The 144,179-nt window shown below is 40.7% G+C and overlaps 1 protein-coding gene and 1 long non-coding RNA gene across 7 annotated transcripts; one reads left to right on the plus strand and one right to left on the minus strand.

Moving 5' to 3' along the window:
* Positions 1-17,593: 17,593 nt before the first annotated feature.
* On the minus strand, positions 17,594-33,446 carry LOC140195918 (uncharacterized). The gene is made up of 3 exons (XR_011885572.1): positions 33,408-33,446; positions 18,970-19,115; positions 17,594-17,670 (listed from the first exon to the last, which is right to left on the minus strand). It is a non-coding gene; the product is annotated as an uncharacterized lncRNA (long non-coding RNA).
* Positions 33,447-33,543: 97 nt separating this feature from the next.
* On the plus strand, positions 33,544-101,077 carry LOC140196352 (cholinesterase-like). 6 transcript variants are annotated; one of them, XM_072255403.1, is made up of 6 exons: positions 33,544-33,664; positions 55,644-55,765; positions 57,313-58,866; positions 64,363-64,529; positions 70,849-70,996; positions 101,000-101,077. In XM_072255403.1, exons 3-5 carry the CDS (start codon positions 57,341-57,343, stop codon positions 70,971-70,973), a joined length of 1,818 nt encoding a protein of 605 aa, XP_072111504.1. In that variant the 5' UTR covers positions 33,544-33,664; positions 55,644-55,765; positions 57,313-57,340; the 3' UTR covers positions 70,974-70,996; positions 101,000-101,077. The 6 variants fall into 6 exon arrangements, with proteins under 6 accessions (XP_072111504.1, XP_072111506.1, XP_072111505.1 ...); XM_072255405.1 differs by lacking the exon at positions 101,000-101,077 and adding an exon at positions 85,348-85,431; XM_072255404.1 differs by lacking the exon at positions 101,000-101,077 and adding an exon at positions 80,094-80,182.
* Positions 101,078-144,179: the final 43,102 nt, after the last annotated feature.

A 144,179-nucleotide genomic window follows, 5' to 3' on the forward strand; every position in this document is an offset into this window, starting at 1 on the left:
CACATGGCCTCACCTATCACTTGACGGCTTTAACTCCCCTTCCTCATGCCACCTTACTATTTTTGACTCTTCCCTCTTCCTTTCCAGTCCTCACGAAGGGTCTCAACCTGAAATGCCGACTGCTTCTTCCCATCATTGATGCCGCCTGACCTGCTGAGCTCCTCCAGCATTTTGTGTGTGTTGCTCAAGATTTCCAGCATCTGCAGTAATCACTTGTGTTCAGGAAATGACGGTGATAGGTGAATCCAAATGAGGAGGGTCTAATGGGCAGAGGGAGCCAAGTGGGGGGAGTGAGAGTGAAAATGCCAATTGAGGAGATAGTGGAAACAATAAAAGGCTGCAGATAATAGAATCTGAAAAGAAACAGCAAATTGAACCAAATTGGGGTGAAAGGCAAGAAGGAAAACAGTGGGGGGGGGGTGGAGGTGATTGACAGACAAGGTGGGGTACGGGAAAGGAACTAGAAAACTGAAGGCTTGTGGGTAAGGAGCAAGGTGGGGTTGGAAGGAAGAGGTGTGCAAGAGAACCCGGGTGCATCAGCAGGAGAGAAAAAGGAACACAGGGTGCAGGTTATATAAAGTTGAAAAATTCAATATTTATGCCATTGCGTTGTAGATAAATCAGGTAGAATTTGAGGTGTTGTTCTACTAGTTTGTGATTTGGTCTCACTCTGGAAGTGAAGGGGGCTGATTCTTGTCAGAATGAGAAGGGGAGTTGGAATGTCTGCACCTGAGAACTCAGTATGGCTGCAGGTGTTCTGCAAAACAGTTGTCCAACCTGAACTTAGAAAAGGTCACAGTGAGAACACTGAACATTATAGAGGAGACCAGAGGAGATGAATCTCTGCCTCACCTAGAAATTCCGCTTATGAACAGTTAGAAAGGAGGTGTAGGGACAAGTGTAGCATTTCCAATAGCTGCAGGGGAAAGCGCCTGGGACAGGAAAGGATGGAAGGACGAAAGATGTCACAGAGAGAGTGATCCCTGCAGAAAGCAAAATGTGGTGGGAGGGGAAGATGTGACTGGTGGTGAGATCTGGTTGCAGTTAAAGCAAATGGTGAAGAATGTTGTGCTGGATGTGGAGGCTGGGACTGTGAGAGGTAATGACTAAGGGAACTCTACTTCTCATGTCTGAAGGAAGGAGAGCAGATGTATGGGGAATGGAGGAGATATGGGTAAGGGCTCCATCAAACACAATAGAGGGAAAACCTGCTGAAAAGGGAGGACTCTTCCTCTGAAATGGGAAATCTTACCTTGAGAATTGATGCAGCAAAGATGGACAAACAGAGAGAAAAAGATGACATGCTTACAAGAAACAGGGTGGGAGGAGATGTAGCTGAGCTAGCTATGAAAGTCAGTGAGTTGATAGTAAATGTCAATGGAAAAATCGTCTCCTGAGATAGAGACAGGGAGATCCAGAAAGGGAACAGAAATTTCACAAATAGTCCAAGTGAATTAGAAGCTAGGATGGTTGCTATCAGAAAATTTGATAAAATTCTTATGTTATACTTGAGTGAAAGAAACAACATCAATGTAGATGTCAATATAATGGAGTAAGAATTGGGGAGAGGTGCCAAAGTAGTGTTGGAACAAGAACTACACATAGCCAACAAAAAGACAGGCTTTAGCTGGGGCCTATGTGATTGGCCATGGCTTCATAATTGACTTTTAGAATGTGAAAGAAATCAAAAGAGCAGTTCAGGGTGAAAACAAGTTTGGCCAGACAGAGAAGTTTGTCAGCAGAGGGCAAATGTTTGGATCTATGTCTAGAAAGTATCAGAGGATCTAAGGCCTTCTTGACAGACAATGGAAGTATATAGGGGCTAGACATCCTAGTAAAGATGAAGCAGTGGAGGTCAGGGATTTGGAATTTATTAAAATGGTGGAGAGCATGCAAGGTCTTGAATATAGGTGGGAAGGGACTAGACATGGGTGCAGAAGTGGGAATGGGGTGCAAACAGATAGAGTAAAGGCATGTGGAGATAAGTTCTGTGGGGCAGGAGCAGTCAAAGGCAATAGGCCTACCAGGACAGCTCTGTTTGTGAATCTTGGGGAGGAGATAGAAGTGGAAAATATGGGATTGAGGCACTATCAAGATGGAGACTATAGAACTAACTATCTGATCCTGATCTGTCTGTCAAGATATACAGTCTAATGGCATTTATTTAATTGTCTTCTGAGTGATTGTGGAAGTTTAATTGAATACAGTGATATATATTATATTAAAAGTGATGGCTGACTTCTGTGGCTCCAGCAAACGTTATTTGTAGGAACATAAGATCGATTAAGTCTCATACTGGAAGAAGGTCAAATTTTTCATTTTGAAAATTTTGTGTCAAAAAGTTTTTCTTTGTGTTCTCAAACCAAGAAATGCATTTGACCCTCAAACCATATTTGGGAGCTTAATTTCAAATCTTTTAGAACAAAATAAATAAAGTTTATAACTTAAAATTAGTTGTTCTCCCATCAACAGAAATGCAGTGATATCTTACCCATTGAATTATTGTATAAAGACAGTCTGCACTAATTTTGTTTTTTACAGTTCATCAAAAGAACACGGCAGCTTTCACTGGATTAATTTCTCTATCGATAACTATTTGGAACTAATGCACAGTTTTATAGTACTGTAGTAGTATTGGTAGTGTTCTAATTTGTCCTGTATTTCATTTAAAAGCATAATTTCTAACTCAGTTAAAAGATAATTTTTTTTAATATATCATTTTTTTTATTTCTTTGAAACTTCAACTAATTGGGCCAGCCAATTAAATGGGCCAAAATGTACTAATGCTGATGTGACCCAATTAACTGGAATCTACAGTCTCTCCTTTGAGACTATGGAAATCATCTGAGAATGATAAGAACTTTAAAGTGCAGGTGATAATAGCTAATTGGTAGAAGTGAAAGGCTTTGAAAATTTTGAATTTAGTTATATTTAAATGTATTAATATTTTATAATATTTGGTGCATTTTAAACACTTGTGTGCAGTTATCATCCTAAATGACTAATGAATGGATGTTGAAAAATATATACAAATTGCCCGATATTCTTGCTCTTCATCAAGAATGTAAAATAAATTACTTCCAATTTACCAGCCAACAGTTACTTCAACTTTCACATTTGTTCAGTGGATTTCAGTTAATTGGATCACATCAGGACCAGCACATTTTAACCCATTTAAGTGGGTGCCCCAATTAGCTGAAATTTCATGGAGATAGTTAAAAAGGTATAAACAAGATAAACTACCATATAACTGAGTAACAAATTATGTATTTAAATGAGATGCAGAACAAACTGGAACACTATAAATACCACTGCAGTACTACAAAATTCTGTGTTCAAAGTACATTTATTATCAAAGTATGTGTGCAGTATACAACCCTGAGATTTGCCTTCTCCAGGCAGCCACAAAACAAAAAAATCATTGAACCTGTTCAAAGAAAATCACCAATATTCCCACATACAAAAAAAATTGTGCATAAGGCAACAAGAACATCAACTCCCCCCCCAAACACATGCAAAAACAATGTAAAGAGCAAAAAGAACAAACAAGTGAAAATACAGGATATAGAAATATAAAATTGAAAGAGTCCATTTAAGCTACAATCAATCCACAAACCACAGACCGAGAATTTCGGAAACATCCTCCGGCAGCATCGAGGGAGGGAGAGAGACAATTCGAATGCAAGGACCTTCACTCAGGAGCAGTGAGTGAGAGGGAGAGAGAGGCCATCACACACAGACATCTTCCTCCAACAATAGTGAGATGCTGGATACTCACTCGCCTTCCACATTCACCTCCATGTTTCAAATAACTATTAGCTGTTAATAGTTATCCACAGTATGCTACTGTGTGCTTTAGACTGACTGTAAATGAACAAAATAAGTGCAGGTACCTAATGCAGATGATGTGCTGCCTTCATGTAATGGTTTCGATGACTGCACTTGAAAATCTTCATCTTCATTGTAACATTCAAGATGATTGTCAATGCCTTCAAATTCTTCGTAGTTCCTAATGTTGAAGTAGTGAAATTGCTTCATTTCCATGCCCCTCTGTTTCTGGCATCTCCAAGCTTCAGTCCTTTTAACCACAGTGACCCAAATAAACAAAGGGATTTTCAGCTATTTTCACAATTAGTTTTTGCACTTTAAGAATTGTTCCAAATAAAAGGCAGCCCTTTAAATTAGGAGGTAATTAGGTACCTCTTGTACCTGATAAAGTAGCCACTGAGGCTACGTCCACACTAGATCGGATAATTTTGAAAACGCCGGTTTTGCTTAAAAACGACAGGCGTCCACACTAAGCGTTTTAAAAAATACCTCTGTCCACATTCAAATGGCTATTTGGATGAATCTCCTCCTACTGGGCATACGCAGGACACACAGAAAACAAACAAAGAGGAAATGGTATACTTGGTGCGCGTTCCTCCAGTTACAGACTAGAAAAACTTAAAAGAAAATTGCCAAAGGAAAGACTTGGTGCACGTTTGTCCAGAAACATTTCCTACAGCCATAGTCTCTTCACCGATGAAAGGGATGACAGCTACAACTAAATGCAATAAGGCTTGTTACTGGGCAAAAGTGAAATTTGCTGTTACCCCATTTGTTTGCCTTTACTTTTGTCATGTCTTTGTGTATTATTTTGCTGTATTTAACATGTGTAATAAAATGTGTTACTGGGCAAAAGTGACTATTGCATCTATTGAACGTTTGCATAAGCAATACATTAATAAAGCACCTTGTTAAATGTATAAAACATGTCTGCATCAGTGTTATCTTGTATTTTCATACAATGTTACATTAGGCTTTTACACATCTATTGTCAGATATTGTTGTGGTGTTGGAGGTTGCGTTCAAGAAAACAATGAAATGCCGCACTGCCGCCACCATTTGTTCCGGCACGTCATGACAGCGGTTTTAAAAATAGCCTGTTACCCCATACACACTACGCTGGATAGTAGATGTTTTCAGATTTATTCACTCTGGAGAGCGTTTCTGAAAATCTCCATTTTCAGGGGAGGAAAATGCCGTTTTAGTGTGGATGGAGGATCAAAACGAAGAGAAAAAGCTTGAGTTACGGATTTATCCGGTCTAGTGTGGACGTAGCCTGAGTGTATGTTCATGATCTTCTGCTACTTATCCCATGCCCTTCAGATTTACTCTTCTGTACACCACTGTTGTAACGCGTAGTTAGTTCAGTTACTGTTGCCTTCCTGTCAGCTTGAACCAGTCTGCCCATTCTCCTCTGACCTCTAACAAAGCATTTTCAACCACAGAACTGCCACTAACTGGATTTCTTTTTGTTTTTCGTATCATCCTCTGTAAACTCTAGGGACTATTTCACATGAAAATCCCAGGTGATCAGTATTTTCTGAGATACTCAAACCACCCCATGTGGAACCAACAATCATTCCACGGTCAAAGTAACTTAAGTCACATTTCTTCCCCATTCTGATGATTGGTCTGAACAACAACTGAACCTTTTGACCATGTCTAAATGTTTTTATACATTGAGTTGCTGCTACATGATTGGCTGATTAGATATTTGCATTAACAAGCAGGTGCACTGGTGTACCTAATAAAGTGGTCACTGAATATGTACATGAAAGAAAAACAGAACAAAAGCTTTATTCTTATTTACAGAAAAAATTGACAGCAGTAGAACCTGAACAGCAAATCATGGAATAAACTTAGAATACTACATAATAAAAACTAAAAATGACATTTAAATTGGCCATAAAGTATGGAGTATCCTGTTACATATCTTACAGTGCAAGGTATTACAATACTTAGCGCGAGTGTTCCCAAAAGAGGTCTGTTAGCTCTATACATAAAAGTTGCTGGTGAAAGCAGCAGGTCAGGCAGCATCTCTAGGAAAAGGTACAGTCGATGTTTCGGGCCGAGACCCTTCGACAGGACTAACTGAAAGAAGAGTTAGTAAAAGATTTGAAAGTGGGAGGGGGAGGGAGAGATCCAAAATGATAGGCGAAGACAGGAGGGGGAGGGATGGAGCCAAGAGCTGGACAGTTGATTGGCAAAAGGGATATGAGAGGATCATGGGACAGGAGGCCCAGGGAGAAAGAAAAGGGGGAGGGGGGGGAAACCCAGAGGATGGGCAAGGGGTATAGTGAGAGGGACAGCAGGAGAAAAAGGAGAAAAAGAATGTGTGTATATAAATAAATAACGGATCCATTATTTATTTATATACACCCCTCATACCCCATCTGTTATTTATTTATATACATGCATTCTTTCTCTCTATCCTTTTTCTCCCTCTGTCCCTCTCACTATACCCCTTGCCCATCCTCTGGGTTTTCTCCCCCCTCCCTCTTTTCCTTCTACCTGGACCTCCTGTCCCATGATCCTCTCATATCCCTTTTGTCAATCACCTGTCCAGCTCTTGGCTCCATCCCTCCACCTCCTGTCTTCTCCTATCATTTTGGATCTCCCCCTCCCCCTCCAACCTTCAAATCTCTTACTCACTCTTCCTTCAGTTAGTCCTGACGAAGGGTCTCGGCCCGAAACCTCGACCGTACCTCTTCTTAGAGATGTTGCCTGGCCTGCTGAGTTCACCAGCAACTTTGATGTGTGTTGCTTGAATTTCCAGCATCTGCAGATATCCTCATGCTTGTGTTAGCTGTATATCAGGAAGAGTCCTGCACCATAAATTTCCTGTGTGATGAGTCATGCTTTCAGTTCTCTCATTCCTTTGCAGAGACTTGTTTTAAATTCAAAAATGTCAAGGAAGCATTACCAATTAAATATAAATAAAGGAATTAAAAATATGTGGTTGTTGTCAGTTAATCAAGCAATGATTATGGCTTATGAGAGAATGATAAATTGGAGTGAGCCTTGCAACATGAAAATGAATCAACCAAGGAGACACAAATGACTGCAGAGTTTGAAACCCAGAGAAATAATCTGCTGGAGGAACTCAACCAGTCTAGCAGCATCTGTGGGAGGAAAGGAATTTTCAATGCTTTGATCAAAACTCTTAACAGGATGGAGGTAGAGTTTCAACCTGAAGCATTGACAATTCACCTCCCCCTACAGTTGCTGCTCAAAGCCAATTTTCAATTCTCTAAGAATCACGCAACTTTTTTTTAAATCAAAAATACATTTAATATATTTTACTTCTGTTTTAATCTCATTTAGGATCAAGGGTAAATTCATGACTCATTGGATCACACCACGATATGTCCCAAACCCAGCTTTTAATCTTTGCTGGTCAGTCCCTCTGTTGCATAGTGAATCTGAAGTGCTCCTCTCCCCCACTTTACTCAAGCCATCACCCTATTCAATAGGTTTCAATAGGTACATTTAATGCCAGAGAAATATATTAAATATCCATCCTGAAATTCTTTTCCTTCGCAATCATCCATGAAAAGAGGAGTGCCCCAAAGAATGAATGACAGTTAAATGTTAGAACCCCAAAGACCCCCCAGCTCCCTCTCCCACACATATGCAGCAGCAAAGCAATGACCCCACCCCTCCTTCACCAGGAAAAAGCAATGACCCCCCCCCACCAGCAAAAAAGCATCGGAACCCCCCGCTAAGCACTCAAGCATACAGCAAAGTATCAATAAAGACACAGACTTGCAGTATCCCAAAGACTACTCATTTACCTGATATTTGACATACCACAGGGTCTCTCTCTCTCCCTAAAAAGGGAAAAAGAGGTGTCCCCGTTTCACAATGAGAGGGGAGGATTAACAAAACAACTCGCTGATATATGGTGTTAAAAGTCTGTTGCATGGCTTTTTCTGAGCTCTGTGCCCCAATAACTCAGGTCTCTGGGCACACAGCCAGCAGCTAGCTCACCGCTTTCGATTTTCTGCCTGCCACGACACACCAGGCAGCGGCACCGACGTCATGTCCGCCCGTCTCAGAGCCACGAAAATCCGACAACCTGAAGGCGCACTAGTCTTCTAGGCTGCATCCTTGGCATATCAAAAAAGCAGCCAGTCATGAAACCCTGGGAACGGGTCCCATTCCTGCAAAGAACCAAAGCCAGCAAGTAACTCCAGGTCAGGGTCTTGAAAAGAGCTCTGAAAAGGGAAAAAAGGATATTAAAGATAGAAATAGAACTGCTTCCGAAGATGCAAGCAAAGGATTCACTGTTAGGCACCTTCATCCTCCTAAGTTCTTATTCTAACACTAAAGCCAATTTTCAAAGCAAATGTACTTTAGATTCTCAACATCAAGTGTATCTGCCAATACATCAAGCTACAAATGGTCTTTTGAATGCAAATTAATTTTAATTTTTCTTTGTACACCAGGATGCTCTCTCTAGTTACCTGATGAGGTAATTGTAGCCTTTGGCCAGGAGCAGAGGTCATCAGTTGATGCCCAACCTTCATAGAGTGTTTTGCCTCTTAACCACTACACTCTCCAGCTGGTGGGTCAGCAGTGGTGGCCAAGTCACTGTCCATCTGCCCCTGACTTCCAGCTCAACTCCTCTCACCTGCTCCATATCCAGCAAGAGGCTCTTTCTGCTTCCTCCCCCATCCTGCCAGCTGCTTGGTTCTTGCTCTTTTTATCAAGGCCCAGAGCAAACAGCAACCTCCTTGCCGACCTTTCTGGGAACCCTCTACAGCCGATCTCCACGGGGAATAACCATGTCTGACATCCTTTGTCCCTGCACTCCTGGAGTAAGGACTGGTACTTCAGGGCCTTCCTCTCGTGAGCCTCCTCACACCCTTCCTCCCATGGTACTGTGAGCTCCACCAGGATGATCTTCTTGTCTTCAGCGGACCACAGTACAATGTCTGGTCAAAATGTGCTTTGCAGAACCTCTGAGGACTGCAGTTTCCTCCGCACATTGACCCTCATCTCCCATGATTTCACAGTTTGCAGCAAGCTGCATTTGATATGACTGGCATGGCCCTCTCCAAACAAGAATTTGAAACTCCTTTGCACAGAATGTTGAACCTGGCTAGTGCCAGAACACAAAAATGTCAGAAATTGCTCCAGGAAGACCCTACATATACACATGCCTAATCTCTAGGCTTACCAAATCACTCTGCAAATGTAATGTTATTGTCATAAAAAGTAGAATAAAGCTCAAAACATGAAATAAAACTACTAACCATCTCCACAAGCTCAACAATGTGTTTAACAAACTGCAGCTGACACTTCATCAATGTTCTTCTACTTTGCCAGATTTTATTTTGCCTTATCTTTAGCTAATTTAAGACATTTTGAATCTAGCATATCTTTCGCATACTCTATCATAATTTTCTTTTCAATAGAAATGTTAAATCCAGAGAAGTTAGTATCTCTGTCTTTCTCTTTCTCAGATGTTAAAGTGGGCTACAATTTTTTTGCCAGCCAGCCTGCACTGTCCCTCATCAACTTTATCCCAGGCTGAAGATATTGACATACTGCCAGTTAAATTATTTCATGAGCAATGTAATGCGGTACTAATGTGGTCCTACTATTCACTGCAAAGAACAAAGGTGCATGAACTCTGACTTATACTTACATCTCAGTGAACACAATGTTCCCTAGTCATAGGGCTGAATCAAAGAAACAATTATAAATACAGACAAATAACATCACCTTTGATGAAAAGTTCTGCCCATAGGGTAAGGCAAACAATTATCTAAAAGAACAAAAGTATTTCACACTTTGAAATGAGGCCAGAGTTGGTATGCTCTTGGTTCAGGTACAAATTAACTTTCAAACCATTCAAGACTCCATCAAGATTTTCTATTGCCTTCGGAAAACCAGAAATTTAACCCAGGACCCTGCTCACCTCTCTTCTCTCCTTTCCCATTCATTAGAAGATATAAAACCTTAAAGTCCTGTATCACTAGACTCATGAACTCTAGATTCAGCTCTTGATGAAGTATTTCTGCCTGCTCAGCCGAACTGCTCAAAGTATTATTGAAACTAAGGTTAAACCACTTTATATTAGTAAAGTCGAACTGCATGCTTTTCCCAGTTTCAAAGTGTTCTTGCATGTTGAACTTTTCAGAATTTGCTCATTTTCTTTAAGTCATAAACCGTTGATTGCCCAATACCATAGAACTTCCACAAAACCCATACAGAAATTCCTTCATCTAATCTCTTCAGTAACACTTCCTTTTTATGACTTATGCTTACATATTTGCACCATCTTTGCCTCTTACACTCCCGTCTCTTGGAAGACATATCATCAAGCGAAATTATAGACAAAATATTGTATAAGCAAAGAGAAGGCAGTATAACCAAAACACTCAATGACAAATATGAACAAATTTGGTAGTTTTGCACTGTTGATGCAGCCACTCTGGTGACCCATCTGAAAATTAATGGCTCCCAAACGTGCTGGACCATGGGAGATTCCAGATACAGAATAGTGGAAGAGGAAGTTTAAATCTATAGAACTCAGGCATCACACGACTGGGTTGGCTAAGGATAAGGATGGGAGGTGAGCGGCCAATCTCACATCTTGTATTCCACACCCCTTAAATCCTTGTAGGGAAATATATGGCCATGCATATTGGGAGGAGCGTTATTTTCTAAACAGGGAGAAAATTCAGAAATCAGAGGGGCAAAGGACCTTGGGAGTCCTTGTGCAAAATTCCCTGAGAGTTAACTTTGAGTCAAAGGTAAGAAAGGCAAATGCAATGTTAGCAGTCATTTCAAGCGGACTAGAACATAAGGGTAAGGAGGTAATGCTGAGACTTTATAAGGCATTAGTCAGACCTCACTTAAGAGTATTGTGAGCAGTTTTGGGCCCCTTATCTAAGAAAAGGTGTGCTGGCATCGGAGAGGGTCCAGAAGAGGTTCACAGGAATTATTCCAAAATGAAAGGGTTAACATATGAGTCGTGTCCAATGGCCTTGGGCCTGCACTCACTGGAATTTGAAAGAATGAGGGGATGTCTCAATGAAACTTATCAAATATTTAAAGGGATAGATAGAGTGAATGTGGAGAGGATGTTTCCTATCATGGGTGAGTCTGGGGCTGAGGGCACAGCCTCAGAATCTTTAGCCATAACGTAGTGAATCTGTGGAATTCATTGCCACAGATGACTGTGGAGGCCAAATCATTGAGTAAATTTAAAGCAAATGTTGATAGATTCTTGATTAGTAAGTGTATTAAAGTTTACAGGGACAGAGCAGGAGAATTGGGTTGTGAGAAATAATAAATCAGCCACTATGAAAGAGCTGACCAACTTGATGGGGCAAATGGCCTAATTCTGTTCCTATATTTTATGATCTTATGGTCTTAGATCCTGATTCTCTCCTGGATTCTGACATTTCACTATCCAATTTAAGCAGTTTCTTTTTGGAAATAAATTAATAGATTGTATACTATAGATCTTTTATTAAATTCATTACATTCAATGGCAACAAAGATCAATAAGTTTATAACAAACGTCATACTTCTACACAAAAATAAATCAGCTGAATAATTGTTAAGAAGGAAGTATGCAAAGATGAAAAAGGGGTCCAGTTATTTCATCAAAGCTGATTGCGGGTTTGCAATGAAAATTGCAGACTGACTGAGAGATAGAGATTTCCAAATGTGAATCTACAAATTTTGATTAATCAAAATGTTTGACTCATCCTCTTTACTTGAACTATAACTCCACAGGGATCATTTGATTATCAGCCTTAAGTGACTTCAGGGTGACAAAACCATGTTCCAAACTTAGGCTATGGATGGAAAAAAAACATCCAATCTTACATATAGTCAGTAAATATGAACAGTTAAGCGTTAAACAATTGTATTTTTGTTATGTTTAGTGTACTAATAAATGATTCATTACTACATTATTCAAAGAATTTGCAGTGATGGCAAATCCATTGTTGTATATTATTATAATCCCTTGCTATTATATGCAAATTTGAAATTCGGAATATGTGCAGATCAAATATGGAAAACCCAAAGTCTGTGTTGGTGATTAGCGCCCTGCCCTGTGGACCCCTCTGTATGACATACTTATGCACTGGAAATTGGTTGAGTTTGCAAATTATCTACCCATAAAAATAAATATCTTGGTATTGTTTTTTTTTATTGTCACATGTATCAAGATACAGTGAAAAGCTTGTCTTGCATGCTGTTTAGACAGATCAAATCATTCTACAGGGCATTGAGCTAGAATAAGGGGGGGAACAACACTGCAGAATAAAGTGTAATAGCTACTGAGAAGGTGTAGTAGAGGGTAAACAATAAAGTGCAAGATCATAACAAGGTAGATTATGAGGGCAAGTGTCCACCTTATTAAAAGAGGTCCATTCAAGGGTCTGATAACAGTGGCATAGAAGCTGTCCTTGAGCCTGGGAATACATGCTTTCAGGCGTCTGTATCTTCTGCCTGATGGGGGAGGGGAGAAAAGTGAATGTTTGGAGTAGGTGGGGATTTTGATCACGCCGGCTGCTTTACTGAGGCAGCAAGCGGTATGGGCAGAGTCCATAAAGGGGAGACTGTTTCCTGTGATATGTTGAACTTTGTCCACCTGCATCTGCAATTTCTTGTGGTCACGTGCAGAGTAATTGCCGTACAAAACTATTATGCATCCTGAAGAACTGCTTTCTAAGGTGCATCTTTAAATATTGTTAAGAGTCAATGAGTACATGTGAATTTCTTTAGCTTTCTGAGGAAGCAGAAGTGCTGCTGAACTTTCTTACGAATGACATCAATGTGGTTTGATCAGGACAGATTATTTTATTTAGAGACACAGCGCTGAACAGGCCCAACTGGCCCATCAAGCCATACTGTCCAACAACCCAACTATTTAACTCGAGCCTAATCATATGACAATTTAATGACTAATTAACCTACTAACTAGTATATCTTTAGACTTTGAGAGGAAACCGGAACACCCAGAGGACACCCATGCACTCACAGGAAGAACGTATTAACTTTCTTACCGAGGACGCTGGAGCTGAACTCTGACGCCCCAAGCTGTAATAACACCACACAAGCTGCCACGCTGTAGTGGCACCACTTACTATTTGGTGATGCTCACACCCAGCGTCGAAGATCTAAAACAACACAACCTCAATACCATTAATATAGACAGGAGCATGTGCACTGCCCCCATTTCAGAAGTCAAAGACCCACTCTTTCATTGTGTTGACACTAAGAGAAATATTTTTGCCATGACACCTTGTCACCAGGCTTTCTACCTTCTTCCTGTACTCTGATTCATCATTTGAGATGTGGCCAAATACATTGGATATACATAGGTATGTTTATTAGGACAAATATGTCAAATACGTTAATTTTTTTGTCTCCATGAGAACTTTCATATCCCAGCTATCTATATATATATGTGTGTGCGTGTGTGTGCGCGTGTGTGTGTGTGTGTATATTTATAGAGAGAGAGAGAGAGTGAGAGAGAAAGTATATAGCCTCATAAAAGTATTCAACCCAACTTCTTTCATATTTTACTGTCTCTTTTTCTAAATTTTTATTATATTGAAGCGGGATTTGTTGAGCTTATCTGCAAAACATTGTGCAAGTCAAATAAAAAAAATCCAAACCCTGTCAACAATTTACTAAGAATTAAAAACCAAAATCATGAGGCTGAAAAAGTATTCATCCACTTTGTAACTTCTATGCTAAATTTCCTCAGATGCAATGCTGTATATTACCTTACCACTCACCCAATTTGCTGATGCAGATCATTGGAGGAACACCTGTTTTCAATAAGTTATAAATTCATAAGAATAAATACCCTTTCTCACTGTTATGTAAAACAGTATGCTAAATTTTCAACGGACCAAACCAAAATGAAGACAAATGAGCATTCAAGGCAAGTCAGAGAAATGAAAATAGTGTAACATACATTTGAGGAAGGGTACAAGACCATCTCAAAGGCACTGAATGTGCCTTAGAGCAAAATGCAGTCCATCATGAAAAAATTGGAAAAAAATATGAAAGCACAGCCACATTGCTTGGGTCTGCCTACCCTTCTAAACTTGGTAGCCAGAGAAGAATGGCACTTGTAAGAGAGGCTACCGTGACACAAACAGTCACTTTGCGTGAGCTGCAGAAGTCAGTGGCTGTGTTTGGAGGTGAACTTCATGGCTCTGCAATCTCTGAGGCTTTGCATAAAAAGGGTATTAATAGAAGAGCGGCAAGGAAGAAGCCCTGGTTAAAAAAAAAAGCGGCATTTACTTGACTGTGAAGACCTTGCAAAGTGCCACTGAGAAAATACGTACAGATGTAGATAAAGGTCTTTTGGTTGGATGAGACTAAAGTGGAACTTCTGGCCTCAACGATAAGTGCTGTGAATGGGGTAGATCTAATGCGCATCACCAAGGTAACACTATTGCTACTCTAAAGTATAGTGGAGGTGGCTATGGGGATGCTTTTCAGCAGCAAGGTCTGAAAATCTGGTCAAGATTGATTGGAAGATGAATGCTGCTAAATACAGAGAGATCCGGAATAAAAGCCTGCTGTCCACTGCCAGAAAGCTTAAACTGGGGAGGAAGTTCACCTTTCAAAAGGACAATGACACAAAGCACATGATTGCCAGAGCAATCATGAAGCAGTTTCGATGAAGAAAATTTACGTCCTTGACTGGCCTAGTCAAAGTCCTCTGACAAGAGATCGAACATCTCTGGCAAGACCTCAGGATTGCTGTGCACCACTGATCACCAAGTAACCTGGCACAGCTTGAGCAATTTTCCAAGGAGGGATGGGCAAATCTTGCTCCATCACATGGTGCAAAGCTAATAGAGACTTATCGAAAAAGACTACTGGCTATAATGCCTGCAAAAGGTGTTTTAACTAAGTAATGAAGAAAGGGGGATGAATACTTTTGAAGTACTGACATTTCCGTTTTTGAATTTTAGTTCTTCATGCTTTAAAATTTTCCCTGTTTTTTTTAAGACTGTACTGTTTAAAAAAAAAGAGCATGTGATTCACAAATACAAATTCTCAGTTAAATTGATCAAAATCCCTAGTTGTAATACTCGTTCATATGAACAAAGGGCTGGGGGCTGAATAGTTTTACAAGGTTGATATATTAAAATTCACATGAAAATAAACATAACTATAATTTATTTGCATATGAAGCATGCATGCATATTCCAATTCTTTTTTGTGCTTTGCAATATGTTTGAAATATTAGGGAAATTTTTTTTCCTTACAGATTTGCTGCCAATGGAAATTTTTTAATGAGACTGATTTCTTAGACAGCTTTATGAATCATGTTTGCTGAGCAGAATGAATACTGCATGTTTGAACTACAGTTTGAGCTTTGACACAACCAACACTGGAAAATGGAAAGTCTGTGCCACAGAGATCACTAGGTCCTCGTAGGCAGCTTTCATCAAGGTCATTGATGATGTAACGTCCCAGCCTTTCTCTCAAATGCAGGCTAATTTTTCCCATTTCATTTTCTTTCTGAAGAAGAATGCATTTTCCTTCGTTCTATGGACAAGGTATCACAAATATTGCTTGGATTGACAGCAAAGCTGGCAGTGAAGTCAGTTTTCTACACACTAGTTAACGTAAGTGGATTAGTAAGGATAAATCTCCTGTTATAACAATAATTATTATTAGAGGAGACTCTGGAATCAGGTATTATAAGTAAACACCTATCAGAAAGCAAATTGATTTTACATTGTATGCACTTTGCTGGAAACCCTAAGAAGCAAATGTTTGATTCTGTATCGCAAATTTTTGCACTGATGAAATGAAATTTAGCACAAATGGGCGCAAAATATAAGATAAACTAATGCGATAATTGTCTGTAATAAATCCAATGATTAAAACCTTAAGCTAAAATTCACATTATTCATCAAACACTAAATTTAGATCCTGGGTACAAAGTAAGTTCATAAAGTAACATTTTCTTCTACACCCTGGAGATTGATTTCATTTATGAATTATGAGCACACAGTTGTTGTTTGTACTTTTAGACTAAAGCATCAATGCTGATATGATGGCATCTCTCCCAATATGGGTCACAACCCTAATGCATGGACAGTCCTGCCAGTGACAATTAAGATCACAATGTTCTTAATTCCTTCATAGTATGAACATTCCTGGCAACAGCAACACTTATCACAGCACACCACAGCTGATGGGATAGTTTCTCAATGGAAGAAAAAGGAATGAAATTCCCTCTTCTTTGTGTAAAAGGCAATAATTGGTGTAAACATGTGACTTTCCTGACAAAGAAACAACCATGGAACAAAGTGCGAATAATGGCTCACAGAGACATACTCCTATCAGTATGTCTCCAGAACCACAAGCAAAAGAAGAAAAGTAGGAAGAGGGAAAGAGAAAGCAAAAAGATCTTAATTGGGTAAAAAAGGTGTCCAGTTGTAAAAGAAATTGATTAATCATGGTCTGCTTTCCACATTAATGAGGTAGCCTGTAGCTGCCGAAGCTAATGACTATAGCTCATCTTGCTATAGTCATTGGATGTTGCCACCTCCAACGGGATCTCACCACCAAGCACATCTTTCCCTCCCCCCCCTTATGCTTTCGGCAGGGAATGCTCCCTACGCGACTCCCTTGTCCATTCGTCCCCCTCATCCCTTCCCACCAATCTCCCTCCCAGCACTTATCCTTGTAAGTGGAACAAGGGCGACACATGCCTTTACACTTCCTCCCTCACCACCATTCAGGGCTCCAGACAGTCCTTCCAGGTGAGGCGACACTTCACCTGTGAGTCGGCTGGGGTGATATACTAGGTCCAGTGCTCCCGATGCGGCCTTCTATATATTGGTGAGACCCAACACAGGCTGGGAGACCGTTTTACTGAACACCTACGCTCTGTCCGCCAGAGAAAACAGGATCTCCCAGTGGCCACACACTTTAATTCCACATCCCATTCCCATTGTGATATGTCTATCCATGGCCTCCTCTACTGTCAAGATGAAGCCACACTCAGGTTGGAGGAACAACACCTTATATTCTGTCTGGGTAGCCTCCAACCTGATGGCATGAACATTGATTTTGTCTAACTTCCACTAATGCCCCTCCTCCCCTTCTTACCCCATCTCTTATTTATTTATTTGTTTCTGTATTTATTTATTAATTATTCCCCCCCCCTCTCTTTTTTCTCTCTCTGCCCCTCTCACAATCACTCCTTACCTGCTCTCCATCTTCCTCTGGGCTTCCCTCCCCCTTTTTTTCTCCGTAGGCGTCCCGTCCCATGATCCTCCCCCTTCTCCAGCTCTGGAAAGTTGCCAATCAACTTTCTGGCTCTTGTCCTTGTCCTTCTGGATGGTACAGATCAGAGGTTTGGAAGAGGAGCTGAGATGAGTGATTAAGGCTGGTAATCATTATTGCCATGGTGTATAAGCATTTGAAAGAATGAACACTTGGACTGACAATAATCTTTGATCCACCATTTTGTCACAATAATAATATAAGAGCTGCACATTTGAACAAAATAATTCTGCCACTCCTTAACTGACAAATGATAGTTTATTGATCACAATAAATCATATTAAACCACTTCTATTTCTCACCTCTCACTCTATCCATTCTACTTTCACCATACCCATCACTCCAGAACTCATACTTCTAAGTGATGATCCCAGAAAGAAAAGAAGGTAAGTGGATTTTATTTTGTTTTGTCTACAGGATATGGCAATCATGAACAGAGACCGGATTTTCTGTCCTTCTCTTATTCCTCTACTGCACTCACTGAGTTGAGGAGACTGTCAAAAGTTCATCACATCGTTGGGTGTAGAGTCACACCTGGGCCAACTGGCAAAGAAGAACATCAGTGAGTCAAAGAGGCATGAGAGATTGCAAATGTTGGAATCTGGTGCAAAACATAAACTGTTTGAAAAACTCAATGAGTCAAGAAACATCCGTGCAGGAATGGTGGTTTGCCCAACACCAGGAGTAAGAGTGTAGAGGGGAGATAGCCAGTACATAGAAATAAGAGGAAGTGATGTGACAGAGGTTGCTAAGTAGAGCTAACTGAGGTGGAGTGGTGGGCAGAGGGAGCCAGGTGGAAGAGGGGCAAGGTGGGATGATTGGGGTAAGTGTTGAGACTAATGGGTGACAGGTAGAAACATGAGAAAAAAAAACGCTATATGGAGCTAGGTGGGTAGGGAAGGAAAAGCATAGGGGCAGAAACTGGTAGGTGATAGGTGGTACCAGATAAGGAAGGAACGATGGGCAGATAGAACCAGGTGAGAAAGGATGAAGGAAAGTTAAACCAAAGGAGAAGAAACCAGGTAGAGAGATGAGTAGGGGATAGGCAGATGTAAGCACATGGTGAGCATCATGAGTCTAGGTAATGGGGGGGGTGGAGTAAAAAAGGTGAATGAAAGGAGAGAGATCATGGGTGGACTGGTGGGTGTAGGGGAAAAACATAGGAGGGGTGAGCTGCATGAAATTAGAAAATACAATGGAAAATACAATTGGAAAATACACCGTTGAGCTATAGGAAGGATATGTGATCCTATTTCTCTGTTTAGCATTTGGCCTCATTGAGGCAGGGGTGAAAGCCGAGGATGGACCAGTCAGCATGGGAATAGGAATGGGAAGAAGAGCTGAAACTGGGAACTCAAGATGGAAGACATGGACAGAGTGCTCACAGAAAAAGCTCATCTGAGTCTTTGCTTGGTCTCGCCAATTTAGAAGAGGCCAAAGATGGATTTCTAAAACAAGCTAGTAGTTTTAACATCATTACTGTGGCTTTTCCACTAAATTCTCAATAACCGGAGATGATGTTTGCCATAGTGAGCCTGTTATCCTTGAAGAATCAGTTACCGCAATATGTATTTGCAAAGATTGATAGGTCTTGGCATTAGAATAGGTTGACGGAAAGTAGGATGCTATCGTTAGTATAGCATTAGGGAACTTTAAGTATTAGAACTTTCTCCAGTAATGTATTAGTGTAAGCATGAGATGTTATCCGGAAAGGAGAAGGCGCCAGCAAACAATGCTATCAAAGGCGACATCCTCAAGATGGGTCAAGATACAATTTCTTTCACTTCTTTTATATCTTCTTTTTATTTCATATATGGTTCTGTTACTGTTAGAGCCTGTTACCTTCATTTTGGTGGTGTGATTTTGTGTTGATTGAGTGATCTGTTGCTTTGCTGTCTCCAAGAGTGTTCCATGAGACTGCGACCAAAGCGTGCGGCTTGGAGGCCAGGAATCCGGGGACGGAGCACAGGCCCATCGAGTATCCATTCCTAAGATAGTCATAGACCAGTGACAAGATACAAAGTAATGATGGGTTACAAACTAAAGCGCAGATTAGAAGGGAAAAATGACTAAGAGGGAAGAAATTAAAGGCAATATGACTGGCTGCTAGAATGAGAATATATATGAGTAGAGCAAGGGGAATCAAAGGGGGTTTGAACATAGAGAATAACCGAAACACATACATGAATATCAAGGGAGCTAATTTTAGAGCTGCAAGTGATAAAAAGAGACAGTGGTGCTATCTTCTCTAACAGAATGTAAAATTTGTTCTTGAAAAAGCAGCTAAAATAACCAAAGGCTATCAATTTAGAAACATCCAATTAATATTTTCACAGGTCTAAATGTTACAAACTGTTACGCACTAAACATATCCTCTGTAACTTCATTGCTATATTTTTTGTTTTAATACCCGTAATTGTAGGCACACTAAGAAGCAGCTTTTTGAAAAGCACACTGTGACAGTGGGAATTTTTACTGACTTTTTATGACATTGTGTTGTTCCAACACTTAACTTTCTACAAAAATATGCATATACAGAATATAAAACTTTTGCAACATTATCAATAATATTGGATATTTAAACCCATTCATTATGAAAATTAATGCAGGGAAATATAATCTTCTTACAAACAAACGGTATAGAGCAAACTGCTTATTTATACTTTAAAAATTAATCCCCGAATGGCACAGTGGCTAAAGCGTAAACACAATATTTTAAATGAACAAATCCAGCAACACAAAACAAATAATATGAAGGCAAGTATCAGTAAAAAAACATTTCAGAAGAAAGTAAGCTTCTGATATAAAGAAGAGGGGAAAAATACAAAATAGTGAAGAACCACAATCAGTTCGAGGGAGAAGATGAAAAGTGAGCACAAGAATTTATCAAATTAACAAAAAAATCAGGAATAAAACAGCAAAGGGCAAATTTCAGAACAAATAGCTCACCACAGAACATCAACAAAATCAGATGCACATTTCAAACTTCCAAATGGGTGGTATTAGAAGTGCACTGACCTCCTGCTCAAATTCCAAGGAAACATTCCTATTAAATGAAGGTTAGCATGAGGAGAGCAAACACATAAATTCTGGCATCTAGACCCAAGCACCATTAGAAGAACCAAAGTTCCATACGAAAACATCCAATTAACCTGGAAAGAAAAAAGAAACATTGCAAGAAACAAACAACAGGAATTCTGCAGATGCTGGAAATTCAAGTAACACACATAAAAGTTGCTGGTGAACGCAGCAGGCCAGGCAGCATCTCTAGGAAGAGGTGCAGTCGACGTTTCAGGCCGAGACCCTTCGTCAGGACTAACTGAAGGAACAGTGAGTAAGGGATTTGAAAGTTGGAGGGGGAAGGAGAGATCCAAAATGATAGGAGAAGACAGGAGGGGGAGGGATGGAGCCAAGAGCTGGACAGGTGATAGGCAAAAGGGATACGAGAGGATCATGGGACAGGAGGTCCGGGAAGAAAGACGGGAGGGGGGGGGGAGGACCCAGAGGATGGGCAAGGGGTATATTCAGAGGGACAGAGGGAGAAAAGGGAGAGTGAGAGAAAGAATGTGTGTATAAAAATAAGTAACAGATGGGGTACGAGGGGGAGGTGGGGCATTTGCGGAAGTTAGAGAAGCCGATGTTCATGCCATCAGGTTGGAGGCTACCCAGACGGAATATAAGGTGTTGTTCCTCCAACCTGAGTGTGGCTTCATCTCTACAGTAAAGGAGACCGTGGATAGACATGTCAGAATGGGAATGGGATGTGGAATTAAAATGTGTGGCCACTGGGAGATCCTGCTTTCTCTGGCGGACAGAGCGCAGGTGTTCAGCAAAGCGGTCTCCCAGTCTGCGTTGGGTCTCGCCAATATATAAAAAGCCACATCGGGAGCACCGGATGCAGTATATCACCCCAGCCGACTCACAGGTGAAGTGTTGCCTCACCTGGAAGGACTGTTTGGGGCCCTGAATGGTAGTAAGGGAGGAAGTGTAAGGGCATGTGTAGCACTTGTTCCGCTTACACGGATAAGTGCCAGGAGGGAGATCAGTGGGGAGGGATGGGGGGTACGAATGGACAAGGGAGTTGCGTAGGGAGCGATCCCTGCGGAAAGCAGAGGGGGGGGAGGGAAAGATGTGCTTAGTGGTGGGATCCCGTTGGAGGTGGCGGAAGTTACGGAGAATAAGATGTTGGACCCGGAGGCTGGTGGGGTGGTACGTGAGGACCAGGCGAACCCTATTTCTAGTGGGGTGGCAGGAGGATGGAGTGAGAGCAGATGTACGTGAAATGGGGGAGATGCGTTTAAGAGCAGAGTTGATAGTGGAGGAAGGGAAGCCCCTTTCTTTAAAAAAGGAAGACATCTCCCTTGTCCTAGAATGAAAAGCCTCATCCTGAGAGCAGATGCGGCGGAGACGGAGGAATTGCAAGAAGGGGATGGCGTCTTTGCAAGAGACAGGGTGAGAAGAGGAATAGTCCAGATAGCTGTGAGAGTCAGTAGGCTTATAGTAGACATCAGTGGATAAGCTGTCTCCAGAGACAGCGACAGAAAGATCTAGAAAGGGGATGGAGGTGTCAGAAATGGACCAGGTAAACTTGTGGGCAGGGTGAAAGTTGGAGGCAAAGTTAATAAAGTCAACGAGCTCTGCATGCGTGCAGGAAGCAACGCCAATGCAGTCATCGATGTAGCAAAGGAAAAGTGGGGGACAGATACCAGAATAGGCACGGAACATAGATTGTTGCACAAAGCCAACAAAAAGGCAGGCATAGCTAGGACCCATACGGGTGCCCATAGCTACACCTTTAGTTTGGAGGAAGTGGGAGGAGCCAAAGGAGAAATTATTAAGAGTAAGGACTAATTCCGCTAGACGGAGCAGAGTGGTGGTAGAAGGGAACTGATTAGGTCTGGAATCCAAAAAGGAGCGTAGAGCTTTGAGACCTTCCTGATGGGGGATGGAAGTATATAGGGACTGGATATCCACGGTGAAAATAAAGCAGTGGGGGCCAGGGAACTTAAGATCATCGAAAAGCTTAAGAGCGTGAGAAGTGTCACGATCATAGGTAGGAAGGGATTGAACAAGGGGGGATAAAACCGTGTCGAGGTATGCAGACACGAGTTTGGTGGGGCAGGAGCAAGCTGAGACAATAGGTCAGCCAGGACAGGCAGGTTTGTGGATCTTGGGTAGGAGGTAGAAACGGGAAGTGCGAGGTGTGGAAACTATAAGGTTGGTAGCAGTGAATGGGAGATCCCCTGAGCGGATAAAGTCAGTGATGGTGTGGGAGACAATGGCCTGGTGCTCCTTAGTGGGGTCACGATCGAGGGGTAAATAAGAGCAGGTATCCGCGAGTTGTCGCTGTGCCTCGGCAAGGTAGAGGTCAGTCCACCAGACTACAACAGCACCCCCCTTATCGGCGGGTTTAATAATAAGGTTAGGATTAGTGCGGAGGGAGTGGAGAGCAGAGCGTTCCGAAGGAGCGAGGTTGGAATGGGGACAAGGTGCGGTGAAGTCGAGACGGTTGATGTCCCGTCGGCAGTTAGCCATAAAGAGATCCAGAGCAGGCAGAAGACCAGAGCGGGGTGTCCATGAAGAAGAGGAGGGTTGAAGACGGGAGAAGGGGTCATCAGTGGGGGTGGAAGAGTCCTTGCCGAAGAAGTAGGCTCGGAGACGGAGACGGCGGAAGAAAAGTTCCGCATCATGGCGAACACGGAACACGTAACATTGCAAGAGGTTTCAATGTTTGAAACCTTGTAACCTCTGTGATCCTGGAAAAGAAAGTAAGTTTTACAATTTGAGAACTATGTATGTCTTGCACTCACAGTAATTGATCAGGATCACTTGATCATGAGAATTAATAGCTGGAGTTGCAAGGAGAAAATCTGCAACAGAGACAGCCTGTTAGAGAAGTTGGGATGTATCTATACAGCTGACTGGATCCCTACCTTCAATTAACTATTATCATAGATACATCACTGTCAGGCAGCTTCATCATGTAATCATCTCTTTTATTGTAGGTTAGGCTCACTCTAACATCAATGTGCAATGTGAAAAGTATAAATGCCTTGTTTGGTGTTACAAGTCCACCCCAGGTTGTAGCCCCTTTAAGCAATTATTTGTGATAATGACCCTTGGATGAGCATGTACTGTTTATTATTATTAGTGCTTAGGCAATGACAATCATTGCATTGTTTGATTGATGCATATTTTGAATCGTTTCCTCTGAAACGTTCGTAACCTAAACAGTTTGCAGTCGCAAATGTGGCTGCAGCAGAGTTTCCATACAGTAGAAGATGCCTGCGGGTCCAGACCAGCTGGCAAATCTACCCCATTAGTCTCCCAAATGCCCATTTGTATGTACAGGCTGAACATAATCTGGGCATTCCCATGCTGGGGAAAACTTACATTCATTAACTACTGACAAAAATTTGGCAAAACTGAATGCTTTCTGGATTTCAGAAGTTCTTCAGGTAATGGAATGGCAGACATCCCACCCTGCAAAAACTCATTTCAGGGAGGTAGCACCACCATTTCAGGGAAGCAACACCCACGCCCCCCGCAACCCCATATCCCCCCCCCCCACCCCCGTTGACCTCCAAGGGTGTATGTAATACTTTGTTTAGTGATTTTGTCTAATCTGTAAACCAAGTTGGGTATATGCAGCAAATGTGACATTAAAGTATGTACTTATATTATATTATATTATCATGTTTATTCTATTACAACTTTAAGCAAGTCTACAGGGAGTTTGGCCTCATCACGCAGGACATAAATAGCGTAGCTCCTTGGCAGCTAGCCAGCTAGTTTAAGTCTGGGATCCCCAATCTTTTTTGCACTGCGGACTGGTTTAAAACTGACAATATTCTTGCGGACTGGCCGACCCGGATTGGGGTGGGGGGGTGGTGTTAAACGCGACCGGAATATAGGTGATAAGTCAACTATAAGTCACTTGTAAGTGGCTGATACACTTAATTTCATTTCTAAAGGGGTTTATCTAACGAATTTAATATTAAAGACACAGCACATATTTTCCTCGCATGAATGTAGTGATAAGTCAATTATAACAGTGGTCCCAAACCTCCAGGCCGCGAAGAATGCAGTGGTACAGTGGTAGCCAGAACGCCTCCAGCACATCTTTAAGAAAAAAAGCCGAAATAATCAAGCTAATTGATTAGGTGCTGCCCAGCACGTAGGCACCGGCCCAGATCAGAGGCGACGCAATCCGCAATCACCTCTGATCTGGGCCGACATTTTCGTGCCAGGCGACACCTAATTAATTAGCTTGCTTATTTCGGCTTTTTTCTTAAAGATGGGCTGGGTGAGTTCCAGCCACCGCTGTACCGCAGCATTCTTTGCAGCCCGGAGGTTGGGGACCACTGAATTATGTCACTTATAAATCAATAGCATCATAATATTTTAAGTAACGTTTGGATATTAAACACACAGCGCATATTTTCCTCGTATGAACATATAAAATCATTGTAACACACTAATATCACTGAATCAGTGAGAGCCCTGGGCTTGTTTTCCTGCAACAACCTGGTCCTATCGAGGGGTGATGGGAGACAGCAATACTCGAAGGGGGTTCCTTATGTCCACTCTATTCCGCAATTTAGTTTTCGTTGCATTCATTGCAGAAAACTCCGCTTCACAGAAGTATGTTGGAAATGGAAGCAACGTTTTCAGTGCTTTCGTGGCTATCTCAGGATATTCAGCCTTGACTTTGATCCAGAATGCCGGCAGAGATGTTATGTCAAACATACTTTTCAGCCTGCCGTCACTTGCAAGCTGTAGGAGTTGATCTTTTTCCTGGGCTGACATGGATGGTTCACCGGGAACGTTCACAAATGGGTCACGGACACATTCCTTTGAACGTCGTGGGTCACTGATGACCTCGTGTGCGTTAAAATTCAACAGTGGGCGTGACAGGGAATGAGGAAAGGTGTAGATGACTCATATCATTTCATATCGCCAAATCATATCGTTTGCTGGTGGCCCGGAGGTTGGGAACCACTTGCTCTCACTCTCCCTCTCAAAAAAATCTATTTCCGGGATATTGTATATAATCTCCAGGCATCAGGGAGCCACTATTGATATGCGAGAGACTCCCTGGAACTCCTGGGAGAGGTGGCATGTCTGGAATGGCATTACCAACACCGAGTCTCCTACCATGACCATCCTCAGGTCAATAATGACCTGAATCTCAACTATAAGTACCCGCCACATTTACCTAGAATTAGTGAAACATAAATTATGTTTCTCTCCTGCTATCTTTGTTATTTTCTGTTTTTAATTTAGACTTCTAGCATCTGCAGCTTTTTTTTTGCTTTTTTTCACATAAATAATTAGGATCGTTTCCCATAGCAAGTAGTTCACCCAACACCACAAAACTTTTCCACAATCAATAAGATCAAAATAGGAATGAGATGCAATATTCTTTGCTTGCATGTATGAGGGCAATTTCAACAACAGATGAATGAGCTTGGCAGTATTCAGAATAAAATGCACTGCTTGTTTGGATTTCCATAGACAACCCTAAACATACATTTCACAAGCACAGTTACTCACCTGGGCCTCATTACTAGACAATCCCAACCCAAAAATTTCAACCACCAAGAAGTACAAAGCAAGGGAATACCATCGACTGCAGGCTCCTCTCCAAGTTACACACTATCCTGAGGTGGAAATATGTCTCTATTCCTTCATTATCAGTAAATCCTGGATCTTGAGTACTGTTGAGCACATTTACATGGAGTGTTGTCGCTGGAACACAGCATCCTTCATCAGGGACCCCTGGCACCCAGGACATGCTCTCCTCTCACTACTACCATCAGGAAGAAGGCACAGGAGCCTCAGGACTCATCCCACTGGGTTCAGGAACAGTTATTACCCCTCAACCATCAGGGTCTCGAACCAAAGGGAATAACTTCACTCAACTTCACTTGTCTCATCATTAAATTGTTCCCACAACCTATGGACTCTCTTTCAAGGACTCTTCATCTCATGTGCTCAATATTTATTGCTTATTTATTTACTTTTTTAAAATTTATTTTTGTATTTGCACAGATTGTTGCCTTTTGCAAACTGGTTGAAAGCCCAGGTTGATGTGGTCTTTCATTGATTCTATTATGGTTATTATTCTATTATGGATTTTTTGAGTGTGCCCTCAAGGAAATAAATTTCTGAGTTGCATATGGTGACATATATGGTTACACTAATAATAAATTTACTTCGAACTTTGATTATCTTTGCTGTAAGGACTACAGTGTTCACCACTGCCTTCTGAAGGGCATTTAGATATGGGCAATATAATTTGAGAAGTACATCTAAAACATGCTTGGTGTAATCTTGTGGTCCCAATGTAACAGCTGCATACCCACAAATTCAATGGACTGTTAATTTACTAATCTACAGTTCCATGCCACATTGGTTTGAAAACAGGCCAAACTGTGGGTTGAACAGACCTCTTACTACGGAGTGTGTCTCACTTTTGTTGAATAAATGGCTACTTCATATCTACCAGCTGCATCTCTTCGGTGACTTTGTTCACATTACAAGTTGTTATTGGTAGTATCCATCTAGGATTCCACTCATATCAACTGGGTGCACTCATAGATTACATATTGGGGGCCTGTTCCATCCTTAGCTATTTACTTGCTTCAAATATAATCTTACAAAAGACTTCAGGATTCCCAAGGTCAGGTAAACAAAGCCAACATTTAGGGTCAATGACCCTTTATGCTGAACCTCTTTAAAGCTTTTGTTGGGCTACTTGTAGAGTATTTGGTCAGTTTGTATTACATTTGTAAAGCAGCATGTTTGCAACTATATCTCCTGGACATAGAGGGCTCTGTTCAAAAAAAAACAAAAATGGATAGGAAATATTTAAAGGAATATGAATTAAATGTAGACAAATAGTTTCAGCTTAAATGTGCAACTTGGTTTATGTGGAAGTGTTGGAGCAGGCAAAGGGCCTGTCTCCTTGCTGTATGACTCGATAATCGTATGACTCACCCTGAATTTAGAAGTATTTGAAAGACTGTGGCATCCTATTTTATTTTCCTGAGCAATTATCTGGATTAGGGTTCATCAGTTTTAAGTACAACTAGCCTTTCGAGCATTCACCCTCATTTTTTAGTGTATCCAAAATCCCATGAATTTCTTTCTTTAATGCAACTCCCAACGTAATTTTTCTTGGTGAAGACTGGTGCAAAGTACAGTACATATTTGCGCCTCAACCATACCATCTGCCTCCATAAGTAAATTCCTTCATTGATGTTTGATCAGCCCTTCTTCTCTGTAGGCAGTGCCCCAGAATCAAAGATAACTTAATTCCACTTCAGGTTTGTGGATCCTGAGCTGGCTGATGGGAATCACAGTCTCTTCCATTGACAAACCAGGCAATGGTTGCCAGAGTGAACAGCTGGGTAGTTTCTGTGGTAGCCTATTCCTTCCAGTACCTACACAAGGCCTCTGAGTGCTGAGGTTCTCACTACCATTCCAAATGTTGCTTTACTTAATTTTATTTCTCTGCCTACCTGAGAAATCTTTCTAATGGAACAAAGAATAGAAAATCTGTTTCAGGAGTCCAGTGTTAGACACTTGAACTATGTGACCAGCTCAGTGTAGTTGATTGAGGTAACTTCTCTTGTTACAACCTCTTTCCTTTACCCATGCCAGTAGAATATACTTACACATTTTATGCAGGTTGTCTTTTATGTTTGCTGTTAGTTTCATTCTAATGCTCTCTCTTTGCCTTTCATTTTATTTTACTTCCCATTCGGCATTCCACAAACGCTTGGTTCTCATTTTTGCAAACTACCTGACATCTGCCATATAACCTTTCTACCTGCTCCAGCTAACTCTCTGCTTTTTGTTACTGTCCAGGGAGGTATTATTCCTAATGGGAGTGTACGTTCTCCCTAGCTGATACACATCCATCTTGAAAGCCTCACATTTTTCAATTACAATTTTATCTGCACAGTTTTGATTCCAATTTGCCCGATCCAGATCTGTTCTCATGTAATTGAAATTGTCCCATCTCTATTTGACTACTTTTACCTCGGAGTAATCAATATCTTTTTCCGTCACTTGTTCCAATTGTTAAAATATTGTATCCTAAATGACCCACAACTAACATGTGCTGCACCTGATTTTGGGTCACTTCCAGAAGCTTTTCAAGCACTTTTGAATTCCTCATTTCAAAATTATACCAATCAAGAATGTTCTGAAGGCAGTTCAGAAAATCTGCCTGCAGGACTGTTTCCCTACTTCTATCCCTAACAGTGGCATTGAACAGAATTCTCAGTCACTATTCACTGATATCCTTACATAAGCAACAGAAAGACAGTGTATCATTATGGAATCACTTTTGCAAATATGGAACAGCTTGACTGCTCCCCTTATGAAAGAATCCTATTTCACAGTTGCTCTCTTTTTTACCCCACTTTATACTGTTCAGCCACCTGTGGCGCTATGATCCTGGATCTGCTTGCATGTTCTCATCAGAACTCAGAACTAAAAACTGGTTGAATAGCATGGCACTCTCAAAGGTCCCCAAAACTACCTGTCTTCTCGCTTTTGTTATTTATCTGGTACTTAATCATTCTCTCTCTCCCTGCACTCTCATGAGATGGCCAATAACCAAAAAAATGTGCTGTCCCTAACATAGTCAATGCAACAGATGGTCCAAATGATATAAGCTGCGATGTAAGCTCGGCTCCTCCTGTTCACATTACTTGCTATACCTCTGGTTGCCCAGGACACAGGAGGCATCCTGGAATTTCCACATGGCACAGGATATGAGATGCATCTGTTTCTTAGTTTAACTCAACTAACAGGTAAAGAATACACATTATTGGTATTAAATTACAAATGTTTCCTTACCATTAACAAACATTTAATTCCCTAGTTTTTTGCTTAAACAAAATGCATCTTTAAACTCTCTGATCCCACACTCCTTTTATGCAACTGAACTAAATTAGAAACCATAGAAACCATAGAAAATCTACAGCACAGAAACAGGCTTTTTGGCCCTTCTTGGCTGTGCCGAACCATTTTCTGCCTAGTCCCACTGACCTGCACATGGACCATATCCCTCCATACACCTCCCATCCATGTATCTGTCCAATTTATTCTTAAATGTTAAAAAAGAACCCGCATTTACCACCTCGTCTGGCCGCTCATTCCATACTCTCACCACTCTCTGTGTGAAGAAGCCCTCCCTAATGTTCCCTTTAAACTTTTCCCCCCTCACCCTTAACCCATGCTCTGTTTTTTTTCTCCCCTTGCCTCAGTGGAAAAAGCCTGCTTGCATTCACTCTATCTATACCCATCATAATTTTATATACCTCTATCAAATCTCCCCTCATTCTTCTATGCTCCAGGGAATAAAGTCCTAACCTATTCAACCTTTCTCTGTAACTGAGTTTCTCAAGTCCCGGCAACATTCTTGTAAACCTTCTCTGCACTCTTTCAAGCGTATTTATATCCTTCTTGTAATTTGGTGACCAAAACTGAACACAATACTCCAGATTCGGCCTCACCAATGCCTTATACAACCTCATCATAACATTCCAGCTCTTATACTCAATACTTTGATTAATAAAGGCCAATGTACCAAAAGCTCTCTTTATGACCCTATCTACCTGTGACGCCACTTTTAGGGAATTTTGTATCTGTTTTCCCAGATCCCTCTGTTCTACTGCACTCCTCAGTGCCTTACCATTAACCCTGTTGGTTCTACCTTAGTTTGTCCTTCCAACATGCAATACCTCACACTTGTCTGTATTAAACTCCATCTGCCATTTTTCAGTCCATTTTTCCAGCTGGTCCAAGTCCCTTTGCAGGCTCTGAAAATCTTCCTCACTGTCTACTACACCTCCAATCTTTGTATCATCAGCAAAAAAAAAACTCGTCAACAAAGAGTCATATACAATTCATTTACAGTATGTATGCTCCATTGTAAGTTTGAATATAGGTAAAGGTATGTTGAACTTATCCTGCGTTTCCTTTCCATTCACATGGGTGATCAGAGTCCGCAACATAATTGCAAAGTTACACAATGCCTCCAGCAATTAGCTGCACAAGAGACCTGAAAGATTGCCCTGTACAAAACAAAAGTTATTCTGTTAATACGCAGATGATTATATCTCTACAATAGTCACAAGTACCTTCAGAGCACATAAAAAGAAGAACTAGTCCTCACTATCATTTTTATATGCTATTGCAACATTGAATCATTGTAAACAATGCCTCAGTCACTTTGATAAACTCAAGGCATTCGATAAATCACCCTAACCAAAGAGTCCAAAAATTCCGCAACTTTGTGCGTTACCACGTAAGAAACTAAGGAAAGTACACAAGGACAAGATCAAAAAAGCAACAGAAGACAGAAAATTTCTTTAAAGTAAAGAGACTTTAGAGCAACTGTGAGTCACAGCTATCATGCACTGAACCATTTAGGAATGTGTCACAGTTCTCATAGAGTTATAGAGCACTACAGCACAGAAATAGGCTCCTTTGCCCATCTAGTCCATGCCCAATTGTTATTCTGCCGAGTTCCATTGATCCACCAATGGACCAAAGTCCTCCATATCCATCCCATCCATGTACTTACCAAAACTTCTCTAAGTGTCGCAATAAAACCTGCATCCACCACCCTCTGAGTGAAGAAGTTCTCCTCAGATTCCCCTTAAATATTTCACCTTTCACTTTTAACCAATAAACTCTAGATATAGTCTCACGCAACCTCAATGGAAAAAGTCCACCGATGCAGCATCCTGGAAGCACCCAACCACAGCCAACTCTTGGGTCCGTCCGAAAACTCCGAGCCTCTGACACCGAGCACCATCTCTGCCGAGCACCTCGACCCCAGCCCCAATAACATTCAATACGAAAAGCCGAGGATTTGGGGCAATCCCCTCCGAAGATTCTCGATCGCACAGTAGCAGCGGCAGCCAAGCCGGCATTTCAGATGTTTCTCCAGATGTTCCTCTGTGCTTCCAACATCCGTCTCCATCAAATCAGGATTGTGCACGGCCCCTAGTTAACAAATACGATATGATTTCGGAGTGGCCTCATGCGCTGTGTCATGCCGCCATCTTCTCCTCCCCCTCAAAGTTCGCCCATAGTGAACTATGGTATAAATGGAAGGAGATGAGGAACCAGAGGGATGATGGCATGAACATTGACTTCCCAAACTTCCAGTAACCACTGCCTTCAAAATTTGTTCTGCTTCTCTCATTCTGGTGACCTGCTCATGACCTCTCTTCCGCTTCCTTACCCTCATGTCCATCACCTCCCATTGGTTCCCCACTTCCTTGCCATTGTTCCATTCCATTCGATCATATTCCTTCTTCTTCAGTGCTTTGCCTCTTCCACCTATCGTCTCCTAGTTTCTCACATCATTCCCCGTCATCACCCCTCCCCACCCACCCACCTACCTTCTCCCTCACCTGGGCTCATCTATTATCTGCCAGCCAGCTTATACTCCTCTCCTTCTCCCGCCTCCTCATTCTGGCTTCTGCCTCCTTCCTTTCCATACCTACTGAAGCATCTCAGCCAACACGTTCACTGTTTATTTCCCTGCATAGAGGCTGTTTGACTTGCTGAGTTCCTTCAGCATTGTGTGTGGTGTGTGTGTGTTGCTCAAGATATCCAGCCTCTACAGAATTTCTTGTGTGTTCATTTATTATTTGGTTAGGGAATAAACGCCAGACTTTTCCTCAACCTGAAGTCAGCCACATTTCACATTTCGTTTCTAAAAACATTTATACCCTTGATGATGAGTGCATTTTGCTAACACTCATACTGTGACTTAAACTTCTGATCAGAATGGCCAAAACATGCATCAGATCCATTGTGATTTCTTCAAAATATTTCACAATTAACACCTGCAGGTTTTCTCAAACATTGTATAGGTATTTCTGGAATGAATATAGTACAAGGATTATGAATCAGACAAATCGTTGCCAGTTGTGTGCTTATCCTGGATATCAGGAGAATGAGGGGGGGATCTCATAGAAACATTCAGAATGTTAAAAGGTCTGAACTGATTAGATATGACAAAGTTATCTCCCATGGTAGGGGAGTCCAGGACAAGAAAGCATGACTTCAGGATTGAAGGACGTCCACTTAGAGCAGAGATGCGGAGAAATTATTTTCGTCAGAGGGTGGTAGATCTGTGGAATTTGTTGCCACGAGAGGCTGTGGAGGCAAGGTCATTGGGTGCATTCAAGGTAGAGATAGATAGGTTCTTGATTAGCCAGGGCATCAAAGGGTATGGGGAGAAGAAAGGGGAGTGGGAATGACTGGAAGAATTGGATCAGCTCATGATTGAATGGCCTACTTCTACTCCTATATGTATCTTATGGTTTTATTATCCAATCCATGAATCTGCTCTTCAACATCCAGGTAATGGGGTAAGTAATGGCGTTGGTGTTGGTAGTTACATGATGACTGGCCCAGTAAGTGGGTACTTTCTGGATGTAACAAACATTCACAAGTAGTGATAGTAATTAAGAAAATTTTATAAGTGTCGAGCTAAATAGTTTCAGGTTACAAATATTAACATCCCTGATTCTTTACCACAGTTCAAGGTCACAACGTATTTTTATAAAATATTAGCAGCAGACACAAAATGCAGGTCAGGCAGCATCTATGGAAAAGAGTCAACTGTCGATATTTCGACCCGACATCCTTCTTGAGGTCGCTTCACCCAAAACGTCCACTGTTTACTGTTTTCCATTGGTGCTGCCTGACTGGCGAGTTCCTCCAGCATTTTGGGCGCGTTGCTTTGGATTTTCAGCATCTGCAGATTTTCTTGTGTTTATAAAATATTATCTCTTTTAGTGTTGAAGAACAAATGGCAGCAGTGGAGTCACGATAAAATAATTAGATTTGGATTAATTTACATTCCCATGTCCTTCAGTTGATGATTTTTTCCCCAATTAGGGCACTGTCAAAATATTAGCCGGAAAAATAACTTTCTGGGAGAGCTTCCCAGTTCTAAATCCATCCAACTGATCACCTTCCCAACATCTGGTTCACCTCTGATACTGTGAAACAAAAATAATATATCCCAAGGCATTCTGTAGCTCTGACAATGCAATATTTAGGAATTAATTACTCGGCTTATACGTCACTGAAAAGCAATTTTGGGCAGATGTTAAACACAAACCAATTCCCCGACAATATTTTCTTTGCCGATGAGAGAATTTGAGTACTAAACAAGTAATTTTATTTCGTGCTGCGAATTTCACCCTTTCACTGTTACCATCTGTTGCCGTTACCATTTTGCAGGACGTGCTGCCTTCTTCACTCCCTTCAGCTGGATCGGTGTTTCTACTCTGGGCCCCGCCCCGCGATGGCGCGGGTTTCAGCAGTGGGCGGCGCGGGCACAGGGAGGTGGGAACGCGCACTGCCTGACTCATGTCGGGGGCGAGCAGGTAGTGTAGCCCGGCTGGTGAGTGAATTGTAGTACAGTACCTCGTACAGGTCTCTGGCTGAGCAAAATCACGCGAGGGGGAGGTGTTGGTGAGTAGCGCAGGTAGGTATTGCCCTCGTCAATTTAGTCGCGGTTCGCTCGGGCGCTAGAAACTGAAAATTCGGGGCTGGGGGAGGTCTGCACTTGGTTGTTCCTACTATGGGCACACTGGTCATCTGCTGGGCTGGTGCGTGAACGTTTTTATAATTGAAAACGTCACATCACATTTGTAAGGACTGCTGGCAAAACAAAGGGTAAAAGCCGGTGTGCTTCACTTTGGAGTTCAGTACATAAGTAAAGAAACTGATTCTTCTCATTCTACTCGGTATATTAAGTGAATCGGGCACTTATCCTCCCGGTCTTTCTGAAGTTCCGTTTATTGCCAACAAGAGTGAAGTGAAACTTGGAAGAAATGGTGTAAACTTAGTCCATTTGCTTGTCTTAAACAAGTTGTGGTATCTTGACTGAAGCCAGTTCTTGTAGGTGGGTATACAGTGGCACGCAAAAGTTTGGCCACCCCGGTCAAAATTTCTGTTACTGTGAATAGTTAAGTGAGTAGAAGATGAACTGAGCTCCAAAAGTCAAAGTTAAAGATGAAACATTCTTTCCAACATTTAAGCAAGTTTAGTGTGTTATTTTTGTCTTGGACAATTTTAGAGTGGGGGAAAAAAGGGAAGGAGCACCATGCAAAACTTTGGGCACCCCAAGAGAATTGAGCTCTCAGATAACTTTTACCAAGGCCTCTGGCCTTAATTAGCTTGTTAGGGCTATGGCTTGTTCACAGTCATCATTAGGAAAGGCCAGGTGATGCAAATTTCAAAGCTTTATAAATACCCTGACTCCTCAAACCTTGTCCCAACAATCAGCAGCCATGGGCTCCTCTAAGCAGCTGCCTAGCACTCTGAAAATTAAAATAAATGATGCCCACAAAACAAGAGAAGGCTATAAGAAGATAGCAAAGCGTTTTCAGGTAGCCGTTTCTTCAGTTCGTAATGTAATTAAGAAATGGCAGTTAACAGGAATGGTGGAAGTCAAGTTGAGGTCTGGAAGACCAAGAAAACTGTCCGAGAGAACTGCTCATAGGATTGCTAGAAAGGCAAATCAAAACCCTGTTTGCCTGCAGAAGACCTTCAGGAAGATTTAGCAGACTCTGGAGTGGTGGTGCACTGTTCTACTCTGCAGTGATACCTGCTCAAAGAAGGCCTTCATGAAAGAGTCATCAGAAAAAAACCTTTCCTGTGCTCTCACCACAAAATTCAGCATCAGAAGTTTGCAAAGGAATATCTAAACAAGCCTCATGCATTTTGGAAACAAGTCCTGTGGACTGATGAAGTTAAAATCGAACTTTTTGACTGCAATGAGCAAAGGTATGTTTGGAGAAAAAAGGGTGCAGAATTTTATGAAAGGAACACCTCTCCAACTGTTAAGCATGGGGGTGGATCGATCATGCTTTGGGCTCCTGTTGCAGCCAGTGGCACGGGGAACATTTCACTGGTAGAGAAAAGAATGAATTCAATTAAATACCAGTAAATTCTGAAAGCAAACATCACACTGTCTGTTTAAAAAAAAAGCTGAAGATGAAAAGAGGATGGCTTCTACAACAGGATAATGAACCTAAACACACCTCAAAATCCACAATGGACTACCTCAAGAGGTGCAAGCTGAAGGTTTTGCCACGGCCCTCACAATCCCCCGACTTAAACATTATCGAAAATCTGTGGATAGACCTCAAAAGAGCAGTGCATGCAAGACGTCCGAAGAGTCTCATGGAACTAGAAGCCTTTTGCAAGGAAGAATGGGTGAAAATCCCCCAAACAAGAATTAAAAGACTCTTAGCTGGCTACAGAAAGCGTTTACAAGCTGTGCTACTTCCCAAAGGGGGCGTTACTGACTATGCAGGGTGCCCAAAATTTGCTTCAGGCCCTTTCCCTTTTTTGTTATTTTGAAACTGTAAAAGATGGAAATAAAAAAGTAATCTTGCTTGAAATATTAAAGAAATGTGTCATCTTTAACTTTATGCCTTTTGGAAATCAGGTCATCTTTTACTCGCTTAGCTATTCACAGTAACTGAAATTTTGACCAGGGGTGCCCAAACTTGCATGCCATTGTATGTGAGTTATAATGAAGTGTGCACCATGCACATGCAAAAAGATTTGAGTTTTTAAGTATAAATAAAACTCCAATGGCAACCCACAAGAACGACACTTCTAACGGGAAAGGTTGGCAGGCTTTATTATCAGTTTCCACTAACAAGGGGTTGTGGTTCTGGCAGCAATTTCAAAGATTAGCCTGACTTGTATTAGTATTACTCATTAAGATTCAAGCTTGTTCAATGTAATTTTCTCTACACAAGTGTAAGGAGAATGGAGTAATTGTTGCTCTGGATCCGATTTAGCACGGTAAAACCCACAAAAGGTAAAGAACACAAAAATAATTTTAAAAATTAAATGTAAATACATAAGATAACTCACAGTACACTATGTCCATTATGTACAATTAGGCTGTACATAAAACTAAAATATTAATTTGTGCATGATGAAATTTAATAACACATTAAATTATTTTGTATTAAAATTAATAAAAACATCATAGCAGTTACAGAGCACTTGTGGTTCTGGGCAAAGTGTTAAGATTTTTGCCGTACTTACCATGAATTGTTTGTATTTGTCTTACTAAACTTTCAGTAATGCAAGTTAGTTCCATGAATTGTAAATTCCAATTTAAATGTATTATAATATTTTACAATGAATGTCTAAAATATTGATGACCTTGTTACCTTTGGACATTAATAAATTGCAGCATCCTTGCCAACCTATAAAGTGATAATTGTTATTTTGAAACTGTATTATGTTGAAGGAATTATATTAAATTACATTATCTTTGTGTAAATTCTGAGATGTTATCTTTGTGTAAATTCTGAGATGTTGATAGTTTTCCACCCTTGATTTTTCAGAAGTTATATTTTGAAATGAAATGGTGCTGGATATACTTTGCAAGCCATGAACCACATTAGGAGACATCTGCTGTAATGTTCTGTGGCATGCCATGCATTTCCAGCAATTTCTGGTTTATTAGATTTCCAACACCTGCTCTATTTTACTTTTGATGACCTTTTGCAGTAATCTAAAGTTCCAACTTGCTGTCTTGTAGGTCCCTACACATGACTAGTCTGTAGTTGTGCTTTTTTAATAATATTAGGATGCCAAAAATTTTCAACAGGTCAGGCAGCATCTGTGGATCAGAATTTCCACATAAGCACTTTTTCAATTCTATTTTTCTTTGACTAGTTCAGAGATCTTGATTACTTTACAGTTATTTGCTGAATATAGTGCACTGAACATATGTTAGATGGAACTCTTATAAGGCTTTGTTCAACAAGCAATATGTTGGCAAATTGCCTGTCAATTCATAATACTTATTACATAAGGAATGGTTACCCAAGGAGGTACTAGAGGCTGATAAAAGAGAGATGAGAGCTAAAAATAAGAGAGATGAGAGTGGATTTAGCACCGTTAGAAAATGAGGCTAGAGAAATAATAACAGGGGACAAGGTGATGGCAGATGAATTGAACAGGTATTTTGCATCAGTCTTCACTGTGGAAGACACCAGCAGTGTACCAAATGTTGAAGGAAGAGAAGGAGAAGGTGCTCAAAAAGCTGAAAGACCTAAGGATACATAAGTCACCCAGACCAGATGAACTGAACTCTCGAGTTCTGAAACGGGCAGAGGTAGAGATTATGAAGGCATTAGTAATAATCTTTCAAATATCATTGGACTCTAGCATGGTGCCAGAGGACTGAAAAATTTCAAATGTCACTCCACTCTAAGAAGGCTGGTCCTGGATTTATTTCCTGGCATAAGTTACATATTACTATTTAATTATTTATGGTGAAACTTTAACGAAAACCAATTTCCCCCGGCATCAATAAAGTATGACTATGACTATGAAAGGAGGAAGGCAGTGGAAAGGAATTATAAATGAGTTAGCCTGACCTCAGTGGTTGGGAAGATGTTGGAGTAAATTGTTAAGGATGAGGTTATGGAGTTGTTGGTGACACAGGGCAAGATGGGACAAAGTCAGCATGGTTTCCTTCAGGGAAAATCTTGCCTGATGAACCTGTTGGTTTCTTTGAAGAGATTACAAGTAGGATGGATAAAAGAGATGTAGTGGATGTTGTATATTTGGACTTTCAGAAGGCCTCTGACAAGGCGACATACATGAGGCTGCTTACCAGGAAAGTTTCTTGCCAAGTTTGTACATAATATGAAGACTGGTGGAGGGGGCGATAGTATTGAGGAAACAGGTAGGCTGAAGACAGATTAGGAGAATGGGCAAGAAAATGGCAAGTGAAATACAATGTTGGAAAATGCATGATCATGCACTTTGGTGGAAGAAATAAATATGCAGATTATTTTCTAAATGGGGAGAAAATCTGAGATGCAAAGGGACTTGGGAGTCTTTGTGCAGAACACTCTAAAGGTTAACTTGCAGGTAGAGTCAATGATAGGCATTCATTTCAAGAGGTCTAGAATACAAGAGCAGGTGAGGCTTTATAAGGCACTGGTGAATCCTCACCTTGAGTATTGTGAAAATTTCTGGGATCCTTATCTAAGAAAAGTTGTGCTGACATTGGAGAGGGTCTGGAGGAGGTTCATGAGGATGATTCTGTGAATGGAAGAGTTATATGAGGAACACTTGATGGTTCTGAGTCTGTATCCACTGGAATTTAGAAGGATGAGGGGCAATCTCATTGAAACCGTTCAGTGAAAACTTTGGTTCCAGTGATCATAACACCATTAGTTTAAACTTGATCATGGACAAGGATAGATCTGGTCCTAGGGTTGAGGTTCTGAACTGGAAGAAGGCCAAATCTGAAGAAATGAGAAAGGATCTAAAAAGCGTGGATTGAGACAGGTTGTTCTCTGGAAAGGATGTGATCAGTAAGTGGGAAGCCTTCAAAGGAGAAATTTTGAGAGTGCAGAGCTTGTATGTTCCTGTCAGGATTAAAGGCAAGGTGAATAGGAATAAGGAACATTGGTTCTCAAGGGATATTGCAACTCTGATAAGAAGAGAGAGTTGTATGACATGTATAGGAAACAGGGAGTAAATAAGGTGCTTGAGGAGTATAAAAAGTGCAAGAAAATACTTAAGAAGGAAATCAGGAGAGCTAAAAGGAGACTGAGGTTGCCTTGGCAGTCAAAGTGAAGGCTAATCCAAACAGCTTTTACAGGTATACAGGTGTCCCCCGCTTTTCAAACGTTCACTTTACAAAACCTCACTGTTATGAAAGACCTACATTAGTACCCTGTTTTCGCTAACAGAAGGTGTTTTCACTGTTACGAAAAAAATTAGTGCGCGATAAAAGGCAGCAGGGTGTCACACTTAGCGTAAAACTAGACATAATTAAGTGTTTTGATCGTGGTAAACGAAGTAAGGTCAAAGTGAGTTTGGCTTGTGGAAGCTGACAAAGATGATGTTGAAGAGGTTTTGGCATCCCATGACCAAGAACTGATAGAAGAAGAGCTGATGCAATTGGAAGAGGAATGGATAACAATCAAAACTGAATTCATTAATGAAATGAATGTGAAGCAACTGCGTGAGATTTTCGCTGCAATGATAAAGCACAACTTTAATTTTGAAAGGGTACGTAGGTTTAGGGGATATTTGCAGGATGGTTTGAGTCCTTACAAAGAACTGTATGATAGAAAAATGTGCGAGGCTCAGCAGTCAAGCAAGCTTTCTACATCAGCCACAGCAAACGACGAACCTCGACGTTCGACATCAAGGCGGGCAGTCATAGGAGAAGATGAGCTGCCTGCTTTAATGGAAACAGACGACGATGAGATGACACCCCAGTGTCCCACCACCTCAACCCCCAGGCCACGGACAGATACCGATTTGCTGAGAATGCAGCAGTAGCCGGGAGGCGCACAGCATGTCTTTAAGAAAAAAGCCGAAATAAACATGCTAATTAATTAGGTGCAATCAGCAATCACCTCTGATCTTGGCCGACAATTACGTGTCGGGTGGCACCTAATTAATTAGCATGTTTATTTTGGCTTTTTTCTTAAAGATGTGCAGGGTGCGTCCCGGCTACCGCTGGACCCCTGCCTGCTTCACGGCAATGTATCGCTCGGTGGACCGGAGAGTGGGGGGCCACTGCACCACTCCAAACTGCGAGGACTCAGTCTAACACACCATCATCAGTGTGCTCGGCGCTGTCTTCCTGAATCCAGTAAGTGATACTACACTGTACATACATTATTTCTACTTTATATAGGCTGTGTATTTTTACATGTTATTTGGTATGATTTGGCAGCTTCATAGCTTAAAGGTTACTGGAGAGTGTTTCTGCCAACAGTGCTTGCGTGAGATTTTCGCTACGGAGAACAGTTCAGTAATGATTGTGGAAAAGTATTTCTACTTTATATAGGCTTTATATGTATTTATCATATCATTCCTGCTTTTACTATATGTTACTGTTATTTTAGGTTTTATGTGTTATTTGGCATGATTTGGTAGGTTACTTCTGGGTCTGCGAGCGCTCACAAAATTTTCCCATATAAATAAATGGTAATTGCTTCTTCACTTTACGACATTTCGGCTTATGAACCGTTTCATAGGAACGCCCTACCTTTGGATGGCAGGGGAAACCTGTATTATGAGTAAAAGGATTGTAAGGGATAAAATTGGTCCTCTCGAAGATCAGAGTGGTCGGCTATGTGCGGAACCGAAAGAAATGAGGGAGATCTTAACTGAGTTTTTTGCGTTTGTATTTACTAGGGAAACTGGCATGAAGTCTATGGAATTAAGGGAAACAAATAGTGAGATTATGGAAACTGTACAGACTGAAAAGGAGGAGGTGCTTGCTATCTTGAGGCAAATTAAAGTGGATAAATCCCCAGGACCTGACAGGGTATTCCCTCAGACCTTGAAGGAGACTAGTGTTGAAATTGCAGGGGCCCTGGCAGATATATTTAAAATGTCGGTGTCTACGGGTAAGGTGCCAGAGGATTGGAGAATGGCTCATGTTGTTCCGTTGTTTAAAAAAGGATGGAAAAGTAATTCGGGATATTATAGGCCGGTAAGTTTGACGTCGGTAGTGGGTAAGTTATTGGAGGGAGTACTAAGAGACAGAATCTACAAGCATTTGGATAGACAGGGACTTATTAGGGAGAGTCAACATGTCTTTGTGCATGGTAGATCACGTTTGACCAATCTATTGGAGTTTTTCGAGGAGGTTACCAGGAAAGTGGATGAAGGGAAGGCAATGGATGTTGTCTACATGAACTTCAGTAAGGCCTTTGACAAGGTTCTGCATGGGAGGTTAGTTAGGAAAATTCAGTCGCTAGGTATACATGGAGAGGTGGTAAATTGGATTAGACATTGGCTCAATGGAAGAAGCCAAAGAGTGGTAGTAGAGGATTGCTTCTCAGAGTGGAGGCCTGTGACTAGTGGTGTGCCACAGGGATCAGTGCTGGGTCCATTGTTATTTGTCATCTATATCAATGATCTGAATGATAATGTGGTAAATTGGATCAGCAGATTTGCTGATGATACAAAGATTGGTGGTGTAGTGGACAGTGAGGAAGGTTTTCAAAGCTTGCAAGGGGACTTAGACCAGCTGGAAAATGGGCTGAAAAATGGCAGATGGAGTTTAATACAGACAAGTGTGAGGTATTGCACTTTGGAAGGACAAACCAAACTAGAACATACAGGGTAAATGCTAAGGCACTGAGGAGTGCAGTAGAACAGAGGGATCTGGAAATACAGATACAAATTCCCTAAAAGTGGCGTCACAGATAGATAGGGTCGTAAAGAGAGCTTTTGGTACATTGGCCTTTATTAATCAAAGTATTGAGTATAAGAGTTGGAATATTATGATGAGGTTGTATAAGGCATTGGTGAGGCCGAATCTGAGTATTCTGTTCAGTTTTGGTCACCAAATTACAGGAAGGATATTAATAAGGTTGAAAGAGTGCAGAGAAGGTTTACAAGGATGTTGCCGGGACTTGAGAAACTCAGTTACAGTGAAAGGTTGAATAGGTTAGGACTTTATTCCCTGGAGCGTAGAAGAATGAGGGGAGATTTGATAGAGGTATATAAAATTATGATGGGTATAGATAGAGTGAATGCAAGCTGGCTTTTTCCACTGAGGCAAGGGGAGAAAAAAACCAGAGGACATGGGTTAAGGTTGAGGGGGGAGAAATTTAAAGAGAACATTTTTAAAGGAAACATTAGGGGGGACTTCTTCACACAGAGAGTGGTGGGAGTGTGGAATGAGCTGCCAGATGAGGTGGTAAATGCGGGTTCTTTTTTAACATTTAAGAATAAATTGGACAGATACATGGATGGGAGGTGTATGGAGGGATATGGTCTGTGTGCAGGTCAGTGGGACTGGGCAGAAAATGGCTCAGCACAGCCAAGAAGGACCAGGAGGCTTGATTCTGTGCTGTAGTATTTCTATGGTTTCTAAATGTTGAAAGGCCTAGACAGAGTAGATGTGGAAGAGATGTTGCTCATGGCGGGGTTTTGGGGGGAGGTGGTCTAGGACAAGACGGCACAGCCTCAGGATGGAGGGGCGTCATTTTAAAACAGATGCGAAGAAATTTCCTTAGCTGGAATTTATTGCCACAGGCAGCTGTGGAGGCCAGATCATTGGGTATATTTAAGGCAGAGCTTGATAGGCTCTTGACTGGACATGGTATCAAAGGTTATGAGGAGAAGGCCAGGGAGTGGGGCTGAGGAGGGGAAGAAAGTATCAACAATTATTGAATAGTGGAGCAGACTCGATGGGTCAAATGGCCTAATTCTGCTATGTCTTATGGTATGGATAATACTTGCATGATAATTTAAGAATTAAATTCTTAGAATGTATAGTATTCTGTAGATTGGACAATTCTGTTATAGTCTTAAATATTTCAAAATGGAAACTATATATTAGATTAGATTAGGTATGAAGACACGTAGTCCTCTTTTATTGTCATTTAGTAATGCATGCATTAAGAAACGATACATTATTTCCTCCGGTGTGATATCAGAAAACACAGGACAGACCAAGACTGGAAAAAGCTGACAAAACCACATAATTATAACATATAGTTACAACAGTGCAATAATACCATAACTTGATGAAGAAGTCCATGAGCAGAGTAAAGTTCAAAGTTTCTCAAATGTCTCACATCTCAAGCAGACGGAAGAAGGAAGAAAAACTCTCCCTGCCATGCTGACAACAATCCGACTCTGAGTCATCCGACAACTTCGAGCTCTGATCAGCTCTCCGACACTGATTACTGAGCGCCACCTCTGTCCGAACGATTCGACCTCCTTCTCGGTCGCCAAAAGCAGGCAAGGCTGGGGATTTTGAGGCCTACACTCCGAAAGATTCCTGACCACACAGTAACGACAGCAGCGAACAGGCATTTCAGAAATTTCTCCAGATGTTCCTCTGTGCTTTTACGTCCATTCTCCATCAAATTGGAATTGTCCACGGCCCCTATTTAACAGATACAATATCATTTTTCACCGGAGGGCTGTGCCCACGCAGGCGCGCCGCCATCTTCTCCTCCCGCCTTTATATTTATTTATAAACACATCAGTGATTTTACTTTATGATATTTGGTAAATGTATGAATTTTAAAAGTGGATTTTGGTTAATTGGGACACATTGGGACCAGAACATTTTGGGGCCAGTTAAGTGGCTGCCCCAATTAGCCGAATTTTCATGGAAATAGTCAAAAAGTTATACAAACCTCATTTCCAGAAAAGTTGGGATATTTTCCAAAATGCAATAAAAACAAAAATCTGTGATATGTTAACTCACGTGAACCTTTATTTAACTGACAAAAGTACAAAGAAAAGATTTTCAATAGTTTTACTGACCAACTTAATTGTATTTTGTAAATATACACAAATTTAGAATTTGATGGCTGCAACACACTCAACAAAAGTTGGGACGGAGTTAAAATAGTATTGAAAAGTGCACAAAATATTCAAGTAACACCGGTTTGGAAGACTCCACATTAAGCAGGCTAATTGGTAGCAGGTGAGGTATCATGACTGGGTACAGTATAAAAGTAGCGTCCATCAAAGGCTCAGTCTTTGCAAACAAGGATGGGTTGTGGCTCACTCCTTTGTGCCAAAATTCATGAGAGAATTGTTAGTCATTTCAAAAGGAACATCTCTCAACACAAGATTGCAGAGAATCTAGGTCTTTCAACACCTACAGTACATAATATTGTGAAAAGATTCAGAGAATTCAGAGACATCTCAGTGCGTAAAGGGCAAGGTCGGAAACCACTGTTGATTGCGCATGATCTTCGAGCTCTCAGACAGCACTGCCTAAGAAACCATCATGCTACTGTGACAAATATAGCCACCTGGGCTTGGGAGTACTTTGGAAAACCATTGTCACTCAACGCAGTCCGTTGCTGCATCCAGAAATGCAACTTGAAACTGTATTACGCAAGGAGGAAGCCATACATCAACTCTATGCAGAAACGCTGGTGAGTTCTCTGGGTCCGAGCTCATCTCAGGTGGACTGAAAGGCTGTGGTCAGATGAGTCCTCATTTCAGCTAGTTTTCAGAAAAAACGGACGTCGAGTTCTCCGTGCCAAAGATGAAAACGACCATCCAGATTGTTATCAGCGAAAGGTGCAAAAGCCAGCATCTGTGATGGTATGGGGGTGCATCAGTGCCCACAGCATGGGTGAGTTGCATGTATGTGAAGGTACCGTTGACTCTGAGGTGTATATTAGGATTTTAGAGAGACATATGTTGCCATCAAGACAACGTCTCTTCCCGGGACGTCCATGCTTATTTCAGCAGGACAATGCCAGACCACATTCTGCACGGGCTATAACAGCGTGGCTTTGTAGACACAGAGTGCGTGTGCTTGACTGGCCTGCTGCCAGTCCAGATCTATCTCCTATTGAAAATGTATGGTGCATCATGAAGAGGAGAATCAGACAACCGAGATCACGGACTGTTGAGCAGCTGAAGTCTTATATCAAGCAAGAATGGACAAAATTTCCAATTGCAAATCTACTACAATTAGTATCCTCAGTTCCAAAATGATTAAAAAGTGTTATTAAAAGGAAAAGTGATATAACACAATGGTAAACGTGCCTCTGTCCCAACTTTTGTTGAGTGTGTTGCAGCCATCAAATTCTAAGTTTGTGTATGTTTACAAAATAGAATTAAGTTGGTCAGTAAAACTATTGAAAATCTTTTCTTTGTACTTTGGTCAGTTAAATAAAGATTTACGTGAATTAACATATCACAGATTTTTGTTTTTATTGCATTTTGGAAAATATCCCAACTTTTCTGGAAATGGGGTTTGTATTAAAAAAAGACCAATTACCACTCAACTGAGTAATAAGTTATGTAGTTAATTGAAATATAGAACAAGTTCGAGCACTATTAATATTACTGTAGTTCTATATAACTGTATTAATTCCTGATGGTTATCAATGGAGGAATATATGTTGCCATGTTCTTTGATTGACTGGGCCGCGAGGAAACAATATGATTTGGCAATAGGAGTCAGCTGCACCTTTCCTCATTCCTTGTCATGCCCACTTTTGAGCTATTACGCATGCGAGGTCAATACACGCGCATCATCCATGTCAGCGCGGGAAGAAGAACAACTCCTCGAGCTTGCAAATGACAGCGGGCTGAAAAGTATGTTTGACATAACATCTCTGCCGGCATTCTGGATCAAAGTCAAGGCTGAATATCCTGAGATAGCCACGAAAGCACTGAAAACATTGCTTCCATTTCCAACATATCTCTGCAATGAATGCAACGAAAACCAAATTGCCTAATAGACTGGACATAAGGAACCCGCTTCGAGTATCACTGTGTCCCATCACCCCTCGATAGGACCATGTTGTTGCAGGGAAACATGCCCAGGGCTCCCACTGATTCAGCGATATTGGTGTGTTGCAATGATTTTATATGTTCATACCGGGAAAATATGCGCTGTGTGTTTAATATATAAACGTTACTTAAAATGTTACGATGCGATTGACTTACTTATATAACCATATAACAATTACAGCACAGAAACAGGCAATCTCTGCCCTTTCAACCTGTGCTGATCGCTACTCTCACCTAGTCCCACCGACCTGCACTCAGCCCATAACCCTCCATTATTTTCCTGTCCATATACCTATCCAATTTTTATTTAAATAATAATATCGAACCTGCTTCTGCCACTTCTACTGGAAGTTCATTCAACACTTACTTCAAGCTCCCCTGTCATCTCCTGATAACTGACTTATCGCTATATACATGTGAGGAAAATATGCACTGTGTGTTTAATATTAAATTCATTAGATAAACCCTTTTAGAAATGAAATTGAGTGTATTAGCCACTTATCACCGATATTCCCGTTGTGATTAACACCCCCCCCCCCCCCAGTACAGAATCACCAAAAACGATTTGTAGAAAAAGTGGGCAGGTACACGCATGCGCACTGGTGCCCGTGCAAGGCTTCATGGTCATTGTAGTCTCTCGGGGTAAACAACGTATTTGACTGCTACTCTTGTCCGTTGGCAACCCTACCCCCCAACTCCGGGTCGGCCGGTGCGCAAGAATATCGTCAATATGAAACCGGTCCGCAGTGCAAAAAAGGTTGGGGACCCCTGTTCAAGATAATCATAAATACCTTCAAATTCCTTATACTTCCTAACTTGTAGAAGTAGTGAAATTGTTTAATTACTTCTCTGTCCGTCTCTGGCATCTGCAAGCCTAAATGCTTGAAACCATGGTGAGCAACCTAGTTCTGAATTGTCTCGTCAACTATCAGTGGCAAAACTCACTGTGTATTGAACACTAGCATGCAATTTACACTACTTAAAAATTGTTCTCTCTAAGCACTAAAGGCTACACAAAAGTACAAGCATCTGACACTACTTAGAAACTGTTCAAGAATAGTTTTCTGTCCCAATTTAGTGGCACGGTGTCCCAAATAAACAAATGGAACAAACATTTGTTTTTGTTTTTGTTCTTTACCATTTTTCCCAAATGAGTGGCTACCCTGAATAACCGGTGGCCCAATAAACCAGAATCTGCTGTATTGTAGAACTGTGGATTCACATGGCAAAAACAGTCCAACATGCCATTTTATTTACCAAATTCCAATATTTTTGTCATAATACCCAGGAATGCAGTTGTGTTAGTTGTTGTTCCTTTCCATGCCTTAAGGTGCATCGGGACAACCTTGCCGTTATTGTTTGGCATTTTTGTCTGTTTTTTGCAAGGTTGAGTTGTAAGCTTGACCCTCAACCTAACTTGAATGGAAAATGTGTAAGGAGCCAGCTGGATTTAAACCCAGGACCACTTGCAGTCTGGTGTGGATGCGACTACACCAGCCGGCATTAGTTCTGTTAGTAGTCCTCATTAATGTTTAAAAGAGGCCTTAATTCAGATTTCTCACATGATTAACTTCAAAGCCAGAGTAACATTTACTATTAAAATATATAATACTATTGAAATTCATTTCTTGCAGTCATTTTACAGAAAAATAAAGAAGTTTTAAAAAAGTTCGCAATACGCCGAAAGTAAAAAAAAACAGACGAACAAACAATGTGCAAAAGAAGACAAATAATGCAAATAAAAATATGTTGAGCTGCAAAATCCTTGAAAGTGAGTCTTTGGATTGTAGAATTAGTTCAGAATTGAGGTGGAGTGAAGTTATCCATGCTGGGTCAGGAGCCTGATTGTCGTAGGGTGATAACAGTTACAGAACCTAGTGGTATGGGCCCTAAGACTTCCAAATCACCTCCTTGATGGTAGTAGCAAGATGACTGTATGGCCTCGAATGTGTGTGGGGGGGGGGGGGGTGGCAGTCGTTGGTTGTTTATTCTTGTAGCATTCCAATTAAGTGTGTCAATGGTCGGGAAGACTTTGCCTGTGATGGACTGAATTGTATCTACCAAGTTTTGTAGGCTTCTCCATTCCTGGGCATTGGTGTTTCCGTACTAGGCCATGTTGCATCCAGTTAGGATACTCTCCACTGTGCTCCACTGCACGCTGTCCGCCAGAGAAAGCAGGATCTCCCAGTGGCCACACATTTTAATTCCACATCCCATTCCCATTCTGACATGTCTATCCACGGCCTCCTCTACTGTAAAGATGAAGCCACACTCAGGTTGGTGGAACAATACCTTATATTCCGTCTGGGTAGCCTCCAACCTAATAGCATGAACATTGACTTCTCTAACTTCCGCTAATGCCTCACCTCCCCCTCGTACCCCATCCGTTATTTATTTTTGTACACACATTCTTTCTCTCACTCTCCTTTTTCTCCCTCTGTCCCTCTGACTATACCCCTTGCCCATCCTCTGGGTTCTTCACCCCCCCCCCACTTTTCCTTCTCCCCGGACCTCCTGTCCCATGATTCTCTCATATCCCCTTTACCAATTGCCTGTCCAGCTCTTGGCTCCATCCCTCCCCCTCCTGTCTTCTCCTATCGTTTTGGATCTCCCCCTCCCCCTCCCCCTCCCCCTCCCCCTCCCACTTTCAAATCTCTTACTAACTCTTTCTTCAGTTAGTCCTGACGAAGGGTCTCGGCCTGAAACGTTGACTGTACCTCTTCCTAGAGATGCTGCCTGGCCTGCTGCGTTCACCAGAAACTTTGACGTGTGTTGCTTGAATTTCCAGCATCTGCAGAATTCCTGTTGTGTGCTTCTATAGAAGTTTGTCTGCAGAACTTGCAATTAAATGAGGTGCCCTACTTCAAATCCAAAATAGGTTTGTCATTGACACGGTAAAAAGCAGACTGAAAATGATGTTCTTTAACAGCCTCGTTTTGTTTTAAGATGTGCATTTAGTTCAGCCATGATCTTAAACACAAAATGTCAAAATACTCAGCAAGTTGAGAGAGAAGCAAACTTGGCCTCTCAAATTATTGAGGCTTAATCAGAACGGTGACTAGTGTTTTAAGTCACAGAGTAGGAGGAAAAGGATGGAAACAAAAATTGTCTGTGAAATAATGAGAACCAAGAGAATCCAGATGCTGCAAATATAGATACTACCCAAGAGAGAATGGTAACAAAATACTGCAGCTTTTTTAAACAGAGTTTAAATTGTGGTTTGCAGTGCAAGGAAATCATTATCTGACAACAGGATAATAGAACAAGAAGTAACTAACACTAACATTAGTAACTTCAGCCGTCATGTAGCAGTTTATGGAGCGTACAACTCTGTTTGATTGCCACATTAGTGTGAAACATCAACTTTCGATTGTTTCCAATGGTTCTTAGACTTTTCAGTGTCAAGTAGCTATTTTAGAATGGTATTCACAATTTTATGAGCATCTAGTTCTGGAAGTACTTATGGGGGAAAAAATATTCGAGTGTTTTTAAAAAATTAAGGTAGTCATTTAAAGCATAGCATAAATTGTGTCCAGATGTTTGTATGAATTAAAAAAACAAGTCATTCTTTGAATCCATGTTAAGTGTGCCTATTTCAAACTAATGAAGCTTGCTAAATCCTATGACTCAAGTCATGTATTTCAAATTTTCAGAGTACATTTATTATCAAAGAATGTATAAATTGTATACCTTGAGATTTGTCTCTCAAAAGCAGAGGTGGAGGAGAATGCCTCATGATCAACTCTTCTTGGTGCACGAGTATATCAGTGCTGTCCCAGTTCTGCTCACCAGATCTGGAATATCTAGCAGTAAAGTGCCATCATTTTTACCTGCCATGGGAGTTCTCTGGAGTCATTTTGGTAGTAGTTTGCATTTCACCTCAGGTCAACGTCAAGCAGGTTTTAGATGATCTGAACAATGGGATCAACATGCACAAAACAGCACACTTTAACAACTTCACCATATTTTGGAGATTTTAACAAGGCCAGCCTGAAAAAATCATGAAGCAGATCACTTTCAATACCAGAGGAAACAACACACTAGACCATTGCTACACCACCATCAAGACTGCTTGCCCTCACTTTGCGAAGTCTGTTCACCTAGCTGAACTTCTACTCCCTGTGTATAGGCAGAGATTGAAGACTGCAGCACCAGCAGTGAGGACCAAGAAGGTATGGACAAGGGAAGCACAAGAGCTCTTACAGGGCTGCTTTGAATCAGTGGACTGGACTTATTCAGGGATTCATCTTCGAATCTGGATGAGTATACTGCAGTTGTTACCTGTGTGGATGAGTGTGTGCCCACAAAGACTTATTGTACATTCCAAAACCAAGAACCGTGGATGAACCAGGAGATACGTCATCTGCTGAAGCCTAGATCTGTGGCATTCAAGTCTGTCAGCCCAGGCCTGTACCAGAAAACCAGGTATGATTTGTGGAGGGCTATTTCAAGGGCGAAGAGACAATTTCGAACGAGGTTGGAGGCGACATTGGATGCACGGCATCTCTGGTAGGGTCTGCAAGACGTTACTTCCTACAAAGTGAAACCCAGTAGCATGAATGGCAGCAATGCTTCACTACCAGATGAACCCAGTGCCTTCTATGCCCACTTTGAAATAGAGAACACAACTACTGCCCACCAACTAGCAGGAGTATTCAAGGATATTTTCAACCTCTCATTGCAATGGGCATAAGTTCCCACTTGCTTCAAAATGGCAACAAATATACCAGTGCCTAAGAAGAATAATGTGGACTGCCTTAATGACTGTCGCCCGGTAGCACTCACATCGACAGTGATGAAATGCTTTGAGGTTGGTCAGGACTAGACTGAGCTCCTGCCTCAGCAAGGACTTGGACCCATTACAGTTTGCCTATCACCACATTAGGTCAATGGCAGATGCAATCTCAATTGATCTCCACACGGCTTTAGACCACCTGGACAACACAGACACCTATGTCATGATGCTGTTCATTAACTATAGCTCAGGATTTAATACCATCGTTCCCACAATCTTGATTGAGGACCTGGGCCTCTGTACCCCCCTCTGCAATTGGATCCTCAACTTCCTAACTGGAAGGCCACAATCTCTGCAGATTGGTGATAACATAACCTCCTCACCGACAATCAACACTGGCGCACCTCAGAGATGTGTGCTTAGCCCACTGCTCTACTCCCTATATACACATGACTGTGGCTAGGCATAGCTCAAATACCATCTATAAATTTGCTGACGATACAACCATTGTTGGTAGAATCTCAGGTGGTGACGAGAGGGCATTCAAGAGGGGGATAGGCCAACTAGTGGAGTGGCGCCGCAGCAACAACCTGGCACTCAACGTCAGTAAGACGAAAGAGTTGATTGTGGTCTTCAGGAAAGGTAAGATGAAGGAGCACATACCAATCCTGATAGAGGGATCAGAAGTGGAGAAAGTGAGCAGCTTCAAGTTCCTGGGTGTCAAGATCTCTGAGGATCTAACCTGGTCCCAGCTTATCGATGTAGTTATAAACAAGGCAAGACAACAGCTATACTTTATTAGGAGTTTGAAGAGATTTGTCATGTCAACAAATACACTCAAAAACTTCTATATTTGTACCGTGGAGAGCATTCTGACAGGCTGCATCAATGTCTGGTATGGAGGGGCTACTGCACAGGACTGAAAGAAGCTGCAGAAGGTTATAAATCTAGTCACTCTTTCTTGGGTACTAGCCTACAAAGTACCCAGAACATCTTTAGGGAGTGGTGTCTCAGAAAGGCAGTGTCCATTATTAAGGACCTCTGGCACCCAAGGCATGCCCGTTTCTCACTGTTACCATCAAGTAGGAGGTACAGAAGCCTGAAAGCACACACTCAGTGATTCAGGAACAGCTTCTACTCCTCTGCCATCCGATTCCTAAATAGACATTGAACCCTTGGACACTCCCTCACTTTTTTTAATATAGTATTTCTGTTTTTGCACGTTTTTTGAAATCTATTTAATATACGTAATTGATTTACTTGTTTACTTTTTTTCTCTCTGCTAGATTACGTATTGCATTGAACTGTTGCTGCATGTGACGTGAAACAAATTTCATGTCACGTGCCAGTGATAATTGATCTGATTCTGAAAAACAACAGCTTCTCTATCCAGGGTTAATGTCAACATATTTCACCAGTAAATGTCATGTTGTAGCATTTTTAAGATTTGTGAATGATGGTGGAATTTAAGAAAACTTTTGTAAAGAGCTGCCCAAAATGAGCAAAGGCCAAGATATTTTTAATGTTTTGCCTTCATAAAGTCTGTCTTGGAGAAACTGTTGGCATCTGTCTTAGCAGTAGCTTAGCAGAGGAAAAGTTCTCAGCAGGGTATTTGAGCTGAAAATGATTGTAGGAGTACTTCTGAATAGGCCAGATTTTGCTGAGTCGATTGAAGATGACGAATGGCTACAGAAACTAGCCTACTTAGCAGTCATTTTTCATCATATGAACCAGCTGAACAAGTCCCTGCAAGGCCCTGGAGAAAACGTTCTGACTTCAAATGACAAACTTCTTGGATTTAAAAAGAAACTGAATCTTTGGAAAAATCATTTTGCAAAAAGAAATCTTGAAATGGTTCCTCTGTTTCTTGGGCTTGAGAGTGAGGAAGGACCAGAGAGTCTCGAGTCTTACTGAAAACCACTGAAAGAGTTGCAGAACAAAATTCTACAATATTTTTCCTCCCTTTCAACACAGGTGTATGACTGGGTGATGGACCCTTTCTTTGAATCTTCTGCTCAGCCTGAGAACTTCTCTTTGAAAGAAGAGGAAGAACTTAGTGAACTGCAAACTTTGTGAACATCAAGATGAGATTCACTTGATGTTCTGAATTTCTGTGAAAGAAGAGTATGCTGAAATTCATAGGAAAGCAATGAAAATGTTGCTGCAATTTTCAACTTCTTACATGTGTAAGCAAGCTTTTTCTTTAACAAGCATCAAGAGCAAGGATAGAGATTGTCTCATTTCATTTCAGTTGAAGATGAAATGCATGTGTGGTTATCTTAAGTTCGGCCCAGAGGTGAGCATTTTTGCAGCAAAAAAAAACAAGCACAGGTTTCACATGCTAGGCCTATCTTTGAGTCTGATCAAAGATAGAAAATGTTTTTTTTCAAGGCCTTGTATAAAATTGTGTCTTATAGCTATATTTTTATTCATATTGCTTTGGCTTATGGTTTTTAGTAATGTTACTATTTAACATTGTCAATAAATTTTCATGTTGTAAGTAGCATTAATTAAAATCAATTTGCAACCTTTATTTAAATTAAATCTACTGAGCCTACCTTTAGAAAAATGAAATCTCATTTTGGCTTAAGCCAGTTATTGAACAGAAATTTATAATGTTTGTCTTCTGAATTTTTAAAATTTATGAAAGGGAAAGGAAGAGATTAATTTCAAGAAAGGTAAAGCTTGGCTGAACTACCTGTTTTTTCAAGAAAGGTTGGCTAAAAATTCATTCTCTACTCAAAAGAGCATTGACAACTATTTTTGGATTATTATATCTGCAACTTACTGATCGCACTCACGTACCGGGAGCTATAGATTTAATAATTTTTATGCAGCGGGTTCCCTGAAACCTAAGAATTATTTCAAGGTTTCCTCCAGGGCAAAAAGTTTAAGAAAAACTGATCTACAGGGTCTCCTATAGATCGCATCTTTTTCTGATACCACCACCAAGGCCTTAATTGCACCCATCCGATATAGTGCCATTGTTGATGGCTCTACATTTGGAATCATTTCCAGAATACCTCCAAGCATCCAATGCAGCCAGAATCGTTTTGCTTTTATTGAAGTTGTCCTTTACTTTTCAGGCATCTGGCTACTAAACAGCATGGTTATGCTAGATATAAGCAAGTTTCTTCACCTACAGCAATGGGCACAAAATAATCCATGCATTGTGATTCTCTTTTACTTTGGTGCCAAGTTTAGTTTGCCTTATCCATTAATTTCCTCCGAGCCAATGGAGAGTGAAGAAGGGTAATATTTATAGTACTTCCAATTTTTTTAAATTGTACTTTATAAGAGGTTTGTGAAATGTAAGAGGTTTGTATTGGTTAAACTGAAAGCATTTAAACCTGCTGTACTTGATGCTTTTCGCCACAGAGTAGTTAAGACTGTGGGAGATATTGTTCCTGAGTTAACAACTTGTTTAGTCACTACCTCATTGAAATTGTGGATGACACATGTGAACAATGTGAAGGTCTTGATGTCTCCACTAATTGAAGGATTAAAAATGAAAGAACTATATAATGAGAATTAAAAGTCTGTCAGTTGTTGAAAACCTACTTTATAAATGATTAACCTCAAGTAAGTGAGTGTTTTTTTGATTAGCAAACCGAAGGTGGGTGCTAGTTCTGTCAAGGTTTGCATTTATGAAGCCTTTTCATTAACTACTGTGTGGAAGGTTTGATAAGATCAAGTGATATTATAAATAAAATACATCATTTGGAACTGTTAATTGGGTAAAGCAGTTCAAGAAGCCAATTGTGAATTCCATGGCATGGCAAAATTAGTCCTGATGCCTTGTTTTTAATTCAAGTGAATTGCCTCCTGTATGGCAAATAGACCTCAATCTGGACGTTCATTTTAAAATATTTGTGTTTGGGGTATTTCAGATATATCCTCCAGATTCTCCACTACAGATGGAAGACTATGTAAAAAAAAAGGGAACAACAATTAATAATCCATGTAGGATTAAGAAACTGCGGGGAGGAGGATTAGCACGGTGGGCTGTACAAAGGGCCTGAAACCAAGCTCTGAAAACTTGAGTTCAAATCTCACCAGAGCAACTGGGGAATTAAACTGGATTATTTGAAAGTTAATATACATAATTTTGTCCATAAAACTAATGAAGTACTGTAAGACCTGAAAAGATTTATTAAGTTACTTGGTTGAAGGGCAGTTAGGTAGGGAAAAGAAAGGTTCACTTTGCTATTGATCCTGATATCTCCTGGGTGGGAAAAATTGTTAATATTATCAATTACAAAGCTCTGTATCTAAATGTTCTGCCCAATATTGTGGAGAAATCATGAAGAATATTCAAAACAATATCCTCAGGATAGAATCCAGTACTACAGTGTTAATGGGAAACTGAGACTGAAATGTCAGTGCCAGTACTTGGTGATCCAAATGCACATGTATGTTTCTAAGACTCTCTATCTACTGCATGCATTTCAAAGAACTACAGAGATACTCATCAGCATCACTTCTGCAAAATCTTCCAAATCTGCTGACAGGGTGAGTGAGCTAATGCCAGATTCCTATCCCAGGCTGTTGAGCCCAGGATCCAGGCTGCAATTACTACAAATAAACGTGACGAGCGAGTTGCTTCTTACATAATCCTGACGCTAGATTTACAAGGCGGGTTCTTCATTCCATCCTGACTGAAGTCACCAGATCTTAAGGAGGAGAGAGATAATACGTGAAGGTATTCTCAAAACTTCCTAGGAAAAACATTATCAGTCACTCATGGAAAACTCTAGTCCATAAGCTTTTTAGTCTCAAGTAGATCACATTGTGGCTTAATAAAGTTAATAGGAGGAGCACAGAGTGTCCCAAACAACCCACATATCCACTCCACCAAATAGTGGGGGTTAGGGTGAGAGTGACATGTGGGCCCTTCTGCTTTTCTTTATTGAGATATCTTGGACTGTACATAAGACTCCATTACAAAGAGGGCAAGGTAATAGAAACATTGTAGAATGGAAATAAAATTATATAAAATCAAGGTATTTCTGAGTAGGATAAAGTACTTAAGGATGATGATGGTCATTTTGGATGCCAGCATGTGTATTTTAGATTTATGGAGGCCAATCAGGTAATCATTGAGGTTAGTATCATTAGGCTTGATGGTTTCAAAACTGGCTGAGCTGAAACAGATGGCTTTGGTGATCATTATGAAATGGGAATTCGTTCACAGCTTGTTTCAGTGAAGTATGATGCCAAGATTGTGAACAGATTGGCAGGTGTTCAGATAAGAGTGATGTAATGGGTGGCCAGTCGACAGACTTGTGCTGAGAGTTCAATGTGTTTACTCATCTAATATTTGGTTGAAAGACAATTTTGTTTAGTCATTGTTGGAACATGAAATAAAACTGTTCAGTGGTGTTGCTTGAACAAACTATTGCAGTAATGTGTTTCTAATCTACAGAATTAAGGGGGATCCACTGAACATCTTTGTGGAAATGAAGTGGCCTAGTCACTGAGGCTAGATTTCTTTGCACCTGCTTGAGATAATCCTGCAATTTATACCTTAATGAGAAAAACATCCTGGTAGGTAGAATATCCTGGTAGGAAAAACAGTTAACCATTAGCATTTCTGCACTGTACATTTTCAGCTTGTTAATTTTCTGCACAATAATGGTCATACTTGACAGTCCATATTTCTTAGTTATTGTCATTTTTGTGCCCGGATAATTGGAATTTATGATAGATGAAAACAGCATTCCATTTTAAGCTTTCTGATTTAATACAGAATTTAAAGTATTGTACTATATTTAACTTGGATAATCAGAAAAAATATGTTTTGATACAAAAATCTATTATATTTGTCACATTTCAATGAGATTTGATACTAAATCACTTCCATGTGTCACTGTGCAAGAGTTTATACACTGGGTGTCTGAGTAAGCTTTCAAGTAATTGAATCTATTTACCTGAAATGTGTAAAGATTACTGGAACACTCATGGGCATTCCTCAGACTGACAATGGAGCATTTGAGCCACAAACCAGTGCTGACTTTTAAAAGGGAGCACACAACCCATTGTGTTCCCAGGTTAATGACTGGTGGGCCAGATATGTTTTCTTTCCAGCATCAAAGTGATTCCAGTGGAAAACTTAAAAATGCTGTATTCTTTCTGTGAGCACTTTGGGTAGAATCTGCCACTGACTGTTCAGCCTTCAGAGCTCAGAGTTCACCTGGCCTAAACTCAGTCTGAAACAGAGGCTTTAGTCCTCCACTTGTTCTCGGCTAACTAATAAGCAAAAGAATTTGAGGTGCAAGTGGCTTCGCCTTCTACCCTTACCTCAGTCACCCAGGAAATCCAGCAATGCATAAGTTCTAATTGTGACCAGATTCCTGGTAGACCTGTCAAAGGGAGAGAGTGTATGATGGTCTCTAATATTAATAACCTACAAAATTAATTTATAGCAAAGTCAAATCCAAATTGTATAATACAGGGAAACAACACAAGATGCATTTAAATCAATTTGGTTAAATTGTAAAAGGAAAGTAGCCCTACTTGCCCTTCTCTCTGTAGCCATTTCTTCTCATTACGATAGAGACTCACAAGACTGGTCCAGGTTCAGCAGGTGGATTTTTTGGTTTAACAGTCAAGAAATCTGCAGAACTTTGCACAGTTCTTCAATGAGGATTCGAGTGCACTTAATCCAGTGAATGGTGGCCAGCTGTGGAAGTTGGGGGTTGTACTTTCACTTGGAAGTCCTAAACTTCTACACAAGTACATGGTGAAAGTACACAATTCCACATAGACTTTCAGCCTCCTAAGCAAAAGATACAGCCCAGAAGTTTAGCATTAACTCTGCAACATAATCAGCCTCTTATTTTGTCATTAAGGCTATAAACTATTGATGTACAGTATATACTGCATTAAATAAGTCCTATTTATTAATCATCAGATTTGATGCAAGATCATTTATAAGCTTTTTAAAAACTGTCAATGGGATTCTCAACAATGTACCCTTAGCCATCATGACATGTTAAATGTTACTACTGTGGGAGGGATATGCATACATTTTATACTTCAAAATAAATCTTGTATTTTTAATATTTAAACAACCATGTATTTCTGTGAATTAGTTCTTTTCAGTGCTGCACATAATCAATTATGAGGCTCCAGTCGCAACCAATCTTTTTTACGTGCTATATACCAGTACTATGGTTCCTTCTGACATTTGAAAGCCTCAACAGTACATCAAGCGAAGAAGAGTTGGTGGTCACAACTAAACAAGGAAAAGTCAAAGGAATGTCAGTAAATGTTCTTTCAGGATCAGTCACAGCTTTCCTGGGGATTCCATATGCAGAGCCGCCTATTGATGAACTGAGATTTAAGAAACCAGAACCTCGAAGACCCTGGTCTGGGCTGTGGAATGCAGACAGATATCCAAACTCATGTTATCAGTATGTAAACAGCTCTTCTCCTGGCTTGCCGTGGGAAGAAATGTGGAATCCTAACACTCAACTTAGTGAAGACTGTCTCTATGTTAATGTGTGGGTTCCATCGCCAAAACCAAACAAAGCAGCTGTTATGATATGGATCTTTGGTGGGGGTTTTGCATCAGGCACCTCTTCCTTAATGATTTATGATGGCAAATATCTAGCTTATGTTGAGAATGTAATTGTTGTTTCCATGAACTATAGATTGGGTGCTTTAGGATTTTTAGCTGTGCCTGGTAGCCGAGATATTCATGGAAACATGGGATTATTTGATCAACGGTTAGCACTTCAATGGGTTCAAGACAATATAATGGCATTCGGAGGAAATCCCAACAGCGTGACCTTGTTTGGAGAGAGTGCAGGAGCAGCTTCAATTCATCTCCATATTCTTTCACCTAAAAGTCATTCTCTCTTTACCAGAGCCATCATGCAAAGTGGTTCCTGTAATGCTCCCTGGGCTGTTTTACCAGATGCTGAGGCAAAACACAGGGCTTCAATCTTGGCTCACCGGCTTAGTTGCACTTTCAATAACGATACGGCGCTAGTAAACTGTCTACATCATAAGCATCCCAAAGAGATAGTGGACAAGAGTCTTGGAATCGTAACAGATAGCCTTTTATCTGGCTATACATTTAAACCTGTTGTTGATGGAGACTTTCTCACTGATGTGCCTGATGAATTAATTCAAATGAAAAAATTGAAAAAACTCCAAATCTTAGTAGGTGTGAACAAAGATGAGGGAAGTTACTTTTTGGTATATGGGGCTCCTGGTTTCAAAAAGACTACAGCAAGTCTCATTACTCGTGAACAATTCCTAAAAGGCGTAAAGATGACTTTACCTAATGCTGGTGATATTGGAGTGGAGGCAGTCGCTTTCCAATATACAGATTGGACAGATGAGAACAATGCAACGAAAAATCGTGATGCTTTGGTTGCTGTGGCTGGAGATAAGAATTTTGTATGTCCCTTGATGCAGTTTGCTAATAAGATGGCCGAATGTGGAAACACTGCCTATGTCTATTTGTTTGAACACCATGCGTCAAATGCAGATTGGCCACATTGGATGGGAGTTATGCATGGTTATGAGATTGAATTCATGTTTGGGATGCCTGTTGATGGAAAGCTCAATTATACTGCGGCAGAAGAAACACTCAGCAGAAACATGATGCATTACTGGGCAAACTTTGCAAAAACTGGGTAAGTCCTTAACAAGCTTTGGATAAATTTCTTCCTACAAATACAATACTGAATTCCTTTTTGTATGTTTAAGATACTGCTTTGTTAGTTCAATGTCAATTTGAAATGCAGAACTTTAAGATATAGGAGCAGAAGTAGGACATTTGGCCCATCGAGTGCTCCGCCATTCAATCATGGGCTGATCCAATTCTTCCAGTCATCCCCACTCCCCTGCTTTCTCCCCATACCCTTTGATGTCCTGGCTAATCAAGAACCTATCTATCTCTGCCTTATATACACCCAATGACTTGGCCTCCACAGCCGCTTGTAGCAACAAATTCCACAGATTCACCACCCTCTGACTAAAGTAATTTCTCCGCATCTCCATTCTAAATGGATGTTCTTCAATCCTGAAGTTGTGCCCTCTTGTCCTAGACTGCCCTACCGTGGGAAATAACTTTGCCATATCTAATCTGTTCAAGCCTTTTAACATTTGGAATGTTTCTATGAGATTTCTCCCCCCCCCCCCCCCACTTCTCCTGAACTCAGGAAATTCTGCCAGATGTTCCTCATACAGTAACCCTTTCATTCCTGGAATCATTCTTGTGAATCTTTTCTGAACCCTCTCCAATGTCAGTATATCCTTTCTAAAATAAGGAGCCCAGAACTGCACATGATACTCCAAGTGTGGTCTCACGAGTGCCTTATAAAGCCTCAACATCACATCCCTGCTCTTATGTTCTATACTTCTCAAAAGGATGGCAACATTGCATTGGCCTTCATCACCACTGACTCAACCTGGAAGTTAACATTTAGGGTATCCTGCATGAGGACTCCCAAGTTCCTTTGCATCTCTGCATTTTGAATTCTTTCCCCATCTAAATAATAGTCTGCCGGTTTATTTCTTCCACCAAAGTGCATGACCATACACTTTCCAACATTGTACTTCTTTGCCCATTCCCCTAAACTACCCAAGTCTCTCTACAGGTTCTCTGTTTCCTCAACACTACCCACTCCTCCACCTATCTTTGTATCATTGGTAAATTTAGCCACCCATTAAGCCCATGGTCCAAATCATTGACTTACATTGTAAGAAGCAGTGGTCCCAACATGATCACCTGTGGAATCTCACTGGTAACAGGCAGCCAGCCAGAATAGGATCTCTTTATTCCCACTCTCTGTCTTCTACCGACCAGCCAATGCTCCACCCATGCTAGTAACTTCCCTGTAATTCCATGGGCTCTTATCTTGCTAAGCAGCCTTGTGTACAGCACTTTGTCAAAGGCCTTCTGAAAATCCAAGTACATCACATCTCCTTTGTCTACCCTGCTTGTAATTTCCTCAAAAAAAAAATTGCAGTATGATAGTCAGTCAGGATTTTCCTTTCGGGAAACCATGCTGGCTTTGGTCTATCTTGTCATGTGCCTCCAGGTGCTCCGTAATCTCATCCCTAACGATCGATTCCAACAACTTCCCAACCACTAACGTCAGGCTAACAGGTCTATAGTTTCCTTTCTGCTGCCTCCTACCCTTTTTAAATGGCGGAGTAACATTTGCAATTTTCCAGTCATCTGGTACAATGCCAGAATCTATCAGTTCTTGAAAGATCATTGTTAAAGCCTCCGCAGACTCTGCAGCTACTTGCTTCGGAACCCAAGGGTACATTCCATCAGATCCAGGAGATTTATCTGCCCTCAGATCATTAAGCTTCCTGAGCACCTTCTCAGTCGTAATTTTCACTGCACATAATTTACTTCCCTGACACTCTTGAATGTCCAGTATACTGCAGACATCTTCCACTGTGAAGACTGATGCAAAATACGCATTCAGTTCCTCTGCTCTACAGTTTCTCTGTATCTCTCATTACAATATCTCCAGCATCATTTTCTATTGGTCCTATGTCTATCCTCAACTCTCTTTTATCCTTTATATACTTAAAAAAAAAGCTTTTAGTATCTTCTTTGATATTAGTCTCCAGCTTCCTTTCATAATTCATCTTTTCCTTCCTAATGACCTTCTTAGTTTCGTGCTGCAAGTGTTTAAAAGCTTCTCAATCCTCAATCTTCCCACTGGCTTTGGCTTCCTTGTATGCCCTCTCTTTTGCTTTTACTTTGGCTCTGACTTGTTAGCTGCGGTAGTATTCTCCTTTCGTTCAAAAATGTCTTCTTATTTGGAATATATCTGTCTTGCACTTCCCTCATTTTGCACAGAAACTCCATCCATTGCTGCTCTGCTGTCCTTCGTGCTAATGTCTCTTTCCAGTCAACCTTGGCCAGTTTCCCTCTCGTGCCATTGTAATTTCCTTTATTCCACTGAAATACCAACGCATTGGAATTTAGTTTCTCCTTCTCAAATTTCAAAGAGAACTCAATCATATTGTGATCCCTAAGGGTTCCTTAACTTTAAGCTCTCTTATCACCTCCGGATCATTGCACAGCACCAATCCAGCACAGCCGATCCCCTAGTGGGCTCAACAACAAGCTGTTCTAAAAAGCCATCCTTTAAACATTCTACAAATTCTCTCTCTTGAGGTCCAGTACTGGCCTGGTTTTCCCAATCCATTTTCATTTTAAAATCCCCAACAATTATCATGACATTGCCCTTCTGACATGCCTTTTTTATCTCCTGCTGTAATTTGTAATCCACATCCTGGCTGCTGTTTGGAGGCCTGTATACAACTGCCATTAGGGTCCTTTTACCCTTGCCATTTCTTAACTCAACCCATAGAGACTCTACACCTTCTGACCCAGTGTCATTCCTTTTAATGATTTAATATTATTTCTTATACAGGGCCACACCACCCCCTCTGCCTACCATCCTGTCTTTCTGATACACCGTATAGGACGTCAGCTCTCAAGAGCAGCCATCTTTTAGCCAAGTTTCAGAGATGTTCACAACCTCATAATTGCCAATCTGTAGCTGAATTTCAAGATTGTTCATTTTATTTTTTATGCTGCATGCATTCAAGTATAACACTTTCAGTCCAGTATTTTTTGCTTTCTGTTTTAACTGCACCACGCCTCTTTTGCCCTTTACCTCATCCCACTGGCTGTGGTTATGCCTCATCTCCTGCCTGACCTTTCTATCTCTGTTGCATGCTATCTTTGATTTATTTCTGTTTGACCCTTCCTCAGCCTTATTGCTCCAGTTCCCATCCCCCTGCCAAATCCTCCCTAACAGCTCTATTAAACCTGCCTGCTAGGATATTGGACCCCTTTGGGTTCAGGTGTAACCCGTCCTTTTTGTACAGGTCGTACCTCCCCCAGAAGTGGCCCCAATGATCCAGGAACCTGAAGCCCTGCCCCCCTACACCAGTCTCTCAGCCACACATTAATATGCCTGATCGTGCTATTCTTGCACTCGTTAGCATGTGGCACAGGCAGCAGTCCTGAGATTACAACCCTGGAGGTCCTGCTGTTTAGCTTCCTACCCAATTCCCTGAATTCTGTCTTCAGGACATAGGTTTTTCTATCTATGTCAACGTGTACCAAGATTTTGTCTGTTCACCCTCTCCCTTCTGAATACTGTGCCTCCCGTACCCTGGCACCTGGGAGGCAACACGCCATGCAGTTATCTCTGTAAGGCTGACAGAACCTCCTGTCTGTTCCCCTCACTATGGAATCTCCTATGTCTACCGCATTCCTCATCTTTTTCTCCCCCTTCTGCACCACGGAACCAGGCTCAGTGCCAGAGACCCGATCACCGTGGTCGTTCTCTGTCAGGTCACCACCCCCACCCCTCAACAGCATCCAAAACAAGATAACAATTACTGAGGGGTTGGCCACAGGGGTGCTCTCTACTATCTGAGGTCTTCCCATCCTTTCCCTGACAGTCACCCACATCTAAATCCTGCAGCCTCGGGGTGACTAACTCCCTGTAGCTCCTCTCTATCTCCTGCTCACTCTCCCTAATAAGCTGTAGGTCATCAAGCTGTAGTTCCTGATCCCTAACACGGTCTCTCAGAAGCTGCCTCTCGGTGCACCTGGCTCAGATGTGGCCATCTGGGAGATTGGAAGATTCGCAGGATTCCCACATCTGACACCCAGAGCAAAGTACTACTAACCCTACAGACATGCTCTCTATTCCTCCAAAAAAAAAATGCAAGGACAAAACGAAATCCACTTACCCACTTGCTGAAGCCCGAATGAGCCAAAAACCTATCACTCTGCCTCCGACCACTCCATTGATGACCGCTCCGCTAGGCAGTGTCTCCCTTTTATGTCTGAACCCTTCCTGCTCTCCAACTCACGATTGGTGCTCTGGTTGTAGCAGAGTTCCCGTGAAGCTTTTCCCTTTTAAACATCGCTCTAGGACCCGTGCACTGCCTCCTCTCTCGGAAATCTCCAAGTCATGATTGTGAAGGCCAGTTTATCAAACTTTCACTAATTTTATGGAGAACAAATCAGTTGTGCTTAAAACAAATATCTCACTCATTCTGGGTGTAAGGTAATATGTAGGATACTATACTAATTCATTTAACTTTACCTTTGGACAGTTCTCGTCCCCATATTTAATAAAGGCTATACTGGCAATGAAAACAGTCCAAAAGAGATTAGTTGTGCTAATTCACAAGGTGAGAACAGCTGAAGAAAGTAGCTCTGTATTCTTCGGAATTTATCAAAATGAGAAGTGTTACTGAAACAAACATCATAAAGCAGCAAAATAGGGGAGATGCTGAAATATTTCCAATAAAGGGAGAATTTCAAATGAGGGGACATAATTGTACGGTTGGGGATGGGCATTTGAAACTAATGTATGTAGGAGTCTTCTTCCCAAGGCCAGTAACTCTCCAGAATTCTCTGAGGTTTGTGAAGGCCAGTTTATTGAATGTATTAAAAGATAAAGTGGATATATTTTTTTAAAAGATTGTGGAATTGACAGTGATTTGGAATTGGAGTGGAAGAAATGAGGCCGAGGCAAATCAGCAATGATATTGAATGGTGTGCTGGATGGAGGTACTGAGTGTCTTCTCCTGCTCCCCTTATTTGCTGTAATTTATGAAAACATTACGCTTTATTTTAATCCCTTATTTTCTGGAAACACTCTTCTTCCCCCAGCACATGGATGTCATTGTAACTAGAAACAGGAGGAAGGGTTTATTTGCTGTCCTTTTTGTATTGTGTTATCTTTTTTCATTGTCACTTTGGAGACCGTTTAAAAATCTATTAAAGTTCAACATTTTTTTTTCGGAATCAGAATGATTATTTTGTGGTGATATTGATTCAATGGTGACAGCATATATAAAGATTGATCTTGTTGCAATGTGTGTAACAAAAGATTTCAAGCACAGAAGTAGGTGTGACAACATATAATCTCCGTGGCAACCATGCAAGTGTTAAGCATGTGATTTCACTTCCTTTCAAAACATTAGCCATGTAAATGGCCTTTATAAATGTTTTGCTTAGACTTTCAATCATAACTATTTAAACTTGTGGTTCAGATTTTCTGGTGTTTGGTTATGGCTTTCCTCAAAGTAGATGGATTAATTGTTAATGCTTTTCTTCCCATATGTTAAAGTAACCCAAATGAACCCAACGTGCAAGGAATGAGGTGGCCTGAATATACACATACAGACCAAAAATATATATCTTTCAACACAGAAGCAACAAGGATTTATATGAAGTACCGGGCTCAGCAGTGCGCCTTCTGGAATCTATTTCTTCCAAAACTACTACAGAGGACAGGTAAAAAAATGTTACTGCAGATCATGATCTGATGTTTTCACTATTACTGACGCAAAAGGATTTGTTTATGATTTGTAAACTCGTGGAAAAGCTTATCTGAAACTCCACCATTTATACCGCATGATAAACAGTGGTTCAAAACGCGTATGCCGGGGCGGCAACAGTGAACTTAAAATGAGGTGCCATCGTGCTGAAGCTGTAACACAGGAATACAGAAAATATGTCCTCAGCGATCTCACAGTCAATAGATTGGGATTAAAGTTTTGCACTCCTGACATATTTTGTTGGAAACAATCGTGGGAAATTAAATAGTTTGCTGTAGGAGGGAGCTTCAAGCACACTCTCATTCTCAATGTTGGTAGATGTTTATAAACCAGGCTGTTCATTCATAGCCATTTCCAGCGGGAAATGTTCAGCGAGAGGTATATCTTAGCTTTATCCCGAGATTTCCTCAGCCATAAAGCCTGTTTTCAGCAGATTATGTACAATTTATGAAATTTCTGACAGCACTTTAAGGGACAGGCCAGGAAACCAAGCAAATCCTGGCTTTAATACTCAGTCCAACAGTTCCAAGATGGTTACACCAACAGTATCTACCAAAGGTAACTAGTTAATTACCATCAACACACATCAAAGTTGCTGGTGAACGCAGCAGGCCAGGCAGCATCTGTAGGAAGAGGTGCAGTCGACGTTTCAGGCCGAGACCCTTCGTCAGGACTAACTGAAGGAAGAGTGAGTAAGGGATTTGAAAGTTGGAGGGGGAGGGGGAGATCCAAAATGATAGGAGAAGACAGGAGGGGGAGGGATGGAGCCAAGAGCTGGACAGGTGATAGGTAAAAGGGGATACGAGAGGATTATGGGACAGGAGGTCCGGGAAGAAAGACAGGGGGGGGGGGAACCCAGAGGATGGGCAAGAGGTATATTCAGAGGGACAGAGGGAGAAAAAGGAGAGTGAGAGAAAGAATGTGTGCATAAAAATAAGTAACAGATGGGGTACGAGGGGGAGGTGGGGCATTAGCGGAAGTTTGAGAAGTCGATGTTCATGCCATCAGGTTGGAGGCTACCCAGACGGAATATAAGGTGTTGTTCCTCCAACCTGAGTGTGGCTTCATCTTTACAGTAGAGGAGGCCGTGGATAGACATGTCAGAATGGGAATGGGATGTGGAATTAAAATGTGTGGCCACTGGGAGATCCTGCTTTCTCTGGCGGACAGAGCGTAGATGTTCAGCAAAGCGGTCTCCCAGTCTGCGTCGGGTCTCGCCAATATATAAAAGGCCGCATCGGGAACACCGGACGCAGTATATCACCCCAGTCGACTCACAAGTGAAGTGTTGCCTCACCTGGAAGGACTGTTTGGGGCCCTGAATGATGGTAAGGGAGGAAGTGTAAGGGCATGTGTTGCACTTGTTCCGCTTACACGGGTAAGTGCCAGGAGGGAGATCAGTGGGGAGGGATGGGGCGGATGAATGGACAAGGGAGTTGTGTAGGGAGTGATCCCTGCGGAATGCAGAGGCGGGGGAGGGAAAGATGTGCTTAGTGGTGGGATCCCGTTGGAGGTGGCGGAAGTTACGGAGAATAATATGTTGGACCCGGAGGCTGGTGGGGTGGTAGGTGAGGACCAGGGGAACCCTATTCCTAGTGGGGTGGCGAGAGGATGGAGTGAGAGCAGATGTACGTGAAATGGGGGAGATGCGTTTAAGAGCAGAGTTGATAGTGGAGGAAGGGAAGCCCCTTTCTTTAAAAAAGGAAGACATCTCCCTTGTCCTAGAATGAAAAGCCTCATCCTGAGAGCAGATGCGGTGGAGATGGAGGAATTGCGAGAAGGGGATGGCGTTTTTGCAAGAGACGGTGAGAAGAGGAATAGTCCAGATAGCTGTGAGAGTCAGTAGGCTTATAGTAGACATCAGTGGATAAGCTGTATCCAGAGACAGAGACAGAAAGATCTAGAAAGGGGAGGGAGGTGTCGGAAATGGACCAGGTAAACTTGAGGGCAGGGTGAAAGTTGGAGGCAAAGTTAATAAAGTCAACGAGTTCTGCATGCGTGCAGGAAGCAGCGCCAATGCAGTCATCGATGTAACGAAGGAAAAGTGGGGGGCAGATACCAGAATAGGCACAGAACATAGATTGTTCCACAAACCCAACAAAAAGGCAGGCATAGCTAGGACCCATACGGGTGCCCATAGCTACACCTTTAGTTTGGAGGAAGTGGAAGGAGCCAAAGGAGAAATTATTAAGAGTAAGGACTAATTCCGCTAGACGGAGCAGAATGGTGGTAGAGGGGAACTGATTAGGTCTGGAATCCAAAAAGAAGCGTAGAGCTTTAAGACCTTCCTGATGGGGGATGGAAGTATATAAGGACTGGACATAGTTAATTACCATCTCCTCTTTATTGATATTTACACAGGAGTACCTCATGGATGCATGCATTGCCCACTCTGCCATCTCTGTAATCTCATGACTGTGTGGCTCAGCACAGTTCAAAGGTTCAATTTAATGTCAGAGAAATGTATACAATATACATGCTGAAATGCTTTTTCTTCACAAAACATCCGCGAAAACAGAGAAGTGCCCCAAAGAATGAATGACAGTTAAACATGAGAACCCCAAAGTTTCCCCCACCTCCCGTGTAAGCGGCGGTAAGCAACAACCCCCCCCGCCGTACCAAAACAAAAAGCCAAAAAGCGCACCCACTACCGAGCACAAGCATGAGCTAGGCGATAGCAAAGACACAACCCTCGCAGTTACCCCAAACACTATCACAATTCATTCGGCATTCAGCAACCCACAGGTTCTCTCTCTCCCCAATAAGGGAGAGGGAGGTGTCCCCCATTTTGCCAGCGAGCAGGAGATAAGGGTTCATTCTCTCCCTATCCCTCCCTTCCCCTCAGAAAATGATGTCCCCCATTTTCTCAGCGAGCAAGAGAGATAACAACAACCCGCTGGTTTACGATGTTAAAAGTCCGTTTTGTCACTTTTTACGAACTCTGTGCCGGAAGGTCACAAAGATCTCGGGTCTTCGGGACCACAGCATAAAATTTTCTGTCCTCCCCAACGACACACGTGTCTCTTGCTGTAACACCGATCCTCGATCCGACCATCTCCAGAGCCCCGAGATCGTAGGCTTCCAAACACCTGGCCACCTCTCAGGCCAACCCCTTGGCGTGCCGAACACGGCTGGTCCTGAAACCCCGAGAATGGGTCCCATTCCTGCAAAGGACCGACGTCTGTGTGTAACTCCAGGTCAGGGTCTTCAAAAGAACCCTGAAAGGGAAAAATAAAGATATTAAAGATGGAAATAGAGCTGTTTCCGAAGATGCAAGCGAAGGGGTTGCCACTTAGCGCCATCTTAACTCCACCTTAACTCCACCTCTGTCTCCCGCTTTGCCAACTATATATTTGACGTAACTGTTGTTGGCAGAACCTCAGATGGTGATGGGGGAGACAGATGAGTGAGATAGATTGGCTGGTTGAGTAGTGTCTTAACTACAACCTTGTACTTAACATCAGTAGTTGATTCTGGACTCCAGGAAGGAGAAATCGAGAGAGCACACGCACACACATACGCACGCATGTATACATACACACACACACACATATATTGATGCAATTTTGAAGAAGGCATATCAGTGACCATATTTCATTAGGACTTTGTGGATGTTTGGTATGCTACCAAAGACTAGCAAACTTCTACAGATGTACTGTGGAGAGTGTTCTGACAAGTTGTATCACCAGCTAGTGTGAAAGCACCATTGCACAGGATTGGAAAAAGCTGCAGAGATTTATAAACTCAGCCAGTTCCATCATGGGCACTGGTCTCCCAAACATCAAGGACGTCTTCAAATGGTGATGCCTTGAGAAGGCAGCATCTATCATTAAGGAACTCCACTATCCACAATTTGCCCTCTTTTCAATACTACCATCTGGGAAGAGGTTCAGGAGCCAGAAGACACATATTTAACATTTTTGGAGCAGCCTCTTCCCCATTGAATTATTCGTGAGCACCACCTTACTATTTTGCTTTCTTTTTGCACTACTAATTTTCTTGTTATAACTTATAGTAAACTTTAGGTATGACACTGTACTACTGTTGGAAAACAGCAAATTCCATGATGCAAGTAATGATTATAGACCTGATTCTGATTCAGGTTTGTGTTTTATTGAGAACTCTTTGCTCCAGATCTCGTCACAGTCTAATTGTAAATACAGGCCAAAGAGATGAATTTCAAACATGAAGTGAGAGTCATCAAAGCAGCATTTGACTAAGAGCGGCATAAAGTCAGAATACTCCATTAGTTAGTTACAAACATGAGAAAGTGTGCATTGGCTGGAAATCCATAGCAACACACAAAACACTGGAGGAACTCAGCAGGTCAGGCAGCATCTATGGAAAAGAGTAAACAGTTGATGCTTCAGGCCAAGACCCTTCTTCAGGACTGAAAAGGAAGATGCCAAAATAAAAAGGTGAGAGGAGGGGGGGGAGGCCAACTGGAATGTGGTAGGTGAAGCCAGGTGTGTGGGAAAGGTAAAGGGCTGGAGAAGAAAGAATCTGATAGGAGACGAGAGTGGACCATCAACCTAGTCTTAAACATGCTGCAGGAATTTCAAAGATAATGCCTTAAGCCTGATGGTCGTCTTCACCATCCTCTATGGATTTCCTTTCATCGTAGAAATAGATGTTCAATTCTGCTTACAACTCTGCAAATGAATTAATCCTTAGATTAAATTTGTACTACTTTGCAAGTTGTTGATCATATCCAATAAAAGAGTCTGACTACCTACCCTTGAGCTATCATTACTAAGGGCACCTACCGTCAACATGATTGATCATAAATCCAACTCGATGGGCCACAGTAAAGCTAAGGTCACATTACAGGTTAGCAGAACTGGGTCATCCTATGGTGAGTCACTTGCCACCTGACATCCCAAAATCATTCCCACTTCTATGAAGGATGCATGAAGAGCATGCAATTGATGGAAAATACCTAGCTTTGGATTTTTTTTCCATTTAGAGAGGAAAAGATTGAACAATCAAGAAACTTGACACCATCTATGAAAGTGTATTCTGCTTTGTTGCATTTCATCCAATGCCTTGAACATTCATTCCCACCAGCTGCACCCACTGACTGTGAGCCATATACGTTCTCTCTAATTATAATCCAGGGCCACTCAGGCAGACTCTCATACACAGGAAAAGCAAGTTTACAGGAGCATAGGCATGCTACTGCCTGCAACTCCCCCCTCACAAGATACTCAACATCGTATCCTGGAAATACACTGCTGATCACCAGAGTGCAAATCCTGGAATTCACTGACCAGTAGTCTGTGGGAGTACCTTCACCCTAACAGCAGCTCCAATTCAAGACAGGTGGCTTTGCCACTTCAGTTAGCCATGTAGGATTGAGCAATACCTGTCAGCCTTGTCAAGGGCACACATGGCAAACAAAAAAAAAAGAAAAAAATGGAAGAATTTAGTGTGTAGTTTTACTGGCATTTATTCTGCTGAGGCTACTTTATTTAAAATTTTCTTTCTGCTGCCTATTGGGCCACAATTATTGTGAGAATGCAGAATTCAGTAGAGATTTTGGGAAGCAACTTTTAGATTTACAATATTGCATGATTAATTTGGAGCACTCAGTAGAATATATTGTATTAAAATAAAACTACTTTCAATTTATTTGCCCAGTTCTCCTTCAACTGGAATTGGTTGTTACATGAATAATGTTTTCCATGGAAAAGCTCATAATCAAACCAAGCATTGTTCTGCCACAGACAATAGATATTGGTTGCTCAAAAGTCTATTTTTGACATTCTGCTATACTGAAGTTCTATAAGCCATCAAATATTGTGAAAAATATTTTCATTAATAATTACCACAGCTATTGACATTATAAATTAGCTGTACCTTTAGCTAATGGTCAGTAGATGATATGAGGCAAATAGAGCTTATGTTTGTTCTGTTTTGTTTTTATCTTTGACTTATTTTCCATTCTTGGAATACTGATGGGAAGTGTACCAGGAATTGAGTGCTCTTCTTGCTGTGCATCAATGTCAGCCCCAAGCTGCTGGTATTTACATAGTTGTCTTAGAGAGCCAAAAAAGGAGAAAAATACTGCCTGGAACACAGTTTGCAGTGAAATAACTCCTTGGTGTTGTTCATACCATAATTAGCACAGAGCTTTAAGTCTATACAAAACAAACTCTTAAAAATGTAGTTGACTTTAATAACTATCACAGTATAATTTATCATCTCTGTACTGGAAACTTTGACTTAGACATTCTAATTAAGAATTGCAATGTGTTTTTTTTTTCTTTCCCCAGCACATACTGATGAGGTAGAACAACAATGGAAGCAGGAATTCCATCGATGGAACTCTTACATGTCAGACTGGAAATCTAAATTTAGTGCTTACAACAACAGAAAAGACAGTTGCGCTGGTACATAATCAGTAATATTCACTTTAAAATGGTATGTGCAGTTTAAGTGGCGTGTGTGCAATGTAATATATTGCAGGTATACCATTTTATTGCAATGTGACATATTGCATTAAATGCCATGCATACAGAGAAAAGTTCCAACTTAAAAGCTTCCCATCACTTTAGTGTTTTGTTTCAATAAGGTTAAGATAACTCCCTTAGTGTAAAACCTATTCTACTGCATCTATATGCATTTAAAAAGCCATCTATGCTACTGGTGTACCAATCAATCGTTTTAATGCCTCTCCCACCTCCCGGAGCAGTATTAGAGTTGAGCAATTTGAAAGTTTAACCCAGAGTGAAACGTAAGTGCAACTATTGTTGAGTAGTCTATGTCACTCTGAAAACTTAACTGGTCCCTCCAAAAGTTAGGCATGCTTGTTAGTACAATGGATGATGTAATTCTCTTGGGATTGCTCCTCCTAGATCATTGATAGGAAACTTACATAAGATTAGTTGCTTCTGGTTAACACCAAACAAGATCTGGACCCCAGTAAGGCATTTTTTTTTACATTTTTGTTCTTTATTGTGTCCACCCATTTAACTGATCTGTCTCACAAAACTAAATGATGACCCCTGCATCAACAACAACTTTCAAACCCCACCCTCACTTCTGCCCAGCTCTCAGATCTCTACACTTTCTATCTTCTGACTTTTCACTTTCTCCCAATGGACAACATATGCCAATTAATCTGTGATCCATCTTGGTCCTGGATAATGCTCAAATATACACAAACTCCACTGCAACCCCTCCTGGGAAGTCCCCTGTGGCCTCATTATTCATTTGCAATCATTCACCTTTCTCACTTAATCAGCAATCTGACCACAAACTGTGCTCTTTGGCCACAGTCCATCCCCAAATTGTGCTCTTTCCCAATCTTCCGCCTCACCCCCCTCCAGCTCCCCCACTCACCATGCCCTATCCACGATCCTGAGTAGGACACTGTCCACTACAAAGAAGTACAAGTATTTTCAGTAGTCCTTCAGGCTCTGCTTCTCTGAAAATTATAGTGGGACCAATGACCCATGTTGCTTACCTTCCAGTCTCACTTCCTTTGGTTGCTGTTGATTTTAATATGAGTTTCAACTTCACTCAGTATGCTTGCTGCTCATATTTCGTCAAGCTATCTCTGACTTTTGCCAGTATGGGAGATAGAATTGAAATATACTGCCAATCGGTCATTATTAAAATCAGTAAGCCAGTGTCAGGTTACTTGAGTAATTAGTTAGTGCCACCTTGGAGTGACCTAAGGGGTTATTATTGGAATCTGTTAAATTTCATAAGTACTTAATTAACATTGCATTAGCTTTCAGTGATTTTTTTTTTAAATGTAGGACACATTTAACAATTAGCACAATGAAACATCATGCTACAGGCTTTAACTATTGCTGATTTTAAGTGTGAAATTTAAAATTAAAAGTTTTCCATAATCCTGTTTACAATTTTTATTTCCCATCCTGCACTTGATCTGGCATTGAATTCCTCCATTTATGCACGTCCTGTTCTACCTTCCTGCCACTAACTTTGCAATCTGTCCATCTGATTGGTGTAGGGGATACACAGTTACTTTTCCTGTCCCCTAGAGATCTCAGCTGCCCCATGTTGCTTGTGCCATCACCAGCTTACCTTTGCAAAAATTTATGACATAAAATATTTTTGACATTAAGCAGACAAGGGCATGTCTAAATAAAGACAGATGCTATTAAATTCTGTCCTTCAGAAAGTCGATCATTACATCTGAAAAGAGACGTCTGCTATTTAATAAATAATAGAATCTGATAGTTGTGGAGACAGAAACAATTCTCTGTGTGCCAGTGATAGCCTGTTATATGGCCTAACATGCAGTTTATGATATCATTGTATTTTTTATGATAGTTTCTTTTCCACCTATGCATTTTAAATTTATTTCTGTGCTTATCTGTTGTGCTGTACTTGTTATTAAGTATATGAAACTCAAGGGGTGCTGTATCATGAGAGAATGGATGAGAAGACTTCATAAATTTTAAGTTTTTAAAAGACTCGCAGATCAAGGTTCAAAGTAAATTTATTATCAAAGTACATATATGTCACCATATACGACAGATATTCATTTTCTTGCGGGCATTCATAGTAACTCCAAGAAGCGAAATAGAATCAATGAAAGACCGCATGCATCAGGACAGACAAGGAACCAATGAGCAAAAGATGACAAATTGTGCAAATACAAAAAGAAAGAAAGAAGTAGTAATAAATAAGCAATAAGCATAGAAAGTTTGAGGTGAAGAGTCCTTGAAAGTGAGTCCATAGGTTGTGTGAACAATTCAGTGATGGGGTGGCTGAAGTTGAGTGAAATTATCCCCTCTAGTTTAAGATCCTGTTGATTGAGGTGAGATTTCGAGTTTGTTGATGAGACATCTGTTTGTGCTGATATGAAAAGAAAACATCTATTTCAGCATAATGTACTAAGATTTTGAGAGTAATTATTAAGTATGACCAGACAACTGAAAGAACTATAAAAATCAATAAACTTGCATGCATGAAATTCCATTAAATCTCAGCATTTATTTTAATTATAGAGGAATGCATTTTAGATAAATGGTCTTAACTTTGTATGCCAGTAACACAGTTTCAAGACTTGCAGATAATCATTTATACTTTAACATGCTACTTAAACTGGATGTACTTGATGAAATAATTCAATAACATATCCAACTCTTGTGTTTTTAGATCCAAAACTAGTCAGTCTCTTTGATTTTTCAATTAATTGATGTTCATACAATATGGAATCTTTGGATACAGTGACTATCAACACCTTTGAATTATATTCTGTACTCATTGTGACAGTGATATTTATGGAAGCTTGATGTGTACAACTAGATACCATTTGTTCCAGCAAAGTACATTTTAAATATGTTGTAAAGTATTTTGGAATGTCCTGTGTTCACAAAGGATATTCACAACTATGTTAAAAGCACTCTTTTCTAAGTTGACCTAATTGAACAACCCCAGCAAGAAACAACAATCAGAAGAGCTAATCAGAAAGTAATAGACAAAAGATGAATTTAAATCCATTATAAAGCAGTAAAGACCTTTTATGGAGCAGATATCTGAATGTTTAGACCTGTAATTTTTTTAGCTTGTGGTCCCTTAACCATAATGAGCCTTACCCAGGAATATAGGGATACATAATCCTCACATTTTCACATTGCAAATGTTACAGGGTTAGAAAGCCAGTTTTACCTAATCTTCTAATAACTTTAAACAAATTAATATATCAAATATAATCATACTAAAAAAGTAAAAATTAAAATGTTAAGTGTCTGTGCAATTAGCTTACAAAGAGATTGAATGAATTTATGTGGCAAATTAATTTCAATGAGAGGAAATACAAAGTTGTCCATATTTGGACACAAGCATATCAAAATACAATTGAAAGCAGGATTGGGCTATCTTTCCCTTCCAGCATGCTGTGGTATTCATTCGGATGATGACTGGTTGTTTTGACGCCATTTTCATGCAATAACCTGTCACTAACAAAATTGTCCAATTTCCAGATGTGTCATCAGTGAAACCAAATTTGCCTCCATTTCTTAAAGGGAAAGCATAATGTGACAGTTGTTTTGCAGTTGAACCAATTCTAGAATTAGAATTCACTGAATGAGAGAGCAGGCTTCAAGACTTTTGCATGGTGTGTTGAAGGTCTTGAGAAAGCAGGAAATAGGAATTACCTTGTACTGGAAGGAGCCCAGCAGATCTGTAAAGAAATACTGCTAATTTAGCAGAATCAAGTCCATCCTGATGATCATGGCATAAGAATGCAGCAACAGTAAGACATTCTGCGATTTCACCCAGGTAATCAAATCTGTAAGAATATCTTCATATGCTACGATCCCACCATACCTGCTGAGTATTGCAAAAGGCAGGATCTCCCAGTAGCTACCGATTTCAATTCAATCTCCCATTTCCATTCTGTTCATGGGTTTGTACTGCCATGATGAAGCCAAACTCAGGATGGAGGGGCAATACCTTGTATTCCATTTGGATAGCCTCTGGTCTAATTATATGAACATTGTTTTCTCTAACTTCCTCTAATTTTTTCCCCACCTCATCTCCTCGTTTTCCATTCCCCATTCTGGCTTACCCTCACACATTCTCATCTGGCTATCACCTCCCTCTGGTCTACTGCAGTGGTATCACTTGCTATTTAGGTAGATAGAGTAGAATCTGGTCATGCAATCGTAAGTGTACAGGGAGCAGAGGGTTGAGGATCCAACCTTATGGAGCACCAGTGTTTAAAATAATCATGGTGGATGTGTTGCTGCCTATCCGTACTGGCAACAATCTTTAAGGTCAAGGATCCAGTTGCAGAAGGAGTTGTTGACTCTCACGGACTGGAATTTGTTGAATTTGCTTGAAATTATAGTATTGAAGTCAAGAGCTCTTGCCTATGAGCAACAGACTTACTTAGATATTTTTACTGTTCTGATGCTGCAGAGATAAGTGTGGGGCTAGGGGATAAATTCACATAAATTCATTCAATCTCTTTGTAAGCTAATTGCACAGACACTTAACATCCGTCTTGGCTCTGTTTCAGCAGTGGGCAAAATGCATTGGATCGTCAATATCTGCAAGGCTGGAGTTGATGTGTGGAATCACCAGCCTTTCAAAGCATTTCATGATGGTAGATGTCAGAGCCACTGGGTTGTAGTTGCTAATGTATGTTACCGTGTTTTCTTGGGTACAAGGGTAATGGTGCTTTTCTTAAAGTAGGAGAGAACTTCAGATTGAAGCAGCAAGAGCTTAAAAATGTCTACAAATATCTCCACCAGCTGATCTGCATAAGTTCAGAGGTGATGACCAGGAACACCTTCCAGGGCAGATGCCTTCCACAGGTTCATCCTTTGTGGCTGTGGGTTCAGAAATCTATGTTTGTAGCATTACGTACTGGCAAATTATTAGTGGATCAGAATAAATGCATTAATTCTACTGAATAAAATCAGAGCAGGTTGGTTACATGGAGATTCTTTCTTCAATGCCATTAAGATTCTGCATAGGATTCCCATTAGGTAGTGGGCTAACTGCCCTGAGATTGGTCGTTGCACCTATGGTGAAGGATGGGAAGAAAATTCTTGGATTGTGACTCTGAAGTGTGCATCAGTGTGTGTAAGGAAGCAAATAAGGGTAGGTCAGATGAAGCTGACAGGTGATATCTCTGGATGAATATCTTGTTGATGTGGACTTAGTCAGATGGAGCCAGGCCACACATTGTAAACGCTGGGGTGCTAAGGAATGTTGAAGAGCAGATGAACTTGGCTAGGAGACCTAGAAATGGGAGATAGTCAAAATCATTTTCTCAGGATAAAGGGATAACAAGAGGACACAAGTTTAAGGTGAGAAGAAGGGATTTGAGGAAAGTGATTGATATCTGGAATTTGTTGCTCCCTCGCCCCCCCCCCACACGCACATTGATAATGTAGTTACTGTAAAGCCAGAGCTCTTCACCACATGCTGCATGATCTCAGATTGATCCTGTACCAAACACTATTGTGACACTAAACCAGGCAATACGTGACATGATTCTTGGCAATATCACATCAGCAGTCAGACATCTTACCAAGTGAAGCAGTACACATACAAAACAATGGAAGAACTCAGCAGATCAAGCAGCATTTGTGGACAGAAAAAACATCAGTTGACATTTTGGGTCATAACCCTTTATTACGTTCAGAAAGGAAGAGGGTCGAAGCTAAAATAGAAAGGTAAGGGAGGAGGAGAGACAAGCTGGTAGGTCGTGGGAGATGATAGATGGAAGTGCAAAGGGGTGAAGAAGAATGATTCCAATAGGGCAGGACAGTAGACCATGGAATAAAGAGGAGAAAGTGCATGATAAAACACTCCTCAAATCTGTGTTGAGCCGTACTGATATAGAAAAGGTCACACTGGGAGCACCGAATGCAATAACTGACAAAACTGTGCCCCCCTCAGCCCGCTCTTCTCCCCACCCTCACAAATGACCATCAACTCCTGGTTTCCCTCCTTCTCTCCTTTAGTTCATCATCTACTGTCCAATCAGATTCCTCCTTCAGCCTTCACTTCCCGCTATCACTTCCCTTTCATTCCCCCATCTCTCCTGTACTCATCTATTATCTGCCAACTTGTGGTTCCCACACCCCTCACCCCATCTTATTCTAGCTTCATCTCTTTTCCCTTCCAGTCCTCATAAAGGCTCTTGGCCTGAAATGTTGACTCTTAATTTCCGTCCATAGATGCTGCCTGACCTGCTGAGTTCTTCCAGCATTTTGTGTGTTGCTCAAGATTTCTTGCATATGCAGAATCTCTTATGCTTCAAGCAGCAGCAAGTAATCTGCTGGAGGAACTTAGTGAGTTTAGCATTGATGCTGTTGGACCAATTGAATTCCTCCAGCTGAGTGTTCATTGCTTCAAATTCAGTATCTGCAGGCTTTTCTCTTACCCAAATACAAATTTGTAGAAGTACTGCCATGGAGAAAGTTCACAGTCATAATCTTCCATAAGAAAAAATCATGGAAGGAAAAGCATGAATGATTGTTTAATTATTTAAAAAAAGAGAATGGGATGGGAACTATTTTATGTTGCAACTAACTGTATACTGTAATGCGCTGGATATCTGCAATGGAAAATGTTTCATTCCATTGACGTTAAATGCTTTAATGAATGCTGAACACTTTTCTATACAGAATGATTGCTGTAATTTAGATAAATGGTGCCCTTTTCTATTTATTTGAGAAGTGTATATTTCACCCAGACGGTGTCAAAGTTTTAACACCGCCAATGCCACTTCTCATTTCAGTGCCTGTATTAATTTATAAATTAGGTGAATGAGGCAAGATGTTGTATTGAGGTTGGATTTAAGAGGAGAGCAGAATGGGGAAATAGGATAATATTGCAGCTGGGAAGGAAGCCAGTGCTGCACACGTCGAAGCAATTGTGCTATTGAACTAAAATGATTAAAAAAGGTTGGAATGAGATACAGATCTCATACTGATGATAGAACTAAGACTAGGCACGCAAAGATAAATTTGGAAAGAATAGCAACAAGGAAGGTGGTTAGCAGTATTCTGCATAGCCTTTGATATGGCAAACTTCAGTTTTGTTTATTGACAGTTTGCAAAGATTTATTTGTAGTAAGTTTCAATATTTTGCAAAAAATGTCAAAATGTTATATACCTGTGTTATTTACATGACTTACACTACATATTTTAAATCTTGTTTGAACGTTCTGGCAAATTCAAGGCATTGATTATGGATAATACAAAGTTTGTCGTAAAATCTATTAACTGGGTTTCCGTTTTTATGTTCATTTTGTTCACGTTTCTCACAATTATCTTTGTGTTTTTTTTTAAATCCAAGTCCAGAATAATTTTTTGTGTCTATTTTAAGTTTTGGGCAGTCAACCGGCAGGCTGAGGAAACTTGCCACCCATAGCAGTAGTTAAAAGGGGATTTAGTGCCCTCAGTCACTTTTGAATTTGACTTGCAAGCCACAGACACTAAATATCATCCTGCACAGCATTGCTTAGCTTTAGGAAAGGAATAGCAGCAGAGGGTTGGAAAGAGGCCTTCAGTATCGGAAATTGGTAACCCCTCTGAGCAAGTTTACATCCATTTCAAGGAAAATCACCTATGCTTTCTCTGACTCCACTAAAAAAAGTTTTGTATTTCTGTATATGCTTTGAGTTGTATGAAAGAACAATGCTTGCAAATTACAAGCTTTTATGAAGTTCCTCTTAAAGGTTGACCCATTCAGTTTTCAGCTGTTCAAAAATAATTCTGAGATATTTAAGATAATATATCAGAATATCTTGGAGGATAAAATTAATGCAGTGTCATTTACCTGACAATTAAAGACTATGTTGGTTGTTATTGAATTGTAAGAAAATGAGCAGGGTGCATTGGAGTTGCTTGGTGAACCAGAATAGCTTCAATAACAGGCTTCACAGTGAGGTAGAAGAACCAGCATGCATAAAATGAATGCGTAGGGACGCACATAAAACTATGTTAATGAATTGTGGAGAGGCCTGCAAGCAAAATTTAATTTGAATCTTCACCTCCTGGTATTTCTTCTGTAACAAGATTAGTCCAAAGTTTGTTGACTCTGTAAAAGTCTATAATAAAGGATTTAATTGTAAAGTAACAGCTATGATGAGATCCAAACCAAGGATATGCTATCTAAAGTATTAGCTGTAGCTCAACTGGTCATATTCTTGTAGTTGCCCCAAAAGATTATAGGCCCAAGGAACACTTGAGAGATTAGTCTGACTCTCCAATGTAGGGCTGAAGGAATAGCCTATTTTTAGAAGTGTTGTCTTTTAAATGAGGTACCAACTCAAAGAGAGGAGTATCTGGACCAAAAATGTTCTGAACTTGGAAGGAGAAATTTTGTTAATAATTTGGGGTACTTATGGTACTTAAGACAGTGAGCAGGGTGTCATATTAAAGGGGGTGAATAGTGGACAGGATCTTTCTCCCCAAGTTTTGGGAGTGAAGAAGGATTTATGTAGTTACTTAAATTCAAAGTAAATTTATTATCTAAGTGCCTATAAAAAGAATTCACCCCCCCCCTACAGATATTTTCATGTTTTATTGTTTTACAACATTGAATCACAGTGGATTTAATTTGCCTTTTTTGATACTGCAACAGAAAAAGACTCCTTCAGGTCAAATTGAAAATAGATCTCAGTGAAGTGATCTGAATTAATTACAAATATAAAACACAAAATAATTGATTTCTAAAGTATTCATCTTCACCCCCCCCACCCCCAGTAATATGACACACCAAGTCAACATTGGTGAAACCAATTGGTTTCAGAAGTCACATAGTAAGGCTACGTCCACACTACGCCGGATAATTTTGAAAATGCCGGTTTCGAGTAAAAACGACAGGCGTCCACACTAAGCGTTTTTCAAAATATCTCCGTCCACATTAGGCAGATATTTGGACGAGTCTCCTCCTACTGGGCATGCGCAGGACACACAGCAAACAAGTGAAGAGGAAACGATATACTTAGTGTGCGTTTGTCCAGTTACAGAGTAGAAAAACTTAAAAGGAATTGCTCTTGGCTCTTGCGCAGGAGGACTTAAAACTTTAAAAAAAAAACAAATACTGGAGTGTATGGAGGCAACCGACAGGGAGTTCATGGACAGTATGACCCGGCTGATGACGAACATTGAAAAACTGACTAACTATGTTGCATTAATAAAGCACCTTGTTAAATGTATAAAACATCTGCATCGGTGTTATCTTGTGTTTCCATACAATGTTACATTAGGCTGTTACACATCTATTGTCAGAGAAATACTTGCATAAATAGGTAAACCACCTTCATACAAGCAAGGACAGAAAACAGGGCGAAGTGAGTATACTTATTTATTCAGTAAGCTATGGGTCGAAGTATTTGGTGAGTACATAACTCTTCTGGCTTCAGTCTCGTTGCTGTCTGTTCTGAAATTGTTAGGTGGTGGCGTTCAAGAAAACAACGAACATCTGTTCCGGCCCGTCATGACAGCGTTTTTAAATAGTCAAAAAAGCTCACTTTACAATTTAACTCTCACACCGTTCACACCAACTGCGCGTTATAACAGCTTGCTCAGTACCAAGCAGTAGCAGAAAAAGCATTGTTGTGCTGTTGTCATGACAACGTTTTTAAATCTCTCCGTTTACCCCACACACACTACGCCGGATATTAAGCATTTTCAGATTTATTCACTCTAGAGAGTGTTTTTGAAAATCTCCGTTTTCGGGGGCTGAAAACGCCGGCTCAGTGTGGACAGGAGGGCAAAATGAAGAGAAAAAGCTTTGTTTTCAAAATTATCTGGCGTAGTGCGGACGTACCCTAAGTTAAATGGAGATCTTTTTTTGACGACCTGTGTGCAGTCAAAGTGTCTCAATTCAATTAGTAAAAATACACCTATATCTGGAAGGTCCAACTACTGGTGAGTCAGCCTCCTGGCAAAAAACTACACCATGAAGATAAAAGAACAGTCCAAGCAACTCTGCAAAAAAAAGGTTATTTGAAAGCACAAGTCAGGAGATGGACACAAGAAAATTTCCAAGTCACTGAATATCCCTTGGAGTACAGTTAAATCAATCATCATGAAATGGAAAGAATATGGCACAGCTGTATATCAGCCTAGAGCAGGCAGTCCTCAAAAACTGAGTGACTGTACAAGTGGACTAGTGAGGGAGGCCACCAAGAGACCTATGACAACTCTGGAGGAGTTACATGCTTCAGTGGCTGAGATTGGGGAGACTGCACATACAGCAACTGTTGCTTGGGTGCTTTACCAGTCACAGCTTTATGGGAGAGTGCTAAAGAGAACACTACTGTTGAAATAAACACATGAAATCTTGACTAGAGTTTACCAGAAGGCATGTGGGAGACTTTGAAGTCAGCTGGAAGAATGTTCTATGGTTTGATGAAACCAAGATTGAGCTTTTATGGCCATCATACAAAACGCTACGTTTGATGTAAGCCAAGTACCACACATCATCAAAAAGATGCCATCCCTACCGTGAAGCATGGTGGTGGTTGCATCATGCTGTGGGGATGCTTCACCACAGCAGGCTCTGGAAGGCTTGTGAAGGTAGAGGGTAAAATGAATGCAGCAAAATACAGGGAAATCCTGGAGGAAACTCTGATGCAGTCTGCAAGAGAACTGCGACTTGGGAGGCTATTTATTTTCCAGCAAGACAATGACCCCAAGCATAAAGCCAAAGGGACACAGGAATGGCTTAAGACCAACAAATTTAATGTCCTGAAGTGGCCAAGTCAGAGTCCAGACCTCAATCCAATCGAGAATTTGTGGCTGTACTTGAATAGGGCTGTTCACTCGTGATGCCCGTGCAATCTGACAGTGTTCGAGCAGTTTTGTAAGGAAGAATGGGGAAAAGTGGCAGTGTCCAGGTGTGCAAAGCTGATAGAGACCTATCCACACGGACTCAAAGCTGCAATCGCTGCCAAAGTTGCACCTACTAAATACTGACTTGAAGGAGGTGAATACTTTTACAATCAATTATTTAGTGTTTTATATTTGTTATTAATTTAGATCACTTCGTAGAGATCTGTTTTCATTTAGACACAGTGCAGCCTTTTTCTGTTGATCAGTGTTAAAAAAAGCCAAATTAAATCCACTCTGATTCAATGTTGTATGACAAAAAAACTAGGAAACTTCTGGGGTGGAGGAAATACTTTTTATAAACACTGTATGTCACCATTTACAATTCTGAGATTCATTTTATCGCAGGCATACTCAGAAAATCCAAGGAACATAATAAAATCAATGGAAGACCACACTCAACAGGATAGACAAACAACTAGTGTGCAAAAGACAACAATCTGCAAATATAAAAGAAAAAAACATGAAATAATAATAATTAAATAAGCAAAGAATATTGAGAAGATAAGTGAGTCCACAAGTTGTGAGGCAGGTGAAATTGAGTGAAGTTATCCACACTGGTTCAAGTGCCTAACGGTTGAGGGGTGATAACTGTTCCTGAACTTAGTGGTGTGGGTCTTGAAGCTCCTGTACCACCTTCTTGATGGCAGCAGTGAGAAGAGTGCATGGCCAGAATTGTGGAGAGTCCTTGGTGTAGATGCTTTCCTGCAACAGCGCTCTGTCGATATGCTCAATGGTGAGGAGGCATTTACCCATGATGGACTGTGACATACCCACTACTTTTTGTATGATCTTCTGTTCAAGGGTATTGTTGTTTCCATACCAGGCCGTGATGCAACGAGTCAAAATGCTCTCCACCAGACATCTATAGAAGTTTGTCAAAGTTATAAATGACATACCAGATCTTCTCAAACTTCTAAGAATGTAGTGGCACAAGTGTGTTTTTTTTCATAATTGCACTTACGTGTATACTGGACCCTGGACAGATCCTCTGAAATGATGCACTGAGGAATTTAAAGTTGCTGACCCTCTCCACTTTTGATCCTCTGATGAGATGTGGCTCATCCACCTCCATTTTTCTCCTCCTGAAGTCATTGATCAGCTCCTTGGTCTTGCTGACATTGAGTGAGAGGATGACTTAGTCAGATTTTCAGTCTCCCACCTATATGCTGATTCGTCCCCACCAGCTTTCATTCAGCCAACAACAGTGGTGTTATCTTCAAACTTGTATATGGCATTGGAGCTGTGTTTAGCATTATATTCATAAGTATAAAGTGAGTAGAGCGGGGAGTAAGCACACAGCCTTGGGCAGGTCAATGGGAGTAGGCAGTTTCAATACTTCAGCACAGACTAAATGGACCAAATGGCCTGTTTCTGTCCTGTACTTTTCTATGACCTTATAACTATGGCACTCCTGAATTCAGTTTCTTTGCGGCTCAGTTAATAAGTTAAACAAGAACCAACATTATTTTGTTATTATTACTAGTGTCTGCAAATGATAACGTGAAATCCATGAACCCCAAATGACATTGGAATGAGAAAACCTATTGTCTTATTCCATAAGCTATTGCATAAATAGTTCAAGATATGAGAAAAAGATATGAGGTTATAATAATATCAAAAGTTCAAAGTAAAATTTATTATCAAAGTACATACATATCACCACATACAACCCTGAAATTCTTTCTCTGCGGGCATACTTAGCAAATCTATACCATAGTAGCTCTAAACTGTAAACCAACTGCAACATCAGTATCAATAAATAACAAGAATGAAATAACAATATAACAGAGTCCTTAAATGAGTGCAGCTATCCCCTTTTGTTCAAGAACCTGATGGTTGAGGGGTAGTAACTATTGTTGAAACAGGTGATGTGCAACTGAGGCACCTGTATCTTCTACCTGATGGCAGCAGCAAGGAAAGAGTGTGGCCTGAGTGGTGAGGATCTCTGATGCTGCTTTCCTATGACAGCATTTCATGTAGATGTGTTCAATGGTTGGGAGGGTTTTACCCATAAAGTACTAGGCCAAATCCATTATCTTTTGTAGGAGCTTCTGCTCAAAGGCATTGATGTTTCCATACCAGGCTCTAATGCAGCCAGTCGGCACACTTTCCATCACACATCTACGGAAGTTTGCCAAGGTTTTCGATGATGTGCCGAAGTTCCGCACACTATTGAGGAAGTAGAGGCACTGTTGTGTTTTCTTTGCAATGAAATGTATATGATGGGTCCAGGACAGGTCCTCTGAGATGGTGACTGCCAGGAATTTAGAGTTACTGACCCTCTCCACCTCTGATCCTTCAATGAGTTCTGGCTAATGGACCTTTGGTTTTGCTCTCCTGAAGTTTTATTGACATTGAGTGAGAGGTTGTTGTTATTACACCACTCAACCAAGTTTTCAACTGCCTTGTGTATGCTGATTCACCACCCCCTTTGATACGGCCCACAACAGTGATATTGGAACTGTACTTAGCCACACAATCATAGGTGTAAAGTGAGTAGAGCAGGGGGCTAAGTAAACATCCCTGTGGTTCTCCTGTGCTGATGATGATTGCGGAGGAGATGTTTTGGCTAATCTGAACTGACTGGGGCCTAAAAGTGAAGAAATCCAGGAACCAATTGCACAAGGGGCTATTGAAGCTCAGGTCTTGTAGTTTACTAGTCAGTTTTGAGGGGATGATGGTGTTAAATGCTGAGCTGTAATCAATAAAGAGCATCCTGGTGTATGCATTCTTGCTGTCCAAATATATAGGAGTGGGCTAATAGCCCCTTGAACCAGCTGCACCATTAAATAATACCATAGTTTGATTATAGGCCTAAATTCATGTTCCTAACCAACACTTGTAATTTTCCCCTAAAACTCAACATCAGCCTTGAGTATGCTTAATGCCTCAATATCCTTAGCCTTCTAAGAAAGAATTTTGAAGACTTAGAGGCATCTGAAGAAAAAAATCTCAATCTTGTACTTTAGGACCTTATCCTAACTCTCCATCCCTAATTCAGGATGCCACCATCATGAGGATTAATTTCATAATTATGAAAATAATGCTGATTTTTTAATCCGTCACTTGTCGTTAGTTCAAACACAGAAATGCACCAAGTTAGTTAAAGCAAAATATTTAAATTCATTGCTCTACATAGTTTCTTTTCTCCACCTTGACAATTTAATTAGCAGTCTTAGTCAGTGCCAGGCTCGTTAATCGCTATGAGACACTAAGTTAAAAATGTGATTGAAACAGTTACTGATGCTGAGGATTAGGAAATCATACTAAAACAACTCTCCTGGTCAAAAATTGTCATGCTCTTCGTATCAAGTAGCTAAATTAACTTAACAGAAAGGATTGTTTATATTGTATTGTTTTACAACTAGGAAAATAATTTAAATAATATTGGCTTATTTTATGTTATTGTGGCAACCCACTTTCCAGCATATTTGAACCGGCTCACGAAACAACGCGCGCCGACAGAGAGGCCGGCCCCAAAAAGAGCGCCAGGCCATCTTCACCAGCGGGGGAAATTCCCACGTGTGGAAAGGATCTGCGAATATGCATTCCCCACAGCAGTCCTGCCCAGGGACGGCGGGAACGGGAAGGCTTTAAAGGATGCCGCGAAGTTTGAATAAATCTCTTTTTATTGCAACTCCAACTCACCGACTACGTGTTGTTATTCTAGCGCTGTGTGTAGCACACCGCTACAATTGGTGGCCCTGACGGCCCAAATGATATTTGGACCAGAGATGACCGACGCCACATCTGTTCATGCAGTTTCATTAAAACTGCCAAGCTTCTGGACGCTGCGACCTCGCCTATGGTTCGAACAAGCAGAAGCCCAATTCCACATTTGGCAGATAACCTCGGATTCCACTCGTTACTACTACGTGCTGAGCTCCCTCGACCAGGAGACAGCTGCACAAGTTGAGGAGTTTATACATTTGCCCCCGGAGGACAGCAAATGCACAGCATTCAAAGCCCTGCTCATAAGGACTTTTGGACTCTCACAGTGCGAGCGAGCTGCCCGCTTACTGCAACTGGATGGTTTGGGAGACAGGTCACCGTCGGCATTAATGAACGAAATGCTGGCCCTGGCAGAAGGACACAAACCCTGCTTCGTTTGAGTGGGCGTTCCTAGAGCAACTGCCCAAGGACATATGCCTGCTGCTGTCCGACGCAGATTTCAGCGACCCTCAGAAGGTGGCAGCCCAGGTAGATGCGCTGTGGAATGCCAAGAAGGAGAGAGGGGCGTCCGTCGCACAAATCACCAAGCCTCATGCCCAACAGCAGACCGGACCAGGCCCGGCAGCAGAGCCTACAAAACCCAGTGATGGGAGCGAGGAGCCCAACGAACAATGGTGCTTCTACCACCAGCAGTGGGGCACAGAGGCCCGCCGCTGTAGACCGCCCTGCAAATTCCCGGGAAATGCCAGGGCCAGCTGCCGCTGATGGCTATGGCAGCTGGCCATCAGGACAGCCTCCTGTATGTCTGGGACAAGCAGTTGGGACGCTGCTTTTTGGTCGACACCGGAGCGGAGATCAGCGTTTTACCTCCAGCGAGTTACAACACCCTCAACAGAGAACCGGGACCCACCCTGAGGGCCGCAAATGGCAGCACAATATGGAGCTACGACACCCGCACGGTGCGGCTACAGTTCACCTCCAGCCGGAGGTTCACATGGGACTTCACACTGGCCGCCGTGGCCCAACCACTCCTGGGGACGGATTTTCTGCGAGCCCACAGCCTGCTGGTCAACCTGCAAGGGAAGCGACTAGTCCACGCCAAGACTTTTCAAACGTTCACCCTGAGTGAAGCCAAGTTGCCAGCTCCACACCTGGACTCCATCACGCTGTCTGTCGACGAATTCACCAGGGTCCTGGCGAATTTCCCATCAGTTCTGACACCGCAGTTCACGGCAGCCATGCCCAGACACAGAGTACAGCACCACATCCCGACCCAGGGACCACCCCACCACGTCTGTGCTCGAAGCCTTACCCCAGACAAGCTCTGACTGGCGAAGGAGGAGTTCAAGAAGATGGAGGAGTTGGGGATCATACGACGGTCCGAGAGCCCATGGGCCTCCCCCCTGCACATGGTGCCCAAGGCAACGGGGGGCTGGAGACCATGCGGTGACTACCGCAGACTGAACGAGGCTACAACGCCAGACCACTACCCTGTGCCGCACATTCAAGACTTTGCAGCAAACCTACACGGCGCAAGGATCTTTTCCAAGGTAGATCTCGTCCGGGGATACCATCAAATCCTGGTACATCCGGACGACATCCCCAAAACAGCACTCATCATCAAAACAGCGTTCTTCAGCAAACACCTATGACCACCCAAACTTAAATACAGTGCTTTCGACTGGGAGCTATTGGTACTATACCTCACAATCCGGCATTTCAGATACTTCTTAGAAGGTAGGCCCTTCACCGCATTCATGGACCACAAACCACTTACCTTTGCGTTCACGCAGGTGTCCAACCCCTGGTCGTCCCGCCAGCAGCGACATCTGTCCTACGTCTCCGAGTACACGACGGACATCCGGCATGTCTTGGGAAAGGACAACGTTGTGGTGGATGCACTATCCAGACCTACCATACAGGCCCTGTCCCGGGGCTGGACTATGCAGCGCTGGCGGAGGCAGAGCAGGCAGACGATCAGGTCCCTAGTTATAGAACTGCAGTCTCCGGTTTGCAGCTCCAAGACTTCCCCGTAGGCCCAGGTGAGAGGACCCTACCATGTGACATAGCTCCCAGCCAACCCCGCCCTGTCGTCCCAGCAGCCTGGCTCCGGCGGGTTTTCGAATTCATTCACAACTTAGCGCACCCCTCCATCAGGACAACCGTCCGGCTGGTCACCAACAGCTTTGTGTGGCATGGATTTCGTAAACAGGTCAGTGAATGGGCCAAAACGTGGATGCAGTGCCAAATGGCCAAGGTGCAGCGGCACACCAAGGCTCCACCGCAGCAGTTTGAACCCACCCGCCGGAGGTTCGACCACATTCATGTGGATATCATGGGGCCCCTGCCAGTGTCACGAGGAGCGCGATACCTCCTAACTATGATAGACCGGTTCACCAGATGGCCAGAGGCGGTCCCGCTCACCGACACCACCTCTGAAGCCTGTGCCTGAGCACTAATCACAACCTGGGTAGCACGCTTCGGGGTACCAGCCCACGTTACCTCCGACAGGGGCGCCCAGTTCACCTCCAGCCTGTGGTCAGCTATGGCCAGCCTTTTAGGAACACAGCTACACCACACAACTGCCTTCCACCCACAGTCAAACGGACTAGTGGAGCGTTTCCACCGTCACCTGAAGTCGGCTCTCATGATCCGCCTGGAAGGGCCTCACTGGGTGGACCAACTTCCCTGGGTCCTGCTCGGAATCTGCACGGCGTCCAAGGAGGATCTGCACACGTCGTTGGCCGAGTTGGTGTATGGCGCACCCCTGGTAGTATCCAGGAGAGTTCATACCAGCCTCAAGGGGGAAAGAGGAAGAACCTGCAGCAGTCCTGGACAGACTACGTGAGAAGCTCGGTAACCTGGCCCCCATCCCCACTTCACAGCACGGACTGAGCCCGACCTGCGTACCCAAAGACCTGCAGAACTGTAAGTTTCTTTATGTGCGACGGGGTGGACACCGGGCACCGCTACAGTGGCCCTATGAGGGGCCGTTTAAGGTGATCAGGAACAACGGGTCCACGTTCGTGCTGGACATTGGGGGGAGAGAGGAGGTTTTTGCGGTGGACCGACTCAAACCGGCCCATGTGGACTTGGCGCAGCCGGTCCGGGCTCAAGCACCACGGTGCGGAGGCAGACCCCCGAAACAGAGGCCGATCCAGACTGTGGACATTGGGGGATGTATCCCCAGTTCTGGGGGGTGGGGGGGTTATGTGGCGACCCACTTTCCAGCGCACTCGAACTGGCTCACGAAACAGCGCGCGCCGGCAGAGGGGAAAATGCTGCGCCAGCGGAAAGAGTCTGCGAATATGCATTCCACACAGCAGTCCCGCTCGGGGATGGCTTTAAAGGAGGCTGTGAAGTTTGAATAAATCTCTTTTTATCGCAACTCCAACTCACCGACTACGTGTTGTTATTCTAGCGCTGTGTGTGGCACACCGCTACATTATTTCATTTTCTTATGACATATGGTAATATATATAAGTGATTTTTCACAACACATATAAAGTAAACAGTTAACAACAGTTTTCATTCGCAGATTATCTGCTTTATCCTCAACGCAACACCCTACTTCTAAACATGAGAAAGTCTGCAGATGCTGGAAATCCAAAGCAACACACACAAAATGCTGGAGGATCTCTGCAGATCAGACAGCACCAATGGAACTGAATAGAGAGTTGACATTTCAGGCCAACACCTTTCTTCAAGACTGAAAAGGAAGAGGGAAGATGGCAGACTAAAAAGGTGGGGAGGAGGGGAAGGAGGATAGCTAGAAGATGACAGGTGAAACCAGGTGGGTAAGAAAGATAAAGGGCTGGAGAGGAAGGAATGTGATAGGAGAGGAGAGTGGACTATGGGAAAACGGGAATGGGGGGTGGGGGACCTGGGAGAAATAATAGGCAGGTAGGAAGAGGTAAAAGGTCAGAATGGGGAATAGAGGAAGAAATTTGTTTACCGGAAGGAGAAATCAATATTCATGCCATTAGGTTGGAGGCTACTTAAATGGAATATAGGGTGAGTTCTAGTGGCCGCTTTTTCTATGGATGAATTCTTAATTACACATATTTGCAATAGCCTGCTACTCATGCTTGAATCAGTCTCTTGTAATCTCAATTCAAGGATACACACCATGGTTGGAAAGACTGGTCCAAAAGTATCCTGTTCACTAATACAATATCTACATGTAGATCTTGGACCATCCTGCATCTTGATCCTCCACCACTGTTACTCACAACTGTTCTCACTTGTGATAAATATAATCTTGTGATGATATGCCCTCAGACAGAATGAGTTTCTCTGAGAAGTTGCCCTCATAGCTGTGTCCGTCTCTTGAAGGACCTGTGTAAAATTAAAGGCCATATTTAGAAATGCCTGATTAATTATGATTGAAATGCATGCAATCATGTCCTATTTGCTGTTGATATTACAGGAAAATGAGTAGCTATGCACTTCATGTAGCTGCATGATATTTAAATCTGCCAACAGGTTGCTGAGAGCCAAACACTTTGAGACTGATCTACCTTCTTCTCTGTAGCTGCTGGTTGTGATACTGCCAGATGTCCACCTTCAGTAATTCCCCTCATTTTGGTAATTCTCTTCTGAAAATAGGGAAGTAAAAGTACTAGCATGTGCTGAAGAGTTGGGTCAATAATATTTGTTGGGGGTCACTGTGATGGAGAGGCATTACACCACATACAGATGAGGTTGAATGTTGGTAGTGGATGGATGAATGGGATTGTGAAGGAACAAGAAGAGATGGGAGGTCCTGCAAGGGAAGTTGTTTAGGAATAATGTGTACTGAACAAATCAGTGGGTACAACATGTAGTAGAAGGGAATCTTAAGGCCTCACCTTTGGAACACACAGGAGCCCTGCATTATCAGGATCTGCACTTCAGTCTCGCTCAGGGTTTAAACAACATTCAAGACGGAATCCGCAAATCTTCTATTGCTGGCATCAGGGTTAATTTCTAGCCATGGGTCTTTCAGTGCCAGCTTTCTCCCTCATGTGAGAATTTTCCTGCAGCCCTTTTGAATGTCAGGTTACTTCTGCCTAGTCTTTTTATTTGGCCCAAACTTTTTTTTTAAAAAATCATTAAATTGTAAGTTTGGAGTATCCCTTTCACTAATATAATATAAAATCATCACACCTACTCATGCTACCTGATCATAACATTTGTAGATTAAATGCAGCATAGTTAAAGGGACACAGCAGGCACCTTGTTTTGCAACCACTATCAGAACATCATTATCCCTCTTCACAAAAGATTATGTGCAGATTTGGTGACAGAAACAGAGCTTTTGATAGTAGAGAGAGAAGTCAAGCATAAAGTACTCCATACTCATAAACAATGCCACAATGCCTATTTTTAGAGCATCTATTCCCATTAGTGTGTGTCAACGCTGATGTCTTTCATGGCTTGAAGAAACTAATTATATTTAATCATTTAAATCAAATAATAATTTTTAAATGCTGAGCATGTCTAGTCTTTCCTGTAACAATGTGATATCTCAAAAAATGAAAAGTTATTACAAATGCTTCAATATTATTCACATCTATTACTTTTCTGGCCAGGTAGCTCTCTCTGTGAAAAAAAAATCTCAACATCCTCTGCAAGGCTGTTTTGATTGTATTCTAAGGTTTTCCATGATATTACTCTTTCCTAATGTGTAACTGCCTGCCTCTAGAAATGTTCCTATTTGTTTGAACCATTTTAAATGCTATCTAATTGTGACCGCTCCATCAAACCTTGGACCTTTTTCAAAATGTGATGTCTTATTGCATGCAAATGCTTGCAAATCATTTCGCAAGTTTATCTTGATTGTTCCACTTCCACAATGTTTCTTCATGCAAATGCCAATCATCGCATTATGTAAATTTCATTAACATATTTCTATTAGCACCCTGTCTGAAAAGCAAGCATAAATTTGCATGTCCTTCATCTCAAGCTGAAAGGAAATCCACAAGGAATGTTAAACTGAATTATAAATACATGGTATTTTCCTAGAAAACTATAGCCATATAATGCAAAATACGTGCTTCAAAATAATCTGAAAATAACGTTCTCAGATTACCATTAGGATATAATATGGAAAGGCTTGAAAATTTTACATTGTCCATAAGATCATAAAACCATAGGACACAGGAGCAGAAGTCGGCCATTGGAGTCTGCTCCGCCATTCTATCATTAGCTGATTCAATCTCCCACTTTGTCCCACTCCCCTGTCTTCTCACCATGACCTTTGATGCCCTGGCCACTCAGATACTTATCAATCTCTGCCTTAATTACACCCAATGACTTGACCTCCACTGTCGCCCGTGGCAACAAATTCCACAGATTCACCACCCTCCAACTGAAAAAAATTTTTGGCATCTCTGTTCTGAATGGGCGCCCTTCAATCCTTAAATCATGCCCTCTTGTACTAGACTCCCCCATCATGGGAAACAACTTTGCCACATCCACTCTGTCCATGCCTTTCAACATTCAAAATGTTTCTATGAGGTCCCCCCCTCATTCTTCTAAACTCCATGGAGTACAATCCAAGAGCGGTCAAACGTTCCTCATATGTTAACCCACTCATTCCCGGAATTATTCCAGTGAATCTTCTCTGAACCCTCTCCAACGTCAGCACATCCTTTCTTAAATAAGGAGCCCAAAACTGCCCACAGTACTCCAAGTGAGATCTTATCAGTGCCTTATAGAGCCTCAACATCACATCCCTTCTCCTATACTCTATTCCTCTAGAAATGAATGCCAACATTGCATTCGCCTTCTTCACCACCGACTCAACCTGGAGGTTAACCTTAAGGGTATCCTGCACGAGGACTCCCAAGTCCCGTTGCATCTCAGAAATTTGAATTCTCTCCCCATTTAAATAATAGTCTGCCCGTTTATTTCTTCTACCAAAGTGCATAACCATACAACTTCCAACATTGTATTTAATTTGCAACTTCTTTGCCCATTCTTCCAATCTATCCAAGTCCCTCTGCAGACTCTCTGTTTCCTCAGCACTACTGGCCCCTCCACCTGTCTTTGTATCATCAGCAATTTAGCCACAAAGCCATCTATTCCATAATCCATATCGTTGATGTACAAAGTAAAAAGAAGCAGCCTCAACACAGACCCCTGTGGAACACCACTGGTAACCGGCAGCCAACCAGAAAGGGATCCCTTTATTCCCACTCTCTGTTTCCTGCCAATCAGCCAACACTCTATGCACGTATGTAACTTTCCCGTAATTCCATGGGCTCTTACCTTATTTAGCAGCCTCACGTGTGGCACCTTATCAAAGGCCTTCTGAAAATCCAAATACACAATATCCACAGCATCTCCCTTGTCGAGCCTACTTGTAATTTCCTCAAAAAAATTGCAATGGGTTTGTCAGGCAGGACTTTCCTTTAAGGAAACCGTGCTGAGTTCTGCCTATCTTGTCATATGCCTCCAGGTACTCTGTAATCTCATCCTTGACAATCGACTCCAACAACTTTCCAATCACTGATGTCAAACTAACAGGTCTATAATTTCCTTTTTGCTTCCTTGCCCTCTTCTTAAATAGCGGAATGACATTTGCAATCTTCCAGTCCTCTGGAACCATGCTAGAATCTATTGACTTTTGAAAGATCATTGCTAATGCCTCCTCAGTCTCCACAGCTACTTCCTTCAGAACACAAGGGTGCATTCCATCTGGTCCGGGAGATTTATCTACCCTTAGACTATTCAGCTTCCTGAATACTTTCTGTGTCGTAATTGTGACTGTGCACACTTCTCTTCCCTGACACCCTTGAGTGTCCGGTATACTGCTGATGTCTTCCTCAATGAAGACTGATGCAAAATACTTGTTTAGTTCCTCCGCCATCTCCTTATCTCCCATTACAACTTCTCCAGCATCATTTTCTATCGGTCCTATATCTATTCTCACCTGTCATTTACTCTTTATATACTTGAAAAAGCTTTTAGTATCCTCTTTGATATTATTTGCTAGCTTCCTTTCATAGTTCATCTTTTCCCTCTTAATGACCTTCCTCGTTTCCTTTTGCAAGCTTTTAAAAACTTCCCAATCCCCTGTCTTCCCACTAATTTTTGCTTCTTTGTATGCCCTCTCCTTTGCTTTAACTTTGGCTTTGACTTCTCTTGTGAGCCACGGTTGCATCCTTTTCCCATTAGAAAATATCTTCTTTTTTGGAATATATCTGTCTTGCATAAACTCCAGCCACTGCTGCTCTGCCGTCCTTCCCGCTAGTGTCCCTTTCCAGTCAACTTTGGCCAGTTCCTCTCTCGTGCCACTGTAATTTCCTTTACTCCACTGAAATACTGACACATCAGATTTCGGCTTCTCATTCTCAAATTTCACAGTGAACTCAATCATGTTATGATCATTGCCTCCTATGTCCTTTTATATCAAGTAAACATAGGCAGTTTCTCACAGTGCGCAATGATGCATTATTCTGTTAAGATGAACATATATTTAGAATAGCTTGAGAGTCACCTGGATCCTTGACTTACTGAAGAACAAACTATGCTCAATAAGTAAAGGCAGCAACACCTCCACCACAATTATTCTGAACTCTGGTGCTCCACAAGGTTGCCTCCTCAGCCCCCTTGTAGACACAAAATACTCTGCAGATGCTGGGGTCAAAGCAACACTCACAACACACTGGAAGAACTCAGCAGGTCGGACTCATGAAGGGTTTCGGCCCGAAACGTTGACTGATCGACTGATCGTTTCCACAGATTCTGCCTGACCTGCTGAGTTCCTCCAGCATGTTGTGAGTGTTCCTCAACCCCCTGCTCTACGCCCTATACACTCATGATTGCATGGTCAGAATCTGCTCTAACACCATTTACAAATTTGCAGATGATACCACCATAATGGACAAAATCTCAAATAACAGTGAGTCAAAGTACAGGAAGGAGATAGAGACTTAGTGACTTAGTAGCATGACAATAACTTCAGGAAAGGGGTGGTGCACATGCTCCTGTGTACAATGGTGTGAGGTTGAGAAGGTTGAGAGCTTCAAATTCCTTGGAGTGAACATCAGCAATAAGCTGTCCTGTTGAAGGCATGACCAAGAAAACTCACCTACACCCCTACTTCCTCAGACAGTTAAAAAAAACAATTGACTTGCCTCTGTTGAACTTTACCAATATTTATTAATGCACCACGGAAAGAAAGCCTTCTGTCTGAATGCACAACAGTCATTGATATGGCAACTACTGTGCATTTGGCTACAAAAAAAAACTGCAGAATTGTGGACACAGCTCAGCACATCACAGAACCAGCCTCCCCTCTATCGACGAGTGTCTATACTTTTTTAAAAATTTCAAAATATACTTTATTGAAAAATAAAATTATATACAATAAACCATTCAATAACTTTCCTTCCTTTACATACGTTTCCATTATGGTCTGTACATATCCATACTTTTGGCCACCCACGTGGCACTCCATTGGTTCACCTTCCCACACCATTGTTGTGGGGAATACTCCCCGCCACCCGACCCCTCCCACTCCTGCGGGAGAAGAAACCTAAACCGTGGTCCTTCCCCACCGGGCCCTTGCAGTGGCCGCACCAAGTTTCAATGTGTCCTTCAGCGCGTACTCCTGCAGCCGAGAATGTGCCAGTCAGCAGCATTCTGCCACAGACGTCTCCATGTGCTGGTAGATCATCAAGTTTCGGGCCGACCAAAAAGCATCTTTCACCGAGTTGATGATCTACCAGCAGCACTGGATGTTAGTCTCCATGTGCGTCCCCGGGAACAGCCCATAGATCAGAGAGTCCTCTGTTATGCAGCTGCTGGGGATGAAACGTGACATTAGCCCATCCATCCTCCTCCACTTGCTGCCTCAGGAAAGCAACCAGCACAATCCAAGACCCCACCCATTCTGGACATTCCCTCTTCCCATTGGGCAAAAGTCACATACCACATGGTGTAAGTATGGCTTTTTTTTAAGAGTATGATGTGGTTCCCTGGTACAGTAAGATCAACACTTGGTCACACAATCGACCTCATTATTATTTACTTGCACTGCACTTTCTCTGCAGCTTTTACCTTATTTTCCCACAATGCACCATGTAGTGATTTGATCTGTATAAATGATATGTAAGACAAGCTTTTTACTGTATCTTTGTACATGTGACAATAATAAACCAACTCCAATATCAAAATGATCTTTTGCAAATAAAGGCAAAAGAGACGACTTTCAGAATTCACAGCTCTGAGTTAGAACAAAAAAAGAAATGACTGACTTTGTCCCTTCAAATTATTTATGTATTTTGAAGTGTGATGAACTAAAAACTTTTATAGATAATTAAACAGATTAAAAATGGTAAATTAATGTTCTTGTACAGATGGTGTTTTTATCAGCTATGAATAATAAATGCATGTGATTTTCTAACATTTTAATGCTTGAATTAAAAGTAGACTTCACTGAATACCCTTGACTCGTATGTATATAAAACCTCAATAAAATAGGTGATGTAAAACCAAAAATTGTGCTTTGTAGTCGCTGCTAAAATAGAAGCAAGTAGGGGCCTTTGGCACATCCAAACCAAGTATGGAGGCCTGGGACTTACTGACAAATTCAGAATACCAAATTTGTCAGTGTGCGCTTTTTCTCTGAAGCCAATTGGTGAACTCTATTTTGCCGAATCTTCCCCATCATTCATACTCTGAAACCACCACTCAGATCCCGCACAGGATTTCTCATGGCACAAGATCTGAAACGCCATTCATGGCTATTGTAGAGTGACAGGCTGGGGACAAAAGTTCAATGTTCAAAGTAAATTATATTATCAAAGTACATATATATCACCATATGCAACCCTGAGATTCAATTTCTTGTGGGTATACTCAACAAATCTATAGAATAATATAACAGGATCAGTGAAAGATCAACCAGAAAGACAACAAACAGTACAAATGCAAATATAAATAAATAGTGAGAATATGAGATGAAGAGTCCTTGAAAGAGAGTTCATTGGTTGTGGGAACATTTCAATAATGGGGCAAGTGAAGTTGAATGAATTGACCCCCTTTAGTTCAAGAGCCTGATGGTTGAGGGGCAATAACTGTTCTTGAAGCTGGTGCTGTGAGTCCTGAGGTCCTTTTACCTTCAACCAGAGGACAGCATGAGAAGAGAGCATGTCCTGGGTGGGGGGGATCCCTGATCATGGATGCTGCTTTCCTACAACAGTGTTTCATGTAGATGTGCTCAATGGTTGTGAAAGCTTTATCCATAATGTACAGGGCAGAATCCATTACTTTTTGGAGGATTTTCTGTTCAAAGGCAGCGGTGTTTCCATACCAGGTGTTGATGCAGACAGGCAATATTCTCTCCACTACACATCTATAGAAGTTTGTCAAAGTTTTCGATGTCATGCCAAATCTGTAAGGAGATTCTGCACTACATCTATTCTTGGATTGGAACTCCAAACCATAATCTGAACTGTAATATCCTCACGCTACTAGCTACTCTAACATTCCGATCGCTTGTTGAACACGATCTGTCCTTATGTAAGAAGCATTAAATGAAATGTTTTCAACATTTCTGGGAACATTCATTGAATGAATCAGTAATTTCTATACTACTTGGCATATTATTCAGCAGTATCTCAGGGAATTGTACCACATGGATTTTATTGGAGTTAAGTGAAGAGTTCCATATATACATACAGTATAATGTATGTATGCCAGATCACCAATAATCAATCTTCAATTTTCATTTGTAACTGACCACAAATAGTTAATACCAACATTTCAATTTTAATAGCCTGCATCTATAAATGTTTTTCTCAGTGTTGCAAAAGGTTATGCTTTGCCATGTGTTGTATATCCAGCATAAATTATACAATGTAATTAGGACAATGGAAGACAGAATAACATTTATTTAATAATATTATCTTCAAAATTGAAACCTCTATAGTTAAAATAATCAGAATAAAATTGAACCAGATTAGATAAACTAAAATAGTTTATTGTTTGTCAGCAGGAAATGTTGTGCCATTTAGTTAATCACCTATTATTAAAAATGTGTTTCCTTTCTAAACCTGACATGTCCAAATGAGTTGAACTAGAGTATTATTGATCACTACAGAGGCTTTGAAATGGTTTATTTATTTCTCTACTTACACAACCTTCCACCAGAGTCATCTGATTTAGTTTCATAAGGGAAATAGAAAAGTAAAACTACTTCTGTTTTCTTGTAGTCATCAAAAAAAAACCTTTTTTTTGCAATCTGTATGTTGCTTCTGAAAAAAATGCAGGTTCTTGAGTTGAAGAGTAAGAGGCTCAGAATCAAAAGGTTTACTTCTCTTCAAGGGTGATCACCATGAGTGTCATTAACACCAGGGACATGAAAATCTTTAACATATTACCATTTCATAAATTCATTTGCAGCATCATGTGGCACCTTGTTGCTTGGTCATGTTGACCCCTCCTCCAAAGTAGGCAGATTTGGGATTGATGAGGTGAAAATATGTAAAAATCCAAAAGCAACCTCAACCTCTTTCAAATTCAGTAGTTCCTGATTTTACCAGAAAGTAAATTTCTTGGTACAGTTTGGGATGGGAGTGAAGGGAGCAGAAAACGAAACTACTTGCAGGGATTGGATTGGCCACTTGAACAAACCTCAGAATTTACCATCTTAATTAGTTTAACCCCAAAACATCTGGATTTTCTGGGCCTCTAGAAACCTGTCTGGAAGTGAGAAATTAATTGGATTCAATTTTCAAGGTGATTGAGGTGCTTGAAAAGTCAGCATTGTTTTTGTTCATCTCCATATAACTTTGAGAAGAAGGTGATGACGTTCTTGAACCACTTCTAACTTTCCCAAAATATTACAGGATAGGAAGTTCCAATATTCAGACCCAGTGACAATGAAGAGACAGGAATAAATTTCCAGTGAGAGAAGGCAATAGAGTCCATTCACCTAATGCTAGATTATGTTCTCAATTTTAATATTTCTTGCTGAAATCACCTACTGAAGTTTCTAGTTATATTGGTTTCTTGCTATGATTGTGCAGTTTTGTCAAGTTTAACATCAGTACCTTGATTATTAATCATTAATAATGAAATCAAAGATACTACAATTTGTACTTGTAGCATGTAGTATATGCTACTTAAAATGCATGTCTCACATTACTAATCCTCTCAATGTGATATAAATTTCCACTGTGGATTCCACTGTAATTCTTTCCCATCTGTTGGAACATCACTTGATTGCCATTATTTTGGCTTTGAGTCTGTTTTGTTTTATATGTAGTGAAGATGTTCACTTGCTTTCTACAATTACAGTATCTTGCCAGTGTGAATTGACTAGATTGGATTCAAAACTGGCTTGGCCATAGAACACAGAGGATAGTGGTGGAGGACCATTATTCCGATTGGAGATCTATGACCAGTCGCGTTACACAAGAATCAGTGTAGGAGCTGTGTGTGTGCCTGTGTGTTGGATTTGGATGAAAATGTAGGTGGGATAATTAATAAGTTTGCAAAGGACACAAAAATTGGCAGAGTTGCGGATACTGAACAGGATACAGAGCAGCTGCAAATGTAGGCAGAGAAATATCAGCTGGAACTTAATCTGGATAAGAGTGAGAAGTTGCACTTTGGGAGGTTAAATCTGAGGAAATTATACTGTCAGTGGTGGAACACTTTGCAGAATTGATGTGCACAGGGATCTTGGGGTGCAAATCCATAGCTCTGTGAAAGTTGCAATAGAAGTAGACAGGATATATAGAAAGGAATAAAAAGAAGTGGGAATTAGCAAAACTATTAGATCCAGGGGTTAAGGGTGGAAACAGAAGCAATTTCTTTATGTCCTTGGGTATAGCTGCACCTTGGAATGTATTTGTGCTGGGAAAGAAAGGGAACACCATCAATAGATTATTGTAAAATTCTTTCAATTAGCATTAATCTTTTAATAACAAATCAGGATGAGATGAGGATAGGACCAACTGAAATGATTAAGGAAGAGCAGAAACTTTGGTTAATTTCACTGCTCTTACTGCTACGGGCTGAAGTTCCCACTTACTTCAAAAAAGCAACAATTATACCAGTGCCTAAGAAGGATAATGTGAGCTGCCTTAATGACTATTGACCAGTAGCACTCACAACTACAGTGGTGAAATGCTTTGACAGGTTGGTCATGATTAAACTGAACTCCAGACTCAGCAAGGACCTGGACCGATTGCAGTTTGCCTATTGCTACAACAGGTCAACGGCAGATGTAATCTCAATGGCTCGCCACACGGCTTTAGACCACCTGGACAACACAAACACCTACATCAGGATACTGTTCATCGGTGATAGTTCAGCTTTAAATTCCATCATTCTCACAATCTTGATTGAGAAGTTGCAGAACTTGGGCCTCTGGACATCCCTCTGCAATTGGATCCAAGACTTCCTAACTGGAAGACCACAGTCTGTGCAGATTAGTGATAACATATTCTCCTCGCTGGCAATCAACACTAATGCACATCAGGAGTGTGTGCTTAGCCCACTGCTCTACTCTCTATATACACATCGCTGTGTGGCTAGGCATAGCTCAAATACCATCTATAAATTTGCTGACGATACAACCATTGTTCGTAGAAACTCAGGTGGTGATGAGAGGGCATACAGTAGTGAGATACGCCAACTAGTGGAATGGTGCCACAACAACAACCTGGCACTCAACGTCAGTAAGACAAAAGATCTGATTGTGGACTTCAGGAAGGGTAAGACGAAGGAGCACATACCAATCTTCATAGAGGGACCAGAAGTGCAGAGAGTGAGCAGCTTCAAGTTCCTGGGTGTCAAGATCTCTGAGGACCTGATCCCAACATATCAATGTAGACATAAAGAAGGCAAGACAGCAGCTATACTTTATTAGGAGTTTGAAGAGATTTTATATGTCAACAAATACACTCAAAAACTTCTATAGATGTACCGTGGAGAGCATTCTGACAGGCTACATCACTGTCTGGTATGGGGTGGTGGGGGTGGAGGGGGCGTTCTGCTGCATAGGACCAAAAGAAGCCACAGAAGGCTGTAAATCTAGTCAGCTCCTCCTTGGGCACTAGCCTACAAAGTACCCAAAACATCTTTAGGGAGTGGTGTCTCAGAAAGACAGCATCCATTATTAAGGACCTCGAACACCCAGGACATGCCCTTTCCTCACTGTTACTATCAGGTAGGAGGTACAGAAGCCTGAAGGCACACACAGCGATTCAGGAACAGCTGCTTCCCCTCTGCCATCCAATTCCTAAATGGGCATTGAAGGTTTGGACACTGCCCCACCTTTTTAATATACATTATTTCTGTTTTTGCATATTTTTAAAATCTATTCATTATATGTAATTGATTTACTTGTCTATTTATTATTATGTTTTGTTTTATTAATTATTATTTTTTCTCTCTCTGCTAGATTATGTATTGCATTGAACTGCTGCTGCTAAATTAACAAATTTCACGTCACATACTGGTAATAATAAACCTGATTCTGATTATTTCCATGTCGGAAAATGTGGAACACTGGCACCGACATAGAACCTTCCTTTCTCATCGTCACAGGTACCCAAATACTTTAGTGTAAGACTTCCAAGGTGACAAAAGGGTACCTTTTTCACAAATCATTCTTTTCGGTGCTTATCTGATACATGGCTTGGTACTTGATGTGCATTAAGATGTAATAAATCAGTGCCAACCATGACGAGCAACTGAATAGTATATATAGCACAAATCTCAGTCATATGACTTTCCTTAGAAGTGAGGTTTGTACAGTCAATAATCAGGTTTGTTGTATCTTGAAAGAGCTGCATCCTGTGTCACTTGGGATGCATCTTGACTGATCTCATTAGCCTGTCTCTGATCTTGAAAATTGTCTCCAGTAATATGGCAGGGGGATGGGAACCCACACAGAAGGAAGAAGGAAGCGATGCAGAGACCAAAGGTAGAGTTAGTGAAGAAAAAAGTAGGAGTAGAGTGCATAAAAGTAAAAAGCAAAAATTGCAGAGGTTACTAGATTCTAAAAGGATAATGAGTATAAGGGCACTTCATCTAAATGCCCATAGTATTAGAACCAAGTCTAGTGAACTTGTGGCACATATCAGTACCAAGGCATATAATTTAGTGGCCATTAGAGAAATCTGGTTGCAAGGTGGAGATGACTGGGAACTAAATATCCAAGGGTATCAGGTAATACGGAAAGATATTTAGGAAGGCAAAGGAGGTGGGTTGGTGCTCTTAATTAAGGATAATGTCAGGGCGATTGTGAGAGACGATATAAGATCTATGGAGCAGAATGTTGAGTGCATCTGGGTAGAGATTAAGAAAAGGAAAGGCTAAAAAATATCACTTGTGGGAGTTATCTATAGGCCACCAAATAAAAATATTACATAGAACATAGAATAGTACAGCACAGTACAGGCTCTTCAGCCCACAATGTTGTGCCAACCCTCAAACTCTGCCTCCCATATAACCCCCCACCTTAAATTCCTCCATATACCTGTCTAGTAGTCTCTTAAATTTCACTAGTGTATCTGCCTCCACCACTGACTCAGGCAGTGCATTCCATGCATCAACCACTCTCTGAGTAAAAAACCTTCCTCTAATATCCCCCTTGAACTTCCCACACCTTACCTTAAAGCCATGTCCTCTTGTATTGAGCAGTGATGCCCTGGGGAAGAGGAGCTGGCTATCCACTCTATCTATTCCTCTTAATATCTTGTATACTGCTATCATGTCTCCTCTCATCCTCCTTCTCTCCAAAGAGTAAACCCCAAGTTCCCTTAATCTCTGATCATAATCCATAATCTCTAAACCAGGCAGCATCCTGGTAAATCTCTTCTGTACCTTTTCCAATGCTTCCACATCCTTCCTATAGTGAGCTGACCAAAACTGGACACAGTACTCCAAGTGTGGCCTAACCAGAGTTTCATAGAGCTGCATCATTACCTTGCGACTCTTAAGCTCTGTCCCTCAACTTCTGAAAGCTAACACCCCATAAGCTTTCTTAACTACCCTATCCACCTGTGAGGCAACTTTCAGGGATCTGTGGACATGTACCCCCAGATCCCTCTGCTCCTCCACACTACCAAGTATCCTGCATTTACTTTGTACTCTGCCTTGGAGTTTGTCCTTCCAAAGTGTACCACCTCACACTTCTCCAGGTAGAACTCCATCTGCCACTTCTCAGCGTACTTCTGCATCCTATGTATGTCTCTCTGCAATTTTCGACAATCTTCTACACTATCTACAACACCACCTACCTTTGCGTCATCTGCAAACTTGCCAACCCACCCTTCTACCCCAACATCCAGGTCGTTAATAAAAATCACGAAAAGTAGAGGTCCTAGAACCGATCCTTGTGGGACACCACTAGTCACAACCCTCCAATCCGAATGTACTCCCTCCACCATGACCCTCTGCTTTCTGCAGACAAGCCAATTCTGAATCCACCTGACCAAACTTCCCTGGATCCCATGCCTTCTGACTTTCTGAATAAGCCTACCGTGTCGAACCTTGTCAAATGCCTTACCTAAATCCATGTAGATGACATCCACTGCACTACCCTTATCCATATGCCTGGTCACCTCCTCAAAGAACACCATCAGTCTTGTTAGACACGATCTGCCCTTCACAAAGCCATACTGACTGTCCCTGATCACACCATGATTCTCTAAATGCCCATAGATCCTATCTCTAAGGATCTTTTCCAACAGCTTTCCTACCACAGACGTAAGGCTCACTGGTCTATACTTACCTGGACTATCCCTACAACCTTTTTTGAACAAGGGGACAACATTCGCCTCCCTCCAATCCTCCGGTACCATTCCCATGGACAATGAGGACATAAGGATCCTAGCCAGAGGCTCAGCAATCTCTTCCCTTCCCTCATGGAGCAGCCTGGGGAATATTTTGTCAGGCCCCGGGGACTTATCCGTCCTAATGTATTTTAATAACTCAAAAACCTCCTCTCCCTTAATATCAAAATACTCCAGAACATCAACCTCCCACTCATATTGTCCTCACCGTCATCAAGTTCCCTCTCACTGAATACTGAAGGTAAGTATTCATTGAGGACCTTGTTCGCTTCCATAGCCTCCAGGCACACCCTCCCACCTTTATCTCTAATCGGTCCTATCTTCATATTGCAGTGGCAGAGGTAATTAACCAAGAAATAACTGAGGCTTGTAAGAACAGAACGGAAGTTGTCATGGGAGATCTTAACATCTACATAGATTGAGTGAATCAGGTTGGTCAAAGAAATCTTGAGGAGAACTTCATAGAATGCACCCATGATAGCTTTCTTGAGCAGCATGTTAGTGAACCTACAAGGGAAACTGCTATTTTAGATCTAGTCCTGTGCAATGGGACAGTTAAGATTAACGATCTTGTAGTCAGGGATCCTCTTGGAAAGAGTGATCATAGTATGATTAAATTTTGCATGCAGATGGAGGACGAAATAGTTAGACCTAAAACTATTGCATCATGCTTGAACAACAGAGACTACAACAGGATAGGGGAGGAGTTGGCTAATGTAGATTGGGAGCATAGGCTATTTGGTAGGATAGTTGAAGAACAGTGGAATACTTTCAAAGAGATTTTGCACAGTGCTCAGAAAAAGTATATTCCAGTCAAAAGTAAGGACAGTAAGTATGGGGAGAGCCTGCTTTGGATAACTAAGGAAATAAAAGACAGTATCAAATTAAAAGCATGTGTACAAAGTCGCAAAGAGTAGTTGGGAGACTGGAGGATTGGGGAAAACTTTAAAAAACAACAAAGAACAGCTAAACAAGAAATAAGGGAAGAGAAGATGGAGTATAAAAGTAAATTAGCATAAAATATAAAAACAGATAGCAAAAGTTCTTATAAATGTATAAAGTGGAAGAGGGTGGCTAAAGTCAATGTAGGTCCCTTGGAAGATGAGAAGGGGAAATTGATATTGGGTGATAAGGAAATGGCTGAGGCATTGAATGACTATTTTGTGTCGGTCTTCACGGTGGAGGACATATCTAATATGCCAAAGAATGATGTTTTGGATGAAATGGGAGGTGAGGACCTCGATAAAATCACTATCACAAAAGAGATAGAGATGAGCAAACTAGAGGGCCTAAAGGTAGATAAGTCCCCTGGTCCTGATGGGATGCATCACAGGGTGCTGAAGGAATTGGCGAAGGTTATAGTAGACGTGTTGGTTACCAAAATTCATTTACCAAAATTCTGAAGACTTTGAGAAGGTCCTGGTGGATTGGAAGACAGAAAATGTCATGCTACTTTTTAAGAAAGGATGTAGGCAAAAGGCGGGCAACTATAGGCCAGTTAGCTTAACATCTGTAGTCGGGAAAATGCTTGAAGCTGTCATTAAAGAAGAAATAGCGAAACATTATGAAAAGAGTGATTCCGTTAGACAGACGCAGCATGGATTCAGAAAGCGCAGGTCCTGTTTGACAAACTTACTGGAGTTCTTTGAGGACATAATGAGTGTAGTGGATAGAGGGGAACAGGTGGATGTTGTATACTTGGAATTCCAGAAGGCGTTCGATAACGTGCCACTCAAGAGACTTATAATTGAGATACGGATACATGGAGTCAGAGGAAGTGTATTGGCATGGATAGTGGATTGGTTAACCAATAGAAGGCAGAGAGTTGGTATAAATGGGTGTTTCTCCGGTTGGTAGTCAATGGTGAGTAGGGTGCCGCAGGGGTCGGTGCTGGGCCCGCAGCTGTTACCATTTATGTTGACGATTTGGAAGAGGGGACTGAGTGTGGCATAGCAAAAATTGCAGATGACACTAAACTGAGTGGAAAAGCAAATTGTACAGAGGATGTGCAGAGTCTGCAGAGGGATATAGATAGGTTAAGTGAGTGGGCCAAGGTCTGGCAGATGGAATACAACATTGGTAAATGTGAGATCATCCACTTTGGAAAGAATAATAGAAGAGCAGATTATTAATCAAATAGTGAAAGATTGCAGCATGCTGTTGTGCAGAGGGACTTGGGAGTGCTTGTGCATGAATCGCAAAATTTGGCTTGCAGGTGCAACAGGTTATTAAGAAGGCAAACAGAATGTTGGCCTTCATTGCTAGAGGGATTGAATTCAAGAGCAGGGAGGTCATGTTGCAATTATACAGGGTACTGGTGAGGCCGCATCTGGAGTACTGTGTGCAGTTCTGGTCTCCACACTTGAGGAAGGTTATACTGGCTTTGGAGGCAGTGCAGAGGAGGTTCACCAGGTTGATTCCAGAGATTAAGGGGTTAACTTATGAGGAAGGATTGAGTCACCTGGGACTATACTCTCTGGAATTCAGAAGAATGAGAGGGGATCTTATAGAATCATACAAAATTTTGAAAGAGATAGATAAGATAGAAGTAGGAAATTTGTTTCCATTGGTAGGTGAGACCAGAACTGGGGGACATTGCCTCAAGATCTGGGGAAGAAGATTTAGGACAGAGATGAGGAGAAACTTTTTTTACCAGAGAGTGGTGAACCTGTTGAATTCTCTGCCCAGGGAAGCAGTTGAGGCTTCTTCACTGAATATATTTAAGATACAGTTAGATAGATTTTTACATTGTAGGGGAATTAAGGGTTATGGGGAAAAGGCAGGTGGATGGAGCTTACGGACAGATCAGCTATGATCTTATTGCATGATGGGGAAGGTTCGATGGACCGGATAGTCTACTCCTGCTCCTATTTCCTATGTTCTTATGTTCTTCTGTAATATCCCATATTTTCTGTTGGAGGGGGACTGTACTTGTTTTTCTAATTCTGCTATATCTAACCTAATGACTATTTCTATACCTGATGCATAGCCTGCTCCCACTAATTCCATTAATCCTCTTTTCCTTTTATTTTTGACTGGCCTAAGCTCACTCCTGCTTAGTTGTCTCCCAAGAAGATCGGTACATAACTGTTTTGTTGTAGGTGAGCACCACCCAGGCACCATTATTTCAATTAGATTAAAAATTACCTGCATTTCCTGGTATCCTGGTTCCAAAGTGACAAGTGACTACTAACGCTAATCCCATCCCCTTTGCATTGAAGTGGACGTGCAGGCTGCCTTCAGGAGGTGAATCCATGGACCAGGTGGGGTACCTGTCCACGTACTAAAGACCTGTGCTGACCAACTGAGGCTGTTGTTCGGGTCCTCCAGACCAGGCAACATCCTTGTAATTTTTCTCTGAACTCTTTCAACCTTATTTACATCTTTCCTATAGGTGTGTGACCAAAACTACACACAATACTCCAAAATAGGCCCCACCGATGTCCTTTACAACTGCAACATGACATCTCACATTTTGTACACTTTATTTTAATTTATGAAGGACAATGTGCCAATAACTTTCTTCACAACTCCTTCAACCAATTATGGACCTGTATTCCCAGGTCCCTTTGTTCTACCACACTCCTCAGTATCCTAAGCGTGGTTTGAACAGCTTATTGCATAGTACCGGGAATAAAGACTCACATGGCCACAGATGAAATAGCAAAACTGAGCATTGTACTGGGTTGTTTGCCCTCTACAACAGTCTTGCTGATTGGATGAAGGTGCACTCCAGCACTTTGTTACTTCACTTGCACAATCTCTCTGCTGGTTTCTCTGACTGGGTGAAGATGCACTCCAGCGCATCGTTATTTCACTTCTACAATTTCTCTGCTGGCTTCTACCCTGACCTGCATTTCTCCACATGATGCTCCATGTATTTTCTTGTAGAAGCATTTTAGCTGCCTTGGAAGTATTCCTAAAGTTAAAATCTAATCCCTGTACTTCTTTCTTCCATGCTCTAACCATTTTTCTAAGTACCTCTGCCTCAGTATATGTAGATTTGTTGCCACTATGAGACACTAATTTTTTTAACCATCCAGTTGCAGGTTCTGGTTCTAAATGATCTTGATCTAATGTTAATCCATATACCTCTTTGAATGCCATCCATAGACAGGATGCCAATGCAGATAGGTATTCTCTTCTCTTCTGGTAACATTTGCTTTGCACATTTATTAGATTCCCACCTGTTACTACCCATCACCGTCAATATCACATTCTTTAACTCCTCATTTGCTCCCCCAGTATGTTGCTGTACCTCTGACAAAGCAGGGTGTTTATTCAGATGCAAGCACATTATAATTAATTTCCTTTCCTCAGAAATCAAAAGTAATTTCCAGAGAATCATCACTCTCTGGTGACTTATTGCTTGGAATTGCTCCCTAGGATCATCCCCAGGAAGATATGTCCTGATCTGCTTAGAAATATCCTTCAGCTGCTGTGCTCCTTTTAGGGTAGAGTATGTTATATTCTGGCTTTGAATTCCTTCCCTGACTCTCCCCTCTCTGATAATGAGTAGGAGCGCTTCTTTTGGTTGTATGTCATCAGGGGATCCTCAGATGGAGGCTGCTCATCATAACCATATCTGGTTGCCATATCTGTTAAATCACTCCAATCGATATCTCCATATTTACCTTCCTCCTCTCTTTCAGATCTGAAAGCATGTATTATTCCTTTCCTGTGCAGCAAATTGGCCCTGCAGCTTTTGTAACTGCTTTCAACACTTTGTATGGTGTCCAGCGTTGCTTTTCTTTTCCTGTACTGCTTTCTGTATTACATTCATAGTCGTCTGTAAATCACTGCACTGTTTCCTCAATCCCTCCACTTTGTTCTTAGCTACATGGGCTTCTTCTTCTTGCTTGCTCTTTTCTTAAACCAGTTTCTCACACTGTAACTGAAAGTGGTGCATGCTTGCCACATCCTCACTCCTCTGCCCCTGTAAATTAATAAGTTTCTCTTTCAGGTTTTCTACCTCTTTGTGGAGCCTTTTGATTTCCTGTTCTAGTCTGTCCTACTGTACTTTGTGGGCTGAAAGGCCTGTAATGTGCTGTACTATTCTATGTTCTAGTTTAGCTTTCTGCCAATATTCTATGGTTTCCTTTTTGATCTGTCATGTTCTATTTTTGCCTTCTGCTGACAGTCTATCCAATACTCAATTGAGCAGCCAACTGCTGCTAGCTTCTCAAATTGTTCAAATTTCTTGTCTGTCAATCTTCCAAACAGTCTCCCCAGCAGTTTTCATTTCACCAGCATACTCTCTGAATTGTGACCATTTCCCCTATAAATATTTCTGGAAGAGTCCCCCTCCAATCAAAGCAAACCAAGTCCTCTGGATATGAGGACTTCCACAAATTCTTCATCCTGGGTTAGTAACAGCTAACTATCCAGCCCCAGGTATTTCTATTCCTCATCAACATGGTCCGACTTGAGTCTCCCACTGACTCAATAGAAAGATTTATCTTTGAGCCCATTCAGGAACGCCTATTCTGTTTAATGTATTAACCCTCAAAAATAGTGATCAGTTAGCCACAGAGAGAATCTGCATTTACTGACAAGTACCTTTAGTGGTTCAGTTAACAACATGTCTATTTACAAAACTAAGTACCTATGAGCACATCCATTGGTTTCCCTGGCCCTTCATGAACAGTCAAAGGTAACAACCAGGAAATGCAGTCGACACTGGCCAAGCATTCTTCTTGATCACAAGTAATCATTATGTGTCTGACATGGGGTCATCTACTTCAGCGATGTTTAATCTCCACAGAGTTGTCAACTATCTCTGCTGCTGAAATCCTCCATCCTTATCCTTTTCCTCATTAGATCAATCTATGATGTTTCAATTTTGTTGCCTCAAGCTTATCTGATTGACCTGCGTCAGCTTCTCGTTAATCTGGCCCAAGGCTACAAGCAATATTGCTTTATGGCTCTTTCTCCCTGACTTGTGCCACAGCTAATTTCTTTCTTTATTTCCAGCTCAGGTTCAAATGAGTCCAGACAGGTCAGCCAAACAGTGAGCCCAGCTGATCAGATCACAGGCTGTTCCTTCTGCAAACCTGAAATTTTATATAATAAAGAGCTTCTTGTCTGAAACTGGTCTCCGATTTAGCAGATAATCAACAAACAACTCCACTGTGTCCATTTTCCGCTGCCCTGACGGAGCCATCCCTCAGCAAGAACAAGTTTACCAAACAGTTCACAAAATGGCTGCAAGAACAGTCTCACAAAATGGCCTCCTCCTTTCCTGCAAACACATGGCAAGAACAAAGACTTTGTGTTGTCTATTTCCACTACCCTTTCCTCATTATTGTTCGCTGATTTGTAGATGGTAATTTTTCTGGCCAACAGGCAGAACATTGAGACATTGAACTGTTCTAATGTTTAATCAGTCGTGAATAATAAAAAATTCTCTGTACTACTCTGGATTTGATTTTAATTTGCCTCTACAGGGCAGTAAATAAGTCATATGGCATGCTTGCTTTCATCTGTCTGTGTATTGAATGTAGAAGTCAGAAAGTCATGCTGTACTTCATGATGCTCCATTTTTAATTCTGTTTCCCACACTATAGAAAAGACATGGTTAAGCAAGAAAGGGTAGGAAAAGATTCTAAAGGCCATTGCCTCCTTCCTTTCCAGTCCTGATGAAAGGTCCCAGCCTGAAATGTCACTCTCCATAAATGCTGTCTGACTTACTGAGTTCCTCCACTATTTTAATTTCTGTAAACAGACAAGTCAAACAGGAAAAAGTAATTGCCTTGATTGTATCCAATGACAAAGCAGTAGAACTTCCCAATGGTTTAGAAGAAGCTTGCCTTCAAAGATTTAACAATCCCTCTAGCATGAAATTCTGGCTGAATTTGCTGAAAAGCATAAATTGTGAGGTTCACTGACATTCAACAAAAGTGATGGCATCACATTGGTAAGTAGCTAATCATCATTATGACTACGCATAAACAACCAGCCATTCTTAAATAAAGTTTCCTGCAATATCCCAGGTTGATGTCCATATTGTTGGTGGATGTTAGGGATTCTGTGACTGATGTATAGCAGAAACAAAGGTTAGGATTTCACACCTCAGAAACCGTTGTTTTTGAGGACAACTTTCTCCAGCACCAGTGGAAACCACATTTAAAGTAAAAAGCATAATTTTTAACAAATATATTAAACGTTTTAGAGAAAACAAAAAAAGTTTGAACTGTACATAGAAAATATTGAGAATATTGAAATGGTTTACGTTTATTTTTTGTTTGAAAATACATTAAATATTAGAATATTTATGTAAGCAATTATAATCAATGTGTAAAGCGCTGTAAGGGTTCACTGCTAATGTAATGGATTCTCTGTAGCAGCAATGTTTGTGTTATGACTAGAGATAACAGAGGCTTTGGAATGCTATCCAATGAGAGGCATGTTGTTCTTTCTTGTGGGTCTGGGAGCAGGGATTTTGCTGTCTTCTGTTGGTGAGAGATAAAGAGAGAAGACACGGTGGAAAGAGTTGGTAGACCAGCGGATGGAGTGGACTCAGAGTGCGGGTCCGACGGTCAGCAACGCTCGGAGGTCGATGGGGAATGAGTGGACGAATCCATGAGCTCGAACGTGCACATTAGTTTCATTAAAACGGGCCCTTTTTCTTTTTATTTTCTTTACTAATCCTACAGTCATATTAAGATTTATAAAGATCAATCATTAAATTGCATATGGTGTACTGGGTGGTGTACTGGCTGATATTTTGCTGTTCCGATTTGTAACCGGGCAACACATCACGCAGCATCCACACAAACAAGATTTCTCAGTTTGGCTAGGCCAGAGGCTGTCTTCCCATAGACAAATGCATGTTGACCAAACCTGAGGGTTACAAATGTACTGAAGATTAATTGTTTTGTTCACTTAATTTGTTGAGCAGTAACATTTACTTAAAATTCCATTTTAAAAAAACTTATTTTTAACTCTATAACAGAGAATAATATATTATTCAGTGAGAGTAGTTTATGGCTTGACCCATGTTTTCCTAAGAGAGATTCATCTCCCATTTCACCATTGATGTCCTTGGCTTCCCAGAACTTCATTTCCAGTTGTGTAAAGATGGTCTCGGTGACCGAAGCAGTCAAGTGAAATGTTCCAGTGGTGACAGAGCCTCAAATGACATGCAAGCATCAATGGTTCATTAGAAAATTCACCTTCAAAACTTCTCTAGAATCTTCAACAGATGGCAGAATCTGACTCTCCCAGCTTTGCTGTCAAAGCTGTGAACGTTTTCTAATTCTTCTGAAGAGCTTCAGCATTTAGAAAGATGTAACAATGATAAAAAGAGAAATAAGCAATTAACATATATTAGTTATCACAAGAAAGATAAAATGGTGTACCTTGTGATCATGGAAACCACATTAAATAAAAAGGGAGACCAGTGGCAGGAAGTAGCTAGAAAATTGATGGGTGACCCTGGTCATTAAGCTCAGAAAAGTATCTGCACTTACATGGGCATGCTGGAATTGTACTGAAAAATGCACAATCACTTCTGTCAATTAACTGTTTTCTGGTGATTGCATTGGAGAAGGTGGTGAAACTGTCACAGCATTGAGGAGCAGGCAATTATCTTCAGCAATTTCTGGATGTGCAAATTTAACTGCACATATGTACTCCATAAGTTGCAGTTAGCTACATTATAGAATGACAATGATGCAAATGATTTTGACATAACAAGCACAAACCTGTGCCTAACTTGAACATATATAAAATACTGATTTGGGTGCAGCTGAATATAAACATATTTTGTTGCCTCGATGGAACTAGTCAAATTAACAGTCTTCAGTAATATATGATCAAAGATTTTTTGTTGAACCTTTCCGCAGTAACTTGCACCAAAGAGCAGTGATTCAGCCTAGAACACAGAAAAGTGCAAACAGCAAATTGTAAATTTGCAGCTTCTATCTACCGTCTGTAACAAATATATATTGTCCTGAAATAGACTATCAGTTTTTCTTAAATACAGATTGGTGTACTATGATTATAGAACCAAAAATTTTCATCAGAGTTACATCAATAAGAGGACCCTTTCTAAGCAGAATTAATGACCCTATTTGAAATTCGGCAAAAGTTTCTCAATAAAGGCTTTCCATTAATTTAACAGTTAACTTGATTATTGTCCCACAAAAGTAGTCAACTTAAACAGTACTTCTCTTCCTAAATATAGCATCATAAGAAATTATAAAAGAGGAAGAAAATTTGAAACTGAAAAGATAAGATCTTCCTGAAATCACTGTCTCCCTGGCCATTAGTCTCCCAACCTGATGCCAGGTGCAGTATTCTGCTAGGAATCTACACCCTAATGTATAGAGACAGTCGTGTCACGCGCAGCCAACTGCACTCAGAGGAAGGTATCAACAACAACTGAAGCCCTAAGCCCCCAGGCACACCATCTATGAAATCCATTACTAGGAACATTTAAAAACAATGGTTGTGTATTTAATATTTCAGTAGTACTTGAGTGAGATTGTAAGTATATTCTTTGATTAAGCACTCTTGATTGTTTAAATAGTTCATTGCAGGCTTTACGTAAAATAAGTGAATTTTATATGTCATGACACTGTTTCATGATACATGCACACCTCACTTATTATTAGACTGGCATTCCTGGATCCTTGTTTTCTTTGGATTAGTCTTATGTTTTGGAGTTACAAAGTATAACAATGGCAAGGAAGTCTTTTTAAACAAACCCGTGATTACTACCCACCTCTTGAAGTGCAGCAAGACATTTGAGTTTAAAAAATACAATAAGAAATTGTAAAGTTACAGAAAAAGCACAGCATGTTTACTTTCTTCTTTGGAGCAGTAGATTTTCTTCAAAAAAGTAAAGATGGTCCAGTTAAAAAAAAAATAGGCAGAAAATGGAAGAATTCACAGGTTCATGAACAGTGAGTACTGGGGAAATAATCATAAATTTTAAAAAAGCGGAAATTTCTGTCCACATCGGAAAGGTAGAGGCGTTTCGTTGCATAAGAGATAACTGGAGTATGTATATTGAATGGATTAATCAGTACCTTAAAGTAAATGTAATAGCCAATGAGAAACAAGTTCCAATTTTGCTGCATATAACCACAAGAGTGGTTCTGTCAGGATCTGTGGTGATTTTAAGCTCACCATCAAACCATACTGAAAGTAAATCAGTATTATCTGCTCAGGATAGAGGATATATTTGTAAATGTTGCTGGAGGAAAACACTTCAGCAAAGTGGACAGCTGAGGCCTACCTTCAGATGTAGATGAAAGACGAGTCCAAAGTGTTTCCCACCACTGACTCTCATGAAGGATTTTATTGTTATAATAGGCTTGTTTGTGGAGTAGCATCTGCACCTGCACTCTGGCGGAAAGCTATGGATCAGGTGCTGAAAGGCTGCCCAGGCACTCAGTGTTACCATCATTGTTACGAGTAAGGACGACAAGGAACTTCTCAAAATTCTCAGAACAATGTTAAAAAAAATTATGAGCTCAGATCACAACGCAACAAGTGTGAATTCATTAAACCAAACATCACTTACTGTGGTCACACCATTGATGAACAAGCAATACACAAGTGTGCTAAGAAAATTCCAGCAGTGGTGGATGCCCTGAGGCCAAAGTTGCAGTCCCTTTTAGGGTATGTCAAATCTAGCTACTGTGCTCCACCCCTTGACCTCATTAATACTGATGGGGAAGAAATGACATGGACAAAGCAATGTGAGATGGCTTTCCAAAAGACAAAGGAAATAGTGACGTCGGACTCTGTATTCATACATTACGATACACATGTCCAGTGAAGCTTGCCTCTGACACTTCACCTTATGATATAGGTGCAGTCATGAAACATGTGATGAAAGTGAATGCCCCAAAGCCTTTGTATCACACTCCCTTACTGCTGCAGAGAAAAATTACACACAGATTGACAGAGAGGTCTTGAGTCTGGTTTGGGGTGTAAAACATTTCAAACAGTACTTGTATGTGAGAATTTACCCTCATTACTGATTATCAAACACTAGTGTCCATTTTCAATCCACGGAAGGGTGTTCCATTAACAGCAGCAGCACAAATGCAGAGAAAGGCTTTGTTTCTTAGTGGATACAATTACAAGATTGAAGTCAAGAGGACAACCAATCATGGAAATGTTGATGGAATATCTTGGAGAAAGGAGAATAAAGCTGCCCAGAATTTATTATCGAAGTACATATATGTCACCTTATACAATCATGAGATTCATTTTCTTGTGGGCATACTCAATAAATCCATAATAGAATAATAACCATCATAGAATCAATGAAAGACCGCAGCAATTTGGGTGTTCAAACAGTGTGAAAAGGACAATAATCTGTGCAAATATAAAGAGCAATAATAATAAATAAGTAAGCTATAAATATTAAAAACATTAAAGGAAGAGTCCTTGACAGTGAATCCATTGGTTGTAGGAACATTTCAATGACTGAGCAAGTGAAGTTGAGTGAAGCTATCTATCCATTTTGGTTCAAGAGCCTGATAGCTGAGCAGTAAAAATGATTCCTGAACCTGGTGGTGTGTCTCTTGAGGCTCCTGTGCTTTCTTTCTGATGGCAGCAGCAAGAAGAGAGCATGTCCTGGGTGGTGGTGGTGGGTCCCTGATGGTGGATGCTGCTTTTCTGCAATAACGCCTTGTGTAGATGTGCTCCGTGGAGAGGGGGCTTTACAGACTGGGCTGTGCCCACTACTTTTTGTAGGACTTTCTATTCAAAGGTATTGGTGTTTCCATGCCAATACCTGTGTTAAACAGTCAGTCAATATATTTTCCATGATGCATCTATAGAAGTTTGTCAAAGTTTTAGATGCCATACTGAATTTTCATAAACTTTTAAGGAAGTAGAGGCATTGCCGTGCTTTCTTAGTAATTGCCCTTAAGTGCTGAGCCCAGGACTAGTGTTTTGAAATAATAACACCAATGAATTTAAAGTTGCTGACACTCTCTACCTCTGATGAGGAACTCTGGTTTCCTCCTACTGAAGTCAATAATCAGCTCCTTGATCTTACTGACATTGAGTAACTGGTTGTTGTTATGACACCGCCCAGACACCTTTTCAATCTCCCTCAAATATGCTGATTTCATCACCACCTTTGATTTGGCCTACCACAGTTAAAGATCTCAGTGACCACTCTAGCTACGTGATCAGCACAAGTGTTTAGTACTTGGCCAGGTACCCGGTCTGGGCCGGATGCTTTTTGTACATTCACCCTCCTGAGGTCTGCCTGCACATCGGCTTCAGAGTCTGAAATCACAGGATCACTGAGGCTGTGAGAGCTCATGATGGCTCCTCCGCATGTTGATGGTCAAAGCAAGCATAGAAGGCATTGAGCTCATCTGGAAGCGAAGCCCTGTTGTCGCCTATGTCACTTGATTTAACTTTACAAAAGGTAATAGAAGCACTAGATGGAGTAAGTCGCACTTGACTTTGCTCCGTTCTTTTTTTTCATTTATTTACCACCCGTTTAATATTCACATTGAAATGTTTACATTATTTTTGTATGCTTCAATTGTGACTTTTAATTCTTGGAAATGGCAACCAGAGGGAAAAAAGACACTTACTGAGAGCAAGGAAGCCGATAATGGAAATGGAGGATAAAGAGGTGACACCAAACAGTTTAAACAACCTAAACAGGCGCAACTGACTTTGAAAGTTATATCCAAGCTTTTGGATGACAAACTTGATAAATTTGATAAAAGATTTTCTAATCTCAAAATAAAGTTAAACAATATTAAAGATCAACAGAGCAATTAAACGTGAGAATGAAAAGCAACAAAAACTAATTTCGGATCTTGATGAAAATGGCAGACAAAGAGACCTTAGATTACGCTCGTTGGAAAAGAAGGTATTCTCGATCACTCAAATGCTGGAACAATATAAAGCCAAGATCATTGACCTGGAAAATCATAGTCGCGGACAGAATCTACGGATTATAGGACTTCATGGGGATGTTAAAAGTAGTGATCCCACTAAGTTTTTTGCTCAATTTTTAATGGAGATATTTGGTACTGAGGTGTTTTCTAACCCCCCCCCCCCCCACATACTAGACCGTGCTCATCGCTCGTTAGGGGTTAAACCCCCAAAAGATTTAAAACCCAGTTGTTCTACGATTCCACTATGTGTATACTAAGGAGCAGTAATTCGAGTTGCACATCGGAAAGGAGTCATTGAGCATGGGGATCTCAAATTTCGTTTGGTGGAAGGTTTTAGTTCAGAGTTGTTATAAGAGAGGTCTCCTTTTGAGTTGGTGATGTTGGATTCATACCAAAAGAAATTACATCCTGCGTTATTATATCCTGCGCATTTAAGGGTTGTTTAGCCAGATAAATCATGTAAGTGGTTTAAATCAGTGACGGAGGCAGGTCAATTTCTTAAAGAGCTTGACTAAATTTCAACTGTTTAATAAATTTACTGCTTTCTCATGTTTGAATGTAGTTGTCTATTACTTTAAAATTAATGTGTAGATTTGCCTTTAAAGTTCGGGAATTCTCATTCTTGGTTGGATTATACCTGTTTTTTTTGGAGTATAAATGCTTATTATGTTTTTAAGTTAAGATTTCTTTACCTTTTTATTATTTTATGTAAATATTTTTAACTTTTCATTTAACATTTTGACTTGGCGACAGATTGTTCGTTTTTTGAAATATTAATAAGATTGTATTTTGTTTCATTTTTCAAGATTTTGCCTTTCAAAATGTCTCGCAATGTCTGGGTTCTTTGGTTTTGTCCTTTTCTTGGAATTTCTATCATAATGTTTTGTCTGTGGGTGGTTTATTACATTCCTTCCATTTGGAGTCATGTCTTCATGAGAGTTGGGGGTAATGTATTTGGGATTAGTTAGCATATTGGCTGGCTGTGGCCAGTTGTTTTTTTTTTCGGGCTTGGTAGGTGGGGCATGGTATTTCTTTTAGTTTAGTATTTTCCAATTGGGATGTTCTGAAACTACAAACGTGTCTAAGTGTTGTAGATTCCGGTTCTTCTTTAAACTCTTTCCTCTTCCTGAGTCATGGGTTTCCTGTGCAGTATGGTTATCCCTTTGCATACCATTTGGCTTATTGTAGTAAAATGGATAATGTTATTAATTTTGTTTCATGGAATGTAAATGGTTTGAATCATCTGATTAAATGGAAGAAGATTTTTAATATCTTTCGTAGACTGAATGCTCAGATTATCTTTGCTCAGGAGACTCATGTGAGGAAGGTGGATAATCAGAGTTTTTTTTAGATTTTGAAAGGATCAACAGTTTCATTCTAATTCACAATCTAAGGTAAAAAGAGTCTCTATTTTTATAGACTCCTCGATTTCATTTGTTCATTATGAAACAATTTCAGACCCGAATGGTAGATTTTTGCTAATTACTGGCTTACTTTACAATCAAAAAGTTGTTTTGGTTAATATTTATGCATCAAATACTGACTATCCTGAATTTTTAAGCATTTATTTGCATCTTTTCCTAATTTAAATGAATATGTTGATAATGGGTGGAGACTTTAATTGTTGCTTGAACCCATTAATGGATAGGTCTGTCTCTAATCAAATATCTCCAAACAAATCCGCTATTTTTATTAACTCCTTTTTATGTGATTCCGGAATCTTACATGTTTGGAGGCTTTTATATCATAATGAGAAAGAGTTCTCTTTTTTCTCCCATGTATATCATAGCTATTCGGGAAATGATTATTTTTTATTGATTCTCGATTAATTTTGTCTGTTATTGCATGTGAACATGATGCAATTGCTATTTCTGATCATGCACCTCTGAAACTATCGATTAAATTCACTGACGTAACTTCTAGAGCTAGACAATGGAGGTTCAATTTCACTTTATTTCAAATTTTGCCAATTTTATTAAAGAACAGACTGATTTTTTCTTTTCAACTAATTCTATCGATGAAATTTCCAATGGAATATTGTGGGATACTTTTAGAGTATGTATTCGTGGGCAAATTATTTCATATTCTGCTGGATTGAAAAAACAAATTAATAATGAAATACATACATTGGTTGATAAGATTCTGAAATGCTCGTTCGCTGCTGTCGTTACTGCCTGGTCGGGAATCTTTCGGAGGGTAGGCCTCAAAATCCCCGGCTTTGCCTGCTGTTGGCGACTGAGGTTGAGGTTGAATCGTTCGGACAGAGATGGTGCTCAGTACTTGGTGTCGGAGATCTGATCAGAGCTCGAAGTTTTCGGATGACTCAGAGTTGGACTGTGGCCGACATGGTAGGGAGAGTTTTTCTTCCTTCTCCCGTCTGAGTGAGATGTGCGACATTTGAGAGACTTTGAACTTTTACTGTGCTCATGGACTTCTTCATTAAGTTATGGTATTGTTGCACTGTTGTAACAATATGTTATAATTATGTGGTTTTGTCAGTTTTTCTCAGTCTTGGCCTGTCCTGTGTTTTGTGATATCACACTGGAGGAAATATTGTATCATTTCTTAATGCATGCATTACTAAATGACAATAAAAGAGGACTACATGTCTTTATAATCTAAAAAAAATTAAAGAAATTGATAAAAAGTATTCTGTTGCTCCTAATTTAGAACTCTATAAAAAGAGGATTGAACTTCAGATGCAACATAATTTGTAATTAACTTCCCCAACTGAAGATCAATTACTTAAAACTAAGAGTCAATTTTATATACATGGTGATAAATTGGGTAAATTATTGGCAGACCAACTGAAACCTGCTTCGGCTAAACGTTTGTTTAGTAAAGTTTCTAAATAGGATGGTACCTTGACGGTTGAGCATGATGAAGTTAATAAATCTTTCAAGACTTTTATACCTCTCTATATCAGTCAGAATTTCCTGAAGAGTCTACCATTATGCATGGATTTTTAAGGAAATTGAACATTCCGAAATTACCACTTAATGAACGCTTAGAACTAGATGCATCCATTATGGAATATGATATTAAGAAAGCAAATTTTGCAATGAATACTGGAAAAGCACCAGGTTTGGATGGATTTACAGTAGAAGTTTATAAATCTTTTTCAAATTTACTTTCACCATGGCTATGTAAAATTTTTAAGGATGCCTTACTTGTAGATAAATTACCACAATCCTTTTATGAAGCATCCATTTCTTTAATTCCTAAAAAATATAAAGATCTTACTGATTGTGCATTACATAGACCTATATCTTTGCTGAATGTAGATTCCAAAATTTTTTCTAAAATAATAGCAAATAGATTGGAAAAGGTACTGCCACAAATTATTTCTGATGATCAGACAGGATTTATTAAAAATCGCTTTTCGTATTTCAATGTTAGGAGATTAATAATATTGTATATACTCCTTCATCTAAAGTTCCAGAATGTGTTATTTTGCTTGACGCCGAGAAGGCGTTTGACAGAGTTGAATGGAAATATTTATTTAATGAGCTTGAGGGATTCAACTTTAGCCCAAAATTTATTTCTTGGATTGAATTGACCTTTGGCTTTGGCTTCCGTAGTTATCAATAATCAGAGATCCCCCTTTTTTAGGCTTTTCAGAGGCAATAGACAGGGTTGTCTGTTAAGTCCTTTGTTATTTGATATAGCTTTGGAATTCTTGGCAATTGCTTTTCGTGATTCACCCAATATATTTGGAATTGCTCGTGGGAAGGAGACACATAAAGTATCATTGTATGCAGATAACTTGTTTCTATGTATCTCTAACGCAGAGAAATCCATCCCAGCAGTTTTATCACTATTAGCTCAGTTTAGTAGTTTTTCTGGTTCTCAACTAAATCTTAGTAAGAGTGAGCTTTTTTCATTAAATATGCAAGTTCCAATTTACAGACAATTACCATTTGAATTAATTACTGATTATTTCACTTATTTGGGTGTCAACATTACTAAAAAATAAAAAGATCTATTTAAAGTTAACTTTCTACCCTTATCTGAGCATGTTAAACAATTGTTTACTAAGTGGTTCCCACTGTCGTTATCATTGATTGGTCAAATTAATGCTATTAAAATGATTGTTTTACCTAAATTTCTGTATTATTTCAAATGGTACCAATTTTTCTCTCTAAATCCTTTTTTGATATTATTGATTCTAAAATTTCTTCATATATATGGCAGAATAAAAATCCTAGATTGAGTAAGAAATATCTACTGAAATCAAAAAAGGACGGTGGTTTAGCATTGCCGAATTTTAGATTTCATTATTGGGCAATTAATATCTGATATTTAATGTTTTGGAGGCAAGATTGGGATGAAACTCATTGTCCATGATGGGCAAACCTGGAGGGTGAGTCTGTGCAGGGGTTCTCAATAGCTTCTACTTTAGGAGCTTTGCTCCCCTTTGCATTAACCAAACCGAATAAACAAATAATTAATCCAATAATTAAACAAACAATACGAATATGGTTTCAATTTCACAATTTTTTTGGATTGAACGAATTTATTTTATCTAGTCCTATTAAATCTATTTTTTCCAACCTTCTAGAATTGATCAAGCTTTTTCCTTATGGAAAATGAGGGGAATAGCATGCTTTCGAGATTTATCCATGGATAATTGTTTCATGTCATTTGAACAATTATCTAATAAATATAAATTGCCTAGTTCACATTTTTTTAGATATCTGCAGATTTGAAGTTTTTTGAATGGTAGTTTACCTAACTTTCCAATATTTCACCCAACTAATATTACAGAAAAAATTTTAGGTTTAAATCTCCATCAGATGCGCTTCATAGCAGTTTTGTATGATGTAATTACGAAAATACATCTAGGTACATCTGATAAAATGAATGGGAAAGAGAACTTCAGGTATCTTTACCTATAGAGAAATGGGAGAAAATTCTTCAACTAATTAATACTTCCTAATGTGTGCTAGACATACACTGATACAATTTAACATAGTCCATAGGGCTCATATGTCTAAGGATAAATTAGCTCATTTTTACCGACATATAAATCTTATGTGTGACGGATGTAATTCTGAGGTGGCCTCTCTGACACATATGATTTGGTCTTGCCCTCTTTTAGATAAATATTGGAAAGATATTTTTGATACTTTTTCAATAGTTTTGCGTATTAATTTAAAACCTTACCCTATTACTGCAATTTTTGGATTACCAGTGACAGATGTTGATCATTTATCCATTTCAGCTTGCCTTTTGATTGCATTTGTTACACTAATAGCTAAAAGATCCATCTTACTTAAATGGAAAGATTCTGATCCTCCTACTACTTTTCAATGGTTTTCTCAAACTATATAATATTTAAACCTGGAAAAAAATAGGTGTGGTATGGTTAATTTTTCAGTTAAATTTGAAGAAACCTGGAGACCGTTTATTCAACACTTTCATATGATGTAAGCTGTCTCTTTCAGAACCTTTTATTTTTTTAATAACCCTTTGTTTATCTATGGAGGAGCAGAGTTAGTGACAAATAATATTCTTATCCAAAGGAATAGGACATCCCAGTTTTGTTTTGTTTTGCTTTGTTTTTAGTTTAGGGGGTTCTTTATAAAATTCTTTTTTCATGTTCAATTACTTAGAGATTGAGAGGCTTGAATTACTGTATATATTTTACTCGAAGCATGCTTGTATATATTAACCATTATCGATGTTATCCTGATCTCTTTGTATCATTAATATTGTTACATATATAAATCTGAAACTTTTTAAAAGGTTGAAAAAGAAAAAGAGGTAATAGTATTCAAGACCTGCCACAACCATCGAGCATCCTTCATTGATTCAAGTTTGGTCCAGAATTGGCACTTGACCCATGAGATGGCTTTCTGAAGATCCTATCTAGACTTCGTGTAACTTTCTTGGTCACTAGACTTGAATGTCTTTGATCTAGCCCTTAGCAGATTATGGATCTCATGGTTCATCCAGTGCTTCTGGTTGGGGAAGACTCTGAATGACTTTGTGATACATACTCCACAACTGTTTTAATAAATGACGACCATGGTATATTCATTCAGATCCACAGATGAGTCCTTGAACATAGCTCAGTCCGTTGAATCGAAGCAAACCCATAGCCTCTCCTCTGCCTCCCACGATCACATCTTTGGATCTTTGGAGCTTTAATCTTTTGCCTCTGCCTGTATTCAGGTAGGAGAAAGACTGCCAAGTGATCAGGTTCACCGAAATGTGGTGTAGGCATGGAACGGTAGGTATTCCTTATCTTCATATAATAGTGGTCTGGTGTGCTTGGACCTCTGCTGCTATAGGTTATATGCTGATGCTAACTGGGCAGGGTTTTCTTCAAACATGCCTGATCAAAGTACCCAACTATTATTTGAAATGCATCGGAATGGATTGCTTCCTGTTTGGAAATGCAATCATGCAGTATCCCAATTGCTTAATTATAGTTGGCCGCTGCTAGTCTGTAAACTGCCATCAGCAATATAGAGAACTCCCTAGGTAATTAGAATGAATGGCACCACCACAGAGGAGACCCCAGAACCTGAGACTGTTTCACAGCCACGTGTCTTACCTGACAAGCAGAGTGATTTCCCTTACAAAGATGTTATTCCACAAGAGTAAGGAAGCCTCCACAGAGATTAACTCTTTAGGCCTGAATGGGACAATTTAAAATTTACTATACTGTGGATGTTTGAGCATTATATGGTAAACTGCATATGAATATCTACTGTATATATTTAAGTTGAGATGCATTCTACATTGAGTTGGAGTTTATAGCTAGACAGGGAGGGTATTTAATATTTCAGCAATATTTGAGTAATTTTGTAAGTATATTGTTTGATTAAGCATTTCTGTTTGCTTAAATAATTCATTACAGGTTATACGTAAAAGTATGGGAATAGCATACACCATCACGCAACCACGTCATACATGTGCACCTCACTAAAAAGTAAAAAGAAACTAACGTACATGCATTCTGGACTCCCTTGTTTTTCTTTCAATTAGTTTTATCTTTTGGAGTTACAAATTATAATAGATAGCCAAAACCCATGGGAACTTCTGGTTAAGATGTGCTACCGAATGTATGCAACAGATCACTGGTAGTTAAAAGGTAGGAAATTCAACTAAAAACATCACTGCAAATAATTTTTATGAGGTAAATTGTGTTAAATTATTGCTGCAAACAGTGAGGGGATGAGCGATGGCGAGGTGAGTTCAGGGGATGCGCTGAGATGGCATGTTGCAGAATCGATGCTGATGGTTGAGCCTAGGGTTACTAACTGTCCCGCATTAGCCGGGACATCCCGTATATTGGGCTAAATTAGTTTGTCCCATACAGGACCGTCCTTTTTCCGTATTTCCCCCACTAAGGTAGAGCATTCCTATGAAACAGTTCGTAAGCCAAAATGGCGTAAAGCACAGAAGCAATTACCATTAATTTATATGGGGAAAATTTTTGAGCGTTTCCAGATCTCAAAAATAACCTACCAAATCATACCAATAACATATAAAACCTAAAATAACACGAAGATATAGTAAAAGCAGGAATGATGTGATAAATACACAGCCTATATAAAGTAGAAATAATGTATGGTACAGTGTATCAGAATCAGGAAAACCGATTTGTAGAAAAAAATCAGCACGTACACGCATGTGTACACAGGTGCCCGTGCAAGGCTTCATGGTCATGGTAGTTTTTCTCGGGGTAAACACAAGCACCCTGTATTTGACTGCTACCTTTGTCCTTTATTTGGGAGTGAGAAAGTTGGCAACCCTAGTTGAGCCATTCCGAGAGAAGAAGTTAGGGCAGAGAGGATTTGATCCCCATACAACTGGCTCAGCTGTGAGGTTGGATCACTGTGGGTGCCAAGCTGATTTTGAAGAGCTCGAGAGTGGCTTCGGGGTGGGTGGCGAAATCTGGGCCCATTGCCAGTTGCTGGGCGGTGTGGTCGAGGCCTCAAGCCCTTTGCAGTAGCTGGGTCCTAGTGTGAGGAACAATCTGTTGTTTAGCAATTTAAACAACGGCCCAGATCAGAGGCAAAAGCCTATTTCACTCAATCTCTGCAATGTTCTCTCTTCTCTCCAAGGCCCCAAGGCACTGGAGCATTTTGCTGTTCCATTGTTTGGTCAATTTAAATGCTGGTCCTGGTAGACTAAGAAGACATGATGTTGGGATCAAAGGTGAGAGCCAATTTTGCTTGCTCTCTGCAATGGTCACTCCTCTCTCCATGGCGCTAAAGTTATGAAGACTGCCCTGGTTGCTGTGCTCCATGCCCACTAACATGATGAACTGATAAGCGAGACTTTGGGCCTATTCTAGTCTGTTCCAGGGTTTAGAACTGAGGACTCAATCTGTCTTGGAATGTTGTTGTTCACTTCAGTTGTTTGCATGATTTGTGCTTCTTTTCCTTTCACTTGATTGCCCCAAATTTGTTCACCATCTTCATTGCAACAATCATCCACATTATCAAGGACGACCTACCCCCAGGAATTGAAATTATCTACAGAACGGACGCCAGAATTTTCAATCTTGCCCGTCTCAAATCCAAAACGAAGACAACCACAAGTTCCCTCATCGAGTTCCAATACGCAGATGACAACAGTGTCGCAGCTCTTTCAGAAAACCACCTACAACAGATTCTGACTGCCTTTAAACGTGTATACATGAAACTTGGACTTATCATTAATTCCAAGAAGACTCAGATCATCTATCAACCATCACCAATTGAGACAAATGGGATAGAACCATCAAAATCAACTTGACAAAACAACCCTGGAAAACATGGACCACATTCCGTATCTTGGAAGTCACCTCTCCTCAAATGTTGACTTTAATGATGAGATCCAACATCGTCTTAAATGTGCTGGAACAGCTTTTGGACGTCTCCGAACAAGAGTCTTTCAAGATCGTGACATCCGAACAGACACCAAAATGTTAGTGTACAAAGCAGTGGTAATCCCAACACTCCTGTATGCATCAGAAACCTGGACAACATACCAACAACATCTGAAGGCACTTGAAAAGTTCCATCAATGCTGTCTTCGAAACATCTTAAGTATCAGCTGGGAAGATAGAAGAACCAACGACAGTGTGTTAAATGAAGCGAAAACAACAAGCACTGAAGCCTACATCATCAAGAACCAACTAAGATGGAGCGGTCATTTTGTTTGGATGAAAGATGAACGTCTGCCAAAACAAATCTTCTACTCCCGGCTTAAAGAAGGCAAACATAAAAGAGGCGGACAACAGAAGAGATTCAAAGACGTCTTAAAAGCCAACATAAAGAAATGTAACATTGACATCAACAATTGGGAAACCAATGCCAAGGTCAGGAAACTCTGGCAAGCCATCATCTCAGGAAGAACAACAACTTTTGAAGCCAACAGATGTGCAGAATTAGAAGAAAAGAGAAGAAAATGGAAGGAGAGGCAGCAACAACCAAAGCCTGATCTGCCATCTAGAGCTACCTGTCCTGAATGCGGAAGAACTTTCAAAGCCAAGATTGGACTCAAAAGTCACTTGAGAGCCCACAGGTAGATCAACAGAACGAAGACCATCATCCTCAACCTCGAGGGATAGCCATGATGACGACATCAGATATTGGTCTTTATATTTTTTTTTCTTTAATTGAGTTCTTACAGGTTTCTTGCTTTGTGGCTACCTGTAAGGAAAAAAATCTCAAGGTTCTATAATTTATACAGTACATTCTTTGATAATAAATGTGCTTTAAATCTTTGAATAATTTAAACAGCAGTTCCATGTTCAGTTTTGGTTTTGCCTGGATAGTCAAACTAGGATGAGCCAAATAATCTAATGTATTTCTATGTAGTCACCACTCAGATTCAAATCGTGCTTAAGGCAAGTTGTTAACATTTATTTTTTTACAAACACTATTCCACTGTGTATTCTAATAGATTTCACATCTTCCAAAGTCTAAACCAAGTTCTTAAATTAAATCTGTCTGTCAGTTTAAGTGTTACGTGGTATGAAGCTTTTATTTTGTAGATTTCTTAAAAAAATCCTTCTACTGATGAAAACCTGTTTCAAGGAATTTGAAATGTCTAGTTTTATTCAGTATGCTTCTGGACCACAAGAAACTGTAAGGAGTTTATACGTTCTCCCCGTGACCACATAGGTTTCGTCTGGGTGCTCCGGTTTCCACCCACTATCCAAAACGTACCAGTTGGTAGTTTAATTGGTCATTGTAAATTGTCCCATGCTTAGGCTAGGATTAAATTGGGGGATTGCTGGGCAGCATGGCTCGAAGGACTGGAAGGGCATATTCCATGCTGTATCTCAATAAATATTTTTTTTACTGCTGAAGTTTGTGGACATGACTCAGTAAATCACAGAAACCAGCCTCCCCACCACCCTCCATGGACTCTATTTACACTTCTTGCTGCTTCACTAAAGCAGCCATCATAATCAAAAACCGTACCCACCTTGGATCTTTTCTCTTCTCCCCTACATCTATTGGGCAGAAGACACAAAAGCCTGAAAGCATGTACCACCAGGCTTAAGAACAACTCTATCTCACTGTTATAAGACTATTGAACAATTCCCTAGTAAAATAAGATGGAGTTTTTGACCTCATTGTGACCTTGCGCCTTATTGCCTATGTAAGGGGTTTCTTCTTTTATGTTGACTGTGTAGGCTAATTAAAATGGCTTCTTTGTTATGTTATAATTAAACTGGCTTCTTTGTTATGTTAAATGCTGAGAAAGTCCTCCCGCTAGCAGTTTGTTTTGGATTATCTATTGATAAGAGGGTGAATGAGGCAATGGGTGTCCATGTTATTTTTTTCTAGTGTGTCTGTAAGTTAGTGTGATGCGCGGGTTTTTGGTGCAGAAGGCGGGAGAGAGAGACACAGAGGATGGATCAGGTGCTGTGAGTCCGCTAACGGGGTCGGACCCCAAGCAGGAGTCCGAGGTCTTGGGTGTTCGGCGAGGAGAGGAGACGGGGACGGACTCGTGTGGAGCGTCTGGTCGACCACCGTTGTTGGTCCTAGGCAGCAGGTCAAGGTGGTCCAAGGGGATCGCAGGGTGAAGAAGGAGGGTCCTGAGCTCCAACTGTTTGTGCATGAAGAGACTGAACTTTGATAAGTGTGGCGCCTTTTATTTTCCTTTTATATTTTATTCTCTATTAATTATATAGTACCAGTAATATCTATAAACTGTAAATCATTTAATCGTATCTGGTGTATTATCTGTTATTTGGGTGGGGTGGGGTACATCACACAGCATCCACTCAAACTATTACCCAGTTTGGCGGGGCTGAGGGCTGTTTCTCTGGACGACAGCGAGCTGGGCGACCCTGAGGCTGGCCAGGGGGGCTACACCTACATGCACGGTACTTTCTCTGTCACTGTAACTCTTTATTCTACATTGTTATTGCTTTAGCTTATACTATCTCATTGCACCATTGTAATGAATTGATCTGTATGCAAGACAACATTTTCACTGCACCTCAGTACGTGACAATAATAAACCAATTTACCAGTTTTATTATGTCTACTATGGATTAGATGCTGAATATAAATTTAAAAAGTTTGCCTGACCTAATATAACCCCCTAAGGCTTCACATAGAGTCACGCAGCATTAAAATAAGTTCATTGACTCCATACTGATCACCAAGAACCCAATCACACTAATACACATGTTATCTCTTCTGTGAAAAAGCTAAAATATTATACACCCGTATGGAGGAGAAATAAAGAATAAATACTTATGTATCTGGTCCCTCAGAATACCTTCCAATAACTTTCCCACAGCAGATATCAGACTCACCAGCCTATAATTTCCTGGTTTCCTTTTAGAGCCTTTTTCCTCTGGTACCTTTCCTGTCACTTAGGATGTTTTAACTATCCCTGCTAGGGCCCCAGCAATTTCTGCATTTGACCCTGTAGGGTCTGAGGGAACACTTTGTCAGGCCCTGGGGACTTAATCAACCCTGATTTACCTCAGGTAAAAAACACCTCCTCCTCTGTAATCTGTACAGGGTTCATAAAGGTGATGTCGCTTTGCCTCACTTCTATAAACTCTGTATCCATCTCCCGAGTGAATACAGATGCAAAGAATGTGTTTAAAATCTTCCACATCTGTTTCGGTTCCACACATGGATTACCATTCTGATCTTCCAGAGGATGTCCCTTGCAATCCATTTGCTCTTAACACTTCTGTAGAATCCCTTGCGATTCTCTTTCACCTTGTCTGCCTTTTTTTTAGCCTTCCTGATTTCTTTCTTAAGTGCTCTCTTGCATTTCTTGTATTCCATAAGCACCTCATTTGTTCCTACTTGCCTATACCTGCTATGCAACTCTTTTTTCCTCTTATCAGGGCCTCAATGTCTCTTAAAAACCAAGGTTCCCTACACTTGTTATCTTTCCCTTTTATTCTGATAGGCACATTCAAGCTTTGAACTCTCAAATGTTTCATGTTCGAAGTACACCTTTGGCAGAAAACGACCTATCCCAATCCACACTTGCCAGATCATTTCTGATACCATCTAAATTGACCTTACTCTAATTTGGAATCTCAACCCGCTGACTAGACCTATCTTTTTGTATATTTACTTTGAAACTAATGGCATTGGATGCAAAGTGTTCCCGAGCCAAACATTTGTTACCTGCCCTTTCTCATTCTCTAATAGTAGTTTCCTTATCGCATGCTTTCTCATTAGGACTGCTATATGCTGATGAAGGAAAGTTTCCTGGACATATTTGACAAACTCTATCCCATCTAGTCCTTTTACAGTATGCGATTCCCAGTCAATATGTAGGAAGTTAAAATCACTTACTATAACAACATTATGTTTCTTGCAACAGTCGGCAATCTCTTTATAAGCTTGTTCCTCTAAATCTCTAGGACTGTTGGGTGGTCTGAAATCTAGCCCCATTAACATGGTCATACTTTTCTTATTCCTCAGTTCCACCCATAACATCTCACTCCAGTCTATCCTGATGGAGCAGTGGTGTGACATTTTCCCTGAATAGCAATGCCACACCTCATTTAGTCCCTCCTGTTCTGTCACATCTAAAACGAGAGAACTCCATAATATTGAGCTGCCAGTCCTGCCTCTTCAGCAACCAAGTCTCACTAATAGCTACAAGGTCATAATTCCAGCTGCTGATCCATGACCTGAACTCATCTGCATTCCTTATGATTCTTCTTGCATTGGGATATAGGCAGCTCAGGACGCTAGTCGCACCACGCTCAACCTTTTGATTCCTGACTTTGTCTGAGGTCTTATCAACATCTGTCTCCACAACCTCTCCACTATCTTGTCTGGCACTCTGGTTTCCACATTCCAGCAACTCTAGATTAAACACCACCATCAGCATTAACAAGCTTTCCCGGTAGGATATTAGTTCCCCTCCAGTTCAAGTGCAAACTATGCCTTCTGTACAGTTCCCACCTTCCCTGGAAGAGAGCCCCAGGATCCAACAATATTATGTCCTCCCTTCTACACCAAACCCAGAGCCATGTATTAAACTGTATCATCTGCTTTGCTCTGGTTCACTAGCTCGTGGCATGGGTGACAATCCTGAGATAGCAAACTTGGAGATCCTGCCCTTGAACGTAGCACCTAACTCCCTGAACTCCCTATACGGAATCTCGTCACTCATCCTACACATTATCATTAGTACCTATGTAGTCCATGACCTCTGGCTGTTCACCCTCCCACTTAAGAACACTGTTGATACGATCTAAGATATCCCCGACTCTGAGACCTGGGAATCTCGTTCTCATCCATAGAACCTCCTGTGGATTCTCCTACCTAACAAATCCCGTATCACCACAGCATGCCTCTTCTCCCCCCTTCCCTTCTGAGTCACAGAGGCAGACTCAATGCGAGAGACCCAACTACTGTGTCTTTCCTCTGTTAGATCAACACCCCACCCCCAACAGTATCCAAAGTGATATACCCATTGTTGAGGGGGGTGGCCACAGGAGTACTCTCCACTAGCTCCTTAACCCCTTTCTCCTTTCTTGACTAGCTGACTGTCACCCAGTTTCCTGTGTCCGATCAATCACTCCCGCAGTCTCCCGAATGATGTGGAGTTCATCCAGTTCCAGCTCCAACTCCTTAAAGCGGATCGTTAAAGGCTGCAGCTGGAGACATCTCACAGTTGTAGTCATCAGGGACAGTAGAGGTCTCCATGCCTTCCCACATCCTGCAAGAGGAGCATTCAACTATCCTGCCTGACATCTCTACTGCCTAACTGATTCGACTGATCAGATATAAAGAAAAGAAAGGGAGAAAAAGATTAACCTAGAGCTTTCTTTTTCTTTGCTTTCTGTGACTGAACTTGAAGTTAAAGCTTCAAGATCACCACTCTGTTCACTGCGACAGTGGTTGCTGCATTTGCCCCGCCTTCCTTTAATTTACTTTTGCAAATCAATCCCAAATGCAAATTGGTTGCTAGTCAAAGCTCAATTATGCTGCCGCGATCCGCTGCTGCTTTTTCTACTAGGGCACTGAAATTCTCTTCTCTCAAACTTCTGATATCCAGTCTGGTCACTGGTCAAAGGGCTTTCTTGAGTATGTTGAGGTGCCTTCCCCGAAGTCTATTTTCCTGAAATGGGGTGGAGGGGGCACAGGGATCACCAATGTTTCTAGATTGAAGTTTGTGTTATGTTTGAAATCATGATCTGTACTCTTCCTGGTCTGGTCCGTGAAATCCACATTCTGGTTCACGGTCCGGCCCATCAATCCTTATTCCGGGTTTTCCTGTTTTCCCTTGTTCCATTGGGTGCCTTAATTGAGGCACCTGATTCTTGTTTTGGGCTGGCACATAAATACCTCTCAAACCAAGGATTCCTGGCTGGATTGTTCCCTTCCCCTCCCCATCTGAATCTCTGACAGTTACCTTGGCACTAATCTTTGTCTGTTACCTTTGCCTGCAACCTCGCCTGTACTGCCGTCTAGTTCAACTGTCAGATTGAGACCGGAGCCTTGCCATGCCAAGATAAGGAACTATCTATTGTTGAGTTTGGAACTGTCTCTTTGTGTCCTTGTGTTTAGTGTCTGTGTCAAAGAAGAGTTCTGGCCCTAGGTCCTGTTCCCAAGGAGGAGTACTGACTCTGTGTCCTGTGTATGAGTCCCAGCCCTATGTCCTGCTCCCAAAGAGGGGTCCTGACTCTGTGTTCCCTGTTCCTGTGCTCCAGTCCAAGGCGCTGTGTTTCAAGACCAAGTCCAGGTGCCGTGTTCCAGCCCTGTCCAGGTCTGAGCTTCGGGGCCTCACTCAGCCAGGGGTGTCCTGCCCAGCCCCGTGCTGGAAATTCTTCATCCTGTACTGCAGCCACATCCTGTCCTTGCCAAGATCCTAGTCCCGAGTCCTTGCCAAGATTCTAGTCCCGAGTTCTAGCCTGGACTCGGGTTCCGGTTCTGAGTCAAGGCTCAAGTTCTGAGTCCCAACCAAGACCCAGGTTCTGGGTCCTTGTCCAGATTCTGGTTCTGGAGTTCTGAGTTCCTAGTCCAGGCTCCTTGTCCCTAGTTCCACGTCCGGGTCCTGTGATTCTCACCCAAGTCCCAGCCCAGGCTCTGAACCTTAGTCTCGTCCAGGGCCTGTGTCAATGTTCAGTGTCATTTCTTCTCTTGCTTTCTTGCTAACCCTATCCCTTTCCTAGAACTTCCGTGTCTGTTTCTTGCTTTTGGGTCCACTCCCATTGCCCCCCCAACAAGTTGGCATATTGGAGGCTGTATTGGATTTCTTTAAGGTTGTCTCTCTTGCTGAGACATGATTCCACACGTATGTGTATTGGTCCATGTTTCATAGTGTCTTGTCATGGATATTTTGTCATTAGTATGTGAGTGTAGGTTGGCAGAGGACCACTGTTTTGCAGACGTTAAGAATAAGTCCCATTCTCTCATAGCTTTAGTAAGTGAGTTGACAAAAACTTGGAGTTCAATCAGGAAATACATAAATATGGAAGTATTAACTGTGCATTGCACCCTCATAACTGAGATTGAAATAGTCTTGGTTCAGAAATGGAAATGATTTTGTTTGAACAACTCCCCATTCATGCTGTGCTCTAGTCTCTCTCCAATGAAAGATAATTTCAGCAAGCAAGAAAGATTGAGAGAAAAGATTAGAGCAACAACAAAAATTAGCTTGTCACTTGTATGTATTCAAAGTTGTTTCAAAAGTATGTTCTCCACTCCAAGCACAATCCTAGCAAGAAAATATCAGGAAGACAGAGGAGATGCTCAAGGGAGTTTGCTAATCTGCAATAACAAAGGAATCTCTGGCTCCTTCGCATTTACAAATGAGAAGCGTCTTGAATGGCACTGAGGTACTTGTGTCCTTAAATTAGGGGTGTACAGAAGCTCAGAGAAAAGAGCAGCAGTTCTCCATATTACTCACTCCCCTACCCTACCTGTGGCAATGGCTGTAGGTCCTACACTTCCATTATCAGGCATCTAAAAACTGGCAGAAATGCAGTGGAAGCAAGTATGCTTCGACCACAGGGACTGCTTAAGAAGAAAAGAACAATGAAATCTTCAGTAACCAGATGGAGATCTGGAAAGTGGGCTTATCTCCATGAAGATCAACAGTCCATCCACTTATCATCACACACAAACTGCTGCAGGAACTCAGCATACCAGGCAGCATCTCTGGAAAAGAATAAGCACTCATCCTTTCAGGCCAAGACCCTTCAGCAGGTCCATTCATCTCTTCTGTTCAGAATGGTGCAGGCAATCTCAAGAGAATCCAAAGTTCAAAGTAAATTTATTATCAAAGTAGACTTATCTTACTATATACTACCTTGAGAATTTGCAGGCATTTCCAGGAAAGAAAAGAAATGCAACAACATTTAAAAACTGTATATAAGCACACCAAAACTGACAAACAACCAATGTCCAAAGTTCAAATATTCAAAGCAAATTGATTATCAAACTACAGATATGTCACCAAATACAACCTAAGATTTGTTTTCTTGTAGGCACACTCAGTAAATCTAAGAAACATAATAGAGTCAATGAAAGACTGCACCTAACAGCACGCTCAAGTAACCAATGTGCAAGGGACAACAAACTGTGCAAATAAAAAAAGTAGCAATAAGTAATTTAGCAATCAATATTGCAGAGATGCAGAGTACTTGAAAGTAAGTCCACAGGTTGTGGGACAGGTTAGTGATAGGGTGAGTGAAGTTAAGTGAAGTTGTCTTTATTGTTTCACCAGCCTGATAGTTGAGGGGTAATAACCGTTTTTGACAGGTGGTGAGAGTCCTAAGGCTCCTGTACCTTCTTCCCAATTCAGTAGCTAAAAGGCAACATAGCCTGGAAGGTGGAGGACCTTGATGATGAATGCTGCTTTCCTGTGACAGGATTCTGTGTAGATGTGGTCAGTAGTGGGGAGTGCTTTACTAGTCCATATCCGCTACTTTTTGTATGATTTTCTAGGGCATTGGTATTTCCAAACTAGGCCATGAAGCAACCAGTTAAGATACTTTCCACTGTGCATCTATAGACATCTGTCAAAGTTTTCGGTGACACGCCAAATCTACACGAACTTCCAAGAAATTAAAGGTGCTGAAGTGCTATATATATGATGACACTTATGTGCAGGTTCCAAGACAGATCCTTTGTTATACTGATGCCAAGGAATTTAAAATTACTGACCTTCTCCACCCCTGTTCCCAAATGAGGACTGGTTCATGAATCTCTGGCTTCTTCCTCTTCCAGTTGATAATCATCTCTTTGGTGTTTTTGAGGTTGAGTGAGCTGTTGTTGTGACACTACTCAACTAGGTTTTCAATCTCTTCCTATATGTCAACTCATCACCACCTTTGATTTGCCAACAACAGAGGTGCCAACAGCAAGTTTAAATAAGGCATTAGAGCTGTACTTAACCTCATATTCATAGGCATGAAGTGAGTAGAGCAGACAGCTAAGCACAGCACTGAGGCGCACCTGTTCGGCTGGTGAGTATGTTGCCAATCTATAATAATTGAGGTCTACCGGTGAGAGATTGAGGATCCATTTGCAAAGAGAGGTAATGAGGCTCAATTCTTGGAGCGTACTGATGAGTTTCGAGGGGATGATAGTGTTGAATGTTGAGCTGTACTCAATGAAGAGCATCCTGTCCTATGCATCTTCACTGTCCAAGTGTTGCAGAAGGAAGGGAAAAGCCAATGAAATGGCATCTGCTGTTGACCCGTGGTGACAGCAGTCAAACTGGACCTGATCACTTATTTCACTGAAATGGTGGTGGATCTGGGAGAAAGACACTTTTATATAGCAGTGTGGGAAATACAATGAGATTTTGATGTCCTCATGTTTATTTTAAAAGCCAAACTTTATAGAATACCTCTAAGTCAAACACATAAAATAATTTCACTTACCAATAGATAAGGCCTGGAAATTAAATTTTCTCTACTTGATTTTTGAGAGGAAATGGCAGAAATTGAGTCAAAAGGACAAACATCTGCTTGATGTAGAGAAAGACACAAAGGTTTTGGAAGAAAGCAGGGCAGTGAGATTGTTTTAATTTGATTTAACAAAGAATGAATGCACAGTGGTCATATTCATCCTTTTGTCTTTCATCTATGACTGAAGATTCAGTTTTCAAGTCCTTTGTGTGTGAATTAAGTTAATGTATTTTAATGAGTACACTGAAGCACAGAAAGTTTGGTATAAATTTTGAGTAACATTATCATAAAAACAACATGGCAATCTTCTAAATTCCAATTGCATAACATGTTACTGCATTATTTAATTGAATATATTTGTTGATTGCAAGCTTCTCATTTTATGGAAGGTAAAAATCAACATAGATGAACACATTTAACCATCAGAATCAGAATCCGATTCGGGCTTATTGTCACCAGCATGTGTCATAAAATTTGTTAACTTAGCAGCAGCAGTTCAATGCAATACATAGTATAGAAGAAGAAAAAAACAATAAAAATAAAATAATAATAATAACAAATAAGTAATTCAATTACAGTATACATATTCTGAATAGATTAAAAATCGTGCAAAAAACAGAAATAATATATACTAAAAAAATGAAATAGTGTTCATGGTTTCAGTTAGGAATCAGATGGCAGAGGGGAAGAAGCTGTTCCTGAATCGCTGAGTGTGTGCCTTCAGGCTTCTGTACCTCCTACCTGATGGTAACAGTGAAAAAAGGGCATGCCCTGGGTGCTGGAGGTCCTTAATAATGGACACTGCCTTTCTGAAACACTGCTTCTTGAAGATATCCTGGATATTTTGTAGTTTGTACCCAAGATGGAGCCGACTAAACTTACAACCCTCTGCAGCTTCTTTCGGTACCAGACAGTGATGCAGCCTGTCAGAATGCTCTCCACAGTACATCTATAGAAGTTTTTGAGTGTATTTGTTGACATGCCAGATCTCTTCAAATTCCTAATGAAGTATAGCTGCTGTCTTGCCTTCTTTATAACTGCATCGATATGTTGGGACCAAGTTAGGCCCTCAGAGATCTTGTCATCCCAGGAACTTGAAACTTCTCACTCTCTCCACTTCTGATCCCTCTATGAGGATTGGTACATGTTCCTTAGTCTTACCCTTCCTGAAGTCTATAATCAGCACTTTCGTCTTACTGACATTGAGTACAAGGTTGTGGCTGTGACACCACTCTCGCTCCTGTATGCTCTCTCGTCTCCATCTGAGATTCCACCAACAGTGGTTGTATCGCCAGCAAACTTACAGATGGTATTTGAGAGTAGAGCAGTAGGCTAAGTACACACCCCTGAGATGTACCAGTGTTGGTCGTTAGCGAGGAGGAGATATTATTACCAATCCACACAGATTGTGGTCTTCCGATTAGGAAGTCAAAGATCCAATCATAGTGATATGAAAACATGCTGATTAGTCTGTAAGCTCACTGCTGGTTTATTTAGTAATATGAAATATAATTTAAAGTGCATTGTCAATGTTTAGATTCCAAATACTGTGGTGTCACAGTGTTGATTCAAGTTTTGATTATTTGTAAATGCATTTTTTTTGCAATTAAAATTATACATGAAGAAACAGTTCTATTCATAGCTTATTAAACACATATATTGCAACTAATATTGCATTGAGGAAGAGGAGAGGAAGAAGAGGGGAAGAAAGGATTAAAGACAAAAAGATGGAAGAAGGAAATAAGCATTGATTGCAAAAAAGCTTTTCAAGATGTCAGAATATTGCAAAGCACTTTACTGACATTAAACTATATTGTAACAAAGCCACCAATTTGCAGATAACATGGTGCAACAGCCATCAATGTGCTAATGAGAAGATAATCTGATTGTTAGTGATGTTTATTGAGGCATGTGTATAGACCAGTATTTTGGGATAACTCACTCACTCTCTTTTAAAATGATACCTTGGAATCTAATATTCAAATTGTAAGAAAAACAAGTTAGAATATTGTTAATTCAATGGAAAGAATTTGAGCTAAAAGTGTTCTTTCCATTCTACTTCTGCATTTCAATTTTGTTCTCAACAATTCAGCAAATATAAAGCTAAAGTCTTGGAAATTTCCAACAAGTACCATATAATATGTGCTGTATAATCACTCGACCTAGACAAATGTATTGTCATTAACTTGGTGTTTAGGTTAAAAGTGATAATTTTGCTGTTTTAATTACCTACTTTACATACACCAGCATATCTATTAAGTGCATGATGCGTGAAGCATTCAATTAAGTGAAGTGGTTATAAATGAGCTGAGTGATGATTGAACATTATAAGGTACTGTAGATGCGTTACATTATATGTAAAAAAAAATGTTTTCCAAAAGTATCATTCATGAATATGAACCTGGTCTGGTGTTGAGATTAATTTGATAATGAAAGAATAAAGTCACAATTTAAGTGTCATCTAGCCCATGAAAGTAGTTTCCCTGTACTGTTAATGTGATCTTTTTGACATCTATGTTGCTTCAATTTGCTTTAATTCATGCAGTATTGCTGGCCATCATTAATACATGCAGAGATTTTGGCACTGAAACAAGATCAGATTTTTCTGTTTATTTCAGTGGGACATAATTGAAAATAAACCTTAAGCAGAGTAAAAACATAAAAATCACAGCTGCAGTTCATTTCACATTTCTCCAGAAACTGGGACTAGATTGACAACTTCCTAGTGCTCTGGATGTACTGTGTCCAAAGCAATTTCAGCATCAGAATGCATTCAATGACATCATTCCCAAGAAATTAGTCTTTGATGTCTTGAATTAACAATTGCGAATCATTTCTGAGTGACAGTAATTATGCATGTCTAGACTGGTATCTTTCCCTACTCTTCTCAATACAGTGTAAACACAGTCCTCCCATCAAACACCCAATCAATCTCAGTTCCAATCATGTTTTCAGCCTCACTGACTACCCAGTCCCTCAGGGCTTTCAATTTTCTAGTATTTTAAGGTGCTTGACCCACTAATCCCCTAAAGTAATATTCCCTCCATCTCCCAGCTCCTCCCAGGCCTCAGTTCATATTACTGATCCCTGACTCCATACCACATAGGGAATTCAAGGGGACCTTTATCATCCAGAAAGTGCTGAGAAATGGGTGGAAGTAGTCATTGAGAACATTTAACGTGTCCAGATGAGCACTTGAATCATCTCTTCATAGAAGGCATGGGCCAAATGCTGGAATATGTGATTAAAATCTCCATTGAACTATCTGATCCATGGGACTCTATTTGCAGACTTCAATTCAGAATGTTATTTGCTTGTGGTTATTGTTTGCATGATGTGTTTGGTTTTCTCTGCACATTGAGTGTTCAACAGTCTTCATTTTTATGGGTTCTTTTATTCTATTTTTTATGGGTTCTTTTTTTATGGGCATGATGTGCTTTTTCTCTCTGCACATTGGGTGGTTGACGGTCTTCTTTTGTATATATGGGTTCTTTTAGGTTTCTTTGTTTCGTGGCTGCCTGTCAGTAGATGAATCTCAAGGTTGTATGATGTTTACATACTTTGATAATAAATGTACTTTGAACTTCAGAATATAGGTGTACTTTGAACTTCAAAACATGGTGGACTGAATGGTATGCTTCTATGTTGTATAACCCTACGATTATTGAACAATCCAATGATCTTGGAAGCCTCATTTAGGTTTTTAACACAGCTATTTGCTCTTCTTCAAACCCAATTCCCAGCTTCAGTCCCACATTGCATGCTTTCTTTCATGCCATGGTACATTCAGTAACACTCAAGATTATTAATGTCCAAGTCATTCATTGATATACCCTCCACTCCAGCACATTACACTACTGATCATAAATATTATGTTCAGGGCTGAAATGAAAGTTGTATGCTGTGCATTCTAGGAACATCAAATAGTTCCAGTTACCTTCTAAACTGTCCAGTAAATTACACACTAGCTCTATGATAACTTACCTTCAGGTATATTGAAATGGAATTCTGCAAGATTGCTGTGAACTTTGTTCCTCAACATGATTTATATATGCCACTGCTTGACGTTTGCGGTTTATGGCCTGGAAGATTGACTAAAAACTAGAATTCCCAGGTTTCATCATTTAATTTTGACTTTGAGAAGTGAGAGTGAGTCAGTATGAATTTCAGCAAAAGTTCTCTGCTTGTCGTCTGTAGCATTGAAACATTGCAGAAACCACAGATAAATAACATTTCAAACACACTTTATGTTTGCCTTTCTGTCGTTTCCACCACTAGGGGAATCAGATCTTTCTTCCCCATTAAATTCATCCCAATGAATAAACATTGCATGCTTTCACATTGAATATTTAACATATCCATCGTTTCCCTCAGATTTCTGAACTTTGTTTAAAACTACACATTTAGAAAATTGTTACTTGAACTTTCTAAGCATCTACAGTACCTATTAAAAGATACATGGGTTTAAAAAAATCCAGGTCCATCTGAAACCTGGATAAGTATTTAGGTCTCCTCAAGGAACAGAGTAAACACATTTCTGCCTAGACAGAAATATGGTTATAAGGCTATGCCCATTATCTTCTGTTTCACAGTAATATAATAAATTCTGTGATCCAGAATTTCTATAGTTTATCAACTGAAAAGCAAGGGCAAGAACGTCATCAAATTGAAATATTAACTTGTTTTCTTTCTCTATCTTTGCTGCCTTACTTGCAAATATTGCCAACATTCTTATGAATTCATACAAACTTCTCACACAGAAAGGCTTTTCCGGCTCATGTGAAGCCTGCTTCAGTAACATATGAGTAGATCATAAGGCAACTTGTTCTCTGCAGAGACTCTTAGATTTGAATCAAAAATTTCATCATTTAATTTCGACTTTGAGAGGTGAGAGTAATCAGTGCAAATTTCAGCAAAAGTTCTCTGCTTGTCTTTTGTACCACTGAAACGTTGCAAAAACCACAGATAAATACCTTTTCACCCACACTTTATGTCTGCCTTTCTGTGGTTTCCACCACTAGGGGAATCAGTTCTTTTTTAATTGTCTCTCAACACTGAACTCAATACATGATAGCAGCTGTGGCATTTGAGTATCCAAAAACTGATGCAAAACTAGTCCCTAACTCCATGATCATCAAATCCAACTGCAAGGTCTCAGCCACCCACCTAAATGTAATTGACATGCTTTCTGTCATGAAGCCTGCAAAGGCTGGGTGAGCAAAGAATGGAGAACTTTCATTGACTAAGTTCTATTCCATCATGCAGGCTGCAGAAGTTTATAGTGATGGGCCTTCCCAAAGAGCACTTACTTGCAAGCTGTAGACTACAATTTTCCACCTGCCAAATAATTTCCAGGAAGATTAGTTTGTAAAATAGGAAAGTTGTACCAGCCAAGAGAGAAGATAACTCACAAACCAAGAGAGTTGCAGTCTGCTGAGGGCTAGATCTGTGGTAATCAAGACCAATGATCCTTAACCCTACAACAAGACCAGGTATGACCTAAGGAAGACCATCATAAGGGTGAAAAGGCAATGCCATGTGAAATTAGAAATGGTGTCAGACATATAACAATTGTGTAGTTCGTATGCCATAACTACAGATGAAAGAAAAATGGAAGACCATGTGGGAGGGAAAAGTTAGATTGATAGGATAAAAGATGGGCATAACATTGCGGGTCGAAGGAGCTGTACTGTTCTATGTTCTAAATTCTATGGTCCCATAAGGTGAAACCAAACAGCATCAAAATGATGCTTCACTTGCTGATGAGCTCAACACCTTGTATGCAGAGTTTGAAACGGAGAATTGTGTTATACCTGTGTGAATCCCCACAGTTTATGGCAACCCTTGCAATCTCTGTATTTGAGGCCAACCTCAGAGCAGACTTCAAGAAGGTGACTTTCATAAGCTCAAACAAAAGGAATTCTGCAGATGCTGGAAATTCAAGCAACACACTTCAAAGTTGCTGGTGAACGCAGCAGGCCAGGCAGCATCTCTAGGAAGAGGTACAGTCGACGTTTCAGGCCGAGACCTTTCGTCAGGACTAGACCTGACAAAGGGTCTCGGCCTGAAATGTCAACTGTACCTCTTCCTAGAGATGCTGCCTGGCCTGCTGCGTTCACCAGCAACTTTGAAGTGTGTTGCTTGAATTTCATAAGCTGTTAGGCACTGATGATGTACCTAGCAATATACTGAAAATCTGTGCCAACCAACTGGCTAGAGTGTTTTAAGATATCTTCAATCTCTCACTTCCGCAGTTGTAGGTTCCCACCTGCTTCAAAAGGCTATCAATCATCCCGTGCCCAAGAATAGCAGGGTGCATGAACAAGGACCAGGACCTGTTGCAATTTGCCTACCATCAATTTGCCAACAGTTCTACAGTGGACACAATCTCACTGACTTTCCACTTGGCTTTGGAGCACCTAGACAACAGCAAAATATGCGTCCGGCTACTATTTATCGATTACAGTTCAGTGTTCAACACCATCATCCCTTCACTACTAATCAGGGCCTCTGCAAGTTGATCCTTGATTTCCTTCTTGGGAGACCATTGTCAGAGTGTGACATAGTAACATCTCTTCCTCACTGACCATCGTCAAAGATATGTGCTTAGCCCACTGCACTGTTCTCTCTGCACTCTGTCTGGTTAGGCACAGCTCAGATGTTACCTATAAATTCATCGATGTCACAACTGCTATTGGCAAAATCTCATTTGGTGACAAAGAGGCATACAGGACTGAGATAAATCAATTGGTTGAGTAGAGTCACAACAACAACATTGATCTCAGCACAGCAAGAACAAGGAATTGATTGAGGACTTCAGGAAGAGGAAGTCAGGAGAACGCACATTAGACCTCATCGAGAGGTCAGTGGTGGAAAGGGTAAGCAGCTTCAAATTCCATCTCAGGGGATCTACCCTGGTTCAATGACATTAATGTAGTCACAAAAAAGACTTGCCATTAGGAGATTGAGAAGATTTGGTATGTCATCAAAGACTCTAACAAATTTCTTTACTTGACTATCGAACAAGAATTAGCTGTCATCTGCACAGAAGTAACTGAAATAACTGCAGAACATAAGTAATTAAGTAATTACTTGGGTCCATTAACATTTTTATATTACCAACACACAGCAGTTGTGATTTCATATGGACTGCATGGAAAGCTCAGTCAGTAACTTTTTGCTTATTAATTTTTAAAGGTTTCTGTGTTAAACAACTCAATATGATTTACAGTTCTTGGGATAAAATTTGCTAATGAAAATTGTTTCAAAGGAAACTCAATCTGTAACTGTAGCTTCACAATATTGAACATGGTTAATTTGTTTACATTGTGATTGATTATATTACCTTTTTTTGGTGACTTTTATTATTGCTGAGTTTTTTATGTGTAGCCTTGCATTCTGAACATTAAGCAGCCACAGTTTCTTTTTCCAGCACTGTTCTGTACTGTCAATATGGCAGTAGTATTAGAAAGCAAACTTTCTCAATTGACTAAATTCTGTGAACAGAAAAAGGAGCAAAAAAGCAAACCCACAATTAAGTGTTTTGCTGAGTATCACCCCTGTGATTTCAGGATTTGACATCCCAGATATCAATGCAAAAAATGTTGATTAAAAATAATCATCCTGATGACACTAAATTCAAGAAATCCCAGAGAAGGCCATGGGATCAGTCATAGAATCAGCCACCTACTATATACATGGATTGTTTAATTCTTCCATTGGTTTTTAGGGTTTTCATAGACCTGACTGAATAAACTTCTTCTCCTCCCTGCCTTAATGAATAACTCCTGATTTTGAGACTGTGGCCACTAGCTCCAGACAGCCAGCCAGAAAAAAACATCATCTCTCCCTCTAATTTATCAAGCTCCAGAAGGATTTTATATATTTCAATGAAGTCATTTCACATTCTTCTAAGCTCTGTACAGGACAAGCTAAAATATGGAGGAGGAAGAGGTACAACATTTCTCAGATAGTCAGCATGTGACTTTTTGAAAGGCAGCTTCCAGCACCTTCTGCATTTACAATATGCTCATCCAGGCTGCCTTTGAAAAGCTCCAGCTACAGAGATTGTCGGTTGATACCTGCAGCTCGCTGTAGACTTCGCTCTGTTCAGGAATCATTTAAAAGAGCATGCAGCATAACATTTACATGTAGCCTGCAAAGCAAATAAATGATGCAAATTAAACACCTACAATGTTCCCAGTGCCTAAGTGGGCGGTTGTCCTTTTTCCAATCCTACACCTCACTTAATGGCAGTTTTTTCTTCTCTCTATTGCAGGAGGATGAACATTTTTATAAGTGTTTTATCTTGAGCAATGTCAGATGAAAACCTATTATTAAATCAGAAAGATGTTTGTAAATAAATTCAAACTAGAACAATCTGCAAGAATTGGATGACGTGCATAAATCACAATGTTGCTCTTGTCATGTGCTGTTCTATAGCTATTACATAAAAGGAGCTTTTCCAATTAGCCTTGAATCTATTGTTATATGAGAGTTTTCAATCCTGGTATATGTTGCTCAAATTACAAAGAAATATTAGTTACATTGGTCTGAATTGATGGCCATTATGTAACTTCTTGTTAAATGACGGCTGAAGGCACAAACATTCTGCTCCCTTTGGATTCATTATCTGGTTCCTTTTTGATTTTCAGTTTTCATTCCACAAAATATTGAAGCTCACAAAAATCTGCACATTATATTTGTCATGGACCAACAGGTACTTAACACATGAGAGATTCCATCTTTCAATGGAAGGTGAGTTGATTTGGTATTTAGGTTTGTTTTGAAGGCCTCTTGGCAGACTGGGTGCTAATTCAATATGTGCATGAATGAATGAGAAAGCTATTGTTTAATTTACATTTTTTCGTGCTTAGGAGGTTTTTGATTAAATAATGAAAAAGGAAACTTCTGTGTCGCACTCACAAACTAAAATATGATCCGAATGAATCTACGTGCTTCACCTGTACCGGGCAAGCAGTAAAATTTAATGCTTGTCTTAGTACCAGTTTGCAGTCTGATTTTGACAAGCTTTATTCTTAGAAGAACCAAGGACAAAAAGAGTACTTTTTCCCCTGCTAAGCCCCAAACAATTTAGTTTGTTTTGAACAAAATTTAGAAGAGATTGTATTTCATTTTCTGTTTACGAAGCAGAGTATACACTAAGATACATTTTAAGAGCAACATTTCAGTACTTAATGATGTTGCAATCATTTCCACACATGAATGCATACTGAATTCAGTGGAGTAAATCTTCAAAGGTAAGGCAAGAGGCTTTGATATTATCTCTGGAGCAATGATGTTTAATTACATGAATATGACTTTTTGCCATGCATTTCTAATATCTCTAAGGCTCATTATTAGGCTTTAAAGAAACAAACCTCAAACTGAAGGCCACGAAGGAGGCTTATTTGTTTAAGCTGCAAAAACCCTAATTCTTTTCCCAACCTAATGTAATCCTGTAAAATTCAGAAGCAGTGTATAATTGGATACTTTTTAAATTAAACCAAGAAGAAACTAAGGTTCACA

Source organism: Mobula birostris, chromosome 4 (genome assembly GCF_030028105.1).
Source record: "Mobula birostris isolate sMobBir1 chromosome 4, sMobBir1.hap1, whole genome shotgun sequence".
Taxonomy (NCBI): domain Eukaryota; kingdom Metazoa; phylum Chordata; class Chondrichthyes; order Myliobatiformes; family Myliobatidae; genus Mobula; species Mobula birostris.

Excerpts from the sequence above, each read along its gene's own strand:
- LOC140196352 (XM_072255403.1), top strand. The coding sequence starts at position 57,341 with ATGAGGCTCCAGTCGCAACCAATCTTTTTTACGTGCTATATACCAGTA. Across the intron at positions 58,867-64,362 it reads GCAAACTTTGCAAAAACTGG|TAACCCAAATGAACCCAACG; the intron begins GTAAGTCCTTAA and ends CATATGTTAAAG. Across the intron at positions 64,530-70,848 it reads AAAACTACTACAGAGGACAG|CACATACTGATGAGGTAGAA; the intron begins GTAAAAAAATGT and ends TTCTTTCCCCAG.